Source organism: Dendrobates tinctorius, unplaced genomic scaffold, assembly GCF_039654945.1.
Source record: "Dendrobates tinctorius isolate UK_male_01 unplaced genomic scaffold, ASM3965494v1 ptg000093l, whole genome shotgun sequence".
In the NCBI taxonomy this organism is placed as follows: domain Eukaryota; kingdom Metazoa; phylum Chordata; class Amphibia; order Anura; family Dendrobatidae; genus Dendrobates; species Dendrobates tinctorius.
The window spans coordinates 18,412,895-18,534,128 of NW_027361761.1; the positions used below are offsets into that span (position 1 = coordinate 18,412,895).

The 121,234-nt window shown below is 44.7% G+C and overlaps 1 protein-coding gene across 5 annotated transcripts; it reads left to right on the forward strand.

The window, feature by feature from the left end:
* The first annotated feature begins 17,804 nt into the window (after positions 1 to 17,804).
* LOC141098591 (cytochrome P450 2K4-like) lies at positions 17,805 to 104,557 on the forward strand. Of its 5 annotated transcripts, none has more exons than XM_073586504.1 (10): positions 17,805 to 17,995; positions 20,152 to 20,348; positions 24,468 to 24,630; positions 69,710 to 69,859; positions 77,910 to 78,070; positions 78,614 to 78,790; positions 79,957 to 80,098; positions 92,973 to 93,157; positions 100,066 to 100,207; positions 103,644 to 104,557. In XM_073586504.1, the coding sequence occupies exons 2-10, from the start codon at positions 20,169 to 20,171 to the stop codon at positions 103,820 to 103,822; spliced, it is 1,479 nt and encodes a 492-aa protein (XP_073442605.1). In that variant the 5' UTR covers positions 17,805 to 17,995; positions 20,152 to 20,168; the 3' UTR covers positions 103,823 to 104,557. The 5 variants fall into 5 exon arrangements, with proteins under 5 accessions (XP_073442605.1, XP_073442608.1, XP_073442606.1 ...); XM_073586507.1 differs by lacking the exon at positions 17,805 to 17,995 and adding an exon at positions 18,156 to 18,319; XM_073586505.1 differs by lacking the exon at positions 17,805 to 17,995 and adding an exon at positions 18,353 to 18,534.
* The last annotated feature ends 16,677 nt before the right edge of the window (positions 104,558 to 121,234 follow it).

A 121,234-nucleotide genomic window follows, 5' to 3' on the forward strand; every position in this document is an offset into this window, starting at 1 on the left:
ACTGGGCCTAACACCGTCTGAGCCTGCCTCCTGATGTATAGACATATATTTTGAATGTGTACGCTATCCATACATGTTATCCGGGGATACGGTACCCTTTCTAACCTTTGTGCAATCACGTGCAATCCATACTGGGCCTAACACCGTCTGAGCCTGCCTCCTGATGTATAGACATATATTTTGAATGTGTACGCTATCCACACATGTTATCCAGGGATACGGTACCCTTTCTAACCTTTGTGCAATCACGTGCAATCCATACTGGGCCTAACACCGTCTGAGCCTGCCTCCTGATGTATAGACATATATTTTGAATGTGTACGCTATCCATACATGTTATCCGGGGATACGGTACCCTTTCTAACCTTTGTGCAATCACGTGCAATCCATACTAGGCCTAACACCGTCTGAGCCTGCCTCCTGATGTATAGACATATATTTTGAATGTGTACGCTATCCATACATGTTATCCGGGGATACGGTACCCTTTCTAACCTTTGTGCAATCACGTGCAATCCATACTGGGCGTGAGAACGGCTGGCGAGCTGTTAAGCAAGCTACAGCACCTGTGGTTTGCACACGTAAGTTTTTTATTTTTTCAGGAATGACGGTTAGGCCTAATTCAGGAACTGCGGTTGACCTGCACTTACTGGGAAATCATTGTTCGCGGGTAATAATTGTCATCAGTGATCCCCATCACTAACGTTGTTCAGCGGGTTATCTGCACCTGTAAGCGACAAACGCTGGCCTTTTCAGTGTAGCGCACATGCAGCCACGGACATGTAATGGCATGACACACCAGTTATTGGCCAATCTCATGTGCCAGAGCCTCACGTGTCCCTCTAGTAAGCCGGACTCGGACAGCGGGGCATGACAGAGTCTCATTCGTTAACGGAATTAAGCTTGCAATGTGTGCATCTGTTCTGTAGCTGGCATGGTTGAGGTTTCCCAGGTGGAGTCGAATTTAACCGTAGGCTCCACTCCTGGTGGTGCCCTTCTGGACATTCCTTTAAGGTCCAGCTTTGCAACCATACTGCCCACGTAAAACAAACACTTTGCCTTCATGAATGCTGTTTGGAGGGTCATGACTCGTGGGAATAACGCCGCCCAATCAGTTAACCTGCTAGAGAGATCGTTCGTTGCTCCCAAGCATGACATCCCACTCCCTAGGAAGAAGGTAATGCCACTGTGGCGACTGTACTCCTGGGGGCGACACAAGTGCACTGATGCCCAGCCACTGCTCGATGAATCTGCTGGTACATTGACCCAGACCACTACATTCCCCTCGCACGCTACTCGGCCTGAATCTGAGAAACAAAATCAGTTGCATGATAAAACTGGGGAAGACATCACCACTTGGCGAGCTGCCCAGCAAAAGAACCCACCAACTCCAATAAATTATAATATACCAGAGAAACAGGAGTACACGGTAGAGACAAAAGAAATAAATAAATGTAAATATTTATTGTACATGCAAAAATACATAAAAGGTATAGCAAAGTGGTCATAGTGCGCCAGAGAACATGCAGGCAAACAAAGGGGCACCCATCTGACAATATAATCCTATGTTTGTAAGCGCTCCGGTCAAGTGACCCCAAAAGAGTGAAGGCAATGCAGCTTACCAAAGTGAATAGATGTCAGAAAGAGGGCCCCACAGCCAGATGTCCGCCCCCGACGCGCGTTTCGCAAGCACTGATGCCGCTTTCGGTCACTTGACCGGAGCGCTTACAAACATAGGATTATATTGTCAGATGGGTGCCCCTTTGTTTGCCTGCATGTTCTCTGGTGCACTATGACCACTTTGCTATACCTTTTATGTATTTTTGTATGTACAATAAATATTTACATTTATTTATTTCTTTTGTCTCTACCGGTTACTCCTGTTTCTCTGGTACATTATTTCGGCCTGAATCTGACCCTGATGAAACTCAGGTTACCCTTCCCATATGCAGTTCCATCTTACACGGTGACAAAGAGGAAGCTGCAGATGAAAGTGCAGGTTCGGCCCACCCGCCATCAGACACACCACCGTACTATCAGGGGCCCTGTGCCAGTGCCGTCGCCAACGAGTGGGCCCCCCCCTGCTTGCTCAGGATCACAGCACTTGCAAAGTTGAAATACTGTGCAGTGAGATGGAAGATGGGGACGACGAGGAGTCCAGACAAGTACAGGGATTCCCTAGCGAGGAGACTTATTTGATTGTTTTCAATGTTGGGACAGCAATTTTTGGGGAGCACTATACTCTGGAGAATGATAGATGGTGCCCACCATACACTGGAACATTCCAAAGGTGGACATCAGACACTGGAGCAGCATTTACAGGGCCCATTATACACTAGAGCAGTAGAAATGGGGCCCATTATGTTTGGAGCATTATTTGGGCCCATAAGACAGTGGAGCTTCATCCATGGGGACCAACATATACTGTAGCATTATGTGGAGCTCATCATATACTGTTTCAAACATTATATGGGACCAATGATTCTGTATGGAGAAATAGATGGGCCTCGTCATGAGATGTTAAAAGTGAAGTATTTTTCATTGTACTATACCGCTATTTCTCTGCCGTATCGGAGCATGATGAGTTGTGGTATTATGTGTTAAAGGGGCGCTCTTTCGCCCAGGGCACATGAAAACCTGCAGCCAGCCCTACCCCCCCACAACTTTAGCCAAATAACCCCCATTTTTCAGTGCGTAACTTGTATTATGAAGTTAATTAAGGTTGACAAGCTTAAGTAAGAAGAATTGATGCTTTTGGCATTCAAATGGGCACTGTAGGTGTGTTTCCTGTCCTCCTCTCACTGCCGACTTTTATTCCCCATTGACTTACATTGGGTTTCGTGTTTCGGGACGACCCCGACTTTTCCCTATAATCGGACGATCTTGCTCGACCCGACTTTTGGAAAATTCGGGTTTCACGAAACGAAACGCGACCCTAAAAAAACAAAAGTCACTCAACTCTAGTAGCTTGGGACTCTCTGGACAAGAAGTTACAGGAGAATCGAGCCACTCTCCCAGTGTCTCACCAAGTGTCTCAATATCAGATGAGAATTTATTAATTGGTGGGAACCACACCCAATAGGAGAACAGGGCGCTTCTATCCTTGCTGGAATGGATCTGTAATGTGTATACACGACCACCTCTCCATGTACTCCCTATTGGGCTGACGAGAGCTGCTCTTGGCGCCATAGAGAATGACTAGTGCAGTAGTTGGAACACCGACCTGATGCTTCATATTGTAATGGGGTTAATACGGCAAAACTGTCACATTCAAAAGATTCACTCATCTCTAGTAAGCATTATTTTTGTTTGCTTTTCCTATACCCTTCGCAACCCTTATAAGCCTGGTGTGATGGCCGCCACTTTGCTAGATTCGCACAAATCAAATTGAGAGAAATTCATGGCAAATTCATCTCTACCATCCATCTTTATTTAGTATACAATACATTTCAGTAATGATTTTAACTATCGTTTTACATACTTGTATTTGATCCTTGCAAATTATTATTTTTCTAACATACAAGATTCTTACTGCTGCGCAGATGCCTTCTGTCAGTGATTTTATAGAAACACAAATTGTAGTTCACATTTTAACATTCTTCATCTATATGTGTTGTCTGGTTTTGTATGTTTACAGGACTGAAATTATTTATATTTTAACAATAAAGATCATAATTTTCATCATTTTTATGGGCAGTATTTTGGTTATTAATGTTGAAATGTATTCTCGCTTTTTTTGTCTAAATGTCTAAATAAAAATTGCTTCAAACTTGATTTTTACAAAAATCTACATTTGAAACACAAAAAGTCCCAAAATAATATTTCCAAGGAGAAAAACTCACAATGCAATTGAACCACAGCACAACAAGAGGAAGTATATGAAGCACCACCACAGAGTATAGTCCATAAAATCAATTTTATTATTCCATCAAAAATTAATACAATAAATATATGTATATACCAATGGCGCTAAAGCGTACACCCACAGAACACAAAGCAGCAAGTAATAAGACAACACACCACTCAAGTTGTCTCCATAAAATAATAATAATAAATAAACCTGATAGAAACTTGCGCTAATTAAATGTGTCTTGGTTAAATAAAGATATCTTATGTAGAAATCTATTACCTTTACTGAAGCTAAAAACTGGCGAGGCAGGGAAAAAGGTCTTCAGAATGCAGGGTGGATTTCCAGGTCCTTTCCCAATGATACTCCCCGACACAGGTATATAAAAAGTTACTGGAGCTAAAGGGTGCTACCTCCTAGCATGCCGCCGTCCCGGCCGGTGACTGGCGCGCAGCTGGAGGTGTATATCGGCAGGCTGTAAGAGTACCAGCCGCCGCTTGCAAAAGCAGGCCTGCAAGGTCCGAAAAAGCTGAAGGACCTTGCGTGACGTCACAGTCACGTGATAGATCACGTGACAGGCAAGAAAGCCCTATGGGGCGCTGATGGGGCCAGAAAGCAATGGCAAATCCTACGCGTTGCGGAATTCACTGATTCCTTCTTCAGTGAATTCCGCAACGCGTAGGATTTGCCATTGCTTTCTGGCCCCATCAGCGCCCCATAGGGCTTTCTTGCCTGTCACGTGATCTATCACGTGACTGTGACGTCACGCAAGGTCCTTCAGCTTTTTCGGACCTTGCAGGCCTTCTTTTGCAAGCGGCGGCTGGTACTCTTACAGTCTGCCGATATACACCTCCAGCTGTGCGCCAGTCACCGGCCGGGACGGCGGCATGCTAGGAGGTAGCACCCTTTAGCTCCAGTAACTTTTTATATACCTGTGTCGGGGAGTATCATTGGGAAAGGACCTGGAAATCCACCCTGCATTCTGAAGACCTTTTTCCCTGCCTCGCCAGTTTTTAGCTTCAGTAAAGGTAATAGATTTCTTCATAAGATATCTTTATTTAACCAAGACACATTTAATTAGCGCAAGTTTCTATCAGGTTTAAAAATTAATACAACACTGCTGGACACCAATATGAACAGGAACACAGTGTTTATCCAGAACAAAATAATATTGTGGACAGAAAAAGAACCAAATAAGTCAGCTCACATAAAACCTTATACATGAAATAGCCACCGTTTTAAAGAAAGTGCAGTATGCTAATAGATGGACCAGACTGTGTAAACAATAGACAAATAAAGTGCTGTAGTGCTAATTACACATCAGGTGCTAATTAGAAAAACAGTTCATTAAGGACATAAATTACACAGTGTGCTCATATAGCAGTATAAACTGACTTAGGGTATCTATAAAAATAAAAAAAATTTCAAAGTTGACACAAAAATAAATTAAACCAGAAAAAATACACCCTATTAATATCCAAATATACTATAGAATAGAGAAAAAAGTGCAATGTGCCGATAGATAAATCAACCTGTGCAAATATCATAAGCTAAAGTGCTGAATTACTGATGAAGAGGCAGATATTGCACACATATAAGGGCATAGAGATGAACTTACTGGCTGTGTAGGATAACACAAGTGTCCTGCTGCCCCAACGCACGTTTCGTAACGAACTTCTTCAGGAGGTGTTTTTCTAATTAGCACCTGATGTGTAATTAGCATTTAGCACTACAGCACTTTATTTGTCTATGGTTTACACAGTCTGGTCCATTTATTAGCATATTGCACTTTCTTTAAAATGCACATTGCAAGCTGAAAGGTCACGCTGCACGTCATTATGTCATGACACTATTTGCCTTGGGGCTATGTGTTCAGGGACCCTGGGAAGGGGAACTATGGGTAAGAGTGGTCTTATAAGTATTTTTGTTATTTTTGTGCACTTTTTGGGGTAATTACTTTTTTATCCTTAGCGTTTATATATAATTACTTGGGACATACCTAATATTTTCAAGCACTAGTATTATGTCTTCTAATTGTGGTGATTTAATAAATGTGTCCTTAGGATACACTTATCTATTATATTATATATATATTGAGTGCTTTTACTGGTGACTATTTTTGATTTATTTAGTGACCACTCTTCCCACCCCAGTATACTGTTAACCCAGACCTTTGTATCATATCCATTTGTCTGTCATTCCCCTCTTGTTTATGAATTTTATTGTTCATTATTTGTGATATTATGTGATATGGAAATTTTGGAATAAAATTTTGGATTTTTACATATTTAGGATATACACTCGGTTGTTTTTGTTATTATGCAGATCCTCTGGGGCTGGTGGTGTGCTGCAACCTAGATGGTGTAGCTCCCCACAGGTGAAGCTGTAGCCCCAGGGCAGTGTAGATGTGGTTGGCAATGGATGTAGCAGTGTCGACAGGGTAGGAAGCAGACAAAGACACAGCAGGGTGCAATTTCTGTAGCTTTACTTGGTAACTGTAGTCCAGGGTCCTGATTGCAGATGGTAACGGAGCAGGCTAGCCTGGAAGCAACTCAGGGATTCTCTCTCACAGACGGGCTGTGCAGTCTCCTTCCTAGCACCTTGTGGTGTGAAGCACTCCAGTACTTAGTTACTCTAGAGTTCATCCTGTCAGATGTTCTCAAGAACCTTACTTGCACGGCAGACAGCAGTAGCCTATCTCAGGGGCTCCTCTCTTCTGAGTCCTGGCTAACTATCCAAGCTGCTGTTGTGCCTCAAGTCTTAGATGGGAGTAGGGCATTTACAGCCTCCTACCCCTCTGGTATCTGTTGCAGGACCTTTAGTATCCGTACAACCATGGAGACCAGGCTCCAGTTCATGCACTCTCAAGCTGACGGAGCTCTCCTTCTTAGCTCAACCTCCAGCTTCTCTATACACGTTTGCACACTTCACCCTCTGCATACTAACTGAACTCTCCTTCCTCTTGGCCTTCAGAGAGCACTCCTCCCCTTAATCCTGGTACAGAGTTCCCCCTGCTGGCCTGGAGTGGAACTGTTTTGCATGTATGGATTGACTGCGAGAGAGACCCATCATTGCCTCCAAGCCTGGCATTACCATCCCCTGGAGGAAGGCAAAGTCAGTGTGGCGACCATACTCCTGGGGGCGCCACACCCACATTGCCGACGAACTGAACACATCAAAACCTGCTCAAAGGAGCTGCCTGACAAGACCCACGTGGTTTGCATGCTGTGCCACTAGAGATTAACATGAGGCATATATTTTCTTAATCTGAGCACCACCAGCATGATGAGGCATCTGAATGCAAAGCAAGAGCTGCAGTGGAGTACACACCTGAAAACCAGGAAAGATCTGAACCTCTTCCAGCTCTCCTTTCTGTTGTGGTCTTGGCCTCCTCCTCCTGCTCATAAGTATTTTTATAATGGGGTAACAATACATCAAAATCTCGGGAACCACAGTTTGTGGTTCCCAGCTGCCACTACTTTTCTAAGTGGCTCATCCCTGCTTTGCACGAACATGTTGCAGAGAAAATCAGTGTGACTGTGCCACACCATCAGTGTCAAGGTCCACATTACCACCTATATGTGGACCAGTAAGCATTGGCAGGGACATTATATATCCCTTATGGCCCACTGGGTAAATGTAGTGTTGACTGGGCCACAGGTAGAAAACATTTTGGTGCTGTCAGGAGACATACAGTGTGTGCGGTGCATACACACTGGAGAGAGAGAGGACAGTACTGAAGAAGACTGTTTACCGAGCACACTCTCCAGAGTGGGAGGCATGGAGAAAGTAGCAGGCAGAAACGACAGTGCGCAGAGACACAGACAAGGACCTAGTAGGTCACGTGACCAGAGCAGGACGGTCCTAAAGGCTAGAATTAGTACTCGTGCAAACTGGGGAGCACAAGTCAGAAAGTAAGAACCGGCAATGCTGGAGGCAGAGTCGGACTAGCCAAAGTCAGTAACAGGAGGACAGCACAGGACAAAAGGTGTGAGACAAAAACGTAGTGAGGAGACAAGCTAAAGTCAATTATCAAAAGAGCTGAACAATGAGGTACAGAATCAACATGCAATAGCAAAGTGAGGGACAGACCAGATCAGAACCAGGGAACATACACGCAGTGCAGGCAGAAACACACAAAACACCAGGGTCAACTTAACTCAGGCGAGGGCAGGAGTATAACTGACAGAGAAACTTAGTCCAGCGTGGGTATAAATATCCCACCCAGATCCAAAAATCCAAAAGAAGTCCACAATTAACCCTGAGAGGGCAGGGCATTAACCCTGTCCAAACCATGACAAGTGCATGTCCTACACCACCGAGGATTACTAGATGTTTTTTGGATGTTTCTCTGTTAATGTTGCCTTTTCCTCCTACTCCACGTCCTCCATCACCTCCTCATCCGAATAGACAACACATGCATGAGCAACTTCATCACAGCCAACAAGAAAGGACAGCAGGCTGTTCAGAAACTCATCTATTTGTGCGTACAATCCCACAACACGCAGGAGCTGTGGAAGTTGATCAAACAGCAGACTGATAAGTGGTGGATGCCGTTGAATCATCAAGTGATAACAGGCGAAATTTCATAGCAGCTCTGGTCTTAGCAGGTTTGACACCCATCACTTGCCTAGCTCATGTGCCGAATTGGTGGTGCAGAGCTTTCTAAAAAATTACCCCTAGATGTCAGAGCTGCTGCAGAGACTGTGGGCCATTTCTGCATGCTTTTGGCATTTTAACCCTGCTACTCCTCACTTGTATGCGCTGCAGCATCACTTCTGCCTTCCCACTCATCAACTCATATGTGATATACCAACAAGGTGGAACTCCACCTTGCATATGCTAAAGAGATCATGGGTTGCTATCCCACTTCTATGCCTCCTTGTATAAACACTTCAGACAATAATGGATGAGGTAGTGGCACAGGAGGAAGAGGAGAATCAAAGATCAGTCACACCATTGTTGGGTTAATTGTCCACACATGGCTTGGAGGGTGGTTACTTCTACCAACAGCAACCAGGTGCACAACTGTCTCGCCCGGAGCAGGGTACTCAGGTCGCCGGGCAGCGTTAGATTCAGGAGGTCATGGGGGTGGAGGCCGTGCCCGGTGCCTGTTCTCCAGGGACAGTGAAGTGGGGGTTGAAAAATAAGGTAAAAATAATAAAATGATGCCAGTTGGAGTGTTCGACTGTAGGATAGCCGGCACTGCAGATGATCCCTGGGGGGGTAGATGGTGATGGCAGTGCAGATGTTTAACCCCCTCCAACCAGGGCTGACCCCCCAGAGATTGTGATGGAAGTAGATGGCATGGAGTAATAAGGCAGGAGACAAGTCACTTTATCATTTACTGTAGTTCAGATGCAGTTCAGAGGAGATATTACAACTCTTACCAGGCTTACAGTCTGATCTAAATAGCGAAGGTAGTACAACTCGGTGTATATATCATGTAGGGGAATATAATATAATCACAAACGTAAATTTAGATTACATCCCACCCACATGTACACCCATGGACTGTAAATGACCAGTTGTAATAATATGCAAAGCACAAAAAGGGGGAGGACGAATCCAAAATACAACTAACGGTCATATGTGAAATTGCTTTATTGAAGTGAAAGGCAAGGTATAAACATAACGTGCTGAACAGCCACAAAAAATCATTAAAATTGATTAAAAAACAGCAGCAATTAGGGACATAAGAACCCATGAGGCCAATACTGCACTGAATATTACATATAGTTGCATAGCAGTGGTATACATTGCACTCTATTATAAAGAGCCTCAAATAGAGCTGGTAAAATACCTATAGTAAACTAACAGACAGTTGTATTTTGGATTCGTCCTCCCCTCTTTTTGTGCTTTACAGTCTGATCTGCAAGATGGTAGTTCTCTCTGCTGAGACTCGGTGTAACCTTCCTGCTATTCTATCCCTTCAGGGACCAAGGTGTTATGATTGGGTCACTGAGGAGGAAAGCAAGACCAAGCTAAGCCACAGAAAACCAGAGTGGTTGGTAACTAAGCGGATTGCAGACCCCTGATCCTATCCACACAACTAGCAGTAGCCGAGGAGCGTACCTACGATGACTCTAGACGCCTCGACACAGCTGCAGAACTAAATAAGCCTAAAGCAAGAAAGAGGAAATCTAAACTGCCCCAGAGCAGACTCCAAAGGAATAGGTAGCCCCCAAACATGAGGAAGGTTAACACATCGAAACGTACGTCGGGGTCCGTTTCTCCTGCCCTCACATTTGGAAGCATGACGGGTAATTACTTATTTATGATGCACTATTGCTGATTTAACCACTTAAATTGTTCTGCCAAGCATTTTCACAAGTAATTATGGTATCCCAGTTCCACATAATGTCTCAGTGTCCGGTGCTCTCCTAATATGTGTGATGACTTTAGGTTTATGTACTCTAATTACTTCTATTTATGATTACACCTGGGAGAGCCCTGAACACTCAGATCTAGCATTGTGCTTGTTACATCTGGGATTATCTAAGTTCATGTGAGACTATTGAGTATAGTGGCAGCATTTTTTTGTCCCACATGTACCAATTGTGATAGCACATTAACTACATTTTAGGGTATCGAGGTCACTTTTATTGTATATGTACCCTCTTTTCACATAGTCTTTTGTTAATTAGTATAGACTCTACTCCTCCGTTTTGTCATTATCTATTAAGGAGTCGCTGCTGTTATGCAATCCTTTTTCTTCTAAGAAGTGTGGTAATTATTCCACTAACAAGTTACTTATTATGTTTTGGAGATTTGTTATATTATCCATATATAATGGGCCCCATTTCTAAAGCTCCAGTGTATAATGTGCCCCATAGATGCTGCTCCAGTATCTCATCTGCCCCGTTTATAATGCTCCAGTATATGATGGGCCTCATGGATAATGCTCCAGTGTATGATGGGCCCTAATAATGATCCATATATAATGGGCCCCATTTCTCATGCTCCAGTGTATAATGGGCAACGTAAATGCTGCTCCAGTGTCTGATGTCCCCCATTTGGAATGCTCCAGTATATGATGGGCCCCATTTTTAATTAACCCAGGCATGGTATGTGAAAAGAGCTCCATGGAGAACACTGAAGTGTGTGCTGCCGCATCCTTCACTTTTGGTGTGGGTGAAGGACTCAAGGGAAGGGGTTGCTCCTGACCAGAAGCCTGCAATTATGACTCAGTGCTTGCATTTTGTTAAACTTCAGAAGGGGAGGTGATAGAGCTGGAGGCTGTTTCAGCACTGTAAGCCAAAAACAGTTCCTGATGCTCCAGCTTTAAAAGCAGTCTACCTACTCCCAGAAAACGGAGCCTTACAGGCCTTCCAAAGTTACACCATGATGCAGACTCAACACCTCCTGCCTTGGCTGCTATTGTGTTTTTGGCACTACCAGCAGATGCACCACCACCACCACCATCAGTACCAGGTGGCCCCCAATGCCCACGTCCACGTCCTCTTCCACCATACTTCCTCATGTTTTGGAAAATGGACCCAAAATACCAGCAGATATATAGTACTGTATCAGAAGCGTACAGCTCTATACAGTCTAGGGATAACAGTAAATCTCTGTATATATTTCATTATTCATACACAGACGCTCACAGGCTCAGTATGGATTACCCAATAAAATATAAAGTTGAAAAAGGGTACAGTATCACCAGATACAAGGTATATATAGTATAGTGTAAACATTCTGAATCTCCATATACATTTCAGGACGCAGACACAAACGCTCTCAGGCCCCGTATGGATTACACAAGAATATGAAAAGCTGTAAATGGGTAATGTAACACAAGCATACAGCTGTATACAGTGTTGGGGTAATCTTAAAGCTCATAATATATTGCCAAAGTAACAGACAGACGTTCACAGGCTCATTATGGATTACACCAGAATCTAAATAGCTAAAAAGGTTACTGTATCAGAAGCTTACAGCTGTATACAGTGTTGGCCAAATTCGAAATCTCGGTATATATTTCCGGAGTCACCCTCAGACGCTCACTCAGTCTGAGTTTGACTGTATTAAAAAATGTTGTAAAAAAGGTAGTGTAAAACAAGATAGCAAGTATATTTATTATAGGGTACAATTGAAATCTCCGTATACATAGTCCCATAGTCACTGTCAGATGCTTACTCAGTATGGATTTGACCGTAATATTAAATGTCGAACAAAGGTACTGTATAAAAAGATACAAGCTGTATCGAGTATAGGGTAAAAATTGGTATGTCCGATTCACCGTATATATAGAAGGCGTAAACCCCACACGCTCACTCACTATGGATGATACCGTAATACAAAATTTGGAACAAAGGTACTGTATCAGCACATAGCAGGTGTATCCAGTCTAGGGGTAGTTGTAAATTTCCGTCTATACTTTCGGCGTCAGACACAGACATTCACAGGCTCACTATGTATTACACCAGAATTTAAAAAGTAGAAAAAGGGAAAGGTAGTCAAAGCGTACAACAGTATACAGTGTTTTGGCACTTTTAAATCTTCGTATTATTTCAATCTCAGTAAGCCAGTCCAGACTCTCCGCTACTGGAAACTACATGGATACAAGTACAGACAGAAAGTTGAGTGTTAGCAGAAATTTGGGAATTCATCATCACGGGAAAACCTCCAGGTAGATGTTGCAGAGGCAATGCAGACCTTCAGTTACTGTGTCTGTGGAGACAGCAAAAAAGGTTCTTTGTGAAGAAAGGATTGCTTTATCGCAGTAGCGTGGATCACATCACCGTTACTTGTCTCCATCAAATTGTGATCACAGGGAGAGATGTAGACATGGTCCTCACTGCCTATCATGATGTGTCTGGTCATTTTGGAGTGCAAAAGACAGAAGCCACAGGCTGTAGGTGATACTATTGGATTGGCATGAGAGGAGACATTGAAAAATGGTTGCAGGAATGTCACACGTCTGTGACTATCACAACTGTGAAAGGTGATCATAAAGGAACACTGCATTCGCTTGTAAGTTGACGTCCATTACAAATGTTAGCCATTGATCATCTGAAGGTAGAGGCCAGCAGGACAGGCCATAGCTACATCTTAACCATCATCGATCAATACCCCAAATTTCTAGTGGCCGTCCCTGTGAAGGATTTAACTGCCCAGACTACACAGTGGTGGAGCAGGGAGAGGTAAGTATTGCAACTTGCAAGTGCTGTGGCCATGACCAAGCAGGGGGGGCACACTCATGATCGACGGTAGTTGCACAGGGCCCGTCATAGTACGCTGGTGTGTCTGACGGCGAGTGGGCCCCCCCACCATCAGAGACACTGTATTGTACTATGACGGGCCCTGAGGTGAAGGTATTGGTGGTGATGGCCTAGATTCACTGTTGTGTTGCAAAACCATTGTGATTCCCTGAGTGCTTTGGCCTTGCGACGACACCTCCGCATTTAGTGCTGGTGGTGTGCTTAACGGTGGCGGTGGTCTTACAGTGGGGGAAGCGATGGAGCATTGCTGGCTACCTTCAGTCGAAGCAGGTGCACACGTGCTACCCGATGTTTTGTAGTCCATCCACGCTTACAAGTGCATGTTGATAAAATGTCCAAGCATGCAACTGGTATTCAAATTTCTGAGTTGTTTACCTCGGCTAAAGGTCCTTCCACATTTTTTACAGGTAACCTTTGCCTCATCAGTAGGATTTTGGACAAAGAAGTGTCACACTGCACTCTTCCTACTATGGCATACTTTTTCTGGCCTTGCACGCTGTGATAAGTTGACCGTCTGGCCAAGCTGTCCTGCAACTCTTTTAGTTTTTCGTCCACGTTTTTGGACAGCTACAGGCCTGCAAGATAACTGCTACTGCGATGTCAATGCCTGCTGCAGATCCTTCTCCTTATCTGAACTATTGCCAGCGCCACCCTCCTCCCCCAATGGATGCCAATTCGGGTCAAGAACTGGGTCATCCATCACCTCCTCTTCAAAGTCATCTGCACCTTCCTCTTTACCTTCCTCTTTGTCACCATGTAAGGTGGTATAGTATGCGGGAAGTGGCACCTGAGGTTAATCAGGGTCAGATTCTGGCTCAATAGACTGCGAGGGCAATGTAATGCTCTGGGTCACTGTACCATCAGAATCATCAAGCAGTGGCTGTGCATCAGTGCACTCCATGTCTGATTCATCTTGGACTGGGGAATTCAGGATTTGACTGGATAACCCAGGCATGGTATGTGAAAACAGCTCCATAGAGTAATCTGAAGTGTGGGCTGCCGCATCCTTAACTTTTGGTGTTAGTTAACTAACTTTTTGTCAGTCACAGACGCTCTCACAGTATGTATTTGACCGCAATCCAACAAGCAGATATACGGAATTGTATCAGAAGTGTTCAGCTGTATACATTTTTTGTGTAACTAACAATCTCCGTATATGTACTTACGGAGTGTCACACGCTGACTCTGTATAGATGTGACTGTAATGAGAACGGCAGATATACAATACTGTTTGAAAATCGAACAGCTCTATATGGTGTCTGTATGGAAAATTGTCAATCTCCGTCTATTTGTATATGGACTGACACACTGTCTAGTTTTGACCGTCATCAAACAGCAGATATACGAAACTGTTTGAAAAGTGGACAGCTGTCTAAGGTGTAGGTCTGGAAAAATGGAAAATCTCCTCGGTTTGTTTTTCCAGAGTCACACACAGATAGCTTCTATTTGTCCGTGATACCAGCCGGTACATAGTAGTGTGTGAGGAGCGTACACCGCTATACGGTATCTGTATGGAAAATTGTCAATCTCCGTCTATTTTTATGCGGATTGACACACGCTGTCTCTGTCTAGTTTTGACCATGATCAAACTGCAGATATACGAAACTGTTTGAAAAGCGGACAGCTCTATAAGGTGTAGGTCTGGAAAAATGGAAAAACTCCTCGGCTTGTTTTTCCAGGTTCACACCCAGATAGCTTCTATTTGTCCGTGATACCAGCCGGTACATGGTAATGTGTAAGGAGCGTACACCGCTATATGGTGTATGTAAAAAAATGAACACTCAGTAACTCACCAGAACAAAATAATAAAAGTTGGAGTGCTTTGAAAAAAGCAGTTTGAACAGCAGTGTGCACACAGCAATGCAGCTAGCAGGTAGCCTTAAAAGGTAGCCTAATCACCACCAGCGCTGTTGCACAGAACAAAAATCCTCCCCTTTCACTGCACACTAACTGTACAGTGAAAAGCTCTAGCAGCAGAAGCAATTTTTTTTTTCTTCTTCCCTGCCTAACACTCTCCCTATTCAGAATCAGCAGCAGCACCTCTCCCTATTGTAAGATCGGCAGAAGTAAGATGGCGGTCAGCGGTCACGACCTTTTATACCCACCGTGATGCCACACAAAGCCAGCTAATCACTTCAAAGCCCTTCTCCAAGAAGGTGGTGGACGCTGCCATGTCATCGCATTGCCCACAGTGTGCGTCCTCCATCATTGGCTGAAAAAAGGCACTGGAAACATTATTTGAAACGTGACTTTGGCGCTTGGGTTGCCGACCTCATAGCCGACCTCACGCTATGGTCGGGTTTCGTTTCATGAAACCCGACTTTGGCGAAAGTCAGTGATCTTTTTATTTGACCAACGCGTTTCGCTCAACTCTAGTCATGGCCAGTTTAGATGGAACTTAGACACACCCTCTTTAGGTAACCACAATTATTGCATGAATTAACCTGACTCTAGAAACTCTTACTGGCTTAGAGGAAAGTATTTATTTATCTTTAGACAGAGTTCATGAAAAATGTTTTGAACTTGTGCATTCTGTAACCTCGTTTCACCTTTTGTGGACTTTTTCTCTTTTTATCTATTTCTGTTTGTCTTGGCAACATGATCCAAACACATGGAACATATCTTTATGCAATAATTAACTTTTATTATCAAACTTTTATTATTAACTATTAACTTATGTGGAAATTCAATCTGAAGATTTAGAAAATTGTCTTAAAGAAAAATTGCCTCGGTTTCTAAAAGCAACAAATCAGAGGACAGTTTACATTCTGTATTCTGCTCTTGAAAATTGAAAACTGCACTGTGATTTTCGATTCATTTACCTTTCGTTCAGAAAACTGGACTATAGGGGAAGTACAGTAGATTTATTTAAAGAGTACGCACCTGTCAACAGGATTCCATCCCCTACATTTTTTATATGTGCATGTATCTCTTCAAAAGACAAGTCCAGCCTTACCCTGTACAATGCCAGTTCATTCTTCCAATACTTAGAAATCAGCATTTGAATCAATATGTAATTGAGCTTGAGTTGCTTTCTGGAGCATCCCAAGTCTCTGTCACCCCGGCTCTCTTTCCCGCTCAGTGCTGCCCTGTGCTTGACTAATAACTCCTTTACTTGCAGTTGTTGTTCGTCCATCATAGTTGAAGATGACCATAACTTCATGCTTTAGGGGATGATCAGTGACTGTGGGTCCAGAGGTGACTGATGAGACAAATCCGGGCCCTGAAGGCTCGACCACATATGTGACATAAGTAAATGTAGTCAGGATACGTAATTTAATTTTTGCCTCAAAGATTCTCCTGTCTTCTGCTGCACATGCTCATGAGGTTATCCTGCCTCGCAAAGCTAAATGGTCCAGAGATTTGTTGTTCCTCACTGTAATGTTTCTTGATAAGTTTTTCCTGGAGCAGGGTCATCCACAACCTTGGTCTTTCAAATATTGATAATGATACTGAAGTTGTCACAAGCTTGTGAAAAACATTTTACGCTGCATCGGCTGCTCTGTGCTCGCCTTGAGTGTGTGGTCATCAGCAAACAAAAAGTCATGGATGACAGTCTCAAGTACCTTTTTGACAGTCTTAAGGCACCTAAGGTTGAATAGCTTGCAGTCAGTCCTATATTTGACAAGGATTTTGTCTTTTCAGTTGCTATCTACATGGCAGGAAATAGCATACTAGACATAGTCGGGGTGAGTACACAGCCTTGTTTTCCACCAATTGTAACTGGATTCATGGAGCTGCCTGACGATTTTGTTGAACTTGCTATCAGAGCCAAACTTTCCCATGATTTTCCACAGGCCGCCTCTGTTGACTGTGTCGAAAGCCTTTGTCAAGTTGACAAAGGTTACAAAAAGGTTGCTGTGTTGTTCCTGGCACTTTTACTGGAGATTATGAATCACTAAGACCATCTCTGCCATCCCATGTTAAGCATGGAAGCTGCACTGGCTTTCTGGTAATAGACATTGCTCAAGTTGCTGGTCTGGTGGGCATGCCCTTGCTCAATACAAGTGTATGGAGTGAGGCCATTCCTGTTAGATGGCCTCTGAGAGTATGCATAACTCATAGGTATCCGCCGGTCCCAACTCAGAAACCGGTGAATTCTCTCAGCGCACAGTGCGTGGACTGGGAGGATAAATAAGCCTGCAGTCACACAGAGTAACTGCAGACTGGTCATTTTAGACCGGACAACCTCTTTAAGTTATTGTTTGGATTGCACTGCAAAAATAAATCATACTTCTTTGTCCACTTCGGGTGTTGGATCCCTTTGACTTTGAACTATTCTATAGCTAGATTATCAATTGCTGTACAGTCACTTTAATTCACAAATTCCTAATAGGAAATATAAAAGTAGGTTTTGTACCTTTTTAATAAAGACTAATTCCATAGTTAACCTATTTTTTTTTTTTTTGCCAGAAGGGTCCACAGTAGGCAAATCACAAATTGTCCCACTGCAGGAACCTCCATCGATCAGTGGTAAATTATAAAACAGGAATTACAAATCTGAGATTCCGCTTCAGCGCTACCACCTGTCTATGGAAGTCTTGCACTGTTTGGTCCCCCGGTTGGGAGATACTATTTCTACTTCCCTTCTGTTCCCGATAATAGTGGAGGGTCCAAACAGAGGATTTTTTTCCTAATGTAAAACTCAATTGAAACATTTTAGTTAATAATTTAATCAAGTAAAACTTCACATAATTGCCCAGAAAAGAGATCAGATATCAGTATTACATCTCTGTAGTCTTTTTGGCTGAATATCTGGCAGGCTTATACATATCTGATTACAGCTTTGGTGTGAGGCAATGTGATAAGAACGGTGAAATCACGCGGAAGAGCTGGATCCAGTCCCGGACCTTCTGCTTATAATCTAAATATTACTGCAGACTAAAAGGGAGACCGTACGCTGACCACCGCAAAGCTAAAGGTAAGATATGATAGACGCAGAAATATGATAGATACCGGTATATAGACAATAGATAGCACACTTTTGGATGAATAGCTTTTAATACCAGAGCTCGATAGTGAATTGAAGAATAATCCACCACCATTTTACAACAAAGTCCTAACTTTTCATGTACCCCTTTGTTTTATAGTTAGCGTGAGTCATGTAGTAGATGAGGAGTTTGCACCCTTGGATGTGCAGTAGGCTGATGATGACTCAACCTGGTCATGGGACAGAAAGTTATCAGCTGCGAGTGCCTCCTCTCGGCTCCTGTATCAGATGTGAGGGGCGAAGGGGTAACCAACTGTAAGTGGGAATGAGATCAGAAGAAACTGTAAGCTGATCCCTAAGTGTGTTATCATGAATCCTGTATTATAAGTGAGGGGCGAAGGGAAATCAACTGTGAGGGTCAAGGAGATCATAGGAGACCGTCAGCTGATCACTGAGCGTGAAGAGAAGGTGCCATACCAGAGACGGCAAGGAAACTAATAACTATGTGCAATGAACTGTCAGTCAGGAAGGTAATGTAGTAAGTTTATCTGACGTCCTTTGTAGGACCACATAATAATAATAAATTTTATTTCTATAGCGCCGACATATTCCGCAGCACTTTACATTTCAGAGAGGACTTGTACAGACAATAGACATTACAGCATAACAATAATCACATAGATCATAACAGATACCAAGAGCAATGAGGGCCCTGCTCGCAAGCTTACTATCTATGAGGAAAGAGGTAGACATGAAAGGTGGGTGGTAACAATTGCCCTGATTGTTTGGACCAGCCATAATGTTAAGTGTGTAACAGTACAGACACAGAGGGCTAATGGATGCATAAAGCATGTGGGAACATGATGCGGGGAACCTGGTTATGGTAAAACTTTTGGCTGTGCCACACAGGGATAGATTAGGTTAATGTGTTGAGACGATAGGCCAGTCTGAATAAATGCATTTTCAGGGCACGCTTAAAATTGTGGGGATTGGGGACTAATCGTATTGACCTGGGAAGTGCATTCCAAAGAATTGGCGCAGGATGTGTAAATTCTTGGAGACGGGAGTGGGAGGTTCTGATTATTGAGGATACTAACCTGAAGTCATCAGCAGAACGGAAGGCGCGGGTAGGGTGGTAGACTGAAACAAGGGAGGAGATGTAGGGTGGTGCTGAGCCATGGAGGGCTTTGTGGGTGAGGGTAATAAGTTTGTACTGGATTCTGGAGTGGATGGGTAGCCAGTGTAATGACTGGCACAAGGTAGAGGCATCGGTGTAATGATTGGTGAGGAATATGATCCTGGCAGCAGCATTCAAGAGATTGGAGGGGGGAGAGTTTGGTAAGAGGGAGACCGATTAGAAGAGAGTTACAATAGTCCAGACGAGAATGAATAAGAGAAACAGTAAGTATCATAATGGGTTTTTAGAGGATTACACCTTATGCAAGGACTTTGCATGTTTTCTCAGTGTTTGCGAGAGTTTGCGAGGTTCTCCAGTTTCCTCTCACACTACAAAGACATACTGATATGGAATGTAGATTGTGAAGCCAAATGGTGATGATGATTTATGCAATGCACTATGGAATATGATGGCGCTATATAAGCGAGTAAAATAAATAATTATATAAATAAATGACACTCACTTCTGCATATGGGAGCATCATGTTGTCGTTACCTTCGACATGAAGAGCCTAATTCATTATTGCATTTGCACCTGATTTTGGTAAAATGTTTGATCCTTTTTTAAGTCTATTTTATATGTATTTGGCTAGTTTTTGTTTTGTTTAGTTAGTAAGATTAAGGGTTTTTCAGATGTTTTTATTTTTCTCGTCAATTGCAACTTTGTGAAAAAATTGTGGCTAATGTACTCCAGTACCATCACCTGTAGTGATTTCATGTACATCAGACTTTATTGTGCAATTTTTGCATTTTTTTCCTGCAAAATATGCTACTTTTTACATTAAAAACTCTCAAAAACAGCTGGAGATGTTAAAAAAAAAGTACCACTTTATATTTTGTACAAAATTCTGGAACCTCATGAACCATTTTGATGACTTTGATTAAAAAAATGAGCAAATATCACTAGACAAAAAAAGAAAATCCTCAATTAAAAAGAAATGGGTTAATAGTTTTTATCTGTCTTTCCATAGAAACCTTTCCCGGCAACATGAACATTTCAGATCCCATCACATTGGTTTTATCTATTATTCTGAGTGTTTTAATTGTCCTGTTTATCTATCGGTGGAAAAAAAATGTTTACAACTTGCCCCCTGGACCGCGGACGCTTCCAATCATTGGAAATCTGCACATTCTAGACCGGAATAGACCATATCTGACAATGCATCAGGTAACTTTCAAATTGCATGATTATTTTATCCTGAAGGGTCCTGGTTCTGTTTCCCGGAAGGTTTAAGAATAAGCTACATATAGTGGAGATACTGAATCACTTTTTCCTCGCCATGAGAAAAATGCAAAAAATATTAGATGTAAAACCTTCCTTTTTTACACCCTTTTGGTAGAAGGGTTCTGACGTAGGACTGATGACCAGATCTCCTACTGCTGCAAAGTAAGGTCGTCTGACTTAAATGTGAATGAGAGCATTTAATGCTTTCAAGACATATGACATATATACATATGTAGTGTCCTTGAATTTAATGTGGGATCACATGCTGAGTCTGCATCTTTACCAACACATGACAGCTGGTTTAATCAGCCATCATGTTCCTTTAATAGCACCGGGTAGAGCAGTGCTCCGCCCACAGATTTTAACCTATTAACCCCTTTACCCCCAATGGTGGTTTGCCCCTTCATGACCGAGCCAATTTTTACAATTCTGACCACTGTCCCTTTATGAGGTCATAACTCTGGAAAGCTTCCATGGATCCCGGTGATTCTGACACTGTTTTCTCGTGACATATTGTACTTCATGTTAGTGGTAAAATTTAATTGATATAACTTGCGTTTATTTGTGAAAAAAAAGGAAATTTGATGAAAATCTTGAAAATTTCACCATTTTCCAACTTTAAATTTTTATGCCCTTAAATCACAGAGATACAGCACAGAAAAAACTTAATAAGTAACATTTCCCACATGTTTACTTTACATCAGCAAAATTTAGGAACCAAGATTATTTTTTTGTTAGGAAATTATAAGGGTTAAAAGTTGACCAGCGATTTCTCATTTCTACAACACCATTTTATTTTTAGGGACCACATCACATTTGAAGTCACTTTGAGGGGTCTATATGATAGAAAATACCCAAAAGTGACACCATTCTAAAAACTGCACCCCTCAAGGTGCTCAAAACCACACTCAAGAAGTTTATTAACCCTTCAGGTGCTCATCAGGAATTTTTTGAATGTTTTTAAAAAAAAATGAACATTTAAATTTTTTTCACAAAAAATTACTTAAGGTCCAATTTTTTTTTTTATTTTACCAAGGGTAACAGGAGAAATTGGACTGCAAAAGTTATTGTGCAATTTGTTCTGAGAACACTGATACCTGATATGTGGGGGGGAACCACTGTTTTGGTGCATGGCAGAGCTCAGAAGGGAAGGAGCGCCGTTTGACTTTTTCAACGCAAAATTGGCTGGAATTGAGATCGGGCGCCATGTCACATTTAGAGAGCCCATGATATGCCTAAACAGTGGAAACCCCCCACAAGTGACCCCATTTTGGAAACTAGACCCCCCAAGGAACTTATCTAGATATGTGTTAAGAACTTTGAACCCCCAAGGACTTCACAGAAGTTTATAACGTGCAGCCGTACAATTAAAAAATCATATTTAGTCCACAAAAATGATCTTTTCACCCCCAATTTTTATTTTCCCAAGGGTAACAGGACCCCAAAACTTATTGTGCAATTTGTGCTGAGTATGCTGATACCCAATATGTGGGGGTAAACGACTATTTGGGCGCATGGCAGAGATCGGGAGGGAAGCAGCACCATTTGACTTTTTTGGCTGGAATTGAGATCGGATGCCATGTCACGTATGGAGAGCCCCTGATGTGCCTAAACTGTGGAAACTCCCCACAAATGACACCATTTTGGAAACTAGACTCCCAAGTAACTTATCTAGATATGTGGTGAGAACTTTGAACCCCCAAGGGCTTCACAAAAGTTTGTAATGTACAGCCGTACAATTAAAAAATCATATTTTTTCCAAAAAAAGATCTTTTCACCCCCAATTTTAATTTTCCAAAGGGTAACAGGACCCCAAAACTTATTGTGCAATTTGTTCTGAGTACGTTGATACTCCAAAAGTTTGGGTAAACCGCTATTTGGGCGCATGGCAGAGCTCGGAAGGGAAGCAGCGCCATTTCACTTTTTTGGCTGGAATTGAGATTGGAGGCCATGCCGCGTTTGGAAAGCCCCTGATGTGCGTAAACAGTGGAAACCCCCCACAAATGACACCATTTTGGAAACTAGACCCCCCCATGGAACTTACCTAGATGTGTGGTGAGCACTTTGAATCCCCAAGTGCTTGACAGAAGTTTATAACGTAGAGACATAAAAATAAAAAAAAAATCATATTTTTTTTCACAAAAATGATATTTTTGCCAACAATGTTTTATTTTCCCAAGGGTATCAAGAGAAATTGGACCCTAAGAGTTGTTGTGCAATTTGTCCAGAGTAGGCTGATACCCCATATGTGGGGGGTAAACCACTGTTTGGACGCATGGCAGAGCTTGGAAGGGAAGGAGCACCGTTTGACTTTTTCAATGCAGAATTGGCTGGAATTGAGATCAGACGCCATGTTGTGTTTGGAGAGCACCTGAATGTGCCCAAACAGTGGAAATTCCCCAATTCTTACTCCAACCCTAATCCCAACACACCCCTAATCCTAATCTCAGCCCTAACCTTAGCCCTAACCCTAGCCCTAACTATAACCCTAGCCCTAACCCTAACCCTAATGGGAAAATGGAAATAAATACTTTTTTTATTTTATCATTTTTCCCTAACTACGGGGGTGATAAAGGGGGGTTTGATATACTATTTTTAGAGGGTTTTTATGTTTGGCAGCTGTCATATGCTAAAAGACGCTTTTTATTGTAAAAATAATTTTTTATCAATTCACCACAGTTTGAGAGCTATAATTTTTCCATATTTTGACCCACAGAGTCAAGTGAGGTCTAATTTTCTGTGTGACAAGTTGACGTTTTTATTGGTACCACTTTTGGGAACGTGACATTTTTTGATCGCTTTTTATTCCAATTTTTGGTACGCAGAATGAACAAAAACCAGCATTTCATGAATTTCTTTTGGGGGGGTGCATTTACACCGTTCCACGTGTGGTAAAATTGATAAAGCGGTTTTATTCTACGGGTCAGTATGATTAGAGCGATACCTCATTTATGTCTTTTTTTATGTTTTGGCGCTTTTAGGCAATGAAAACAAATTTATATAAAAAATAATTATTTTTGCATCGCTTTATTCTGCGAGCTATAACTTTTTTATTTTTTCGCTGATGATGCTGTGTGGTGTTTTTTGCAGGACAAGATGACGTTTTCAGCAGTACCATGGTTATTTATATCCGTCTTTATGATCGCGCATTATTGCACTTTTTGTTCGGCGGTATGATGATAAAGCATTGTTTTTTGCTTCGTTTTTTATTTTTATTTTTTAAGAGGTTCACTAAAGGGGTTAACTAGTGGGACAGTTTTATAGGGCAGGTTATTACGGACGTGGCGATATTAAATATGTGTACTTTTATTGTTTTTCTTTTTATTTCCAAAAAATGAATTTATTAGGGAATATTTTTTTTATTTATTTAGGGATTTTTTAGAAATTATTTTTACACGGTTATTTTTTTTTTTTTACTTTATTTTATTGTCGTCCCAGGGGGGACATTACTGTAATGTGTCAGATCGCTGATCTGACAGTTTGCACAGCACTCTGTCAGATCAGCGATCTGACAGGCGCTGCACAGGCTTCCTCCCTGCCTGCTCTCTGCAGGCACTGAGGAAACTGCCTCCTGCAGGCCCCCACGGCGATCTTGGATGCAGGGCCATCAAGGAAGGAGACCATTGGACAGCGCAGCACATCGCGCTTCTCCAGGGGTCTCAGGTAAGCAAACAGGGAGCCACCTCCCTATCTGATGCTTCCCTGTGCCCCCGGTACACTGCAATCATGTTTGATCACAGTGTGCCAGGGATTAACGTTCCAGGAATGGTCTGTGACCGCCAGACACATAGAACCATAAGGCAGATTTATATAAAGAAAAAGAAATGGAATACTCAGAGGAGCAGTGATAACACAATAAAAGCAAAAACTGGACACTTTTGACATGATGACAGATTCACATTAAGTAGAAAAATAATCCCCCAAGGTGTTCATCTCCATTTAGGTTTATAATGTAAAATGTGAAAACCTTTATAACGAATTTTGTTCTTCAGTTACAGTAGAAGATGACCAGGAGACGTGTCATTAAGAAACACACTAAAAATAACATCATGTTCTTTGCAGCTGTCTAAGAAGTATGGACCCGTATACACCTTAAAATTAGGAGAAGAGAAAGTTGTTGTCATTTGTGGATATGACGCCATAAAAGACGCCCTGGTCAATCATGCAGATGAATTCACCGGCAGACCGGATGTGCCAATTTTTCATGAAATAACTAAAGGACACGGTAAAGATCATAAACTTGCACCCTTGATCGCCAAAAGGAAAGGAGGATTAATTCATCAAAAGATAAAACTGTCTTTTATGTCATCCGTTTCAAATGAGGATATCCATAGTTAAAAATGAGAGATTCTGACGCGTTTCTGGCGTAGCTTTCCTTAGTTGTAGATGAATTCATAGTCAACGACGAAGGGAAGCTATGCCAGAAATGCGTTAGAATCGTTCTCATTTTTAACTATGGATATCCCCATTTAAAACAGATGAATTAAAAGACATTTTTATCTTTTGACATAAAAATCCTCCTTTCCTTTTGTCTATCGTACACTGTTTGTCAGCAGTATGGATTGTTGTACTCATTTATGGAGGCAGCGACATCGGCACGGTGAGGCTTTTCATATTTTTCTTGTATAGACTTTACACCATGGATCAATTAATTTCTCCTTGTTGATTTCAATATTAAATAGGTTTTCTGGTTTGGAAAACCTCAGCTCAGTTGTTTTGTTCCCCAATAAACAATCTAGTCAAAGCTATCTCCACGTTGGGATCCTCCTAGATCAGGTTCAATAGGAGAAAACTTGAAGACAATGGTTCTCCCGCCCAGCAGTTGCCAATCACAGTAATGCCGCACCCTTCTTGGTTGTGGGCGGCATTGCTATGATTGGCTGGCCGCCCAGCGTCATCTTAGGCTATGACTCATCATAGCCTGGCTCTATCTAAGCCCTGCCACTGCCATTTTCTGCACATTGCATGCAGAACACAGCTATTGCTAGTGTAGGGAGAGTGTGAGCAGCTGCTAGGGAGAGTTGTGTTTGTTTCTGAAAATCATCCAGAAATCCTCTGTGAAACCCAAAAGCTCTTTTCAGAGCTGAAAGTATATAAGGTCAGGGTCCTCAGGGACTGAGTAGTGAGCATTTTCCCAGCTTTTTTGGGGGTCACATTTACCCCTGCAGGGCAGTTTTTTTGTGCTGTTGCGGTGCTGTGTTCACAGAATCACAGCGAATAGTACACACGCACGGTACTGCACAACTGACATGCAGCCAGTGCCGCTGTCTTGTGTGGTTTCTGGGGTGCGTATCTTTGCCTTAAACCTCAGGGCAATTTTTTTGTGCTGTTGCGGTGCTGTGTTCACAGGCAGCGAATAGTACACATGCACGGTACTGCACAACTGCACGCAGCCAGCACCGCTGCCTTGTGTGGTGTCTGGGGTGCGTATTCTTGCCTTAAAACTCAGGGCAGTTTTTTTGTGCCGCTGCGGTGCTGTGTTCACAGGCAGCGAATAGTATGCATGCACGGTACTGCACAACTGACACGCAGCCAGCACCGCTGTCTTGTGTGGTGACTGGGGTGCGTAATCTTGCCTTAAACCTCAGGACAATTTTTTAGTGGCAGCACCGCTGTCTTGTGTGGTTACTGGGGTGCGTAATCTCACCTTAAACCTCAGGGCAATTTTTTTCTGCTGCTGTGGTGCTGTTTGTAAAACACAAAGCAGTACTAGGCTGTAGTGCTACCTTCCACTAAGCACTAACTGCTCCTTGTTTCCCAATATCTGCATCTGAAAATCTGCAACTATGGCAGAAAAATCCAAAATTCCTAAAAAGGCTGTTGTGAAGGGACAGGGAAGTGGTCGTGGGCTCGTTGGTGCCCAACAAGGCACAGAGTCTTGGAGATCGAAGAAGCTTGATGCATCTAGTTTCCTGGTGAAATTTCCCAGTCTGGAACATAAACGGGCCTGGAAGCCAGAAGAACAAGAGCAGATATTGTCTTGGATGGCTGATAAGGCCTCAACGAAATGTTCTAGCAGCACCCAATCGTCCATGACAAAACAGTCTACTGTCCATACAGGTAACGCTGGTTCATCCTATTCTCAACCTGTTCCTAGTTCATCACCCGGTCAGGAGTCACAGGTAACATTTGACCCCAAACTTGGTCACTCTGAGGATCTGTTTGATCCATTTCCTTGCATTGCCTCTGGCCTCTCACCGCACGACATTGAAGAGGAACATGAGGGAGTATCGTCTGTTGATGATGGCCAAATATTTGAAACCCCACGGCCAGAAGAAAGCCACATTCATCCACGTGGTAAACCGGGTGAAGAGGTGGAGGCTGATGGTGATGACACACAGTTGCCATCTGGCCAGTCGCCAATATCAACACGGAAGGAGGATGACATGGACGACGAAGTGGTCGATGATGGACCATTGGCACGCATAGCCAGCACAGCAGCACAGAGGATGAAAGTGGATACGTAGCACCAAGAAAGGTACCAAGGGCTACTGGTTTGAGCTGAGTGCTAAGTGTGTCAACTATTGCCAAGAGCAATTCCTCTGTGCCCCAAGTCAAGGCAAAGGTGCGTTCAGCCGCTGTCTGGAAATTTTTTTCCGATAGTCCTTCTGAACCAAATGTTGTCATCTGTAGCATCTGCCACAGGAAGCTGAGCAGAGGCCAGGGCAAAGGCAACCAAAGCACCACCAGTATGTGGAAACACATGGCAGCCAAGCACCCTAGTCGGTGGGCTGAACAACAGGGTACCAAATCAGTGTCTGCGACTGCGGGTCAAACCACTGCCATGTCGCCTGTGATACATCCTTTCCAATCTGCTGGGCAGGAAGCAGGTGATCATCATACCTCTTGCTCACAAGCTGCGGTTGCACAGACACCGGCCACAACAAGCTCATCCACTTGTTTGTCCAAGGAAAGCGTCCAATTGTCCGTGCCCCAGATGTATGAAAGGGCGCGTAAATACAAAGCCACGCACCCACAAGCACAAATACTGAACGCGCACACTGCCAAGTTGCTAGCCATGGAGATGTTGCCATTTAGGCTTGTGGGGACACAGTCTTTCCGTGATCTTTTGGCTGTGGCTGCCCCACTAAACTCAGTTCCCAGCCGGCACTATTTTTCATGGTGTGCCGTCCCCACGTTACACCAGCACATCTTAAACAATCTAAAGCGTGTTCTCACCAACGCCGTAACTGAGAAGGTCCATCTTACAACAGACATGTGGACAAGTACTTGTGGCCAGGGACGATACATCTCTGTCACGGCACACTGGCTCAACCTGGTGGAGGGTGGGACAAAGTCTCAAACTGGACCATCAACACATATCCTACCCACGCCACGAATAGCGGGCCCAACCTCAATCAGGGTTTCCGCCTCATCACATACGTCCAGTCTCCCCTCTTCCTCCTCCTCCTCATCATTCTATGCTGAATTACCCTCCACATCACTACCAAGTTGGGAGCTGTGCAGCAGCGCATCGGCAAAGCGGCAAAACGCTCTGCTGAAGCTGATCTGCTTAGGTAAAACACCACACACTGCAGCAGAGCTGTGGCAAGGAATAAAACAGACCGATCAGTGGCTCTCCCCATTGAAACTCCAACCTTTTCTGGTTGTCTGCGACTATAGCCGTAACCTGGTGGCAGCTTTAAAGCTCGGGAAGCTGGTACACGTGCCATGCATGGCTCACGTGCTGAACCTAGTGGTGCAGAAATTTCTAAAAACATACCCTGACTTGCCGTACCTACTTGCGCCCATTTCCACCACTCCTCAACCGCTGTTGCCGTTCTTGCAGCACCTTAAAAGCAATTTAATATGCCAAACCACAGACTCATTTGTGACCTGCCAACATGGTGGAACTCAACATATAATATGTTGGCAAGGGTAAGTGAGCAGCAGAGGGCACTTTCTGAATACCAGCTTAAACATGCCTGTCACACTGAGACTCAGCCAAGACACATAACAACTGTCGAGTGGGTGTGGATCGCTGATATTTGTGAGGTGCTTGATAACTTTGAGTACTGCCCAAGCTTGTGAGCGATGGTCAGGCTTTTATCAGCATAACCATCCCTATGCTATGTCTGCTGAAAAAAAATTGCTGCAGAATCAAAAAATGGAATCTTTGCGTGCCCAGCAGCTGGGTATGGAGCAAGATTTCACAATGGCTGATCCTACCCAGCCCAGCCAATATTATCAGGTAACATTGGGGGATGAAGATGATGATGAAAATTAGGAGGGAGAGGACTTCTTTTTCAGTGGTACCGAGGGGACACCTCATGCTACAGAGGGGAATCCCAACCCCAGCTTCATGTCTGTCCAGCAAGGGTGGGCTGAAGAGGAGGAGGTGGAGGAGGAGAGGCAGTATTAGGAGAGGATGGGTATTGTTCCTCCTTCAGGGACAACTGAACATTTGCCTCTTTGCAGCTAAGCACATATGGCACACTTCATATCTGACTGTCTGTGCCAAGACCCTCGTGTAATCCACATTTTCAATAGCAACCTATACTGGTTGGCAACCTTTCTAGACCCACGGTACAAGGACAAATTTCCTTCGCTACTGTTGCAGTCACCAAGGGGTTTCACAATGGAATCCTTCAAGAAGGCTGTTGTCGATCATTTGATGGCAACAGCACCCTCAGACACCACTGCTAGCAGAGATACCAGCTCTGTGCAACAGCATGCATTAATGGGGAGAGATACGCCAAGCAGGTCCAAAAGAGGTGGTGGTAAAATGTCCACAAACTCGGTCGTCTTCAATAATCTGGCTCATCATCAAGCACTAGCTAGAACAGTAGCAATGTCAAGGAGGGAGAAGTTGAACAAGATGGTTAACGACTATCTAAGTGACCATACCTGCATCCTTCCTGGCGCTTCTGTACCATTTAATTACTGGGTATCCAAGCTGCATAGTTGGCCCGACCTCTCCTTCTATGCCTTGGAGGTGCTGGCCTGCCCTGCTCCTAGTGTGATGTCAGAGCGTGTTTTCGGTGCCACTGGGGCAATCATCACAGATACACGCACACGTTTGACTACAGAGAATGCAGACAGGCTGACTCTGATAAAATTTAACAAGGACTAAATTTTGCAACAGTATTTAAGCCCTCCAGATGGCAGTATCCCAACCTAAAGTCACCAAAAAATTTTTTAAAATTGTTGATCACATCCATCCCTTCCCACACAATCCCGTTTTTTTCTTCTTACATATGTTTTCAAAACCTGCTTCTGATACGTGTACCTCATGGTCAATCAATAAGCTAAAAACAATGTTACGTTAATTAATATTTCCCATCGGAGGCACTTGTGATGAGAGTGAGACCCTTCTTCCTTAATCAACCATGGTATCATGCCCCTTGGGCTAATTTTTGGAGACACTATGGCTATGCCTGGTCACTGGGCACTGCAACCTCTATGCTAGTAGACCTAGCTACGTCATAATTGTTTGGTTCAGACCTGCCTTGCTTCCTTCATCAACTGTATGATACAGCCCGTTGGGCTAATTTTTGGAGACACTATGGCTATGCCTGGACACTGGGCACTGCAACCTCTATGCTAGTAGACATAATTATTTGGTTCAGACCTGTCTTGCTTCCTTCATCAACTATGATACAGCCCCTTGGCCTAACTTCTGGAGACACTATGGCTATGCCTGGACACTGGGCACTGCAACCTCTATGCTAGTAGTCCTAGCTACGTCATAATTGTTTGGCTCTGAGGCTTCAGACCTGTCTTGTTTCCTTCATCAACATTGATACGGCCCCTAGGGCTAATGTTTTGAAGACACTGTGTCTATGCCTACACATTGGCCAGTGACACAACAAGGACAGCAGTCCAAGCTTTATAATTGTGAATCCCTTGTGATTAGTGTTGAGCATTCCGATACCGCAAGTATCGGGTATCGGCCGATATTAGCTGTATCGGAATTCCGATACTTAGTTCCGATACTTTTTTCATATCGAATACCAGAATCGGAAGTTCCCATAATGCTAGGAGCCCGCTCGATTTGATTCAGCCAATGGTGATCCTCAGAAGTGTGGGCATATCCTGTTAGGCATGTAGGCATGTTAACTACTGGCATGGCTGTGATTGGCTGCTGAAATGATGTCATGATGCACTATAAAAAGCGCTGCAGCCGCCATTTCTGGTCACTCTGCTGTGAATTCAGTTAGGGACAGGCTGCTGTTGAAGACTGTGAGGGACAGTTAGAAATAGCGATTCCACAAAACATATAGTGCTTAACCCAGGCTACATAAACCACCACTGTAGCTTGCTTTTCCCTAGCAGCGCTGTTTTCACAGCTGTCTGCAAGGGATGTGTGAGTGCAGACCCACGCTGTGTATTGTGTCCTGCAGGCACGTCTGCTTGTAGGCCGGCCAGCGTGTGTCTCTGCCTCATACACATTTTTCTTTTATTGCTGCTTTTTTTTTCTCCTGTATAGTGTGCTTCCATACGTATCCATATACGTTGGTTGCAAACACTAAAGGAGTGGACAGCGGAGCGTTTCAGCAGCCTTTCAGTGCTATAGCCCATTTCTCTGCACTGTTTTTGGCTGTCTGATAGGTCTCTCTGTGTGTGAGTGCAGCTCACGTTGCAGTGTGTTCTACAGCCACCGCTAGCTGTAGTCCGCTCAGCGTGCGTCACTGCCTCATACATAGTCCTTTTTTTGCAGCTAATTTTGCCAGATTTTTGCTCCTATATTAGTGTGCTTCCAACCGCATCCATTGTCATTGGTTGGTTGCAAACACTATATAGGATTAGATAGAGGAGCCTTTTTGCTGGCTTGTGCCCTTCAGGGCCAGCCAGGCTAGTATCACCCTATTTTTTGGAGCATCATCAATTGCATTGTAGGTTAGCTTCCTGCATTGTAATCGCTCCAAAAAGTTTGTGATACTATAGCTTTCAAACTTTGGTCACATCCTTTCCTTTCCCCCCACCCAAAAAAAAGGAAATAAAGTTCACCAAACACTCCACTTTACAGTTGTCTAGGCCACATTAGATCATATTAAAGTGTAGTACACACACTCTTAGCCAAATTAGTGTTTCTAATACTGGTTAGCAGGTGTTCAGGAATAAGAACACTAAGCCGCCCCTTTTTTACTTTTCTGCCTATCTTTATCAGTCTACCAAGATGAAGAAGGCAGGGAGTAAGGCACGTGGTCATGGCCGTGGAGTTTCAGCAGGGAGAGGACGGGGGGATTCAGCAGGGAGAGGACGTGGGGATTCGGTATCTGCTGCGGCCACCAGTGACCCGGCATCCCCCACTTTTACCAGGCAACAGTCCTTCATGCGCAGCTTTGTAGGACCTTGCCGTACCCCACTGCTGCGTGACGAACAAATTGAAGCCGTTGTCGGATGGATGGCAGCTAACGCATCCACTTCAATGACTTCCGCATCCTCCCAAGGCCAGAGCACTGAAGAGCAACCATCTGTCTCTTCACCACCTGCCAAATTGCCCAGGCAGTCTGAGAGCCCTGGACAGGAGCCATCTCAATTTTTACTTCTGTTCTCAGAATCTGTTGGCTTGGAAAGAGGTGGCCAGCCAAGCAGCATTCTAGAGCGTGAAGAAGAGGGAGTATGCAGTGATGCGCAACTGCTTTGTCCCTCTGAATCTGAAGAGGCGGGTGGGCCAGTGCCTATGGTCAGCACACCTCAGTATGCATCAGATGATGATGAGACTCAGTTGCCAATTTCTGGTGCGTACGGTGCTGGCGAGACAACCCAGGACCAGCCGGTGCTTGAAGAGGGGAGTGGAGATGATGAGGTCCTTGACCCATCATGGCGTCAGCCACAGGAAGGTGGTGGGAGCAGCTCTGAGGAAGAGATTCCCCGAACGGCCAAAAGAGGAGGGAGAGGGCGGGGGCAGACATGGTTGCCTGTAGCCTCCACTTTGGCACCCGTGAGGAGCAATCCTCTTCCAAAACACAAAACGGGCGCTCCCAGGACTTGCAGTGCGTGGTCTTTTTTTGACACAGTTGCAGATGACATTTGCTTTGTCAAATGCAAGCTGTGTCATCAGAAAGTGAAACGAGGGAAAAATGTGACCAACCTCAATACCACAAATATGTAGAAACATGTGCGTACCAAGCACGAGGTGGAGTTACACAGACACACTGAAGATGTAGGCCAACCTTCAGCAGCACCTACCACCTCTTCAGCTCGTGTTGGGGCCTCTTCCTCCAGCTCACACACAGCTGGTTCGGCTTCCTCACTGGAACGCCATGGAAGAACCACTGCCAATGTTGTCCAGAGACCCAGTGAAATTCCACCCACTGAACCACGTTCGCAGTCATCAGCATACTCCCAGGCCACTCACCAGCAATCGGTAGCACAGGCATGGGAGAAAAAGCGACCATACTCGGCAAACCATCCCTGAGCACTGGCTCTGAGTGCAGGCATTGCCAAACTACTGGCCCTTGAGATGCTGTCATTCAGGCTGGTGGAGACTGACACCTTCCGGAACTTTATGTCATTGGCAGTTCCACAATACAATGTGCCCAGCCGCTTTTATTTCAGCAGGCAAGCTGTCCCTGCCCTGCAAAAGCATGTGGAGGGAAAAATTAAAAATGCGCTACTAAATGCTGTCAGTAGCAAGGTCCACCTGACCACTGATGCGTGGACCAGTAGCCATGGACAGGGACGATACCTTTCCCTCACTGCCCATTGGGTCAATGTTGTGGAGCCGGGTACAGATCTGGAGAGTGGCTCTGTACGTATTCTGCCAACTCCAAGGATTGCAGGAATGCAGTCTGTACATATTGAGTCCTCCTCCTACTCTAGTTCCTCGGAATCAGCACTGCGTGAGCCTGCTAGGCCAGATATGAGCACAGGTGTGGCCAAACGTCAACAGGTCATCCTTAAATTAATTTCTTTGGGGAATCGGAGCCACACAGCACAGGAGCTCTGGAATGCCATCAAGCAGGAGAGCGATGTGTGGTTTGTGCCAGCGAATCTCCAGCCAGGTTTGGTAGTGAGTGACAATGGCCGAAATCTAGTGGCAGCTCTGGGCCTAGGCAACCTCACTCACATACCATGTCTGGCACACGTGCTCAATTTGGTCGTGCAGAGCTTTCTGAGGGACTATCCGGATCTTGATGCACTGCTGCACAAGGTTCGCCTAGAGTGTGCTCACTTGCGGCGTTCCAGCATGGCAAGATCGCGCATTGCATCTCTGCAACGCCGATTCCGCCTGCCAGAACATCGCATCATATGTGACCTCCCCACCAGGTGGAATTCAACGTTACATATGTTGGAGCGGTTGTGTGAGCAGCAGGCAGCAGTAATGGAGTACCAGCTGCATCAGGCGCAAACAAGTCGCACTGTGCGCCGGACACACTTCACCACCACTGAGTGGGCCACTATGAGGGACATCTGCCAAGTTTTGCGTGCCTTCGATGACTCCACGCGGATGGCCAGTGCAGATGATGCACTAATCAGCATGACTGTCCCCCTCATCTGTCTGCTTCAAAAAACCTTACAAGCACTAAGTGAGGAGGTTTTTGAAGAGGTCGAGGATGAGCAGTCAGAAATGCCATCTGCTTCTGGCAAGTCTGCGCAACGTGCTTCCACACAAAGGCACAGGCAGGGGACACTTAGTGAGGAGGATGACGAGGAGTCAATGGAGGAGGAGGAACACATCTCTCCAGAGGAGGGAGGTACACAAGGCTCTAGTAGTCAGTGTGTACAGCGAGGGTGGGGTGATGCTGAGCAGGCAGAGATGCTGCCTCAAGCTGGGGACAGCGTTTCCGGTCCAGTTGGCAGTCTGCAGCACATGGTTGATTTCATGCTGCAGTGCTTGTTAAATGACCGCCGCATCGCCAACATTCTCCACACGGCTGATTATTGGGTGTACACCCTCATAGATCCTCGCTACCAGGACAACTTACAAAGCCTCATACCACAGTTGAACCGGGAGCGAAAAATGCGGGAGTACCAAGAAACACTTGTGCAGGCCATCATGTTCTCCATTCCCCCCACAAGTGTTGCTGGTAGTGCTTTTCAAAGCAGCCATGTGGGTAGAGGCAGTGGAGGAAGCTCTGCACAAAGAGGTAGCAGAGGCAGTGCCGCAGGACAAGGCAAGGCCAGTATGGCCCAAATGTGGAAAAGTTTTGTGGGACCGCCACAAACGGCTACACCATCACAGACGGCTCCAGTCAGCAGGAGGCAACGTTTCCGTCAGATGGTGACAGACTACTTGTCGTGCCCTGTTAGTGTTCTCCCAGACGGCTCTTCCCCGTTCAAGTATTGGGTCTCTAAGCTGGATACATGGCCAGAGCTTAGCCAGTATGCATTGGAGGTGCTGGCTTGCCCTGCTGCCAGTGTATTATCGGAACGTGTCTTTAGTGCTGCAGGTGGTGTGGTAACAGACCGTCGCACGCGACTATCCGCCGATAATGTTGACCGGCTTACTTTTGTGAAAATGAACAAGGCCTGGATCTCACCTGAATTTGTCAGTCCTCTTCCAGAATAAATAATTGGCTGGCAACAGGATCCAGGTCTCCTGTTGTGTTCATGTTTCTATGACCTGAACTTTATTTCCTGGGCTACAGCAACGCCCGTTGTTGCTCAGAAGTGCTGTCCACACAGACAAAACACTCGCTCATGTGTAAGTGGGGTTCGGTAACGTCAGCTGATCCCCTGCTGTGTGTATGGCAAAGTGTCCTGCTCCCTTCACAGTCAAACAACCTCAGATTTACACCTGGCTCCATGTAGGCCTCGGCCTACTACCTGATTTTCCCTGGGCTCCGACACCGCCAGTTGGTGCTCAGAAGTGCTGTCCGCACACACAAAACACTCGCTCATGTGTAAGTGGGGTTCGGTAACATCAGCTGATCCCCTGCTGTGTGTACGGCAAACTCTCCTGCTGCCTACAACTTCTGACTACCTCTGATTTAATATGTTCTCTGATTTGCCCTCTGTCTCCACTCTGTTTTGAGTATTTCCTCCGGCCTACAACACCGCCTGTTTCTGCTCTCAAGTGCCGTCTGCACAATCCACACTTGTTCCTGTAACATCTGCTCATCTCCAGAGTTGAGCACGGCAATGTCTCCTGCTTTGTCTACATTCCCACTACTTGTAGTGGAAATGTGGACAGAGCAGGAGACATTGCCTGACTCACCTCTAGGGAGAAGCTGCTGTTACAGAACCCCAGTAACACAGGAACAAGTGTGGGTTGTGCAGATGGCATTTCAGAGCAGCAACTGGCGTGGTTGGAAGCCAGAGGAAATACTCGAAACAGAGTGAAGACAGAGGCCTAATTGGAGTACGTTGACAGTTAGTAGTAGTCTAGAAACAATCGCAAACTGCCACCAAGTAGGCCTCGGCCTACTACCTGATTTTCCCTGGGCTCCGACACCGCCAGTTGGTGCTCAGAAGTGCTGTCCGCACAGACAAAACACTCCCTCATGTGTAAGTGGGGTTCGGTAACGTCAGCTGATCACCTGCTGTGTGTATGGCAAAGTGTCCTGCTCCCTCCACAGTCAAACAACCTCAGATTTACACCTGGCTCCAAGTAGGCCTCGGCCTACTACCTGATTTTCCCTGGGCGCCGACACCGCCAGTTGGTGCTCAGAAATGCTGTCCGCACAGACAAAACACTCGCTCATGTGTAAGTGGGGTTCGGTAACGTCAGCTGATCCCCTGCTGTGTGTACGGCAAACTCTCCTGCTGCCTACAACTTCTGACTACCTCTGATTTAATATGTTCTCTGATTTGCCCTCTGTCTCCACTCTGTTTTGAGTATTTCCTCCGGCCTACAACACCGCCTGTTTCTGCTCTCAAGTGCCGTCTGCACAATCCACACTTGTTCCTGTGGTACCTGGGTCCTGTAACATCTGCTCATCTCCAGAGTTGAGCACGGCAATGTCTCCTGCTTTGTCTACATTCCCACTACTTGTAGTGGAAATGTGGACTGAGCAGGAGACATTGCCTGACTCACCTCTAGGGAGAAGCTGCTGTTACAGAACCCCAGTAACACAGGAACAAGTGTGGGTTGTGCAGACGGCATTTCAGAGCAGCAACTGGCGTGGTTGGAAGCCAGAGGAAATACTCGAAACAGAGTGAAGACAGAGGCCTAATTGGAGTATGTTGACAGTTAGTAGTAGTCTAGAAACAATCGCAAACTGCCACCAAGTAGGCCTCGGCCTACTACCTGATTTTCCCTGGGCTCCGACACCGACAGTTGGTGCTCAGAAGTGCTGTCCGCACAGACAAAACACTCGCTCATGTGTAAGTGGGGTTCGGTAACGTCAGCTGATCCCCTGCTGTGCGTATGGCAAAGTGTCCTGCTCCCTCCACAGTCAAACAAACTCAGATTTACACCTGGCTCCAAGTAGGCCTCGGCCTACTACCTGATTTTCCCTGGGCCCCGACACCGCCAGTTGGTGCTCAGAAGTGCTGTCCGCACAGACAAAACACTCGCTCATGTGTAAGTGGGGTTCGGTAACGTCAGCTGATCCCCTGCTGTGTGTATGGCAAAGTGTCCTGCTCCCTCCACAGTCAAACAAACTCAGATTTACACCTGGCTCCAAGTAGGCCTCGGCCTACTACCTGATTTTCCCTGGGCTCCGACACCGCCAGTTGGTGCTCGGAAGTGCTGTCCACACAGAAAAACACACTCGTTCATGTGAAAGTGGGGTTCGGTTACGTCAGCTGATCCCCTGCTGTGTGGAGGGCAAACTGCTGCTGCCTCCAAATTTAACTACTTCAGATTTAAACATTCTCTGATTTGGCCTCTGTCTCCACTCTGTCTCTAGTATTTCCCCTGACCTCCAACACCGCCAGTTCCTGCTCACAGTTGCCGTCCACGCATTCCACACGTGTTCCTGTGTTACTGGGGTTCTGTAACGTCAGCAGATCCCCCAATGTGTGTCCGCCACTGTCTCCTGCGCTGTCCACCTTCCCACTGCAAGCGGTGGGAATGTGGACAGAGCAGGAGACATTGGCAGACAAACATCAGGGGATCTGCTGACATTACAGAACACCAGTAACACAGGAACACGTGTGGATTGGGCAGACGGCTACTGTACGCATAAACTGGCGGTGTTGGTAGTCACGTGAAATCCTGGAAACAGAGTGGAGACAGATGCCTAATCGGAGCACGTTGACAGTCTGTTGTAGCCAACAAACAATCTAAAACTGCCACCAAGTAGGCCTCGGCCTGCACCCTGGTTCTCCCTGGGCTCCAACAACGCTAGTTGGTGCTCAGAAGTGCTGTCCGCACAGACAAAACACTCGCTCATGTGTAAGTGGGGTTCGATAACGTCAGCTGATTCCCTGCTGTGTGTATGGCAAAGTGTCCTGCTCCCTCCACAGTCAAACAAACTCAGATTTACACCTGGCTTCAAGTAGGCCTCGGCCTACTACCTGATTTTCCCTGGGCTCCGACACCGCCAGTTGGTGCTCGGAAGTACTGTCCACACAGAAAAACACACTCGTTCATGTGAAAGTGGGGGTCAGTAACGTCAGCTGATCCCCTGCTGTGTGGAGGGCAAATTGTCCTGCTCCCTCCAAAGTCAAAATACCTCAGCTTTACACCTGGCTCCTAGTAGGCCTCGGCCTGCACCATGATTGTCCCTGGGCTCCAACACCGCCAGTTGGTGCTTGGAAGTGCTGTCCACACAGAAAAACACACTTGTTCATGTGAAAGTGTGGTTCAGTAACGTCAGCTGCTCCCCTGCTGTGTGGAGGGCAAAATGCTGCTGCCTCCAAATTGACACTACTTCAGATTTAAACATTCTCTGATTTGGCCTCTGTCTCCACTCTGTCTCTAGTATTTCCCCTGACCTCCAACACCGCCAGTTCCTGCTAACAGTTGCCGTCCACGCATTCCACTCGTGTTCCTGTGTTACTGGGGTTCTGTTACGTCAGCAGATCCCCCAATGTGTGTCCGCCACTGTCTCCTGCGCTGTCCACCTTCCCACTGCAAGCGGTGGGAAAGTGGACAGAGCAGGAGACAGTGGCAGACACACATCAGGGTATCTGCTGACATTACAGAATCCCAGTAACACAGCAACACGTGTGGATTGGGCAGACGGCTGCTGTACGCATAAACTGGCAGTGTTGGTGGTCACGTGAAATCCTGGAAACAGAGTGGAGACAGATGCCTAATTGGAGCACGTTGACAGTCTGTTGTAGCCTACAAACAATCTAAAACTACCACCAAGTAGGCCTCGGCCTACACCATGATTGTCCCTGGGCTCCAACAACGCCAGTTGGTGCTCGGCAGTGTCTTTGGCACGGGGACTCCCTGTTGCCCAGCCTGGTTCCAGCACACCTGCTGTTTCCGGGTAGTGTCAAGGTCACTATGCCACCAATCCGTTGTCCTGTCGTCTTGCGGCCGGGTTAGCCGACTCTACGGTGCCTGCAGTTTAGGTGACTCCTATGTGGGCTGCGGGAACTGGCACTGAAGGCTGGATCCGTAGTGCCAATGGGACATGGACCCCCTGTAGGACTGTGGGTTTCGGTAACTGCGGCCGGCTTGCGGCCGGGCTACTTTGCTTTCAATGGGTACCTTCTGCTACCCACCCGGGTTCCAGCACTTTCTGCTGGTTCTCGCCAGAGCCTTTGGCCTAGGTGCATCCATCTCGGTATCTGAGGTCCAGCACCGTCAGCTGGTCCTTGGTAGTGCTTTCTAGCACAGGTACCTCCTGCCTAGTAACTGTGGTCCAGCACCGTCAGCTGTTCCTCGGTAGTTCCATTGGCTCTTGTAGCTTTTGCTACCCATCTGGGTTCCAGCACCGTCACCTGGTTCTCGGCAGTGTCTTTGGCACGGGGACTCCTTGTTGCCCAGCCTGGTTCCAGCACGCCTGCTGTTTCCGGGTAGTGTCAAGGTCACTATGCCACCAATCCGTTGTCCTGTCGTCTTGCGGCCGGGTTAGCAGACTCTACGGTGCCTGCAGTTTAGGTGACTCCTATGTGGGCTGCGGGAACTGGCACTGAAGGCTGGATCCGTAGTGCCAATGGGACATGGACCCCCTGTAGGACTGTGGGTTTCGGTAACTGCAGCCGGCTTGCGGCCGGGCTACTTTGCTTTCAATGGGTACCTTCTGCTACCCACCCGGGTTCCAGCACTGTCTGCTGGTTCTCGCCAGAGCCTTTGGCCTAGGTGCCTCCATCTCGGTATCCGAGGTCCAGCACCGTCAGCTGGTCCTTGGTAGTGCTTTCTAGCACAGGTACCTCCTGCCTAGTAACCGTGGTCCAGCACCGTCAGCTGTTCCTCGGTAGTGCCATTGGCTCTTGTAGCTTTTGCTACCCATCTGGGTTCCAGCACCATCACCTGGTTCTCGGCAGTGTCTTTGGCACGGGGACTCCCTGTTGCCCAGCCTGGTTCCAGCACGCCTGCTGTTTCCGGGTAGTGTCAAGGTCACTATGCCACCAATCCGTTGTCCTGTCGTCTTGCGGCCGGGTTAGCCGACTACGGTGCCTGCAGTTTAGGTGACTCTTATGTGAGCTGCGGGAACTGGCACTGAAGGCTGGATCCTTAGTGCCAATGGTACATGGACCCCCTGTAGGACTGTGGGTTTTGGTAACTGCAGCCGGCTTGCGGCCAGGCTACTTTGCTTTCAATGGGTACCTTCTGCTACCCACCCGGGTTCCAGCACTGTCTGCTGGTTCTCGCCAGAGCCTTTGGCCTAGGTGCCTCCATCTCGGTATCCGAGGTCCAGCACCGTCAGCTGGTCCTTGGTAGTGCTTTCTAGCACAGGTACCTCCTGCCTAGTAACCGTGGTCCAGCACCGTCAGCTGTTCCTCGGTAGTGCCATTGGCTCTTGTAGCTTTTGCTACCCATCTGGGTTCCAGCACCGTCACCTGGTTCTCGGCAGTGTCTTTGGCACGGGGACTCCCTGTTGCCCAGCCTGGTTCCAGCACGCCTGCTGTTTCCGGGTAGTGTCAAGGTCACTATGCCACCAATCCGTTGTCCTGTCGTCTTGCGGCCGGGTTAGCCGACTCTACGGTGCCTGCAGTTTAGGTGACTCCTATGTGGGCTGCGGGAACTGGCACTGAAGGCTGGATCCGTAGTGCCAATGGGACATGGACCCCCTGTAGGACTGTGGGTTTCGGTAACTGCGGCCGGCTTGCGGCCTGGCTACTTTGCTTTCAATGGGTACCTTCTGCTACCCACCCGGTTTCCAGCACTGTCTGCTGGTTCTCGCCAGAGCCTTTGGCCTAGGTGCCTCCATCTCGGTATCCGAAGTCCAGCACCGTCAGCTGGTCCTTGGTAGAGCTTTTTAGCACAGGTACCTTCTGCTTAGTAACCGTGGTCCAGCACCGTCAGTTGGTCCTCGGTAGTGCCATTGGCTCTTGTTCCTTCTGCTACCCATCCGGGTGCCAGCACTGTCTGCTGGTTCTCGCCACAGCCTTTGGCCTAGGTGCCTCCATCTTGGTATCTGAGGTCCAGCACCGTCAGCTGGTCCTTGGTAGTGCTTTTTAGCACAGGTACCTTCTGCTTAGTAACCGTGGTCCAGCACCGTCAGTTGGTCCCCGGTAGTGCCATTGGCTCTTGTTCCTTCTGCTACCCATCCGGGTGCCAGCACTGTCTGCTGGTTTTCGCCACAGCCTTTGGCCTAGGTGCCTCCATCTCGGTATCCGAGGTCCAGCACCGTCAGTTGGTCCTTGGTAGTGCTTTTTAGCACAGGTACCTTCTGCTTAGTAACCGTGGTCCAGCACCGTAGTTGGTCCTCGGTAGTGCAATTGGCTCTTGTTCCTTCTGCTACCCACCCGGTTTCCAGCACCGTCAGCTGGTTCTCGGCAGAGCCTTTGGCCTAGGTGCCTCCATCTCGGTATCTGAGGTCCAGCACCGTCAGCTGGTCCTTGGTAGTGCTTTTTAGCACAGGTACCTTCTGCTTAGTAACCGTGGTCCAGCACTGTCAGTTGGTCCTCGATAGTGCCATTGGCTCTTGTTCCTTCTGCTACCCATCCGGGTGCCAGCACTGTCTGCTGGTTCTCGCCACAGCCTTTGGCCTAGGTGCCTCCATCTCGGTATCCGAGGTCCAGCACCGTCAGCTGGTCCTTGGTAGTGCTTTTTAGCACAGGTACCTTCTGCTTAGTAACCGTGGTCCAGCACCGTCAGTTGGTCCTCGGTAGTGCCATTGGCTCTTGTTCCTTCTGCTACCCATCTGGGTGCCAGCACTGTCTGCTGGTTCTCGCCAGTTTCTCAGCCTTCTTGTACCTTCTGCTACATTTCCAAGACCAAGCTTTTTGAAATTGTCTTTGGTAATCCTTATTGATCTCCATGATGATGACCCTGATGATGACGACCCTGAAGACCACACCAAAGAAGACCAGAAATATGACCCTAAATAATAAGACCAAGAGGACAAAGAACATGAAGACAACCACCAAGATACAGAACAAAAGACAGAAGAACAAGAAGCAGAAGAAGCAAAAGCAGAAGAACAGAAAGCAGAAGAACATTAAGCATAAGACAAAAAATCAGCATAGAAGAAATCAAAATTATAAGCAGAAGAAGACTAAGCAGTAAATGGGGGTGAGTCCGTTCCTCCTCGTGGTGCCCCTGGAAAATGCCTGCTGCTGCAGGCCAAACTGAACGCGGACAAATCCTGTTGTAAATCTTTTGTGACAGGCAGAACGTAAGGTGTAATCTTATAACTTTTATAGATAAGTACTACAGGAATGCCTGTCACCATAAGAAAATGAAGAAAAAGAAGAATAGGAAGAAGATGAAGAAATAGCATATGAAAATTAATAATAGCTGAATAAGAAGAATATGAAGAATGGAAAAAAAAAATTAATGGGAAGAAGGTGAAGAAGAAGAAGATGAATAAGGTGAAGAAAAAGTTGATGAAAAAAATGCTACTGCTGCGGATCATGAAGGAGAAAGTGTGGGAGAAGTACAAAAGAAGGTGAAGAGCATGGAAGTTGCGAAACATACATATCTGACTAAATATAAAAAAGTTAACATAGTCAATATCTTTTTAACTCCGAACGTCTTGAAAAAAAAAATTGGAATTAATGCTATGCCATGTGATTTGAATAAACCACTATGCTTTTAATGTCTCCTCCACCTCCCACAATACATTCTACATGATTCTTATTTGTTTTCAATTATGTAGAATTAGCCAACAAGGAAATAAAGGCCTTTTTTTAATTCCGATACCGGAAGTCCCATTGACTTGACTCGGCGATACCCGATATTTTTTTCGTATCGGGCGATACCATCCGATACGATATTTTTGGGTATCGAACGGTATTGCTCAACACTACTTGTGATGAAGATGATGATGGGTGGCTTCTTCCTGCGTTAACCATAACACAGCCCCTAGGGCAGATTGCTCTCCTTACACTACTTACACACTTAGCTGTCAGAAGATCGCCTCCATCATCACTCACTCTTACGGCACTTTTTATATATCACTGCCACTGTGTAAGTGGCATATGAGTCCCGCTCTTCCGGCAAAAAAACACAGGAATTCAAATAGTGTTTGTACATTCTAGTGAAGCAGTGGTGTAAAACCACTCATGCAGCACCTGACCAGGTGCCCCCATGTTATATACATTTGTTTACACCATACTTTTTTTTGACATTTACACATTTTTTAGCCTTTTCCTCAGTCCCCAGACCGCTTTGTAGGGTCCAGCAGACAATTACTCACATTTTCCATTGACTATCACTGGACTCACTACTCGTACCGAAAAACCGAGTATTATGGTATACTCGGTACGAGTATAGCAAGTCCGAATACTTCACTACTCGCTCATCCCTAGTCACTGCCTCACATACCCCATCCCTTGTTCAAGCTTGTGGGGTTGAACATTTGCCATCATACAAGATGCATGCGACAGGGCATCCGCACTTCCATGCGACTTCCTCGCCCGATGTTCCACTGAAAAACTGAAGTTTTATAGGGAGAGGAACCTTTTGGTGACTTGAGCATTCCTTTCCTTTGCATTTCATATCCAGGCAAGGGGTGAGTGGTCTGTTACCAAACAAAACTGACGCCTGTGCAAATAGTAGCATAGGGACTCCAAGGACCACTTAATCGCCAGGCACTCCTTCTCCACTGCACTATAATTTTTCTCTGACAGGGTCAGTTTCCTGCTCAAGTAAGTGACTGGATGTTCATCCCCATTCACCTCTTGCGACAGAACCACACCTAAGCCTACCTCTGAGGCATCTGTTTGTACAATAAAGGTTTTCTTGAAATTGGGGATAATGAGAAATGGCTGTCCGCACAACACCGACTTCAGGGACTGGAATGCTTCTTCCGCTTGAGAATTCCACTGGACCATAACCACCTTCTTACCCTTTAAGAGGTCAGTTAGGGGTGATGATTTCCCAGCAAAATTGGGTATAAACCAGAGGTAGTACCCAATGAAGCCGGAGAATGCCTTCACTTTTTTGTACTTTGCAGCTTAGGCCAGTTTTTGATGGCCTTGATCTTATTTATTTGGGGTTTGATAATCCCACGGCTAATCATGTATCCTAAGTACCGAGTTTCCGTGAGTCCTATCACACAATTTTTTGGGTTCGCTGTTAACCCCGCAATTCTGAGAGAATTCAGCACCGCCTGTACTTGGGACAGGTAGGTATTTCAGTCGGTACTAAAGTTGACTATGTCATCTAGATATGCTGATGCATACTTCAGATGAGGCTCTAACATTAGGTCCATCAGAGTCTGGAATATGGCCGGAGCCTCATTTAATCCAAAAGGCAAGACGACATAGAGATATAGACCCTCTGGCATTATAAATGCGGTCAGCGGGACCTGCCAGTAACCTTTGGTGAGCTCGAGCATGGTGAAGTACCGGGCCTTCCCCAGTCTCTCAATTAGCTCGTTCACCCTGGGCATTGGATAGAGGTCAAACTTAGATACCTCATTCAATTTCCTGAAATCATTACAAAAATGAATGGGCTTCGGAATTAGTACAATTGGGATAGCCCACTCACTCCGGGATTCCTCAATGACTCTCAACTGAAGCATTTGCTTTACTTCAACTGTGACGGCTTGCCTCTGTGCTTCTGGCACTCATCCGTACCCTTACCCGGGGCTCAGCAACAATGGTGGATTGCCAAAGTCCACCCCAGCAGCTCTGGGAATATGTTGGTAATCTGTTGAAACAGAACCCGAGTCTCCCATCGCTGCTGTTTTGTGAGAGCATCATTTATCTTAACTTCACCCCCTGCCACGTCCTTGATCGGTGACAGAGGGTTCCACGTTGTTACAACCAGAGTCGCCTCTGTGACCAAACATTTCTGGTCCTTCCAGGCATTTAGCAGGTTTACAGGGTACAGTTCAGGTTTTCTCCTTCCGGGTTGGTACACTCTATAATTCACTTCTCCCACCTTCCCCCATATCTCATATGGCCCTTGCCACTTGGCTATGAGTTTACTCTCTGTGATAGGCACTAGTACCAATACCCAGCCCCCTTCTTTAAAGGACCTGACAGTGACTCTTTTATTATATGTGCAGCTCTGCGCTGCCTAAGAATCCATCAGATGCTCCTTTACTATGGGCCTGACTACCGCAATCCGGTCCTGCACTCTTGCCACATGCTCAATGACACTCTTATGTGGAGTTTGCTCCTGTTCCCATGTCTTCATGGCTACGTCAAGCAACCCCCTCGGATGCCTACCATACAATAACTCAAATGGCGAGAAACCCGTGGACGCCTGTGGTACCTCTTGGACAGCGAACATTAGATAGGGCAATAACATGTCCCAATCTCTCCTGTCCTTGGCGACCACCTTTTTGAGCATGGATTTGAGGGACTTGTTAAACCTGTCCACCAACCCATTGGTTTGTGGGTGGTACACCGGTGTGCATAGCCGTGTAAACTGGAGCAGCTTACATAGCTCCCTGGTCACCTTGGGCATAAAAGGAGTACCCTGTTCGGTAAGGATCTCCTTTTGTAGTCCAAGGTGGTAAAACATTGCAAACAGCTCACGGGTATCGCCTCTGGGTACCGCCTGGTGTAATCCAATATGTTGATGGCCACGGGCGGATTTCACTATAGGGCCCACCAGATCCATTGCTATCTGCTCAAAGTGTACCTCTATAATGGGTGGAGGCTAGTGATGAGTGAGCACTAAAATGCTTGGGTGCTCGTTGTTCTGGTCAAGCAAATTGAAATGCTCAGGTGCTCGACCCAAGCAACAAGCCCAATGTAAGTCTATGGGAAAAGCGAACATTTTTGCCACGACCCCCAGGGGTCCTTTCAGCGTCTAAAATTGATGGTAGCAGAGCTCAAATGACATGGGAATATGCCTGGAAGCATTTCTGGCTCCCAGGTCACAGCTGTGAACAATGTTGTCAGAGTCTTGCGCCACTTTAACAGACCCACAATAAAACATACAAAAACAAAACCAAAATGGATTTTCGTGGGAATATGTTAAGGAACATCCTTTCCAGGGTAATGATTTGTATGCAAAATAAATAACACAAAACAAAACAGAAACTCCACCACTTGGGCTATGTTCACACGTAGCGTTTTTGATGCGTTTTTCAACTTTAGCATTGCTTTCAACCAAGACAAATGCATTCGCTGGGAAATGTCCTTTTTTACATTTTACAACCTGCTTTGGCCATGTGGTTTGTGACACATTATCAGACACATCCTGTTTCATTTATGAAGGAGGGACTCTGAAAGTCACAAAGTTTATTTTTTAGGGCCAGCAGTCGGCCCTCACTTAGGCTAGTTTCACACTTGCTTTTTTTTGCAGCGCGTTTTTCCCGCAAAAAAACGCATTGAAAAAACGCATACAAAAGCATACAACTGCTGCGTTTTTTTCAAGCATTTTTATGAGCATGCATGAAAAAAACGCAGCGTTTTTATGCGTTTGTATGCGTTTTTAGTGCGTTTTTACCGCGTTTGCGTTTTTTTTCCAACATTAGGTGGCCCCTCACACTAACCCAAACCATGACTTTACTAACCCTAACCCTGACCCTAACCCTAACCCTGACCCTAACCCTAACCCTAACCCTGACCCTAACCCTTAACCAAACCATACTTAACCCTAACCCAAACCCTAAACCCTAACTAACCCTAACCCTAACCCTAACCCTAACCCTGACCCTAACCCTAACCCTAACCCTAACCCTGACCCTAACCCTTAACCAAACCATACTTAACCCTAACCCTGACCCTAACCCTAACCCTAACCCTGACCCTAACCCTTAACCAAACCATACTTAACCCTAACCCTGACCCTAACCCTAACCCTGACCCTAACCCTTAACCAAACCATACTTAACCCTAACCCTGACCCTAACCCTAACCCTGACCCTAACCCTAACCCTGACCCTAACCCTTAACCAAACCATACTTAACCCTAACCCTGACCCTAACCCTAACCCTAACCCTAACCCTGACCCTAACCCTTAACCAAACCATACTTAACCCTAACCCTGACCCTAACCCTAACCCTAACCCTAACCCTGACCCTGACCCTAACCCTAACCCTGACCCTAACCCTTAACCAAACCATACTTAACCCTAACCCTGACCCTAACCCCAACCCTAACCCTGACCCTGACCCTTAACCAAACCATACTTAACCCTAACCCTGACCCTAACCCCAACCCTAACCCTGACCCTGACCCTAACCCTAAACCCCCTTAACTAACCCTAACTCTAACCCAAACCCCTAAATTCCATGGTTAACAAAAAAAAACGCATGTGCAAAAAAACGCATACATGAGCATGCCAGTGCGCATGTATGCGCATCCATATTCTATAATGGCCATTTTTAGCGCAAAACGTGCGCATATGTGCGCATGCGCTTTTTTGCAGGACCAAAAAATGCAACATGCTGCGTCTGGAAAATACCAACGCACACCCCAAAAAAACGCAGCGCATGAAAATCGCATACATGCGCTTACCAGCGCGCAGGTATGCGCACCCATGTTAAATATAGGGGAAAAAACGCATGCGCACGTATGCGTTTTTTTCCAGCGCAAAAAAACGCAAATGTGAAACCAGCCTTAGAGAGCCATCAGCAGGCTATGCTTTGTTGTTCCCATTATTAAACAGTGGGTCCCTTATACTGTTATTGCGTATGCAGTGAGTGGCAGGGCTACCCAAAATTTGGACGCACCCCAATGACCTATTGAACAGACGTCATGGATGACCACATGCAACCAAAGTTCCCAGTATTCATTTGGTACTCCCACACTGTTTGCTTATGCATTGAATGCAAGGCCTGCCCTGCACCAAAGTTACAAGCACCCCAATAAGCCTTTGAACACACCTAATGGATGGCCACAGGAAAACCAAGGTCACGGGCGTGGCCTGGCAGCTGACTAAAATGGCTGTGTGAGTACTGAGCTCCCTCTCACCCAGAGCCAGTTCAGCAACGTATTCAACATTCACTCCACTTTTTATGGCTCATCCCTCTCATCTAACACCTGGCATGATGACTCGAGGTAGAAGAAATCAGAAGAACCAAGGAAAGCTGGAGTTTTACTTCATAGAAGACAGGAGCAGGGAGCGCTCTGAGGCTGGTTTCACACTAGCGTTTTTTTGCGCTGCGTTTTTGCGCATATGTGGTGCCCCTGAGGCTCAGTCGTCACAGAGGTACTGCACCTCCTCCTGAGGTGTGGTGCCCCACCATCCAGGTAAGGTGGAGACTCCTGACCACACTCCAACACCTGCATCCCACACCACAAAGTAGTGTAGCAAAGCACCTTCGGTGGCTCCCTGCTTGGAGTGTAGCAAAGCACCCATTGGTGGCTCCCTGCTTGGAACATGAAACGTGCTGGGTGGTGGGTGGAGCTTAGGCAACATTGAAGAGAGCGGGAAGAGTTTAGGACAGGAGTCAGTTGTTCAGTGGGAGAGAGAGAAGAAGATCCCCAGAGAGAGGGATAGATGGATGGAAGTGCTGCAGCAGATTCCAGTGACCTGGGTATGCTGGCACCGGAAAGGAAGAGAGGGAGAGCAACATAGACTGAAAGCCTGATTTTCCATAGAAAGAAAGATTAGTACGGAACGTGAGGAGGAAAAGAGAACAGAGGACGTGGGTTAGAAGAGAACCCTTCCTAGAAGTTCTAAGCGCAAGGCTGGGGCCCGGTCCCCGAGGTTGTATGGATACTAATGGTCCTGCAGCAGACACCGGAGGAATAGAAGTTGTGATTGCTTTATTCCCACACAAGACTTGGGGGCACAACAGCAACTGGACAGTGAGCCGGGACTTAGTAGCAAGGAGTCCCCGAAGCAGGCTACAGTACAAGTAGAGTTCATAAGAACATCGGACAGGAGGAACTCCAGTGTAACTCAGTACTAGGAGTACTTCATTTAAAGGCGCTATAAGAGGAGACGTTCAGAAAAGGCACATGTTGGCGGAGTGTTGGAAAGGAGTATTCCATCTGGCCTGGAGGTTGACTGAGTCCCTAACCCGGAGGACACGGCACGGAGGCAGGCACCTGTTTGTACAACAGACCAAGAGTAAAGCTTTGAAACTACATGCCCTGGTGTCCGCCACTCATTCCTGTGCCACACACCTGGCACCGCTACATCCCTGTGCCTACACTGCACCATTTCTGCAACGCTTATCTACACTGCCCTGGGACTACAGCTTCACCTGTGGGGAGCTATAACATCTTTGCTGCGCCATACCATCAGTCCCAGAGGATCTGCATGCAGTGTCGGCCTAACACCTCCCTTGCCGAACACCACAGGAGGCGTCACGAACCATTCAACTTTATTCCATCATTCAATTCCCCTTTTCTTACATGGGCGCCCAGAGCCACGGACCGGGTCACCGCTGCTGTGACAATCCCCTCTGAGAGACCGGCCCGGTACCGAGTACTCCACAGCCCTGGGAGGGCAACCCACATACATGTGCATGCGTCCTGAGCCCCTATCTTTAACATGGGTGCGCATGGTCTAGCATTTGCACGCGTTCGTACGCGTTTTACGTGAACATGCGTTTTTTTGTATTGTGCGCCCAGGCGCACAGGACGCTACCTGTTGCATTTTTGGTCCGTCCGACCTGTCTCAAAAAAACGCATGCACACGGAATGCGCACGGAATGCGCACAGAATGTGCAAAAAAAACACATTACAGTCTATGGGAACGCAGATGTGCGCATGGACATGCGCACGCCTGCATTTAAAATTGCATGCGTTTTAAGAGATAAAATGGCTAAAAAAATGGTTAAAACACAAGCGCAAAAAACAGCAAATGCATGAAAAACGCATCATGCGTTTTTTGCATGCATTTGCACTGCGCAAGAACCGCAGCGCTAAAAAATGCTAGTGTGAAACTAGCCTTAGGGTACCGTTACACCTAGCGATGCACCAGCGATCCCGACTAGCGATATGACGCGGTCAGGATCGCTAGTACATCGCTAGGTGGTCGTGAGCTGCCACTCAGGCAGATCTCACCAGCTACATCGCTGGGGACGGGGGTCGCTACTTACCTGTCAGACGCGGCGATCCTGCATCCTCCCGCCCGCGTCCACGCGTCGCTCGTCGTCACAGCAGGAAGCGCCGCAGGAAGTGACCGACGAGAAATGATCCAGGAGCTTCTCGCGCGATCAGCGATAACCAGCGGGGGAGCCGGTCGGAGATAAGTATCACATGCAGCGATATCGCTATAACGTCACAAAATCGGTGACTTTACAGCGATATTGCTAGCGATATCGCAGTGTGTAACGGGGCTTTAGACTTCCATTAACAACAGGGTCTCCCCGAATGGCATGTTGCCCCCTGTGACCCGGACACCTCCAGCGGAGTTGCACTGGGGGAGGAGCTGCAAGTGTCAGCAGGAGAATCAGCCAGCTCTGCTACATCCAATACTTCACTTGCACTGGCACAGTTCACCACAACTGATGAACCAGCATCAGACAACTTACTTAACCCCTTCACCCCCAAGGGTGGTTTGCACGTTAACTCCCGGGCCAATTTTTACAATTCTGACCACTGTCCCTTTATGAGGCCATAACTCTGGAACGCTTCCATGGATCCTGGTGATTCTGACAATGTTTTCTCGTGACATATTGTACTTCATGTTAGTGGTAAAATTTCATTCATATAACTTGCGTTTATTTGTGAAAAAAATGGAAATTTGGCGAAAATGTTGAAAATTTCGCAATTTTCCACCTTTGAATTTTTATGCCCTTAAATCACAGCGATACGGCACACAAAAAACTTAATAAATAACCTTTCCCACATGTTTACTTTACATCAGCACAATTTTGGAACCAAAAATTTTTTTTTATTAGGAAGTTATAAGGGTTAAAAGTTGACCAGCGATTTCTCATTTTTGCAACACCATTTTATTTTTACGGACGACATCACATTTGAAGCCACTTTGAGGGGTCTATATGATAGAAAATACCCAAAAGTGACACCATTCTAAAAACTGCACCCCTTAAGGTGCTCAAAACCACATTCAAGGAGTTTATTAACCCTTCAAGTGCTTCACAGGAATTTTTTGAGTATTTAAAAAAAAAAATGAACATTTAACTTTTTTTCACAAAAAAAATACTTCAGGTTCAATTTTTTTTATTTTACCAAGGGTAACAGGAGAAATTGGACTGCCAAAATTATTGTGCAATTTGTCCTGAGTACGCTGATACCTGATATGTGGGGGGGAACCACTGTTTCGGCGCATGGCATAGCTCAGAAGGGAAGGAGCGCCGTTTGACTTTTACAATGCAAAATTGGCTGGAATTCAGACCGGACGCCATGTCACGTTTGGAGAGCCCCTGATGTACCTAAACAGTGGAAACTCCCCACAAGTGACCCCATTTGGGAAACTAGACCCCCCAAGGAACTTATCTAGATATGTGGTGAGAACTTTGAACCCACAAGGGCTTCACAGAAGTTTATAACGTACAGCCGTACAATTAAAAAATCATATTTTTTCCACAAAATGATCTTTTCACCCCCAATTTTTATTTTACCAAGGGTAACAGGACCCTAAAAGTTATTGTGCAATTTGTCCTGAGTACGCTGATACCCCATGTGTGGGTGTAAACGACTATTTGGAAGCATGGCAGAGCTCGGAAGGGAAGCAGTGCCATTTGACGATTTTGGCTGGAATTGAGATCGGACACCATGTCGCGTTTGGAAAGCCCCTGATGTACCAAAACAGTGGAAACCCCCCACAAATGACACCATTTTGGAAACTAGACCCCCCAAGGAACTTATCTAGATGTGTGGTGAGCACTTTGAACCCCCAAGGGCTTCACAGAAGTTTATAACGCCCAGGCATGAAAATAAAAAAATCATCTTTTTTTCCACAAAAATGATATTTTTGCCCCCAATTTTTTATTTTCCTAAGGGCAACAGGAGAAATTGGACCCCAAAAGTTGTTTTGCAAATTGTCCTGAGTAGGCTGATACCCCATATGTGGGGGTAAAACACTGTTTGGGCGCATGGCAGAGCTTGGAAGGGAAGGAGCACCATTTGACTTTTTCAACGCAGAATTGGCTGGAATTGAGATCAGACGCAAGGTTGCGTTTGGAGAGAACCTGATGTGCCCAAACAGTGGAAACCCCCCAATTCTAACTCCAACCCTAACGCCAACACACCCCTAACCCTAACCCTAGCCCTAACCCTAACCCTAACCCTAGCCCTAACCCTAGACCTAGCCCTAACCCTAGCCCTAGCCCTAACCCTAATGGGAAAATGGAAATAAATACATTTTCTTAATTTTATTATTTTTCCCTAACTAAGGGGGTGATAACGGGGGGTTTGATTTACTATTTATGGCGGTTTTTATGTTTGGCAGCTGTCATACACTAAAAGACGCTTTTTATTGTAAAAATAGTTTTTGCATCACCACATATTGAGAGCTATAATTTGTCCATATTTTGACCCACCGAGTCATGTGAGGTCTTATTTTTTGCGGGACGAGTTGACGTTTTTATTGGTACCATTTTTGGGCATGTGACATTTTTTGATCGCTTTTTATTTTGTTTTTTGGGACACAGAATTTACAAAAACCAGCGTTTCATGAATTTCTTTTGGGTGGTGCGTTTACGCCGTTCCGCGTGCGATAAAATTGATAAAGCAGTTTTCTTCTTCGGGTCAGTACGGTTACAGCGATACCTCATTTATGTCTTTTTTTATGTTTTGGCGCTTTTATGCAATGAAAACTATTTTATATAAAAAATAATTATTTTTGCATCGCTTTATTCTGCGAGCTATAACTTTTTTATTTTGTCGCTGATGATGCTGTGCGGTGGCTCGTTTTTTGCAGGACAAGATGACGTTTTCAGCGGTACTATGGATATTTATATGCGTCTTTTTGATTGCGCGTTATTGCACTTTTTGTTCGGCGGTATGATAATAAATCATTATTTTTTGTTTCGTTTTTTATTTTCATTTTTTAAGGGGTTCGCTTAAGGGGTTAACTAATGGGACAGTTTTATAGGGTGTGTTGTTACGGAAGCGGCGATACCAAATATGTGTACTTTTATTGTTTTGGGTTTTTTTTATTTCCAAAAATGAATTTATTGGGGAATATTTTTTTTTCTTGAATTTATTTGGCGATTTTTTTAAAATTATTTTTACACTTACACTTCCGTCCATGGTAATTAGGACCCAGGGCACATGAACGGAATATTACGTCCAATGAAGGAAAGGGGTTAAGAGACATGCTGGTAGCCTTCAGCAGTTCTATGCAAAAGGACTTTACCACTTTAGTATTGCCTAAACCAACTCTAACTAAGGAACTAGATAAGAGAGTATCTCACATGGAAAATAAAATGGGAGACTTTGCTAAATCACATAACAAGCTGATAGATGCACATAATGAACTCTCGGATGATTTGGAAGCCATTCAAAACAAACTTGTGGATTTGGAGGATCGCTCTTCCACTTCCGCACCCTGGTCCTCCTCCTGACTTTCTGGCAATTGTGTCTCATCATCGTCCACCTCTTGTGACACGTTCCCACCATCGCCCTCTTGTGACTGTGGCTGCTTAAATATTTGGGCATCGCTACATGCGATCTCATCTTGCCCCGCTTCAAGTGGACCGGTCAAGAGGCCCGAATCTACAAATGAAATAAATATCTCTTTGGAGTGTCCAAGTGTTGGATCAGTTGTCTCCGGGCACTTGGCATGGTGGGAGGAAGGAGGGTCAGGGTGAGGAATATGCGGTCCCGACTCACGGCTACTCAGACGTGACCGTGTGGAAGACAGGGGGGTGGTGGTGGTGGCAAAGTGACTGGAAGCATTATCCGCTATCCAACCAATAACCTTTTGACAGTACTCTGGGTTCAATAGTGGTGTTCTGCGTTCCCCTAGTAATACAGACATGAAGGTTGGGCGAGAATAACTAGGCTAAGACACAGGAAAAAAAATTGGAATGGAGGCCTCAAATGCCACAGATAGATGAGGCATGTGACGGAGATACCACACTGTAAAATATGTGGCTTGTATTTTTATTTTTTTCACAGCAAAACAGTGTCAATAACTACGGAAGCACACAGCTAAAACAGTTCATTGTAGGCCTGAAATCCCACAATTTTTTTAGCCCACAGATAGATGAGGTGTGTGGCAGAGATACCACACTGTAAAATATGTGGCCTGTATTTTTATTTTTTTACAGGAAAATGTTTTCAAGAACTAGGGTAACACACATCAATAACAGTTGAAGTGAGGCCTGAAATGCCACAATTTGTAGCTCACAGATAGATGAGATGTATGACGGAGATACCACATTGTAAAATATGTGGCCTATATATATTTTTTTTTTTAACGGAAAATATTTTCAAGATCTAGGGTAACACACAGCAAAAACATTTGAATGGAGGCCTGAAATGCCACAATTTGTAGCCCACAGATAGATGAGGTATGTGAAGGAGATACCACACTGTAGAATTTGTGGCCTATATTTTTATTTTTTTACAGGAAAATAGTTACAAGAACTAGGGAAATGTGGCTCCCCCAGGAGTATGGCCGCCACAGTGGCTTTGCCTTCCTCCAGGGAGGGTAATGCCAGGCTTGGAAGCAGTGAAGGGTCTCTCTTGCAGTTAATCTATACATGCAATACAGTTCCACTCCAGGCCAGCAGGGGGGAATCTGAACCGGAATTGACGGGAGGAGTGCTCTCTGAGGGCCAAGAGGAAGTCAGTTAGTGTGAGGAGGTCCACGTGTGCAGACGTGTGGAGAGAAGCTGGAGGTTGAGCTGAGGAAAGAGAGCTCCCTCACAGTGAGAGCACATGAACTGGAGCCTGGTCTCCACGGTTGTATGGATACTAACAGTCCTGCAACAGATACCAGAGGAGTAGGAGGCTGTAAATGCCCTACTCCCATCTAAGACTCGGAGGCACAACAGCACGGAGTGAGCCAAGAGAGGAATACGGCTATAGCTGTCTGCCATATGAGGTAGTTCTAAGAGACAATAAGAGTAGGAAGAACTTCAGTGTAACTCAGTACTAGGAGTACTTCACTCAAATAAGCACTAAGAAGGAGACTGCACAGCCCATCTGCTGAGAGAGAATCCCTGAGCTGCTTCCAGGCTAGCCTGCTCCGGTACCATCTGTAATCAGGACCCTGGACTGCATTTATCAAGTAAAGGTACAGAAATTGCACCCCGCTGTGTCTTTGTCTGCTTCCTACCCTTCCGGCACTGCCATCCCCGTGCCAACCACATCTACAGTACACTGCCCTGGGACTACAGCTTCACCTGTGGGGAGCTTGTACATCTTTGCTGCACCATCCCATCAGTCCCAGTGGATCTGCACGCAGCGTTGGCTTAACATCTCACTTGCCGAACCCCACAGGTGGCGTCACGAACTATTCCATTAATTACATTCCACCATTCAATCTTCCCTTGTTAATTGGGCGCCCAGGGCCACGGACCGGGCCCCCCTGCTGTGACACATCCCGCCGACACCGGCCCGGTACCGAGTACCCCACAGCCTTGGGGGGGAGGACCCAGAAGCACACAACAATAACAACTCAATGTAGGCCTGAAATGCCACAATTTATAGCCCACAGATAGATGAAATGGGTGACGGAGATACCACGCTGTAAAATATGAGGCCTGTATTTTTATTTTTTTATAGGAAAATCGCTTCAAGAACTACAGTAACACGTGGCAAAACAATTGAATGGAGGCCTCAAATGCCACAATTTGTAGCTCACAAATAGATGAGGCATGAGACGGAGATACCACACTTTAACATATCTGGCCTGTATTTTTTTGTCCAGTAAAATTGTGTCAATAAGTAGGCTAAGACACAACAAAAACAATTCTATGGAGGTCTGAAATGGCACAAATTGTAACGCAATGTTATGCTCTCCGTGTGGCGGACAAAACCCCATAGAAAATATCTGCCCTGTAGCTAAATATATTTTTGGCAGCTAAATATTTTTTTGCAGCAAAATGGTGTCAATAAATTGTATAAGACACTCCAAAAAATTTTTACAGTGCCACAAAAATGGCAGAATTTTCTGCGCACTCAGATGTGATTGCTGGGACGGGCAATCCTATTTAAATATAGCTGGATTTTCATACTGTACTATGATAAGGATCAGGCTGTATTCAGCAGTGTCAACATCCAAATGCAGAAAAAAAATGTGTGCGCTGGATTGCTTTTGAATAAAATAATCAGGATTAAGATGCCAAAAAAATTATTCCTGGTCATTCATACCTGGGGCTATGTATATACGGTAAATATCTGTAATAAGCAGCAGCAGACAGTAATGGAATAGATCCTCTTGCTGTATGCAATAAAGTATGCCACGTACAATGCCTGCCTGACTAGCACTGATATCTATAGATCCACATCACCTAGCACTGCAATCTATATAGCCCATAATTAGTCCTTAGAATGACTGTTGATTTAGCTGGATTTGTGTATTCAATAATGGTATATCCACACTATCTTTGAAACCCACAAATCTGACCCTATCTCGGTAGCAACTCTCCCTACACTTGTTGATTCCGGAGTTGAATGTGAAGAGCAGGGTGGCGCCAGGTCTGATATAGACCTGATGATGCTGTGCGGCCAGACAATCACTGTAATACCACAACCAAGATGGCTGCGTCATTACAGTGCATGGCAGACAATCCCTGCATGTTCATAGAATCATAGAATCATAGAATCATAGAATCGTAGAGTTGGAAGGGACCTCCTGGGCCATCTGGTCCAACCCCCTGCTCAAAGCAGGATTCGCTAAATCATCCCAGTCAGATGTCTGTCCAGCCTCTGTTTGAAGACTTCCATTGAAGGAGAACTCACCACTTCTCGTGGCAGCCTGTTCCACTCATTGATCACTCTAACTGTCAAAAAGTTTTTTCTAATATCTAATCTGTGTCTCCTCCCATTCAGTTTCATCCCATTGCTTCTAGTCTTTCCTTGTGCAAATGAGAATAAAGTTGATCCTTCTACAATGTGACAGCCCTTTAGATATTTGTAGACAGCAATTAAGTCTCCTCTCAGTCTTCTCTTTTGCAAACTAAACATTCCCAAATCCTGCAACCTTTCCTCATAAGACAGGGTTTGCAGACCGGTCACCATTCTGGTCGCTCTTTTCTGAACTTGCTCCAGTTTGTTGATGTCTTTTTTAAAATGTGGTGCCCAAAACTGGACACAATATTCCAGATGAGGTCTGACCAAAGAGGAGTAGAGGGAAATAATGACTTCACGTGATCTAGACTGTATGCTTCTGTTAATACATCCTAGAACTGCATTTGCCTTTTTTGCTGATGCATCACACTGTTGACTCATATTCAGTCTGTGATCTATTGGTTTGGTGCTCTAAAGAGCGCCAAACGTGCAGGACAGGGATTATAATGAATAATCCCGGAAACGCTCAGCACTCGCCGAGTACTGCGAGTACAGCAATGCTCTGGCAAGTACCAAGCATTACTGAGTATGCTCACTCATCACTAGTAGAGGCACCAACGAACTCGGGAAACTTGCAGTAGGTGTGGTAAGTTGGCACTCGGGACAGGACTCATAATACCTCTGGAACTCATCATAAATCCTGGGCCAAAATAGCCGCTGCAGTATTCGTTTTTGGGTTTTCTTTACCCCTAAGTGTCCATCCAGCATGTGTGTGTGTGCCATCTTTAGCACGACCCGACAGTATGACTGGGGCACCAACTGCTGTTCTATCACTTCATCTTGGATTTTATCAACCCTATACAATAAGTCTTGGTTGACAGCCATGTGGGGAAAAAATGTTTCTGCACCCAGGTGCTGAGCCACCCCATTTATTTCTACCACCCTTTCCCATGCCCATACCAGGGTGGGATCCTGGAGCTGCACTGTCCAAAACATACACTACCGTTCAAAATTTTAGGGTCACTTAGAAATTTCCTTATTTTTGAAAGTAAAGCACAGTTTTTTCCAATGAAGCTAACATTAAATGATTCAGAAATACACTCTATACATTGTTAATGTGGTAAATGACTATTCTAGCTGCAAACGTCTGGTTTGTAATGCAATATCTTCATAGGTGTATAGAGGCCCATTTCCAACAACCATCACTCCAGTGTTCTTATGGTACTTTGTGTTTGCTAACTGTGTAAGAAAGTTAATGGATGGTTAGATTACCCTTGAAAATCCTTGTGCAAGTATGTTAGCACAGCTGAAAACAGTTTGGCTGATTAGAGAAATTGTAAACCTGATCTTCCTTTGAGCTAGTTGAGAATCTGGAGCATTACATTTGTTGGTTCCATTAAACTTTCAAAATGGCCAGAAAAAAAAGAACTTTCATGTGAAACTCGACAGTCTATTCTTGTTCTTAGAAAAGACGGCTATTCCATGTGAGAATTTGCCAAGAAACTGAGGATTTCCTTCAACGGTGTGTACTACTCCCTTCAGAGGAGAGCACAAACAGGCTCTCAGCAGAGTACAAAGAGAATTGGGAGGCACAACTGAGCAACAAGACAAGTTCATTAGAGTCTGTAGTTTGAGAAATCGATGCCTCACAGGTCCTCAACTGGCAGCTTCATTAAATAGTACACGCAAAACGCCAGTGTCAATGTCTACAGTGAAGAGGTGACACTGGGATGCTGGCCTTCAGGGCAGAGTGGCAAAGAAAAAGCCATATCTGAGACTGGCTAATAAGAGGAAAAGATTAATATGGGCAAAAGAACACAGACATTGGACAGAGGAAGATTGGAAAAAAGTGTTATGGACAGACGAATCCAAGTTTGAGGTGTTTGGATCACACAGAAGAACATTTGTGAGATGCAGAACAACTGAAAAGATGCTGGAAGAGAGCCTGACGCCATCTGTCAAGCATGATGGAGGTAATGTGATGTGTCACTATTACGATCGCGGATGCAGTGTGGCTTACCAGCCAACGCTTTCACATTGTTGGACCATAACGATGACGGGGTATGCGTCCCAGGTGATCGTGGAATGTGGACCCATTGGACCACAGACAGGGACCCGGGCCTACCCTAACTAGGGAAGGGTAGTGACTGGGGTCCGTGGCAGCTGAGCTAGTGGACAAGATGGCCATATACAGAACTAATAGACACCGCACAACTACAGGTATGAAGAAACAAAGTTTACTTAAAGCAAAAGACATCTAGACACCAGGTTCCCGATTACGCACAGGCTAAGCAAGAGGTCATCACAGGTTGACGCAGTCCAGGGTCATCTAGCATGGCCTCAGGAGTGGCACAGGTACATCAGGAGAACATCAGACACCGACCTCAGACTAGCTTCAGACGATGGCAAGAGGTCATCACAGGTTGACGCAGTCCAGGGACATGTGGCACGGGCATCCTAGGAGGACCTCTCTCTCGGCCTTCAGGAGATGCACTGGCTCAGCAGGAGAACATCAGACACCGACCTCGGGCAGACTTGAGATGATGGCTAGGGTCATCACGGGTTGATGAAGTCCAGGGTTATCTGGCACGGGCATACTAGGATGGCCTCTCTCTCAGGTCTCAGATGTAGCAAAGGCACAGCAGGAGAACATCTAAGGCTAATTTCACACTTGCTTTTTTTTCCAGCGCGTTTTTAGCGCAAAAAAACGCATAGAAAAAACGCATACAAAAGCATACAAACGCTGCGTTTTTTTCAAGCATTTTTATGCGCATGCAGGAAAAAAACGCAGCGTTTTTGTGCGTTTGTATGCGTTTTTTGTGCGTTTGCGTTTTTTTACAGATTTTGGAAAAACCCCCCAAAAAAGAAAAACAAACCATTCAACAACACACAAGACCAATGGGACTTCATTGTGGGTGTGGTATGTTAATATATAGACCCTGTCTACAATATTCTTCACATTTGCTTGATTCTTCTCGTGACCATGCATCTGCGCTGGAAGAGTTTTCACTTCAACTTGGATTTGGACATCGCGATGGCTCAGGCGTATGCAGTTGCTTGCCATGAACAAAGGAAGAGAGAGAGGCAGCGAAGACGGCAGCGGCGGCGTATGTGGATACATCCGATTGTTGAACTCCGGGAGAGCCGTGGGGCATACCACACCCTCTACAGCGAGCTCCAGGCAAACCCGGAGAAATTTACAGATTATATCCGGATGTCCCAAGAAAGTTTCAGGGATTTGCTTGCTCGTGTCCAACAATCCATCTGGAGACAGGACACACAGCTCCATCGTGCGATTCCTCCTGAGGAACGGCTACTGGTGACATTACGGTACGTAATATTTAAAAACCAAGGGGTGCGGTCTGATTCCTTTTTTTAAAAAATTTAATATTCAAAACCTTGGGTAATTAGTTTTCGTGAATGTACTAATATTTTATTTTATAGTGTTTTAAAATAATATACATAAATATTAATTTAACTTCTTTCTCTGTTCACAGATTCCTGGCAACTGGAGAAACCCTATCTTCACTACACTTCCAGTTCCGTATTGGAATCTCTACCTTGTCTGGAATTGTTGCGGAGACCTGCCGGGCTCTCTGGAATGTTCTTTGTCCAGAATTTATGCCCCTGCCCACCGCTGAAAAGTGGATGGAAATTGCTGACAAATTCTGGACAGTATGCAATTTCCCCAACTGTTTGGGAGCTGTTGATGGTAAACACATACGGATCATCAAACCCAAAAGAACGGGATCAGAGTACTATAATTACAAAAAGTACTTTTCAATAGTACTCATGGCCATTGCGGATGCCGGATGTATGTTTGTAGCCGTGGACATTGGAGCCTTTGGCCGTGGTAATGACTCACAGGCTTTTAAAAACTCAGACATGGGCCGGAGGTTGTATGGCAACCAATTTAATTTCCCTATGCCACGGCCTCTTCCTCACACCGAAGCTCCGCCACTGCCCTTTGTAATGGTTGGCGATGAGGCTTTTCAAATGTGCGGAAACTTACTGAAACCCTACTCCAGCCGGGACTTGGACCACACCAAAAAAATATTTAATTACAGGCTGACCAGGGCCAGAAGAACTGTCGAGTGTGCTTTTGGGATTCTTGTCTCCAGATGGCAAATTCTGGGCACGGCCATTAATCTTAAACTTGAAACAGTCGATGAGGTGGTGAAGGCCTGTGTGGTTCTACATAACTTTGTGATGGCTAAAGAGCACCCGACCTTTGAACTGGACGATGATGCTCCTAACCCATTGCCTGAATTCACTCAGCACCCTCTCAGGTCATCCGTTGAAGTTGGCCAAATGAGGGACCAATTTGCGGCCTACTTTATTTCTGATGTAGGACGGGTGCACTGGCAAGATGAAATGGTGTAAGAATGTTTTTGTTTGTTTATGGTAATAAAAAACCTTATTTGATACCATTACTGAGTGCACTATATTTTTTAAACTCCAATTAAATAAAAAAACTTCCCATGTATAACTGAAGTTTTTGATGTTCACACACCTGGGCAGGTAAATACACATATGAGTTAAAATGCAGCATTGCTAGTCTGCGTGAAATATATTGGAACGAGCAAAGCTGCAGGCCATAAATCAGGAAACCAATTTTTTTCAAGAGAAAATTGTCCAACTAGTTGAAAAAAAAGTATGTGATTTTTTCAAAACCCAACCCCAATGAAAGGTAATGGGGAATACAAGTCAGCATTGAGTGGATGAATGTAATCAGCTCAATTCCAACTTTTATTTAAAATTGTGGTAGTGTAGAAATAGACAAGTTTCAACAGTTTGTTTTTCATGAAACCAGATTCTAGTTGGTAAAACTAGAGTTATTACACTAGGCCTTGGTATGACTATACTAGTCCGTGTTATTTCACATATGACTATACTAGGCCTTGGGTTGGTTTTTAACATGTACCCATCAGTGTGTGTGAGCGGCGCAAACAACATTAATGAAACTTTGTAATGGTGAACCACAAATGTAAAACTAGAGTTATTACACTAGGCCTTGGTATGACTATACTAGTCCGTGTTATTTCACATATGACTATACTAGGCCTTGGGTTGGTTTTTAACATGTACCCATCAGTGTGTGTGAGCGGTGCAAACAACATTAATGAAACTTTGTAATGGTGAACCACAAATGTAAATTTATTTTTAATCACAAAAATAAACAAAAAAATTATTTTTTACGGCGTTTGGGGGCAGATGGTTTCAATTTGGGGGTGTGCAGGGAATATGCAACACTTGCAGTGGAAGACGGTGTTTGAGGGGAAGGGGCAACAAAACTTGTGGGGGAAGGTAGTCCAGTTAAGGGAATTAAACTAGGAACACTTGGAGGAGAGGAAATCTGTTCGGGTACATTTGTTGTAATGGCATGTCGCCGTAGGCTTGTGTGCCTGGACCGACTTTGGCCCAATGCCCGCCTCGATTGATTTCGCCTTGAACTTGGGGCAAATATTGAGTGTAGGTCCCCCGTCTGCTGGGGTGGCTGCTGCTGCTGCTGAGGTGGCTGCTGCTGCTGAGGTGGCGGCTGCTGCTGAGGTGGCGGCTGCTGCTGCTGAGGTGGCTGCTGCTGCTGAGGTGGCTGCTGCTGCTGCTGAGGTGGCTGCTGCTGCTGCTCTTGGTTGGCAGTGCTCGTCCTTGCAGGAGGACTGGTGGTGGCAGTGATGGTCCAGGTTTGCGGAGTGGTGGTGGCAGGGCTACTACATGTTGTTGTAGCGGCAGGGCTGTTCCATGTTTGCCTAGTGGTGGCTGAGCTCCACGCATGCATGGGAGTGGCGGTGGTGCTCCAGACAGGAGCAGCGCTTGCCATGGTGGTGTCGGTGAAGTGACCAGCTGCACTCAGACTTGTGGTGGTGTAACGGTGGGTGTCCTGGCTTTGAATAGAGGTGTCCGTGCAGTGGTAGTGAGGTGAAGCGAGTCAATGGTGGCACAGGTGGAAATGACACCACTGACTGCTGACCGTACCGATTATGCTGCATAGCCTGCAAGAAAGCATTGTTGCAGGCCTGCAGCACATTCAGCTGTTGCTCAGGACTAAGGTGTTCCGCCATGCCCTTTTCAATCTTACTAAAAAAAAGGTGTGCTGGTCTGTTGAGGTCGGCCTCAAGACGGTCAAGGCGCTGTTCTACAGAATTGAAGCGGTGTTCAAAGTGGTTAAAACCACGTTCCATGAGTGCAAAACCGCTTTCAACTCTGTCGGACAGTGACTTGAGGCTGGAATTAAAGGCCTCGCTCAAATGCATAAACTCGGGCAAGACATTCCTGTCCAAGGCCCTCTGCCGCTGGCAGGTAGTGCCCGCATAACCAGTGGCAGAGACCTGGGACAGGGGAACACCTGATGGCCCAGCTTCCTGGTCACCAGCTGTGTGTGTGGCTGACCTGCAAGGTGCTTCCTGGCTGTCAGATGGCTGGGACGGGTCAGAGGACGTCCGAGGAAGGACCGCTCTAGGGCCAGGTTGCAGGGTGCTGCTACAGGTGCTGTGGAAGAAAGGAAAATCATTACTACCATGCCTTTACAAGAAGCATCAGCTGGTGATTAGAAAAACACAGATTAATAAAACTAAAAACCCACAATTTATAATACTTACGATCTCGTGGCAAGGACCGGTCTTAGGAACTGCAACGCGTGATAGTGACGGTATCTAGTTCTGGTCCTTGAGGCAGATCCACTGCGAACCTGGCCCTCAGCATGAACATCACTGTTGAAGCGGTCCTTGATCGAACGCCAACGTGTTCGGACTTTGTCCACTGTTGGGAAAAAAAAAACAGTGCCATCAAGGACAACAGTCACTGCGGCACAATACAGCAATACAATACTCAAAGCAGTCACTGTAGAGCCCGATGACACTGTTGGGTTTCCTGCTAGAATATACCTAGCACGAAACCCAACAGTGCCGTCAAGGACAACAGTCACTGCGGCACAATACAGCAATACAATACTCAAAGCAGTCACTGTAGAGCCCGATGACACTGTTGGGTTTCCTGCTAGAATATACCTAGCACAAAACCCAACAGTGCCGTCAAGGACAACAGTCACTGCGGCACAATACAGAGCAGGGAAATACTCACTAAACGCCTTTTTGGAGGATGCTGTGGCGCTGTCCCAGCCATCCATCAACGCTGCGGCCACCTCATTCCAGAGCCGCCGGGTCACCACATTGTCCTTGTACAGCCGGTCACGGCTGTCCCACAACGGCGCACGCTCCTGGACCAGGCTGATGAGCTGCTCATTATCCAGGTAGACGTCTTCATCCCATTGTGGAACCTAGACAAAACACATTCATTAGAATAATCAAATTTAAATTGAATAAAAAGTTACAAAAAAAGAAACATAAAAAAGAGTAAAAATAGAAGATAAAAAATAAAGAACATTACAAATCATTTGATACATACATTCCGTATCACCACCGGGACTTGGCTTCGCTGCTCCTGCTCTTCGCCCTCAGTAGTCCCGTCCGCAGAAGATGATGATGATGATGTCTTAAAAAAGTTGAAAAAAACGTAAGAGATTTGGAGTAGCAGCAGATATACTTACCAGATGCACGAAAATAATCACCTCACGGTCTGCTTGCGCCAATTCCTGCTGCGATGGGGAATATTCTGATTCTGAAGACATACTGCATGTAAAAATAATAAAAATCATTAGTACATACATAATTTAAAAGGACAGGCATATGATGTAATAATACTCACATTCTTGACGCTGATGGGTTCCTTGGTGACTGTCTGCTCTCCAATCTGTCAGTGTAGTAGTGGCAGAGTTTTGGCACGCACCTCCTTTATATAGACTTTTTTTTTTTACTTTAGAATTTTATAACTAGTACAACTAGTGGACACCACCAAAAAAACGCAGCGCTAAAAAAACGCATATATGCGCATGCCAGTGCGCACGTATGCGCATCCATAGGCCATAATGGCCATTTTTAGCGCAAAACGTGCGCATACGTGCGCATGCTCTTTTTTGCAGTGCTTGGGCGGACCAAAAAATGCAACATGTAGCGTCTGTAAAATACAAACGCACACCCCAAAAAATCGCAGCGCATGAAAAACGCATACGTGCGCATGCCAGCGTGCACGTAAGCGCGCCCATGTTAAATATAGAGGAAAAAACGCATGCGCACGTATGCGTTTTTTTCAAACGCAAAAAAACGCAAATGTGAAACCAGCCTAACACTGACCTCGGAAAGCCTTCTGACAGTGACCGGAGCCATCACGTGTAAGACCCCAGGGAACCGGTAGGACATCAGAACATAAGCAAGACATGGATAGCACAGGTCCAGGAACATTGGCACTACAGCACCGGGCACAGGCTGGACAGGTCCAGGGCTCACTGGCGGGACCATCACCAGGGAACAGGGCTGGAGACTCCCGGAAACCACAGACAGGACATCTGGACACAGACTGGACATCGGAACACAGACTGGACATCAGAACACAGATGGGACATTGAAACCCCGGCAGACATCTGGACTCAGGCAGGACATTAGGACACAGGCGGGACATCAGGAGACAGGTTGGACATCAGAACATCAGGTTTTAGGCAGGACATCAGGACTCAGGCAGGACATCAGGACATCAAGACTCAGGCAGGACATCAGAACATCAGGACTCAGGTAGCACATCAGGCAGGACATCTGGACTCAGGCAGAACTTCCGGACATCAGGACATCGGGACTCAAGCCGGACATCTGGTCTCAGGCAGGACATCAGGGCACAAGGTGGACATCAGGACATCAGGTCTCAGGTAGGACATCTGGACATCAGGACATCAGAACTCGGATCTCAGATAGAACATCATAACTCTTGCATCGAAATCTGGACATCTGGCAGCGATCGACAGGCTCTGGACATCAGGCCGTGGACATCAGGCTCCGGACATGAGGCCTCGGTCATCAAGCTCTGGACATATGGCAGCAATCGACAGGCTCCGGGCATCAGGCAGCGAAGGATAGGATCTGGACTTCTGGTGAAGGTCATCAGGCACCGGACATCTGGGAGCGTTCGTCAGACACCGGACATCAGGTCGTGGTCATCAGGCTCCAGACAAGAGGCCACGGTCATCAGGCTCCGGATATCTGGCAGCGACCTAAAAAGGAACTTAAGTGGTCTGGCGCAAGCACCGCCGGGTTGGACTGGAGCTTGCCGGGGATTGCACTGAATAACAAGCTGAACACAGAGTAGTAGAAACTCAGCAGACACTCCGGATTCCAACTTCCAAAATAAACCCAGGTATATTCACAGAAAGTCAGTAAGCAAAAGGTCACAGTCACTGGGTACAGGGTTCAAGACACAGAAGGACTTCAGGAACAAGATACAGCAGGAATAAGGACAAGGACTCTGGTACCAACACATAAACAAGGCAAGTCCAGGAACTCAGACATCAGCTGTCCCAAAGCTGATAACAGACTGAACAGAAACAGATCTGGGTAATCTGCCCCCAGAGCAGGCGGAAAACAGGCATCAGCTTTTCTAGAACTGAACGCAGGCAGGAGATGAACACCAAACACACATAGCAAGACTCAGAAACAATGCAAAGCTCTGGCAATGCCCCCCTGTCAGGGGAACTTTATATAGGAGCTGCCCCACGGCAATAGGCAAGGAGCAGCAATTCAAGCACACACCCATTTTTCATAAAAGCAGGGGAGGTGTGGCTGCACGCACCCTAAGCACAGCCAGAAACAAATCAGCATAGCAAAGGACACCTGGCAGCGCTGCAAGTCTATACACACGTAGTAAGTCATGCACAACTGCAGAGGACCTAACAACCTGCGGGTAGCTTCCACAGTGGCAGCCAGGGAACGCACATGCGGGTGGTCATGCAGCGCAGCGGAGAAACTCACGCATGTACGGATACGCAGTGGAGCCGGGAACTGAGCAGCATCCATACAGGTAACTGACAACAGCATTCCAGCTCATTAGAGGGAAAGGAGCGAAGGGTTAAAGCAAAGATATGCAGAGTAATGCCGGGTAAACAGAGTACAAACACAGCGGTGTTACAGATGGTCTGGGGTTGCTTTGGTACTGGTAAAGTGGGAGATTTGTACAAAGTAAAAGGGATTTTGAATAAGGAAGGCTATCACTCCATTTTGCAATGCCATGCCATACCCTGTGGACAGTGTTGTGATCTCATTTTCGGGTTTGCCTCTGGCTTCTGGTGAGTGTTATGGAGCTGGCTGTGCTGACAGAGGAGTAGTGAGTTCTCTATTTGGACTCCCTCTGTTGGTGAAGGGAGGTAATGAAGCTGATCTAAATGGCAGAGACCGGCCACCTGAGGAAGAGGACTGCGATTGGACATCAGGAGTTTCTGATTGGATTTAAGGCAGCCGACTCCCTAGTTTCTTGCTGGTGATTTCTCCTGACTGTGGCTTCTGGTTTCCAGTTTGGTTCCTGCCTTTTTAAAGCTAATTTTTCTCTGCTATTGTTCATTTGAGTTTTTGTCTGGTTTACTTTAGTTTTTGTGTTCAGCCAGCCCTGGCTGGGACTGGGCTGAATCCCCATTTTGTCTCTGATCAGTTGATCTCTTTTGCTCTGTCTTCAGAATATACCTGAGTGCTGATATAGGGTATTGATATAGGGTATTGAAGTCTTGCGACTTCAGGGCTTTTTTCTGTCAGACGTGTTGGACATTTTTTGGCAGGGTTTTTTGCGTGATTAGAGACATCAGCTTTTCTTTCCTGTCCTTTCTAGTTAGTGAGGGCCCCATCGTTTGCGCAGCCTATCTTTCTATCTGTGTTTGTGTTTTCATCTTGTTTCACCGACAATACATGTTGGGGGCTGTCTATTGCTTTGAGGTCTGCTCTGGGGCAGTTTAGATTTTCCCTTTCTTTCTTTAGGCTTATTTAGTTCTCCTGCCGTGACGAGGCGTCTAGGACCACCATAGGCATGCTCCACGGCTACAGCTAGTTGTGTGGATAGGATCAGGCATCTGCAATCCGCTAGATACCAACCTTTCAGTTTTCTGGGCTTAGCTTGCTTTTTGTTTTTTCCTCCTCGGTGATTCATTCATAACAGGACAGTGCTTGATTGGAGCCAATTTCATCCTACAACAGGACAATAACCCAAAGCACACCTACAAATTATGCAATAACTATTTAGGGAAGAAGCAGGCAGCTGGTATTCTATCTGTAATGGAGTGGCGAGCGCAGTCACCAGATTTCAACCCCATTGAGTTGTTGTGGGAGCAGCTTGACCGTATGGTACGCAAAAAGTGCCCATCAAGCCAAAACATCTTGTGGGAGGGGCTTCTGGAAGCATGGGGTGAAATTTCTCCATATTACCTCAGCAAATTAACTGCTAAAATGCCAAAGGTCTGCAACTAGTTACTCATGGACCAGAGTAACTAAGCTCCCTGAGTCCAAGAGAGCCTCCATCTAGTACCGTTGATGAGTACCTGGCACAGTTGGGGTTCACTGCATGCATTGTCTGTAGTTGCGGTACAGACTGACTGGGTGAACATAGAAACTCTGTGCATAAACCCACAAACCATAGGTTCAGCCGTCAGGGGACAGTTGGCAGCCAAATGTCTGGGCCCTTGGCATTGCCAGCACCTAAAATTAGAGGGTCCGTTAGTTTTTGAGACCCCATTTTGGGGGAAAATGGTCTCCTGCCAATCTTACTATGGGGTAGGCCCTCAGTATAGACTCGGGGCTGACTGTCTCCAGCAAGGAACGCGACCCTTTCCATAGCTCCGGGGCTTTCAGGGTCCGGCGTTCTATTAATACTATAGCTCTGCTACTCACCAGTAATGTAGAAGACCCTGTCCTACTAGAAACCAGTGTAGTGCAGCGGTGTTCACACCATACGGTAATGAGGCAGTGACCCAGGAAAAGTCTAAAGTAAACGTGTTTTAATGTCCAAACCTCACAAAACAAAGAGCACATGGTATCTTCCAGATCGCATCTGGGGCTTCAAAACAGTATGTAACCGAGATCGGTTGCTGTGGGCGATTGCACCACCGTGTCATGCTAAAGGCTGCTATGCTCTCGCTTCTCTTGGCTCTGTGTTACCTCACATACGCTGGCTGTTGCAGAGCCACGTGCTCTGCCACTTGCAACAAACGCTGACACACCCAACCCTTTACTGCAGGGCTTTTAAATGGAATCTATGGACTTGTAAGACCCAGCCTGGAGTGAGCGAACCGCCCTACTACCATCCTGTAGTTTGCTCCAAAAATGAAAGCCCATGCTGGATTTTTTTAAATCTGCCTTGGGCAAATAGCTTGTTCAAGACCACACTTACTTTTATTCTGCATTGCAGCCACAGCTATATCTGTGACTGCAATACACTCCAGCGGCCTTAATACGCAGGGGCATACACAGAGACCCTCTCAAATAATACCTGTCACTGCATCACACCAGGAAGTGAGAATAAGGAGACTGCATTGCTCTTTGCTGCTGAAGAGTTGCATTGAAAATACCCCTTTAAACAATAGGCCATTTTCTGACCTTTGTTTACTTTTAAAAATCAATACGATATTACTGGTTAAAATTACAGTGATTTCATTCACATACTGTATACTAAGATAATTTCATGTCCAACTTATTAAAAACTACTATTTTCTTGAGCTGGAATTTATTTTAGTTTAAAAATGTATCATACAATTAAAGACTATTAAGTCCATGGAGGGTACATTGTAGAAACCCACACTACTCCATATAACTTCAGTGGCCATTTCTTCAAAAATGTCTCATCCGGAGGTAAGATATATATCTTTGTACCATGTTATCCAGTAAATAGAAAAATATTTAGTATTGATAGTCCTCAGTGGTTGATACCTTTTAATGGCTAACTGAAAAGATGGTAACAAATACGGTAGTCTATATGCCTGATGAAGAGACCTGAGTAGTCTCGAAAGCTTGCAATTTGTTACCATATTCTCAGTTAGCCATTAAAAAGTATCAGCCACTGAGGACTCTCATTTCTAAATATTTTTCATCTAGAGGTGACATTTCATTGATAATAATACAATTTTTCCATTCAGGAGAATTTTTGACTCTCCTACTATTTGGTGCTATGAATTAGCCACTGAAAAATATATGTTGGTAGCCATCTTGTATGTCTAACATCTTTCCCTCACTATGAAACATGTACCATTCCCAGGAATTACATTTACCAACGATGAAAACTGGAAAGTGATGAGACGATTTACTTTATCAACACTTCGAGATTTTGGAATGGGGAAAAAAGTCATTGAAAACAAGATTTCTGAAGAAAGTGATTTTCTAGTAAAGAAACTCAGATCTTACAAAGGTTAGTGAATGCTTCCATCTTGCCAAACTGTTGTATTCATGAGTGAAAATTATAAATACTATAATTTTTGGTGGTTGGCTATGCTGGACTTGGATAATTCTGAAGGTCTGAGCTCCAGTTGAGATCCATCCTTGATTTCTTTTATCTTGGTTACCAATATAGTACCTACATCAATTATTGCACACATTTATAATAAAGACTACTCTTCTTGAATAATCAGAAAAGTCATAATCCCCCAGGAGCACAGAGTCTGTTCTAGTCTCTTGTATTTTCTACTGCTAGACCTCAAAGGTCCTGTTATGGCTGGTCATCAGCCATTTTATAATCCCCTCCTCCATCTTGAATGTAGCCTATGAGTATATTTTACACTTGTAAAATAAGAAAATGTCTCTAATTGTCTAGGGATCTAGCAACTTGATAGAAATGCTCTAGATGGAATCACACTCAACATTTTTCAGAGGCTGCATGGTCGACCATTTGCTATGTCTTGGCACCTACTCTATATGTTAGAACATGAATAAGTTTATACACTGAGATTCACACACAGAGTTGAAGGACAGCAAGATCTGTAACCGTTCAACTTTTTTTAGTGGCTACATGGTCAGCCATTGGCCATATTATGTGCACTTACTCTATACATAAGAACACAACGTTTCTAATACATGTAGGGAAGGTGACCTGACGGACGGACTTGTCAGCAAGTAGAAAGGAGGGTTTGCACATTTTAGGCAGATAGCAGTTATGACAGTGGGGAAACAGCTAGGAAAGTGTAGGTGACGTGCAGTACCTGGGGTTGACCACAAGATGGCAGGGAGGAGTGTGAGTTCAGGACTTGACAGCAGCTTAGGGCTTTAGAAACTGTTGGTCATGCGGGGCGGTGATTTGGTAGGCGTAGGGCCTCGATCATGGCGTGCCGGAGAGTGGAAGGTGACAGAAGGGGAGAGTAGGGGAAGTTACACGCCATAGAGAGAATCCGGGTGTACCTAGCCCAACTTCAAAGGAGTTGTCATGTGGCGTGCGCGCTGGCGAGTGGCGGTAGGCTGCTCAGGGCATGGTGCTCCCGCTTTGGTTCGGCCCCCGCAGATGGTGGGTTTGGCCCAACCACCTGTCCGACAACAGAAAGCAGGGGAAGTTCCAGAACGATGCAGGCAGGGACGATGATTGTCGAGGTCGACAATAGACAAAGGAAGGGAGAGTGTAGGGAAGGTGACCTGACCGACGGACTTGTCAGCAAGTAGGAAGGAGGGTTTGCACATTTTAGGCAGATAGCAGTTATGACAGTGGGGAAACAGCTAAGAAAGTGTAGGTGATGTGCAGTACCTGGGGTTGACCACAAGATGGCAGGGAGGAGTGTGAGTTCAGGACTTGACAGCAGCTTATGGCTTTAGAAACTGTTGGTCATGGGGGGCGGAGTTACAGAGAACCGGGAAAGTTATAAATTTGCCAGGAGGGTTCCTGTTATGATTGAGTCACCGTAGGAGGCAGGCACAAAAATAGAAGCTATGTCCAGAACACCAGAGAAGTTGGCAACTATCAGATTGCAGACCCCTGAACCTATCAACACAACTAGCAGTAGCCGTGGGGGGTTCCTACGATGCCCTAGACCCCTCGATCACAGCCGGAGAATTACATAGGCCTAAAGACAGAAAAGGAAATCTAAACTGCCCCAGAGCAGACCCCAAAGTAAAAGGCAGCCCCCAACATATAATGACGGTGAAGCAAGATGAAAAAACACTCACACAGATAGAAGGATAGGCTGAGCAAACGATGGGGCCCAAGCTAGCTAAACAGAACAGGAAAGGAAGGTTGCTGTCTGCAATCTGCCAAAACCCTAACAAAGACATAAGCCAACAAGCTGATATGAAAAAGACCCTGAAGCAGCTAGGCTTCAAAACTAAATCAGCACTCAGGTATTTTCAGAAGACAGAGCTAAAGGAATTCAGCACACCCCAGCAGGGAATGGCAGAAATCCAGAAAAACAAAGCAAAACAAAGTCTAAGCACAAATGCAAAAGGCCGAGCAGAAAACTTAGCTTTAGAGGAGCAGGAATTCAGACTGGTCTCCAAGGATCCCACAGAGAAATCACCCGCAGGGCAGAAGGGCGTCGGCAGCCTTATATCCAGTCAGTAACTCCACTCAGCCAGTCATCATCATCAGACTCAGGTGTTTGATAATCAGGCTCACTACCTTTCTTTACCAGAAGAGGGAGTTCCTCGGGCCTCAGTAGTGAAGGGGAAAATGAACTCACAACAGTACCTCCCCCTTGAGGAGGGGTCACCGAACCCTCAACCACACCACCAGGGCGATCAGGGTCAGCCCGATGAAAGGCACGCACCAATCTTTTGGCATGAATATCAGAGGCAGAGACCCAGGAATTATCCTCCTGACCATAACCCTTCCACTTAACCAAATACTGGAGTCTCCGTCTAGCCAGACGGGAATCCAGTACTTTCTCTACCTCATATTCCATGTTACCTTCAACCAATACAGGGTCTGGAGGTGCCACCCCCGGAACAACAGGTTCAACAAACCTCTTCAACAAAGATTTATGGAACACATTATGGATTTTAAATGTGACAGGAAGAGCCAAATGAAAAGAGACCGGATTAATTATCTCCAAAATCTTGTAAGGTCCAATAAATCTAGGCTTAAACTTAGGAGAAGCCACCTTCATAGCAATATTTTTTGATGATAACCACACCATATCACCAACCTTAAACTGGGGACCAATGGTCCTATGTCGGTTGGAAAACCGCTGGGCCTTTTCCTGGGAGAGAGATAACTTATCCACCACTTGGTCCCAGATCTGGTACATTCTCTCCACCACAGTGTCAACACCTGGGCAGGCAGAGGGCTCCACCTGCCCTGAAGAAAATCGAGGATGAAACCCAAAGTTCCAAAAAAAAGGTGACATCAAAGTGGCAGAACTAGCTCTATTATTTAAAGCAAATTCGGCCAAGGGCAAAAATGAAACCCAATCATCCTGATGAGCAGAAATAAAACATCTCAAATATGACTCCAAGGTCTGGTTTGTTCTCTCTGTCTGCCCATTGGTCTGAGGGTGAAAAGCAGAGGAGAAGGACAACTGAATTCCCAGCTTGGAACAGAAAATTCTCCAAAATCTAGACACAAACTGGACTCCTCTGTCAGATACAATGTTCTCAGGAATCCCGTGCAAGCGAACCACCTGTTGTAAAAACAGGGGCACCAACTCAGAGGAAGACGGCAACTTAGGGAGTGGTACAAGATGAACCATCTTAGAGAACCTATCACAAATCACCCAAATAACAGTCATCCTTTGAGAGACAGGCATATCAGAGATGAAATCCATTGAAATATGGGTCCATGGCCTCTTGGGGACAGGCAAAGGCATCAACAACCCACTAGAGCGAGAACACGATTTAGACCGGGAGCACGTCCCACAGGACTGCACAAAATTCCTGACATCACGAGACAAGGAGGGCCACCAAAAAGACCGACTCACCAGATCTCTAGTACCAAAAATACCTGGATGACCAGCCAAATCAGAGCAATGAATTTCAGACATCACTCTCTTCTTCCACTGGTCAGGAACATACAACTTTCCACTGGGACAGCGCTCAGGTTTGTCCTCCTGGAACTCTTCCAGAGCACGTCTCAAATCGGGCGAGATGGCAGAAAGAACTACCCCTTCACTTAAGATGGTAGCAGGCTTGGTCACCACAGGAGAATCAGCAAAGAAGCTCCTAGAGAGGGCGTCTGCCTTGACATTCTTAGTTCCAGGAAGAAAAGAAACCACAAAATCAAAACGTGTAAAAAACAAGGCCCACCTAGCCTGTCTAGGGTTCAAGCGCTTAGCCGACTCTAGGTAAATCAAATTCTTGTGGTCAGTGAGGACCACGACTTGATGCTTAGCTCCCTCCAACCAATGTCTCCACTCCTCAAATGCCCATTTCATGGCCAACAGTTCCCGATTCCCCACATCATAGTTACGTTCAGATGGAGAGAACTTTCGGGAAAAGAAAGCACAGGGATTCATTTTAGATGTTACATGATCCTTTTGGGACAAAACAGCTCCTGCACCAATCTCAGAAGCATCCACCTCTACCTGGAACGGAAGTGAGATATCAGGTTGCCGCAAAACCGGGGCGGAGGTGAATCTTCGCTTCAGCTCCTGAAAGGAAGAAACAGCCTCCGGAGACCAATTTAACACATCAGCACCCTACTTAGTCAAATCAGTCAATGGCTTGCTAATACTAGAGAGTTTTGCTATAAATTTCCGATAAAAATTAGCAAAACCCAAAAACTTCTGGAGGGCGTTCAAAGAAGTGGGCTGAACCCAATCGTAAATGGCCTGTACCTTGGCCGGGTCCATTTCAATAGTTGACGGGGACAAAATAAATCCCAAAAAAGAAATCCTCTGTACTCCAAAAAGGCATTTAGATCCTTTGACATACAGGGAATTCTCCCTCAAGATCCGGAACACAGTCCGAATATGTTCCACATGAGAATCCCAATCCTTGGAGAAGATCAAAATATCATCCAGATAGATAATCAAAAATTTATCGACAAAATCTCGGAAAATATCGTTCATGAAGCACTGGAAGACAGAAGGGGCATTAGTGAGCCCAAAAGGCATCACCAGGTACTCAAAATGTCCCTCCGGAGTATTAAACGCTGTCTTCCATTCATCCCCATGCTTAATGCAAATAAGATTATACGCCCCCCTGAGGTCAAGCTTGGTAAACCAGCAAGCACCTTTAACTCTAGAGAATAGATCAGAAATCAGGGGTAACGGATACTGATATTTAACAGTAATTTTGTTGAGGGAACGATAATCAATACAAGGTCTTAATGATCCATCCTTTTTGGCTACAAAAAAAAACCGGCACCTAAGGGTGACGAGGATGGTCTAATATGACCCTTCTCCAACGCCTCCTTAATATAGGATCGCATAGCCTCGTGCTTGGGTACAGATAGATTGAAGAGCCGACCCTTGGGAAATTTACACCCCTGGCTCAGTTCAATTGCACAGTCATAACTCCTATGAGGAGGCAGAGACGCAGACTCATTCTCACTAAATACATCATAAAAGTCTGCCAAATAATCAGGAACATCATGCGACTGAGGAGAGGTGGAAATCACCGGAGCCTCACTAAAGGCACACCGACAACCCCAACTCACCACAGACACAGATTTCCAATCCAAAACTGGATTATGAATTTGTAACCAGGGAAACCCCAGAACAATAGTATCATGCAGATTATGCAACACCAAAAATCTGCAATTTTTTTGATGGTCTGGGGCGACCCGCATTACCACCTGGGTCCAAAACTGAGGTTTATTTTTAGCCAAAGGAGTAGCATCAAGATAGGCGTCTGCAGAGGTGTCATCGGAAATCCACAACGTTTAGCAAAATCCAAGTCCATTAGGTTTAGGGCTGCTCCCGAATCCACAAAAACCTTGGCGGAAAATGTGGACAGGGAGCAGATCAGAGTAATAGCAGAAGAAACTTAGGTTGAACACCACCAACAGAAAACGTGTGTGCAAAGCGTTTCTCTCGTTTAGGACAGACAGAAATAATATGCGAGGCATCCCCACAGAAAAAACACAACTTATTACGCCTTCTGAACTCCTGACGCTGCTCTCTGGAATAAACTCTATCACATTGCATAGGTTCAGACATTTGTTCAACAGGTGGCAACACCTCTCGTGCAGCTTTGCGTTCGCGCAAACGCCGATCAACCTGAATGGCTAATGACATAGAATCGTCAAGACCAGAGGGAACAGGAAATCCCACCATAGTATCTTTTACGGCTTCTGACAACCCCTTCCGAAAGAGAGCAGCCAAGGCATTATCATTCCAGGTAGTAAGTACTGCCCACTTTCGGAATTTTTGACAGTACAATTCGGCAGAATCTTGACCCTGGTTCAATGCCAGCAGGGTCTTTTCAGCCTGATCAATGGCATTAGGTTCGTCATACAACAACCCCAAGGCCTGAAAAAATGCGTTCACATTAGTCAGAATAGGATCATCTGGTTTCAAAGAAAACGCCCAATCCTGGGGATCGCAGCAAAGAGATGACAATTTTAACCTGCTGCGCGGAGCTCCCTGACGAGTTAGGCTTCAAGGCAAAAAATAATTTACAATTATTTTTGAAATTCAAAAATTTAGACCGATCCCCAAAAAATACATCAGGTGTAGGAATCTTTGGTTCAGCAGCATGTGAATGAGCAAGGTAGGCGGAAAATCCCCACACTTCCGCAGCGAGCTGCTCCACACGATCAGACAATTGCTTTATCTCCATTGAGAGAAAAAAAAATTCCCCCTACGGCCTCAGAGATATAGAGGAAAAAATATACACACTTTTTTTTTTTTTTTTTTTTATACAATTCTTTCCTGCTATTGAGCACCCTAGGATCTGCGGTATGTCGGGTGATTCTGTTATGATTGAGTCACCGTAGGAGGCAGACACAAAAATAGAAGCTACGTCCAGAAAACCAGAGAAGTTGGCAACTATCAGATTGCAGACCCCTGAACCTATCAACGCAACTAGCAGTAGCCGTGGGGGGTTCCTACGATGCCCTAGACCCCTCGATCACAGCCGAAGCGCTAAATAGCCTAAAGACAGAAAAGGAAATCTAAACTGCCCCAGAGCAGACCCCAAAGTAAAAGGCAGCCCCCAACATATAATGACGGTGAAGCAAGATGAAAAAACACTCACACAGATAGAAAGATAGGCTGAGCAAACGATGGGGCCCAAGCTAGCTAAACAGAACAGGAAAGGAAGGTTGTTGTCTGCAATCTGCCAAAACCCTATCAAAGACATAAGCCAACAAGCTGATATGAAAAAGACCCTGAAGCAGCTAGGCTTCAAAAACTAAATCAGCACTCAGGTATTTTCAGAAGACAGCGCTAAAGGAATTCAGCACACCCCAGCAGGGAATGGCAGAAATCCAGAAAAACAAAGCAAAACAAAGTCTAAGCACAAATGCAAAAGGCCGAGCAGAAAACTTAGCTTTAGAGGAGCAGGAATTCAGACTGGTCTCCAAGGATCCCACAGAGAAATCACCCGCAGGGCAGAAGGGCGTCGGCAGCCTTATATCCAGTCAGTAACTCCACTCAGCCAGTCATCATCATCAGACTCAGGTGTTTGATAATCAGGCTCACTACCTTTCTTTACCAGAAGAGGGAGTTCCTCGGGCCTCAGTAGTGAAGGGGAAAATGAACTCACAACAGGTTCCAGAAAGTTCCAGTCCCCAGGAGGAGCTCAAGAGGAGAGGAGCCTGTGGCAAACTAGGTGTTGTGAGGAAAGCTCAACCAGGGGACTGAGGAGAGAAGAAGTCATGTTGGAAAGTGTAGATGACGTGCAGTACCTGGTGTTGACCACAAGATGGCAGGGAGGAGTGTGAGTTCGGGACTTGACAGCAGCTTAGGGCTTTAGAAACCGTTGGTAATGGGGGGCGGAGTTACAGGGAACCGGGAAAGTTATACATTTGACAGGAGGGTTCCTGAAAGTTCCAGTCCCCGGGAGGAGCTCAAGAGGAGAGGAGCCTGTGGCAAAGTGGGTGTTGTGAGGAAAGCTCAACCAGGGGACTGAGGAGAGAAGAAGTCAGGGGGGTGGTCCTGACATGAAGTACCGCAGTACAGATGAGGTCCCGAGGGAAAGCATACCGAATTTGACGACGACAGCTGACCAGTAAAATTACTGTTGCTGTACAGGCCTAAGGCGGCCACAGTGACCAAACTGGCAGGAACGTCACGAAGCTGAGAAAGGGACGGTGTGTGTATTAACATCCCAAGTGAAAGTACGGTGTGTGTGTACCGGGGCCTGGAAACGGAGGGCCGTGAAGGAATTGCGGTGTGTTGTCAGAGCCGTCAGTCGGATGGCGGAAAATAAAGTTGGACCTGTTGCACCTGAAAACTGCCTCCATCTTGTGTCTGTACGTTACTGCGCGGTATACAGAGGGACCACCCCCCAGCCAGGCCCACCCACCCTACATACATTGAGATTCACAGACTTTAATGCTGTAATTTCTTATGGCCCTTATCTAATCATTGTATTTCCAGGTGAACCCTTCGATAACATCAAGATTATAAATGCTGCTGTAGCCAACATAATTGTCTTCATCTTATTGAGCAATCGATTTGATTATGAAGATCCCACACTTCTGAAGCTGTTGAAGATCATTAATGAAAATGTCCAATTATTGGGATCCCCAAAAGCTATGGTGAGCAACGAAACTCCTGTAGATGGAGGAAGGAGGCATAACTTCTGACAGTATCGTGTCTCCTTTGGGAACAGCAGATCAGCCATGCTGAAATCCAACATACCCCTTCTTTCCCCAACATATGTCATTGGCAGAGAATTGGAACACTCCCAAACTTAAATTAATTGGTCAGTCCTGCTATTAGTAAATTGTGTAGCTGACTTTCCTCTAATGTGCATGGACACCTTTAGGACCCCCACTAATCATCAGAAAATAAGAGCACTAGTGCTCGTTAGAGCACTGCATCCACCTAGAAGCGATTTTCTGGGATTACTACCTGGAAGCTCACATGGGACACTGAGCCCTAGCCTGATATTGTTAGCCTCTTTTACAGACTACTGTTTAACTCACACAGGACTTTCGGATGGGTTATGGTTCTAGTGGTCTATCCCCCATCATTCATACAATTTCCATCTCATTCAGGTATACATATGACAAGGGTTGTTTATAGGATTAACCCTTTAATTTGCAGGACTACACATCTATTCTTTGTATTCACTGCAGCTGTTTAACGCCTTTCCATCTGTGATGCGCTGGTGTTCACGACTGGAAGAAACAGTCACCAGGAATGTGGGTGAATTGCACGCGTTCGTTCGAGAGACCTTCACCAACCAAAGGAAAGAACTGGATGTCAATGACCAGAGGAATTTTATCGACACATTCCTGGTGAAACAACGAGAGGTACTAGAACACGAACTGATAACTACATGGCAGAGCTGAGTTTGTTATCTGGCATAACCAATTATCATGTGTCCTTTCTTCTTCCCCATATTCACTTTCCTAATTACATGTATATATATGGATTTTGTGTTTGCCCTAAGTTAGGAATTTCTCCTGCAACATTCAAAGTTTCCATGATGAAAAATAGTGCTTCATGGAAAGCTGTTTGTTCTGTCAAAACAATGACCATCTCAGCATATCCAACTGACCCCATTGTTAGGATAAGGTTCATAAAGCAATGTAGGTCACCAGATTTTTGATCAGTAATGTGAGAGCAGCAAGTTATAGGGGCTGATTCTAGACATTTATCACTTACCTTAGTTTATTGGGTGCAGCAGTTGTGAGAAAAATCACAGTTTTATTTGCAGCAGATCTTGCAGAGCTCTGGAGTATAACTCCACCCACACTACTCAGTGGAGAGGGCGGGGTTATACAGAGCAGTTGACTAGGAGGCACCAGACATCTAGTCCTGTAGGGATAATCTCCAGCTGATAAACCACTGATTTTGCTGAAACAATACATAATAGTTTAGTAAATGACACATTGCTGGAGTCATGGTCTAAATTCACTACATCATTCTTCTCTCAGAATACATAGAAAACCCTGCTGACAGATTATCTTTAATATTAAGCTGGGAAACTTTACAAAAAAGGATAGAGCCTTTCTCATAACGATTTTCAAAGTAATTACTTCAGCCGTAACAGGTAAAAGATTTCTACTTAACCTATTGAACGCATGTCCATTTTTCTCCTAATTTTCCAAGAGTCCGCTTTTTTATATTTCCTCCCACGTAGCCAAACGAGGACTTGTCTTTCGTATGACGAGTTGCAGTTTTCAGAGACTGAAGAATTGTATACTGACCTATCTGCTTTTTTGTGATAACTAGTTATTTCCTCCCACTCAACCTCACAAACTCTAGCAGGGAAGGCAGAAACTCAAAATTACAGGTATGACATACCATAACATAAAAATGCATCTCTAAAAACTGACAGTACAGTGTGGATTAAAAAAAAGCTGAAAAGTAAAAAACAGATTCTTCTTTAATGTTTACTAAAATAATGGTGTAAAAACAACGAGAATAATCACATTTTTGCAGTGTGATATATGTGATATATGTTATGTCTTAGGAAAAGCCAAATCCTGAATTATACTTCACCAATGAAAACCTTACTGTGCTGGCATCGGATCTCTTTGCTGCTGGCATGGAGACAACCTCAACAACCTTGAGGTGGGGTCTTCTATTGATGATGAAATATCCAGAAATCCAAAGTAAGAAACCTGCCTTATGTGTGGAAATGTATCATGTACCATCTTTTTCGTACTATAAGATGCATTTTTTTCCCCTAAATATGAGAAGAAAATATGGGTGCGTCTTATAGTCTGAATGTAGCTTACCGAGTGGTGGCGGTGGTGGAGCAGTGTCACATCCGGCAGGGTCCCTGCTGCAGGAAGCCAGTGGCTGTGGTGGCAGAAGTGGAGAGATGCTGCAGGCCCTGGGCTGGAAGGAGGGGTGTCAGCAGTGAGGCAGAAGCTCAGTCCCCATTCTGCACATTGATTTCCCAGTGGTGTGCTTCAGGAAAAGGATCTCAATCTGCGCATGCCATCTTCTTGAAGCCCACCTTTGCGAAATCAATGCACTCCACTCCATCTCACCCCTTCTTCCAGCTCCCACTCAGAGCCTACAGCATCGCCCCACTTTTGCCGCTGCCGGCTTCCTGCAGCAGGGATCCTGCCTCCTGTGACCCGGCTCCACCTTTGCTGCCTCCCTGGTGATCTAACATACATGCGAACTATAAGACAGACCCCCATTTTATTAAAAATCTTTTGTAATCCTATTTTCCTCCCCAAAATTTGTGGGGTGTCTTATGGTCTGGTGTGTCTTATAGTCAGCAAAATGCGCTATATTGTAATTATCTGCTTCTCTGTCTCTAATTTTATCTTCTGTTCGTCATTTTGGTGGCTGCCATATTATTTGAGGTGCTGCTCTCCACTGTGAACAGCAGCTCAGAAATTTTCTTTACAGCAGCTACATCAAAGGTAGCGAAGTCAGAAAACAAACCTCTGACATCTATGGGAGAATTCAGTGGGTGGGATTTGGATGTTTCGCCCCCAGCAGTTCGCCCCCAGCAGTTCACCCCCGGGTACATTTGGCCCCTACACATTTTATCCCCAGCATTTGAAATGATAGGGGTGAAATGTGCGGGGGCAAAATGTACCTGGGGGCGAACTGCTGGGGGCAAAACTTCCTATAACTGCAGTGGGCATGCTCCGTGACTTGTGCAGGGGTCACTACGCTGCAACATGGAGGAAGGAGGAGCTGACTCCTTCACTTACTGTTAATATTGATTTACATGAAAGGAAAATGCATGAGAGTGATGCTACAGTACCAAATCTTGGGTCTTTTTTGGTCTACTAGTAACTATGGTCACATAAAATCTCATTAAACATGAAAAAGAAGTTAAAGCAAAAGAAATGTGTACATGTCTACTGCTTCAAAAGGACTTTTGGTTGAAGTATAATCTTAATGTTTCTCTATGAGAGAAGCAGTTACAAAAGATTTATGTCAATGGCCAGAATTCCAAATATAGGGAAACATTGGGGTTTAGGCTATGTGCCCACGTAGTATTTAGGTTGAGCGGATTTTGTTGAAAAATCTGCAGGTAAATCCGCAGGACAAAAGTCATGCGCTTTATCTGCGGTTTTGCCCTGCGGTTTCACACCTCATAATGATACGGTGTGAAACCGCAGCGGAAACCGCACAAAGAATTGACATGCTGCGGATTGTAACCCGGAGCAAATCCGGGCGGAAAAATCCGCAGCATGTGCACTGCGGTTTTTTTTCATTAGGAAATAAAGGTACTGTACAACGCAGCAGAATCTGCAGCATGTGCACATACCCTTAAGGATGACTGCAGCACTCAGCTAGTCTACCATGACCACCTCAAGACCAAAAACTATGGACTAAGGGCCCAATTCATTATTGCAGTCACGTGAATTGTACTTTACTTTTTCCAGCTAAAAGTTTGTTTATTTGCTTTGCATTGAATTATTCTTTTTAATTGCACCTATTTTAAAATTTATGTTCTACTTCATCTGTTTTTTTACTCCTTTTCACTTATTGTGGGTGTTCTTCTTGTAATCCACTAATGTTTTCGGCTGATTCATTGCTTGCAAATTTTTTGCGCAAATGAACTCTGGTCCTTCTATGGCAGGTGTGGGAATCCTTTTTTCTGCTAGGGGCCATTTGGATATTTATACCATCATTCAGAGGTCGTATAAAATTACCAATTTGAAATTTTGTCCTGCTATATTAGATCAAACAAAAAAAAAGCTAACACCCCTAATTTGACGGCTGCAGTTGCTTCTTTTTGGTGCAATGCATGATATTAGATAGCATTAATAATATGGCTACTCGTAACTGCTTTTACACGTGGATATTATGCTGCAGTTATCCTCAGAGTGGGAAATTCATCATTGCTCAAGTAACAACTATAGAAATCAATCAGTGGGGATCTGCAGTATATACATCACACAGGAAACACAGACTGTTGTATATACACCAAATAGGAGACACTGGGGCTGCAACATATACATTACATAGGAGACTCTGGGGCTGGAGCATACATGTTGCACAGAATACTGTTGTGAGTTCATTTTCCCCTTCATTACTGAGGCCCGAGGAACTCCCTCTTCTGGTAAAGAAAGGTAGTGAGCCTGATTATCAAACACCTGAGGCTGATGATGATGACTGGCTGAGTGGAGTTACTGACTGGATATAAGGCTGCCGACGCCCTTCTGCCCTGCGGGTGATTTCTCTGTGGGATCCTTGGAGACCAGTCTGAATTCCTGCTCCTCTAAAGCTAGTTTGCTGCTCGGCCTTTTGCTTTGGTGCTTTGACTTTGTTTTGCTTTGTTTTTCTGGAATTCTGCCATTCCCTGCTGGGGTGTGCTGAATTCATTTAGCTCTGTCTTCTGAAAATACCTGAGTGCTGATTTAGTTTTTGAAGCCTAGCTGCTTCAGGGCCTTTTTCATATCAGCTTGTTGGCTTATGTCTTTGATAGGGTTTTGGCAGATTGCAGACAGCAGCCTTCCTGTCCTTTCCTATCTAGGTAGTTTTTGGCCCCGTCTTTGCTCAGTCTATCTTTCTGTCTGTGTTAGTATTTTCATCTTGCTTCACCGTCATTATATGTTGGGGGCTGCCTATTGCTTTGGGGTTTGCTCTGGGGCAGTTTAGATTTCCCCTTTCTTTCTTTAGGCCTATGTAATTCTCTGGCTGTGATCGAGGGGTCTAGGGCATCGTAGGAACCCCCCACGGCTACTGCTAGTTGTGTTGATAGGTTCAGGGGTCTGCAATCTGATAGTTGCCAACTTCTCTGGTTTTCTGGACTTAGCTTGTATTTCTGCTTTTGCCTCCTATGGTGACTCATTCATAACAGAATCACCCGCCATACCGCAGATTCTAGGGTACTCAATAGCAGGAAAGAATTGTAAAAAAAAAAAAAAAGTGTGTATATTTTTTCCTCTATATCTCTGAGGCCGTAGGGGGAATTTTTTTTTCTCTCAATGGAGATAAAGCAATTGTCTGATCGTGTGGAGCAGCTCGCTGCAGAAGTGCGGGGAATTTCCGCCTACCTTGCTCATTCACATGCTGCTGAACCAAAGATTCCTACACCTGATGTATTTTTTGGGGATCGGTCTAAATTTTTGAATTTCAAAAATAATTGTAAATTATTTTTTGCCTTGAAGCCAAACTCGTCAGGGAGCTCCGCGCAGCAGGTTAAAATTGTCATCTCTTTGCTGCGTGGCGATCCCCAGGATTGGGCGTTTTCTTTGAAACCAAATGATCCTATTCTGACTAATGTGAATGCATTCTTTCAAGCTTTGGGGTTGTTGTATGACAAACCTAATGCCATTGATCAGGCTGAAAAGACCCTGCTGGCATTGAGCCAGGGTCGTGATTCTGCAGAATTGTACTGTCAAAAATTCCGAAAGTGGGCAGTACTTACTACCTGGAATGATAATGCCTTGGCTGCTCTCTTTCGGAAGGGGTTGTCAGAAGCCGTAAAAGATACTATGGTGGGATTTCCTGTTCCCTCTGGTCTTGACGATTCTATGTCATTAGCCATTCAGGTTGATCGGCGTTTGCGCAAACGCAAAGCTGCACGAGAGGTGTTGCCACCTGTTGAACAAATGTCTGAACCTATGCAATGTGATAGAGTTTTTTCCAGAGAGCAGCGTCAGGAGTTCAGAAGGCGTAATAAGTTGTGTTTTTTCTGTGGAGATGCCTCGCATATTATTTCTGTCTGTCCTAAATGAGAGAATCGCTTTGCACACACGTTTTCTGTTGGGGGTGTTCAACCTAAGTTTCTTCTGGCTATTACTCTGAACTGCTCCCTGTCCACATTTTCCGCCAAGGCTTTTGTGGATTAGGGAGCAGCCCTAAACCTAATGGACTTGGATTTTGCTAAACGTTGTGGATTTCCGATGACACCTCTGCAGACGCCTATCCCTTTGAGGGGGATTGATGCTACTCCTTTGGCTAAAAATAAACCCCAGTTTTGGACCCAGGTGGTAATGCGGGTCGCCTCAGACCATCAAGAAAATTGCAGATTTTTGGTGTTGCATAATCTGCATGATACTATTGTTCTGGGGTTTCCCTGGTTACAGATTCATAATCCAGTTTTGGATTGGAAATCTGTGTCTGTGGTGAGTTGGGGTTGTCGGTGTGCCTTTAGTGAGGCTCCGGTGTTTTCCACCTCTCCTCAGTCGCATGATGTTCCTGATTATTTGGCGGACTTTTATGATGTATTTAGTGAGAATGAGTCTGCGTCTCTGCCTCCTCATAGGAGTTGACTGTGCAATTGAACTGAGCCCGGGGTGTAAATTTCCCAAGGGTCGGCTCTTCAATTTATCTGTACCCGAGCACGAGGCTATGCGATCCTATATTAAGGAGGCATTGGAGAAGGGTCATATTAGACCATCCTCGTCACCCTTAGGTGCCGTTTTTTTTTTTGTAGCCAAAAAGGATGGATCATTAAGACCTTGTATTGATTATCGTGCCCTCAACAAAATTACTGTTAAATATCAGTATCCGTTACCCCTGATTTCTTATCTATTCTCCAGAGTTAAAGGTGCTTGCTGGTTTACCAAGCTTGACCTCAGGGGGCGTATAATCTTATTCGTATTAAGCATGGGGATGAATGGAAGACGGCGTTTAATACTCCGGAGGGACATTTTGAGTACCTAGTGATGCCTTTTGGGCTCACTAATGCCCCTCCTGTCTTCCAGTGCTTCATGAACGATATTTTCCGAGATTTTGTCGATAAATTTTTGATTATCTATCTGGATGATATTTTGATCTTCTCCAAGGATTGGGATTCTCACGTGGAACATATTCGGACTGTGTTCCGGATCTTGAGGGAGAATTCCCTGTATGTCAAAGGATCTAAATGCCTTTTTGGAGTACAGAGGATTTCTTTTTTGGGATTTATTTTGTCCCCGTCAACTATTGAAATGGACCCGGCCAAGGTACAGGCCATTCACGATTGGGTTCAGCCCACTTCTTTGAAGGCCCTCCAGAAGTTTTTGGGTTTTGCTAATTTTTATCGGAAATTTATAACAAAATTTTCTAGTATTGCCAAGCCATTGACTGATTTGACTAAAAAGGGTGCTGATGTGTTAAATTGGTCTCCAGAGGCTGTTTCTCCTTTCAGGAGCTGAAGCGAAGATTCACCTCCGCCCCGGTTTTGCAGCAACCTGATGTCTCACTTCCATTCCAGGTAGAGGTGGATGCTTTTGAGATTGGTTCAGGAGCTGTTTTGTCCCAAAAGGATCCTGTAACATCTAAAATGAATCCCTGTGCTTTCTTTTCCCGAAAGTTCTCTCCATCTGAACGTAACTATGATGTGGGGAATAGGGAACTGTTGGCCATGAAATGGGCATTTGAGGAGTGGAGACATTGGTTGGAGGGAGCTAAGCATTAAGTCAAGGTCCTCACTGACCACAAGAATTTGATTTACCTAGAGTCGGCTAAGCGCTTGAACCCTAGACAGGCTAGGTGGGCCTTGTTTTTTACACGTTTTGATTTTGTGGTTTCTTTTCTTCCTGGAACAAAGAATGTCAAAGCAGACGCCCTCTCTAGGAGCTTCTTTGCTGATTCTCCTGTGGTGACCAAGCCTGCTACCATCTTAGGCGAAGGGGTAGTTCTTTCTGCCATCTCACCCGATTTGAGACGTGCTCTGGAAGAGTCCCAGGAGGACAAACCTGAGCGTTGCCCCAGTGGAAAGTTGTATGTTCCTGACCAGTGGAAGAAGAGAGTGATGTCTGAAGTTCATTGCTCTGCTTTGGCTGGTCATCCAGGTATTTTTGGTACTAGAGATCTGGTGAGTCGTTTTTTTTGGTGGTCCTCCTTGTCTCGTGATGTCAGGAATTTTGTGCAGTCCTGTGGGATGTGCTCCCGGTCTAAATCGTGTTCTCGCTCTAGTGGATTGTTGATGCCTTTGCCTGTCCCCAAGAGGCCATGGACCCATATTTCAATGGATTTCATCTCTGATATGCCTGTCTCTCAGAGGATGACTGTTATTTGGGTGATTTGTGATAGGTTCTCTAAGATGGTTCATCTTGTACCACTCCCTAAGTTGCCGTCTTCCTCTGAGTTGGTGCCCCTGTTTTTACAACAGGTGGTTCATTTGCACGGGATTCCTGAGAACATTGTATCTGACAGAGGAGTCCAGTTTGTGTCTAGATTTTGGAGAACTTTCTGTTCCAGGCTGGGAATTCAGTTGTCCTTCTCCTCTGCTTTTCACCCTCAGACCAATGGGCAGACAGAGAGAACAAACCAGACCTTGGAGTCATATTTGAGATGTTTTATTCCTGCTGATCAGGATGATTGGGTTTCATTTTTGCCCTTGGGCGAATTTGCTTTAGATAATAGAGCTAGTTCTGCCACTTTGATGTCACCTTTTTTTTGTAACTTTGGGTTTCATCCTCGATTTTCTTCAGGGCAGGTGGAGCCCTCTGCCTGCCCAGGTGTTGACACTGTGGTGGAGAGAATGCACCAGATCTGGGACCAAGTGGTGGATAAGTTATCTCTCTCCCAGGAAAAGGCCCAGCAGTTTTCCAACCGACATAGGACCATTGGTCCCCAGTTTAAGGTTGGTGATATGGTGTGGTTATCATCAAAAAATATTGCTATGAAGGTGGCCTCTCCTAAGTTTAAGCCTAGATTTATTGGACCTTACAAGATTGTGGAGATTATTAATCCGGTCTCTTTTCGTTTGGCTCTTCCTGTCACATTTAAAATCCATAATGTGTTCCAAAAATCTTTGTTGAAGAGGTTTGTTGAACCTGTTGTTCCGGGGGTGGCACCTCCAGACCCTGTATTGGTTGAAGGTAACATGGAATATGAGGTAGAGAAAGTACTGGATTCCCGTCTGGCTAGACGGAGACTCCAGTATTTGGTTAAGTGGAAGGGTTATGGTCAGGAGGATAATTCCTGGGTCTCTGCCTCTGATATTCATGCCAAAAGATTGGTGCGTGCCTTTCATCGGGCTCACCCTGATCGCCCTGGTGGCGTAGTTGAGGGTTCGGTGACCCCTCCTCAAGGGGGAGGTACTGTTGTGAGTTCATTTTCCCCTTCATTACTGAGGCCTGAGGAACTCCCTCTTCTGGTAAAGAAAGGTAGTGAGCCTGATTATCAAACACCTGAGACTGATGATGATGACTGGCTGAGTGGAGTTACTGACTGGATATAAGGCTGCCGACGCCCTTCTGCCCTGCGGGTGATTTCTCTGTGGGATCCTTGGAGACCAGTCTGAATTCCTGCTCCTCTAAAGCTAGTTTGCTGCTCGGCCTTTTGCTTTGGTGCTTTGACTTTGTTTTGCTTTGTTTTTCTGGATTTCTGCCATTCCCTGCTGGGGTGTGCTGAATTCATTTAGCTCTGTCTTCTGAAAATACCTGAGTGCTGATTTAGTTTTTGAAGCCTAGCTGCTTCAGGGCCTTTTTCATATCAGCTTTTTGGCTTATGTCTTTGATATGGTTTTGGCAGATTGCAGACAGCAGCCTTCCTGTCCTTTCCTATCTAGGTAGTTTTGGGCCCCGTCTTTGCTCAGTCTATCTTTCTGTCTGTGTTAGTATTTTCATCTTGCTTCACCGTCATTATATGTTGGGGGCTGCCTATTGCTTTGGGGTCTGCTCTGGGGCAGTTTAGATTTCCCCTTTCTTTCTTTAGGCCTATGTAATTCTCCGGCTGTGATCGAGGGGTCTAGGGCATCGTAGGAACCCCCCTCGGCTACTGCTAGTTGTGTTGATAGGTTCAGGGGTCTGCAATCTGATAGTTGCCAACTTCTCTGGTTTTCTGGACTTAGCTTGTATTTCTGCTTTTGCCTCCTACGGTGACTCATTCATAACAGAATACACTGGGACTGGAACATAAGAGATGCCTGGACTGGAGCATAGATCTAATATATAATACATTGGGGCTGGAGCATATGCACCACAGGAGATGCTAGGGCATGCTTTGGCATATACACAAGAGACGTTGGGGCACATACATCACAAGAGATGCTGGAGCATATAAATCACAGGATACGCTGGGGCATATAGATCACAGAAGACGCTAGGGCATAAAGATCACAGGAGACACTGGGGGCATGTAAATCACAGGACACACTGGGACATATACATCACAGGAGACACTAGGGCATATACATTACAGGAGATATTGGGGCATAGACATCACAGTAGACAATGGGGCATATACATCACAGGAGAAGCTGTGGCATATACATCACAGGAGACATTGGGGCATATACATCACAGGAGACGCTGGGGCATATATATCACAGGAGACACTGGGGCATATACATCACAGGAGACACTGGGGCATATACATCACAGGAGACGCTGGGGCATATACATCACAGGAGACACCGGGGCATATACATCACAGGAGACACTGGGGCATATACATCACAGGAGACACTGGAGCATATACATCACAGGAGACACTAGGGCATATACATCACAGGAGACACTGGGGCATATACATCACAGGAGACATTGGGGCTTATACAGTGGGGAAAAAAAGTATTTAGTCAGTCAGCAATAGTGCAAGTTCCACCACTTAAAAAGATGAGAGGCGTCTGTAATTTACATCATAGGTAGACCTCAACTATGGGAGACAAACTGAGAAAAAAAAATCCAGAAAATCACATTGTCTGTTTTTTTTTCATTTTATTTGCATATTATGGTGGAAAATACGTATTTGGTCAGAAACAAGCAATCAAGATTTCTGGCTCTCACAGACCTGTAACTTCTTCTTTAAGAGTCTCCTCTTTCCTCCACTCATTACCTGTAGTAATGGCACCTGTTTAAACTTGTTATCAGTATAAAAAGACACCTGTGCACACCCTCAAACAGTCTGACTCCAAACTCCACTATGGTGAAGACCAAAGAGCTGTCAAAGGACACCAGAAACAAAATTGTAGCCCTGCACCAGGCTGGGAAGACTGAATCTGCAATAGCCAACCAGCTTGGAGTGAAGAAATCAACTGTGGGAGCAATAATTAGAAAATGGAAGACATACAAGACCACTGATAATCTCCCTCGATCTGGTGCTCCACGCAAAATCCCACCCCGTGGGGTCAGAATGATCACAAGAACGGTGAGCAAAAATCCCAGAACCACGCAGGGGGACCTAGTGAATGAACTGCAGAGAGCTGGGACCAATGTAACAAGGCCTACCATAAGTAACACACTACGCCACCATGGACTCAGATCCTGCAGTGCCAGACGTGTCCCACTGCTTAAGCCTGTACATGTCCGGGCCCGTCTGAAGTTTGCTAGAGAGCATTTGGATGATCCAGAGGAGTTTTGGGAGAATGTCCTATGGTCTGATGAAACCAAACTGGAACTGTTTGGTAGAAACACAACTTGTCGTGTTTGGAGGAAAAAGAATACTGAGTTGCATCCATCAAACACCATACCTACTGTAAAGCATGGTGGTGGAAACATCATGCTTTGGGGCTGTTTCTCTGCAAAGGGGCCAGGACGACTGATCCAGGTACATGAAAGAATGAATGGGGCCATGTATCGTGAGATTTTGAGTGCAAACCTCCTTCCATCAGCAAGGGCATTGAAGATGAAACGTGGCTGGGTCTTTCAACATGACAATGATCCAAAGCACACCGCCAGGGCAACGAAGGAGTGGCTTCGTAAGTAGTGTTGAGCATTCCGATACCGAAATTCCCACACAGCAATGGCATAAAGTGAGACTAGGGACTTTTTTTTTTTTTAAGTGGCGGAGGAATACAGTGCGGAAGGATACCTACCTTCCGTCATTGGATTCCTACAGCCCGTAGAGAACGGCAGCATCAGCTGATGCTGCAGTTCTCTACCCAAGATCGTCGTGGGACACACTCGTGGACTGCTTCGGATCGTGGGTGAGTATTTTTGTGGTTTGTTATGTTAATATTTATTCCGGAAAAGACAATGGCTTCGGGGAACAATGTGACAAGTATTGGTAAGTATGTTACTCTATGTTATATGTACTGTATGTCTATGTATGTATTGTATGAATGTATTGTATGTATGTAGTATATATGTGGTATGTATGTAGCATGTAGTATGTATGTAGTATGTATGTAGCATGCATGTAGTATATATGTAGTATGTATGTAGCATGTAGTATGTAGCATGCATGTAGTATATATGTAGTATGTATGTAGCATGTAGTATGTATGTAGCATGCATGTAGTATATATGTAGTATGTATGTAGCATGTAGTATGTATGTAGCATGCATGTAGTATATATGTAGTATGTATGTAGCATGTAGTATGTATGTAGCATGCATGTAGTATATATGTAGTATGTATGTAGCATGTAGTATGTATGTAGCATGCATGTAGTATATATGTAGTATGTATGTAGCATGTAGTATGTATGTAGCATGCATGTAGTATATATGTAGTATGTATGTAGCATGTAGTATGTATGTAGCATGCATGTAGTATATATGTAGTATGTATGTAGCATGTAGTATGTATGTAGCATGCATGTAGTATATATGTAGTATGTAGCATGTAGTATGTATGTAGCATGCATGTAGTATGTATGTAGCATGCATGTAGTATGTATGTGGTATGTATGTAGCATGTAGTATGTATGTAGCATGCAGTATGTATGTAGCATGCATGTAGTATGTATGTAGTATATATGTAGTATGTATGTTGCATGTAGTATTTATGTAGTATGAATGTAGCATGTATGTAGTATGTAGTATGAATGTAGCATGTATGTAGTATGCATGTTGTATGTATGTAGCATGTATGTAGCATGTAATTTTTTTTTTTTTTTTTTTTTTTACATTCAACACATTAGCCGGATGATGGGACTACTACTGTCCCATCATTGGCTAATGTGTCAATCACTGTCATGGTAGCAGGCATCGCCCGATGGGACTTGTAGTCCCATCGGACGATGCCTGCACAGACCCCCGAAGCCTGCACAGACCACTGGCAGGCCGGCACAGCCCCCCGGAGCCTGCACAGACCACCGGCAGGCCGGCACAGCCCCCCGGCAGGCCGGCACAGCCCCCCGGAGCCTGCACAGCCCCCCAGCAGGCCGGCACAGCCCCCCGGCAGGCCGGCACAGCCCACCGGAGCCTGCACAGACCACCGGCAGGCCGGCACAGCCCCCCGGCAGGCCGGCACAGACCACCGGAGCCTGCACAGACCCCCTGGCAGGCCGGCACAGCCCCCCGAAAGGCCCGTACAGACCCCAGAGAGGCTGTACAAGGCAAAAACAGGGTTTTTCTTATTCCGATACCGGAAGTCCCATAGACTTGAATGGGACCTCCGGTATCGGAATCGGCGATACCGATACTTTTTTTAAAGATCGGCCGATCCATTCCGATCCGATACTTTGAAGTATCGGACGGTATCGCTCAACTCTATTCGTAAGAAGCATTTCAAGGTCCTGGAGTGGCCTAGCCAGTCTCCAGATCTCAACCCTATAGAAAACCTTTGGAGGGAGTTGAAAGTCCGTGTTGCCAAGCGAAAAGCCAAAAACATCACTGCTCTAGAGGAGATCTGCATGTAGGAATGGGCCAACATACCAACAACAGTGTGTGGCAACCTTGTGAAGACTTACAGAAAACGTTTGACCTCTGTCATTGCCAACAAAGGATATATCACAAAGTATTGAGATGAAATTTTGTTTCTGACCAAATACTTATTTTCCACCATAATATGCAAATAAAATGAAAAAAAAACAGACAATGTGATTTTCTGGATTTTTTTTTTCTCAGTTTGTCTCCCATAGTTGAGGTCTACCTATGATGTAAATTACAGACGCCTCTCATCTTTTTAAGTGGTGGAACTTGCACTATTGCTGACTGACTAAATACTTTTTTTCCCCACTGTATATCACAGGAGAAGCTGGGGAATGTACATCACAGGAGAAGCTGGGGCATACAGTATATATTGCAGGGGCTGGATGAAAGATGCAAGAGTCTGTCTGGATCCCAGAAAGTCACTCAGTTTTTATGAACTCACACTGATTACAAGCAAACAGGTCACAAGTGAGGATGCTACCTTTAGTAGCCATTCAAGCCCATTTGTGTCAACTTCTGTGCATGTTATCAGGCCAAAATCACCAGGGTATGTAAACTTTTGATCAAGCTAATTTGGATATTTTGGGTTGTAATTGTGATTTTAAAAGAGAAAACACAGTAGCTTGACAATAAATGGCTTCACACAACCACTAACCATGAATGGAGAAAAAGTTTTGGTGTTATCATTCACATTCTCTGAAAAAAGGCCAAGAAAGCAAAAATTCTGCCAGGGTATGTAAACTTATGAGCACAGCTGTTTTAGAGTTGCATGCAACCTTTTTTGGGAGCATGAAACTTTTTGCACCTAAAATACCGAAAACAAAAATCATATTTTACTTTGACAAAAACCCATGAAAATTTTGGCATTAAAAACAGCATAAAATACGACAAGACCTAAATGAAAAGTGAATCTAAAAAAAGCGCAAATGATAAATCAGTTGCTAAATGTGCTGAAATCGTGATGAAAAAACTGTTTAATAAATACTATTGTTATGTAAAGTCTTATGTTTTTTTTAAACTTGTGAAATAGAAAAGGTCCAAAGTGAAATTGAAAGAGTTATTGGTTTGGCCGAACCCCAAGTGAATCATCGAAAAGACATGCCGTATACTGATGCCGTCATCCATGAGATTCAACGTTTTGGAAACATTATTCCAACCAATGTGCCCCACGCTACCACTCAAGATGTAAATTTTAGGGGATATCTCCTACCCAAGGTAAGATAAATAGATTTTGAGGCTTATTAGTCATCTTGTTATTTTGGCGACATGTGTGCTCTACCTTGGAATGTAAAACAAGGCTACTTGCACATGGTCATTTATGTTATGCATATCTCAAAGTTTCCAAACTCAGTGGCCATAGCCCATAGGCCCATATTCCTCATTGCTCCTCAGAGTGAAGCCCATACACTAAAGCAACAGAATTAACTTTAGTCACAACGCTACTCTAGACCCATCAGCTTCCATGATGTCCCTCCTGCTTTGGGCCAAAAGGACCACGCGATTCTTTTTCTTCTTTTTTTCAAAAGTTCTATCAATGCAGCTGTTTAACAGATTGTTTTTATGTGTTGAGTTGCATTTTCCAACGGAATCATCTTTGGATGCATGTAATTTATTGATGTTTTTATTAAAACAATTCAAATTGATCTTTTTGCATTTCTTCTACTGTCTATCATGTGCAGCATTAAATGGAACCTGTCATGTAAAAACACTATTAGCCTACAGATATGGGGATAATCTGCAGTTTAATAGCGTTCTGAACCTGCTAGGCGTGGGCAATTAGACCCGCACTGCTGCAAGGAAATAAACTTAATTCCTCCAGGCAACATTTGGGTTCCAGACATGTTCAGGGTCCAGCCATTGCTTAGAGTATAGAAAGCGGCAGCTCTAACCATGACACAAGTCTGACTGTCTGCAGCTCAGCATTAGGACCAGCTGTTAGACAGGTCTAGGGGCGTAGTTACAGCCACCACTCTCTATACACAGAGCGATGACTGAAACGTTACTGGCACCACCACCCTGACTTATGCCTGAACAGTGGTTTTTACATTCCTGAGGATTGTATTCATTTTAGCTGCAGTTTTGCAGCACTTTTTCAAGGGGCTTTTAGGGATAAATCTCCTAAAAAAAGACGATGTCTGCATATAATCTTATAGTTTCACTAGATGTGGGCCCGATGCTATCACATCGGGAGGGCAGTGTGTGTGGGGTGTGTGTCCTGCCGTTGCCTGCCCACCCACCTCTGTGCAGTCACAGCCGACAGGAAAGATGGTGGTTTGCGGCCTGTGCTGGAGATGGGGTGCAGCGCCACCAGAGGGCACCCACACCCCATCTCCAGCACAGGTCGCAAGCTGTGGTCTTTCCTTCCGGCTGTGACTGCACGGAGGTGGGTGGGCAGGCAGCGGTGAGATCCGGCACGTATAGCCAAGTGAAGGCGGGTCCTAGTGGCGATCTGGAGGTGGGTCCTGGTGGCGATCCAGAGGTGGGTCCTGGCGGGGGTCCGGCGGATGGTCCTGGTGGGGACTGGTGGCGGATCCTGGCAGGGGTCCGGCGGCAGGTCCTGGCAGGGGTCCGGCGACGGGTCCAGCGGTGGTGGCGTGGGGGGGCCGACGTGGGTGTCCCGGCAGTGTCCCGCTGGTGGTACTGCGGAAGGGTCTGGTACCACCAGTGGGTGCCATATTGGAATACCCTTCACTTGGGTATTCCAATATGGCGGTTGGCGTACTTCCCGTGCGGCGCGGTGGATTGTGGGATTCGGGAAGTGGATGACGGACAATTTTAGGTAAGTATATAATAGATTTTTCTGACCATCGGGACTAAGACTAGAGATGCCGAATGTATCTTTAATGATCGGTTCCGACCTTATTTTGTAATTTCTACTCCCATTGACTCTAATGACATTCGGCTGTGTTCGAAGAATATTTCAAAAACAATATTCGATGCCGATCGTATTCGAAACCGAATCCGAACAAATTCACTCATCTCTAATTAAGACTTCTTGTGCACATACTCTAACATATTTTCTAGTCAATATTGTATGATGGTTTGTGTTTCAAGAAGCAAGCTGAGGTTTTCATTTTTATCTTTTTGGGGTACATTTTAAATTTGATGAAGGAGACAAAAAAAAATCGCAATTCTTCAAATTTTATAAATTTTTATGTTTTTGAAATTTTTTCTCTCTGAAAACGATTCCAATATTGTTTTAGTTCAGACTGCTACAGATGCATTGCTAGCAATCTTTTTTATGTACAGTAATAGTTTTTTTTTTATTTATTTAAATAACGGGAAAATGGGGCTGATTTAAGCATTTACATTTTGGGATTTTTTTGTAAAAAAATGTTATCATGTTATTCTTGTTTTGTTTTTTTTTTACCCTTTTGGAGATTTCAACCTGTTTAATTACTTGTACTATACACTGCAGTATTTTTAAAATATATTACAATTAAAATTTAGATACTGCATAAGGGGGAGAGATATGTGTGTGGAGTTGTTTTTTCTCTTTTTTAAACACTAAATATGATTGCTGTTATTTAATTGTTTTATTTGTGTTCACATTTTGATTGCATGATATGGATAACATATGTCCTAAAACAAATTTAGACATAAAAACAGACGGTTAGAAATGCAAGTAAAGCTTACTGTTAAAAATTAAATACTTTATAGAATCCCACAGGAATAAACCTTAAAAATAAGTCACACGGCAAAGTGGCAAATTCACCGCAGAGATACTATCACAAGTTGATGTCAATATTGTATCAACAACAAGAACAATCTATTATATAAAAACCTCTGTACATTGCAAAGGCAAAAAAGAAATTCAAACAAAATTCAAAATAAGATATAATAACCCACAGCTGTTGTACTTTTGTGCATTGATATGACTCGATGTACATAGTCCATATAGGTTATTCCCTGGGGCTGCAGCTGATTGACACTTGCTTTTGCATTTTATTTTGACTCCTTTTTGGAATGTTCTAGGATCTGTTCTATTGTTTCCAAACACTGTTTTTCGGTGATTCCTTTGTATCCCTGTTCATACTGCACCCAGACACAAAAAGATGATACACCATTTGAAAGGTTAGCTTGCCCCCTTCAGCAAGAAAATAGCCAAACAAACCACACATTCATGAATTGATCATAAAATACAGTTTAAACAATCATTTTCATAAACCTATTAAAAATAAAGCAGGAATTTGCGCTAGTAATACCCACATGGAACCACTCTCTCTAAAAAAAGCAAAATTAATGCCAAAGAATTTTGATATACGTCTATATGAAACAATAGTAGTGACACCCCTTAATAAATGTGGGGGTGTATTATAAATATATATCTCACTGTAAAAACTGTGTAACAGTCTGAAAAATACAACCAGTCTCACTGCCCAATATACATAAATGCGTCTGTCACCAGAGAGAAGACAACGTACTAACCGTCCAGGTTACTGTTCATACCGTGGGCGATAATGGCAGTCTTGGATTCAGCACATAGCAACTCCTCTCCTGATAGGCTTTGATGAATTCCAATGGTGGTATATTGCTCAGTCCGAAAAAATGCACAGTCCGAAAAAATGCAGGCTAATATTGGGTAAAATCCAAAAGGGTCACCTCTGCTATTGGATTGGTTGTTGGTTCTGTCAGTCTTTCTAAGCCGGTCACGTGACTCAACACGTGACTGTGACGTCATGCAAGGTCCTGTACCTTGCCGGCACTAACCGCGTCGCCCACTGCATGTCCCACCAATAACGGGCAGCGCAACAACGGGGGAATTGGGCGATTGCTACCGGCCGGAGCATCGCCCGTGACCATAGCAGAGGTGACCCTTTTGGATTTTACCCAATATTAGCCTGCATTTTTTCGGACTGTGCATTTTTTCGGACTGAGCAATATACCACCATTGGAATTCATCAAAGCCTATCAGGAGAGGAGTTGCTATGTGCTGAACCCAAGACTGCTATTGTCGCCCACAGTATGAACAGTAATCTGGATGGTTAGTACGATGTCTTCTCTCTGGTGACCGACGCATTTATGTATATTGGGCAGTGAGACTGGTTGTATTTTTCAGACTGTTACACAGTTTTTACAGTGAGATATACACTCACTGGCCACTTTATTAGGTACACCATGCTAGTAACGGGTTGGACCCCCTTTTGCCTTCAGAACTGCCTCAATTCTTCGTGGCAGAGATTCAACAAGGTGCTGGAAGCATTCCTCAGAGATTTTGGACCATATTGACATGATGGCATCACACAGTTGGCGCAGATTTGTCGGCTGCACATCCCTGATGCGAATCTCCCGTTCCACCACATCCCAAAGATGCTCTATTGGATTGAGATCTGGTGACTGAGGAGGCCATTTGAGAACAGTGAACTCATTGTCATGTTCAAGAAACCAATCTGAGATGATTCGAGCTTTATGACATGGCGCATTATCCTGCTGAAAGTAGCCATCAGATGTTGGGTACATTGTGGTCATAAAGGGATGGACATGGTCAGCAACAATACTCAGGTAGGCTGTGGCGTTGCAACGATGCTCAATTGGTACCAAGGGGCCCAAAGAGTGCCCAGAAAAAATTCCCCACACCATGACACCACCACCACCAGCCTGAACCGTTGATACAAGGCAGGATGGATCCATGCTTTCATGTTGTTTACACCAAATTCTGACCCTACCATCCGAATGTCGCAGCAGAAATCGAGACTCATCAGACCAGGCAACGTTTTTCCAATCTTCTACTGTCCAATTTCGATGAGCTTGTGCAAATTGTAGCCTCAGTTTCCTGTTCTTAGCTGAGAGGAGTGGTACCCGGTGTGGTCTTCTGCTGCTGTAGCCCATCTGCCTCAAAGTTCGACGCACTGTGCGTTCAGAGATGCTCTTCTGCCTACCTTGGTTGTAACGGGTGGCAATTTGAGTCACTGTTGCCTTTCTATCAGCTCGAACCAGTCTGCCCATTCTCCTCTGACCTCTGGCATCAACAAGGCATTTCCGGCCACAGAACTGCCGCTCACTGGATTTTTTTTCTTTTTCGGACCATTCTCTGTAAACCCTAGAGATGGTTGTGCGTGAAAATCCCAGTAGATCAGCAGTTTCTGTAATACTCAGACCAGCCCTTCTGGCACCAACAATCATGCCACGTTCAAAGGCACTCAAATCACCTTTCTTCCCCATACTGATGCTCGGTTTGAACTGCAGGAGATTGTCTTGACCATGTCTACATGCCTAAATGCACTGAGTTGCCGCCATGTGATTGGCTGATTAGAAATTAAGTCTTAACACACAGTTGGACAGGTGTACCTAATAAAGTGGCCAGTGAGTGTATATTTATAATACACCCCCACATTTATTAAGGGGTGTCACTACTATTGTTTCATATAGACGTATATCAAAATTCTTTGGCATTAATTTTGCTTTTTTTAGAGAGAGTAGTTCCATGTGGGTATTACTAGCGCAAATTCCTGCTTTATTTTTAATTGTTTTAACATTCAGACAAATAGGTGGCATAGTCTGCTAATTTGCAGCTGTTATACCCCCACACAGCGCCGTTGGTTGTTAAAAATTAAATTTTCATAAACCTGCAGTAAACAACAATGACCTGCAGGTGGCACCACAGTGCCCCCAAAGCACACTACCAACACATTTGTAAACATGCACTGCTTTTTCATTGATTACTTTGCCCCACGCACACATGATACAAAATTTGAAATGTAAACTTGCTGCCTTCAGCAAGAAAACAGCCAAACAAACCACACATCCACGATTTTAACACTAAATACAGTTTAAACTTTCATTTCCATAAACCTGCAGAAAGACACAATGACCTGCAGGTGGCACCTCAACCGGAAAACATTTTTTTGCCCTTACTTATCAAAACAATTTATTGTATTACCAATCTACATATATAAATACCTGTCTGTGTTCATCAGCTCATGAAATACATTTACATTTGACCAGCTTGCTTTTTCTGAAATTGCCTGCGCCCCTGACGACCATTGTGTGAAAGTTTTGCACAGGCCAACCTAGTAATTTATTAAAAGCATTTACATCAAGTTCCCAATTGTATTTGGACTTCCTTTGTTCGCTGCACAATATACAAATTTTTTTGTGCAATATTGACATTATGGTAATATCGCCATGTGGCTAAAGATGATTCAATTGTTTTGAAATTTCGCCAAGAAAGTTTGGATTCATCAAAACCCGAATAATTTGTCATTTAGTTTTCTAAAATCAAACTGCAAGCAGTTACAGAATAAAAAATATTCTACTCAGTTCACCACTTATCTGTCATGGGAGTATTCCTCCCTCCAGCTCCAATGTTCCTTTTCATCTTCACCCTTTTGACACCTCCAACATTGAGTATGCCTCAAATGACATCATGGTGTTGCCTGGTAACTCCTGTGCACCAGGCAGACGTTCTTCCGTTAGAACTATTCAGCTCTATGTACAGCTCCCTGCTAGTTCAGATGCCAGTACATGTTGTTTCTGATTGGCTCTACCCTTTGTTTTCCTGATTGGCTCGTCCAGTGATTCCTTGATTGGACACCTTACTTAAACCTGGCCTTGTACTTCCCTCCTTACGAGATTATTGAGCTCTCAGCTCCCTTTAGTTAGATTTAGCTCTACCTGCTTATCCTCCAATACATTCATGCTGCTTTTGTGTACCCACCTCTACCTATCCACTGACTACACTACCTGCTTATCCTCCATTACAATCCTGCTGCTCTTGGGTATTGACCTCTGGCTATCCACTGACTACACAACCTGCTTATCCTCCATTACAATCCTGCTGCTCTTGGGTACCCACCTCTGGCTATCCACTGACTACACTCCCTGCTTATCCTCCATTACAATCCTGCTGCTCCTGTGTTCTGACCATTGGCTATCCACTGACTACGCTACATGTTTATTTTTCATTATAATCCTGCTGCCCCTGTTTACTGACCTCTGTCTAACTACTAACTACACTATCTGTTTATCCTCCACTACAATTCTGCTGCTCCTGTTTGCCGACCTCTGTCTAACTACTGACTACACTTCCTGCTATCCTCCATTACAATTCTGCTGCTCCTGTGTACCAACCTCAGTGATAAATCTAAGTTATTAAGTTCCATTGTAAATATCAATTCTTTCAGGGCACACATGTGATTCCACTGCTTACCTCCGTTCTTTATGACAAAGATCATTTTGTAAAAGCCGATGAGTTCTACCCAGGACACTTTCTGGATTCCAGTGGAAATTTTGTAAGGAAAGAAGCATTTATGCCTTTTTCAGCCGGTGAGTGATCCTTTCATTTGTCTTATATTAGGAGTAATAAGGAAAAAAGAATTTCAACACTGAAAAGCCCACCCAATTCAAAGCAATCTTTTAACCCCTTCACAACAGGGCCTATTTCCATTTTTTGAGTCATAACTTTTTTAATTTTCTGTAAACATACAGTTGTGTGAAAAAGTGTTTACCCCCTTCCTGATTGCCTATTTTCCATGTTTTTCATGGCTTATGAAAAACAAAATAAAGACTTTGGAGTAACCTAGTCAAAGTCCTCACTTTAATTCAATTGAAATGCCATGGCAGCTATTGGCTGGGAGACACCTAGGAGGAATAGCTTTAAATGCCTCACAGCTGTCAGCTGGGGGCATGTTACAATGTGCTTGTGCCATCACTTTAAAGCAGAGGAGTGCGTCCACCAAGCCACCAAGAACTGTGGTGCGCACACAGAACAGGAAGTATAAGCATGCCGGGGAGGTGAGTAAGCCAGCATAGCTGCATGGAGGCAGAAGGGGACACCATGCAGGGGCGCTAACAGTACAGCTACAGTACCCCCCTTATGCCCCCACTTCTTCAAGCCTGCGGGGACTTTCTGGAGAAAAGTTGGAGGCTGACATCTCTTCACGGACTCACACAACTTCTCTATGAAAGGACAGGTCCAGATATAACGGTTTCCTCACACACATCACCCATATGGTCTACTCCTTGAAGCAGGAAAAGGGATATTTTTTCAGGAGATTCTGAATTTGGCTCATTGAACACCTTTTGGAAGTCTACCAGGAAGACCTGCAGATCCTGGATGTTCAGGAGGTTGAGCTATGTCAGGCCATCTCCTGTTAAGTAGGACATCAGTAATCCTAACTTGGCCAGATCGGAGGAAAACTGCTAACTAAAAACTTTATTGTGCTGTATGCACTGCTCTAAGAACTCTCGGCACTGATTCGGATCACCATAGTACGGAAGGCGATCAGACAGGATAAGTTCCACTTCAGAGGCATAGGTTTTGGGTTGCATTAACAAAGCCATCGGTACTGCAACTTGGGCTGGTGCATCAATAGTCAAGGCTTCTAATAAGGTATACAGCCAGTAGATGGAAAAAAAATTCTTCCTGTTTCATACTGGCCAAACAATGATTTGAATATCGCCAAAAGCAGAGGACAATGGAACTCTGCGAGTCCCATGACCTGAGCAAACTGTTACACCCAAAAGTGGTGCACATGATTCATGGACTCAGTGTGCCAGTGACTGGACATAGCCTGAAGGGGAGTAACTAAACAGCTGCTTTTGTGTTCACTGATGACTCTAGTGGTGAGGTCAGGCTTATGCAGCAGGTAGTTGCCAGTTGCAGCTCCAATGTGGCGTCCGGCAGTAGAAGCTGACCTCAAGCATCTAAGCTGTTAATCCATATTCCTAAATGGGGCAGGACATCCACTGGGAAGTACAGACTGAGCAAGCAGGATGGCCACTAGAGATGGGTTCAGACTGTGCAGGTAGGAGGGCGCCTTGGGACAGGTACACATTGTGCAACTAGGACGGCCACTAGAGACAGGTATAGAACACACAGGACTTGGGTAGCAGTTCTGGTACTGCCGATGCGGTCAACGGGGTACAGATACTGCAGATTCAGTTTTGGGATTAGGATACCATCAAAGCGGTCACCAAAACATGTACAAATTATACTAGGCTAACAGCAACATATAGTTGTACACACAAAAACCACCTAACCGTAACTATAGGGGTTGCTCAGGCACCTCCCAATTGGGGAGTGTGCCTTTTATGCAAGATGCATCCCAGCTATTGGCTGGGAGACACCTTGCAGGAATCACTTTAATTAAATGCCTCCCAGCTCACAGTTGAAGAGAAGGGGAGTGCGCATTCTAGTTGTGCTGTCGAGAACAGTGGCTCGCACTCAGACAAGGAAGAAGGAGCACGCCGGGGCTAAGGATTTGAGTTAGCTGGCATCCCTGCATGGGGACACCATGCAGTGGTGCCAGCAGTAGCACATCACAAACATGTATGAGGACTTATTTTTTTCGGGATGAGTTGTACTATGAAATGACACCATTCATTTTGTCACACAGTGGACTAGAAAACGGGAAAAAATCCAAGTTAGGAGATTTTTTTTTACTTTTCACTGTGTTTGTTAGTATCAAGTGAGCTCCTTAATGACAACAGAACCCCTGATGTCATTGCAATCCATTGGTGACCTGCAATCATGTCACTGGCATGTTGATGGGCATGTGAAATTTTGTGCCCCCTTGCCGTCGCATGTTAAATATCGCTGTCAAAGTGTGACAGCAGCATATAACAGATTAACAATCACAGGCTGAGCTCTGCCCTGCCTGCTATTGTTTGATGAAGGTACTGGCTGTAACCCACAACCTACAATGTGATGGGGATAGGGTGAGCCCACTTTATAAACCGGCTCCCAACTTGTGTTGCACATGTGGGGCTCATCTCATGAAGGGGTTAATATATGAACTCTTATTAATATATGAAAATGATCTATATTCATCTTCAGCAAATATTACAACTCTCAAAAGTAAATCAAAGTATGTTGTAACTGTAATCAGGCATGTTTTGCTGCAGTTATTGTTTTTATACATTTGTAACATTTTATTTTTATATTTTATAAACATTTGTCTTTTGGTGGAAAGGCCATTTTAAGTATAAGGCCGGCGTCACACTAAATGTATGGCAAATCGGTCCGAGTCTCCCTGCCGAGAGTCACATAAGTGTTCTCCTTATGGTCATCCGTGTGTGATACGTTTACAATGCGATGATGCGATTTTCTCGCACCTATGTATCCGTATGGCATCCGTATAACATGCGTATGGCTTTACATTTCCCACTGATTTTATCCTTTGAATTTAATAGCTCAATGGGCTGAAATGAGGAAAATGTGTGCGAATTTGTCACAAGCTAAATGAATGGTCCGTGTGGTGTCCGAGTTTTTCTCGCACCCATAGGCTTGCATTGACGAATCTCGACTGAGTTTCGTTGACAATCGCAGCACGCTGCTAATTTACACGCACTTCGAATATGCCTGAGAAAAAATACGCTGATGTGAGCTGCCCCATAGAGTAACACTGGTCTGAGTGCTATGCGATGTTTTCTCACATAACACTCGTCCATATTCTACGGTAGTGTAACTCCGGCCTAATTATAAGGATGCATAAGATTTCTCGTCCAGCCCAAGAACATTGGGGACACGACAGCCTCCATAGGGGTATATCTGGGACACAGATTAAGGCTAGTGTGGAAAGCATGCCTAGGTTATCTGAAGCTCTAAATAGTGGCAGATTGTAATAGCCCGGCCATAACATAGTATCGCTACACCAATCAAAGTGTTCAAAAGCCCATTTTTTAGGAGTATACTTTACCTTGTGTTCTCCTGTTAAAGAATATACATTTTTAATCTTTTATTTCACATTTTTTGTTTTAGGTAAGAGAAGTTGCGCTGGAGAGACCTTGGCCAAAATGGAACTGTTCATGTTCTTCACAAAGCTACTGCAGAACTTCACATTCCAGGCTCCTCCTGGGGCTACACTAGACCTCAACCCTAGGGTGGGATTCACTGCCAGTCCAAAGACCCATAAGATATGTGCTATACCTCGTAAATAATTGCCTAGATAGATTTGTGGTACAACATAACTTACAATGGTGAAAGATTACTACCATAAACCACCAATTCCTTACATCTCACCGACTTCAATCATGAATGTACAGTGTATCCATAATTATAGGGAACCTGTTACCATAAAAAAGCTGATAACCTGCAGATATGGAGTTAATCTGCAGGTTAATAGCATTATCAACTAGTCCGGCACCCAAATATAGCCGAACACTGTGGGGAGAAAATGAACTTTATTCCCCCCGGCGACATTCCAGTTTCAGTCGTAGGGACAGCGCCAGTGCTGGTTCAGTCACCGCTTTGAGTATACAGAGTCCCCGGCACTGACTGAAAGCCGGCCCCAATGCCGAGACGGTGTCAGTCATTCCCAGGGCCAAGGATACAGCCTGCGAGTGGTGACTTAACCAGCGCCACCCACATGCCACTATTAACCTAAAAATTAACCCCATATCTTCTGGCTAATATTTTTTTTTCTGATGATAGGTTCCCTTTAAAGTGCAACCGTTATTTAAATTTTTATTTTATAAATCAATAACAGAAACGCCAAGAATTTTTTTTTAGAGGATTTTGGAGAGTTTTGCCTTAGATTCTGTTCCCAAAAGTTCAACAAAAAGACAAACTGTGAAGGGTTCCTAAGAGCGTCCCACTCTGTTGTTTCCAACATTTTTGATGATAAATGTCGCAAAAAATGTTCAAAAGAATAAACATTCATTTATATGTAAAAATGTCTTATTGTTCCTATTATGTTATGCAGTGCCTTAAGGCTATGTGCACACGCTGCGGATTCACCTGCGGGTTTTTCCGCGCGGAACCGCAGGTAAAACCGCAGGTAAAGTGACATGCGGTTTTCCTGCAGATTAGCCTGCGGTTTTGCCCTGCGGTTTCACACCTCTACTATGTTAAAGGTGTGAAACCGCTGCGGAATTCCTACAAACAATTGACATGCTGCGGTTTGTAAACCGCAGCAAAACCGCACGGAAAAAAACCGCAGCGTGAGCACAGCGGATTTGAAATGCCACAGGCTAACATGGTACTGTACCATGTCTGCGGAACTGCTGCATTTCCGCAGGGCCAAAAACGCTGCGGAAATGCAGCAGAGTCCGCAACGTGTGCACATAGCCTAAAAAAGTATTCATACCCTGTGAACCTTTCCATATTTTTTCACATTATACTTGCAAACTTAAATGTATTTTACTGGGATTTCATGTGATATACCAACACTAACTAGCAAATATTTGTGAAGAGTAAAGGAAGTGATCCATGGTTTTCTATTGATTTGAAAAATATAAATCTGAAAATAGTGAGATGCATTCGTTTTCAGCTCCCCTGAGTTAATACTTTGTAGGACCATCTTTTGCTGCAATTACTAATACAAGTCTTTTGGGATCTTTATCTACCAGCTTAGCTCATCTAGAAGTGACATTTTTGCCCCTTCGTCTTTGCACACTCCCTCAGTGAGATTGGATGGAGACATCTGTGAACAGTAATTTTCACGTCTTGCCAGAGATTCTCAATGGGATTTAGGTCTGAACTGTGACTGGGACTTTCACACACATGAATATACTGTGATGTAAACCATTTGTTGTAGCTCTGGCAGGATGTTTAGGGTCATTGTCCTGCTGGAAGGTGAACCTACCCCCCAGTCTCAAGTCTTTTGCACACTCTAACAGGTTTTACTCCAGGATTGCCCAGTATTTAGCTCCATCCATCTTCCCATTAAAGGGAATCTGTCACCCTTTTTTCGAATATGAGCTGCTGTCACCGACATCAGGGGCTTATCTACAGCATTCTGTAATGCTGTAGATAAGCCCCCGATGTAACCTGAAAGAGAAGAAAAACGAGTTAGATTATACTCACCCAGGGGCGGTCCAGGTCCGATGGGTGTCGCGGTCCTGTCCGGCGTCTCCCATCTTCATACGATGCCGTCCTCTGCTTCCCTTCCTGTAGTGGCTTCGGTGCAGGTGCATTGCTCTGCCCTGTTGAGGGTAGAGCAGAATACTGCAGTGCGCAGACGCCGGACCTCTCCCTGAACCTGCACAGTGCAGGACTCTGCTCTGCCCTCAACAGGGCAAAGCAGTGCCCCTGCACAGGAGCCACGACAGGAAGGAAAGAAGAGGACATCACCGTTAGAAGATAGGAGGCGCCAGACCGGACCGTGACACCCATCGGACCGGACCGCCCCCCCCAGTGAGTATAATCTAACTCTTTTTTCTTATCTTTCAGGTTACATCGAGGGGCTTATATACAGCATTACAGAATGCTGTAGATAAGCCCCTGATGTCGGTGACAGCAGCTCATATTGGAAAAAAGGGGTGACAGATTCCCTTTAACTCTGACCAGCTTCCCTGCCGCGGCTGAAGAAAAGCCACCCCACAGCATGATGTTGGAGTATACGGCTAAGGCCATGTTTACTTGTTTAGTATTTGGTCAGTATTTTACATCAGTATTAGTCTTTTACTGTCTGTACGAGTCCCCTCTAAAATGTAAAGTGCTGCGGAATATGTTGGCACTATAGAAATAAAATTATTATTATTATTACGTAAAAAAACAAGATTGGGAGAAAAATACAGAAATGGTGACGTGTTTCTATTGTACTTTTCCTCTGATTGTTCCACTCCTGATTTTGGCTTACAAATACTGATGTAAAATGCTAATCAAATACTGAACATGTGAATATGGCCTAGCATTTGTCCTGTGGACAGATTCTCTCACCTGAGCTGTGGTTTCCTGCAGCTCCTCCAGAGTGTTCTCCTTGCTTGGGATGTCAGTTTGGGTGGATGGCCATAACTCGGTAAGTTTGCAGCTGTGTCGTCCATTTGTGGATAATGGATTGAAAATGCTCTGTGAGATGTTCAGAGCTTGAGCTATTTTTTTATATAACTTAACCCAGCCTTACACTTCTCCACAAATTTATCCCTGAGCTGTCTGGTATGTTCCTTGGTTTTCATGAAGCCGTTTGATCCCTGATGTTACCAAACAAACCTCTCAGGCCTTCACTGAGCAGCTGTAGTTATAATGAAAATAAATTACACACAAGTGGAAAATTTACTAATTATGTGACTTCTGGAAGCAATTGGTCAAACGTGTATCAGACAACAGTGGGCTAAATTTGCAAAAATTTCTATGTTTCTGATATTTTTTCAGTCAAGATGGGGTGCAGAGTGTACATTAATGAGAAAAAAATGAACTTTTTTGAATTCACCAAATGGCTGCAATGAAACAAAGTGAAATATTTGAACGGGTCTGAATGCTTTTCGTACCCACTGTATGTAGCATTTCTGCCTCTATTATGTAGATTAGGATATTTGCACTTTTTTATTTAGTTTAAAACCATCCCTTGCCCTGAGCGCTATGTCCAGCTATCGCCCCACATCTTTGTTCACATTTGCTTCCAAACTCCTGAAGCAGCACGTCCACGCTGAGCTTTCCTCTCACTTTGCATCTAACTCGCTCTCTGACAACCTACAATCTGGTTTCTGTCCCCACCATTCCACTGAGACTGCCCTGACCAAACTTACTAATGACTTACTTACAGCCAAAGCTAACAGACAATCCTCTATACTCCTCCTTCTAGACCTGTCCTCTGCCTTCGACACAGTTTACCACTGCCTCCTACTACAGATTCTCTCTTCCTTTGGTGTCGAAGACCTTGCCCTATCCTTGATCTCCTCATACCTTACCAACTACACACTTAGTGTTTCCTACACCCACACTACCTCCTCCTCTCACCCTCTCTCTGTTGGTGTCCCTCAAGGCTCTGTCCTAGGACCCCTTTTCTTCTCAATCTCAACTCATAAAGTCCTATTGATTCCAGTACTATCTATATGCTGATGATACTCAGATCTACCTCTCTGGCCCAGATGTCACCTTTCTGCTGTCCAGAATCCTAGAGTGTCTATCAGTCATATCCCCCTTCTTCTCCTCTCGCTTCCTCAATCTCAATGTACACAAATCGGAGCTAATTATCTTTCCTCCATATCGCATACCTTCCCTACCTGATCTATCTATCACAATAAATGAAATCACACTTTCCCCTGTCCCGGAAATACACTGCCTCGGAGTAACCCTTGACTCTGCCCTATCCTTCAAACCTCACATCCAAGCGCTCGCCACCTCCAGCTCAAAAATATTTCCAGAATCTGTCCTTTCCTCACCCCTCACTCTACCAAAATGCTTGTGCATGCCCTAATCATCTCCTGCCTCGACTACTGCAATATCCTCCTCTGTGGCCTACCTTCTAACACTCTCGCTGTTAGGAACGGCAAAACGCACTAAATAAATATAATAATAAAGTGCGTTTGGGTCGCCCTCCCCATGGCCGTGGGGTACTCAGCACCGGGCTCGATGAGCTTCAATTGGAGATGTCACAGCAGCTGGGACCCGGCCCGTGGCCCTGGGCACCCATTGTAAAAGGGGGGAAATGTTCAGTGTGCTTATGATGATTAGAGTTTATGAATGAATGAGTCATGACGCCACCTGTGGTGTTTGGCAATGAAGATGTTGAGCCGACGCTGCAGACAGTTCCTCTGGGACAGATGGTGTGGTGCAGCAATGATGTTATAGCCCTCCACAGGCAGGGCTGTAGTCCCAGGGCAGAGTAGGTAACATAGTAACATAGTTATTAAGGTTGAAGGGAGACTTTAAGTCCATCTAGTTCAACCCATATCCTATCCTAACTTGCCCTAACATGTTGATCCAGAGGAAGGCAAAAAAAACCCATGTGGCAACAAGTAAGCTTCACATTGGGGAAAAAAATTCCTTCCTGACTCCACATATGGCAATCAGACTTGCTCCCTGGATCAACGCAATATTAAGGAAACTAGTGTATATACCCTGTAATATTATACTTTTCAAGAAAGGCATCCAGTCCCTTCTTAAATTTTAGTAGGGAATCACTCATTACAACATCATATGGCAGAGAGTTCCATAGTCTCACTGCTCTTACAGTAAAGAATCCGCGTCTGTGAGTATGCTTAAACCTTCTTTCCTCCAGACGTAGATGATGCCCCCTTGTCCCCGTCACAGGTCTAAGAGTAAAAAGATCATTAGAAAGCTCTTGGTATTGTCCCCGCATATATTTATACATTGTAATAAGATCACCCCTAAGCCTTCGATTCTCCAAACTAAATAACCCCAAATGTAATAACCTGTCTTGGTATTGCAGACCCCCTAGTTCCCTAATAACCTTGGTCGCTCTTCTCTGCACCCGCTCCAGTTCAGCTATGTCTTTCTTATACACCGGAGACCAGAACTGTACACAGTATTCTAAGTGTGGTCGCACTAGTGACTTATATAGAGGTAAAATTATGTTCTCCTCCTGAGCATCTATGCCTCTTTTAATGCATCCCATTATTTTATTTGCCTTTGCAGCAGCAGCCTGACACTGGCCGCTAAATGTGAGTTTGTCGTCCACCCATACACCCAGGTCTTTTTCAGTGACTGTTTTGCCCAGTGTTTTACAATTAAGCACATAATTATACATCTTGTTCGTTCTACCCAAGTGCATGACCTTACATTTATCCCCATTAAAGATCATTTGCCATTTATCAGCCCAAGCTTCTAGTTTACATAAATCCTCCTGTAATATAAAATTGTCCTCCTCTGTATTGATTACCCTGCAGAGTTTAGTGTCATCTGCAAATATTGAAATTCTACTCTCCATGCCCCCTACAAGGTCATTAATAAATATGTTAAAAAGAAGCGGGCCCAAAACTGACCCCTGTGGTACCCCACTGCTAACCGTGACCCAGTCTGAGTGTGCTCCATTAATAACCACCCTTTGTTTCCTATCCCTGAGCCAGCTCTTAACCCACCTACACATATTTTCCCCTATCCCCATTGTTCTCATTTTATGTATCAACATTTTGTGTGGCACCGTATCAAAAGCTTTTGAAAAGTCCATGTACACCACATCCACTGCATTCCCTTGGTCCAGTCCGGAACTTACCTCTTCATAAAAGCTTATCAGATTAGTCTGACAGGAACGGTCCCTTGTAAACCCATGTTGATATTGGGTCATGAGGTTATTCTTCTCCAGATACTCCAGTATAGTATCTCTTAGAAAACCCTCCAGGATTTTACCCACAGTTGAGGTTAAACTTACTGGCCTATAATTTCCAAGTTCAGTTTTTGTCCCCTTTTTGAATATTGGCACCACATTTGCTATACGCCAGTCCTGTGGTACAGACCCTGTTATTATGGAATCTTTAAAGATTAAAAATAATGGTCTATCTATGACTGTGCTTAATTCCTGCAGTACTCGGGGGTGTATCCCATCCGGGCCCAGGGATTTGTCAATTTTAGTGATTTTTAGACGCCGCTGTACTTCCTGCTGGGTTAAGCAGGTGACATTTAACAGAGAATTTTTATCCCTGATCATGTTATCCGTCATGGGATTCTCTTGTGTAAACACTGTTGAAAAAAAGTCATTTAGCATATTGGCTTTTTCCTCATCCTCATCCACCATTTCACCCAGACTATTTTTAAGGGGGCCAACACTATCATTTTTTAGTTTCTTACTATTTATGTAGTTAAAGAATATTTTGGGATTATTTTTACTTTCTCTGGCAATGAGTCTCTCTGTCTCAATCTTTGCTGTCTTGATTTGCTTTTTACAGAATTTATTTAATCTTCTGTATTTAGTTAATGCCTCATCACTACCTATTTGCTTTAATTCGCTAAATGCTTTATTTTTGTCCCTTATTGCGCCCCTTACAGCTCTATTTAGCCATAGTGGTTTCTTCCTATTTCTCGCATGTTTATTCCCATACGGTATATATTGTGCACAGGTCCTATTCAGGATGCTAATAAACGTCTCCCATTTTCTTTGTGTATTTTTATGTCTCAGGATATCGTCCCAGTTAATTGCACCAAGATCATCTCTCATCCGTTGGAAATTTGCTTTCCTGAAGTTTAGTGTCCTTGTAACCCCTCTACTACACATCTTATTAAAGGATACATGAAAACTTATTAATTTTGTGATCACACCTAGATGATGTAGTGTCGGGCGCAGGGGATGTTGCAGTGCTGGGCAGGTTGAGGCAGGAATAAGTGGAGGACACCAGGGCATGTAGTTCCAAAGCTTTACTCACAGTCTGTTGTGGCACCAGAGCCCGCATCCGTGCCGTGTCCTCCGGGTCAGGAGCTCAGCCAACTTCCAGGCAAGATGAAGTGCTCCTTTCCAACACTCCGCCAACATATGTGCCTTTTCTGAACGTCTCCCTCTTAGCACCTTTGGTGAAGTACTCACAGTACTGAGTTACACTGGAGTTTCTCCTGTCAGATGTTCCTATGAACTCTACTTGTACGGCAGACAGCTGTAGCCTGCTTCGGGGACTCCTTACTACCTAGTTCCGGCTCTCTTATGTTGCTGTTGTGCCCCCAAGTCTGGTGTGGGAATAAAGTGGTGACAACTTCTATTCCTCCGGTGTCTGCTGCAGGACCATTAGTATCCATACAACCTCGGGGACCGGACCCTGGCCTTGCGCTTAGAACTTGGGAAGGGTTCTCCTCTAACCCTGATCCTTGGTTCTCTTCTTTTCTTCACATTCCGTACTAATTCTTTCCTTCTTATGGAGAGTCAGGCTTCCTATTAATGTTCCTTTCCTGTGCCAGCAGACCCAGATCACTGAGGTCGGCTGCAGCACTTCCTTCATCCATTCCACTCAGGGGATCTCCTTTCACAGACTGACCTCGTCAGACTCCTGTGACTAACTGACCAAATCCTATCCTCTTCCCACTCTTTTAGTGCAAACTAAACTCCACCCGCCTCTCAGCACGTTTCGTGTTTCATGCAGGGAGCCACCAAAGGGTGCTTTGCTACACTACTATGTTGTGTGGGATGCAGGTGTTGGAATGTGGTCAGCTGTCTCAGGAGGAGGTGCAGTACCTCTGTGGTGACTGAACCCTCAGGGGCGCCACACATTCTTCGCTCGGGGTCCACCGTGCAGTAGGAGTTACAACCGCTGCTGAGTAATGGCAGACGAGAAATATGGCGATATAATGCGTATGGGTTCAACTTCACTTGAAGTGCGCAGAGCGGGCTCTGTTCACACACAGAGATGCCGCAACAAAAACATACAAAAGGCTGAGCCTGTTAGACTCACAGGCCTCAGGTAAATGCACACACGGTATAAGGTCACAGGAGCAGGGACTAAGACAGAGGGGCTGTGTCCGTCTAGACCTACCGTGTGTGCGGCGTCACTACTGTGAACGCCAAGAAGGGCTGCAACTGCAGCACGGCGCAGGACACTGCCGCTGGAGGACACAGCTGCAATGCAGGCTTTATGTCGGACGCTAGCGCAGAGGTGCGGTCTGCACAGTGGCCTAAGGCTTGCCACAGACTGGCGCAGACTACTGAACTAATTCCCTAACCACATGCGTAATATCAGAGGGAAGGGGTTTCATAATAAGTCAGTCATCAGAATCATACATCCGTTACGATTCACACATAGCAGTACAGTCTATACTAGCGCATGGCGGAACGGCCATGCGCGCTTTTTATAGCAGCCGGGACCTTCCGGAAGCTTCCAGATCTCCAAGATGGACCAATGAGATCTGTAGCAGCACCTGAGCACATGACTCCCGATCTCCAATGGGAAGCCATCTCATGAGCATGCTCAGTAGGAGGACAGAGGGACTTAGCCCCTGGAGAAATTTGCTGCAAGGCAATCTCCTCTGCGGTAGATAAAGAGCAAGAGACCGCAGAATGTAAGGGTATGGATTCCTGCAGAGCAGACGCAGGAACCTGACTCCTAACACTCGCACCCCTCCAGTTTTTCCTTAACTGCTGCTCGATTAATTAATCTCTCTCCTCGCTACACTACTGCTTCCCCTCTTTGCAAATCCCTTCACTTGCTCCCAATTTCCCAGCATATCCAGTTTAAACTACTAACAATGACCTACAAAGCCATCCATAAACTTTCTCCTCCGTATATTTCCGAACTATTCTCTCAATATCTTCCCTCACGTAATCTCCTTCTCAACTTCACGCTTATTCGCCCCTCACCCAATTGCCTCCAAGATTTCTCCCGAATATCCCCCAAACTCTGGAATTCTGTGCCCCAACACGTCCAGTTATCCACAACATTTGGATCCTTCATATTGAACCTGAAAACCCATCTCTTGAAAAAAACTTACAACCTGTAATGACCACGTTGCCACCTCAACACCATCGGAGCTACTGCAACAGAAATGATGATTAGTGCTCCAGCTCCTTTAAACTAATTCTTTATTGAAGACAAATTAAAACATGATTTTTGGCTCGATCCTCAGAATACTGGATGTGCAAAAAAGGTGCTGACAGTCCAGCGATGCGTTTTGATCTTAAACAGATCTTTGTCAAAGCTAAACTCCATTAACGGCATACAAATCTTATAGATTATATGGAGCAATCAAATAATTGCACTATGTCAGGTGATTCAACACATTAAGGTCCTGAAAGCGAGCACTTAATCCCCAACACAGTGTGCCAAAATGCTGTAGAAAACACCAAATACATTAAAAATATATACATAAAATATAAAAACCTGCAACGTGGTGTACATGATACAATCCACGAGAAGACCTGGAAGTAACTATATTGGGGAAACCATGCAAAAACTACAAACAAGGATGAATCTATACAGACACACAATCAGGAATGAAACGAACACGCCTGTGGGAAAGCATTTCTCTGGACCTTGACACTGTATGAGGGACTTAAAAGCCTTGTTGCTAAAAGGTCATTTAAAGGATGACAGAGAAAGAAAAATTTGGGAATTCAAACTGATAAAGATGTTCAATTGTTTGACACTAGGACTCAATTAAACACCTGGATTTATGACTCACTACATGGATACAATTCACACCTCCACCAGAAGGACTCTAGATAACTAAGAACATCATTCCCACTGCCTCTCCATTTGTAAGAAAATGCCTAATCAGATTTCTTTGGCTTATCTTTAGGAGGCATCACACCTCCCACATCATGATCAAATGTGCTGCTGTAGCATCCCTTAAATGTTGTGCTTTTTTAATTGTAACCAAGCCTGAAGAAGGAGCTCTGTGCTCTGAAAGCTTGCAAACATACTGTTTTCTGGTTAGCCAATAAAGGTAACACTCCTAGAAAACTTTTGTCATCATTGGGCAGAAAAGTATTTGCATCGATTTTTCTGGCTAACACGGTACCACAATATAATTTGTTATTGTACATCAATATCATAAAGAGCAAGCTATTATCACAATGGAGATGAATCAACTGCACTGCTGAACCACCCCACATGAAGAACACTAATAGAGCACTTGCATCAACACCTACCACCACAATAACTCAAACTAATCTACAGGGTGGGCCATTTATATGGATACAGCTAAATAAAAAGGGAATGGTTGGTGATATCGCCACAAAAAAGGAAAGAAGACCACATAAAAATGCACACCACCGATATATATAATAATAACAGGAAAAGCTTTATTGACAACAATATAAATTTAAAAACATATAAAAACAAAAAGGGAACACATGCAACACTTGCAGAACACCTAGGATGGAATTGTAAATCACATCCAGAAACGCCACACAAAGGGAATATGATGTGAACATGTAAAAAATTCATGCAAAACAAGCTGAAAAGCTAGTCAAAATCCATAGATACAATAAGGAAAACTTTAGCAATTATCAATACATTTTAAAAGTCCAATAAGAAGATATCGAGACTTTATCCATGTAGTCCATAGCGTGGCCAAATTGCATGTAGGTGGGGCAATTCATTGAGGGAAGAAGAAAGCAAAGAATCCATCAATGGAGATGTCCAAGGGGATATTGGAAGAAGACAAGGAGTCATCCAAGAAAGCCTGTAAAGAGAAGATCTTCATTAATACCCACAGGTGCCGTGGAATTTAACAGAAAGATCCATCGTGATTCAGCCTGTAATAATTTTCTTTCCACAGGTCCCCTCTGTCCGATGACCTTATATGTTCCAAACCTAGAACATACGTGTTACGATAACTCCCTGAATGTTTACTTAAAAAATGAGAAGCCACCGAGGTAAGAGTCTTACCTTTGCGGACATCCACTGAAGCAGTCTTAATGGAAGAGAAGTGTCTCTGAATTCTCAAGTATTGTGGATGTTATATATTCTATTAGACTATGTGGCACTTCAGCTGTGATTGACATGAGATCCATGGTATTTTTCCATGTGAAGGCTATTTTATTGTTTGAGTCTCCAGCATTAGGGCGATTTGATCAGGACTGTGCGCCATTAGGTGCTCTTTGGTGTAATTATATATTTACATCTATCATATGGATACACCTTATTATGGATGTTTTTCCTTTTTTTGTTCCTTTATTTATGCTGATGATATATGCATGAGACTCAATTCATTATTGTATTGATCAGGACTGACAGGGGGATTGTATTCCCTTTTTGTTTTTATATGTTTTTAAATTTATATTGTTATCAATAAAGCTTTTCCTGTTATTATTATATATATCGGTGGTGTGCATTTTTATGTGGTCTTCTTTCCTTTTTTGTTGCACTAACTCTTCATGTGACCATTTGCACCCCCAACATTAATTATTTCATTGAGTATTTGCAGTGCGCCCTTACATTCTTTTTCTGGTTGGTGACTTCAGCTTCCTGTTTGTGGCACATTAGTATATGGTAGGGGGAAAACTTTTCAAGATGGGTGGAGACCATGGTGGCCATTTTGAAGTTGGCCATTTTGGATCCAACTTTAATTATTTCAATGGGAAGAGGGTCATGTGACACATCAAACTTATTGAGAATTTCACAAGAAAAACAATGGTGTGCTTGGTTTTAAAGTAACTTTATTCTTTCATGAGTTACTTACAAGTTTATGACCACTTATAAAATGTGTTCAAAGTGCTGCCCATTGTGTTGGATTGTCAATGCAACTCTCTTCTCCCACTCTTGACACACTGATAGCAACACCTCAGAAGAAAATCTTTCATGGATTTTGGAAGTGATTACTCAGTTGTCCTATGGAGTGTACCTGCTATGAAGTTAGGTTTCCAGTTTCATTTAAGTGGGGGTCCAACATCCAGCCTTTAAACCACCCCTAATTAGTTAATCGAAGGAACCACGGAGCTCGAAAAGTGGCTAAGCTCTATTTAAAGGGAATTTGTACCCCTTTTTTGAGATATCATATAATGATATCATTAAATTGTGTGTCACATAAGGCTTCTCTTAGTACTTTTGCTTCCCCATGACCCCGCACCTTTCATGCATAAATACCTTTTTTATATCGGTTCAGATGTATGTAAACTGCCACGGTCCGGTCCGATGGGCGGGGCTTATTCAACTGCTCCCCCCTCCCTGTCTTTCTCTACACAAGAAGAAATGCGTAGAGCAAGACAGGGAGGGGGGAGCAGGTGAATAAGCCCCACCCAGCGGACCGGACACCGGCAGTTTACATACATCTGAACCGATATAAACAAGGTATTTATGCACGAAAGGTGTATTTTCAGGGGGAAGCAAAAGTACTAAGAGAATCCTTATGTGACACACAATTGAATGATATCATTATATGATATCTCAAAAAAGGGGTGACAGATTCCCTTTAATGTGTAATAACCTCTGCATCTAAATTGGAGAGAGCCTGCAGTACCCTCCATACCAGGGGCGGACACTGACAGCTAGGGGCCCCTGTGCAAGAAATGTGTCCGGGACCCCCTCCCTGCCAGGTACACTGCTTATGATGAGGGCATTATGGCAATGGGATCCCTGGAGCCTTGGGCTCTGAGAAACAAGCCAGATTGCCCTCATTATTACTGCCCTCTAATCACAGAGTCCCATAGCAAAAGTTCTATTTGGGCCCTCCCTACCCCTAAAAAACATATATTTTTATTTTTTCGCTGAGATGGAGATATACTGTATATACCATATGTGTGTGTAATACATATAATTACTATATACTGTATATATATATATATATATATATATATATATATATATATATACTGTATATATAGAATGATAGAGTTGGGAGGGACCTCCTGGGTCATCTGTTCCAAGCCCCTGCTTAAAGCAGGATTCACTAAATCATCCCAGACAGATGTCTGCCCAGCCTCTGTTTGTTAGACTGTATGCTTCTGTTAATACATCCCAGAATTGTATTTGTCTTTTTTGCTGCTGCATCACACTGTTGACTCATATTCAGTCTGTGATCTATTAGTATACCCAAGTCTTTTTCACATGTGCTGTTGCTTAGCCCTATTTCTCCCATTTTGTATATGCTTTTTTCATTTTTATTGCCCAAATGTAGTACTTTGCATTTTTCCCTGTTAAACCATTCTGTTAGTTGCTGCCACTACTCCAGTTATTTATATCTTTTTGAATCTTCTCTTTCTCTTCTCTAGTATTAGCTATCCCTCCTAGCTTTGTGTCATCAGTAAATTTAATAAGTTTACCCTCAATTCCTTCATCTAAATCCCTGATAAAGATGTTGAACAATACAGAGTCCAGGACAGAACCCTATGGTACCCCACGTGAGACATTCTTCCAACTAGATGTGCAGCCATTTACGACAACTCTTTGGGTCCGATCACTAAGCCCGTTATGAATCCACCTAACAGTTGCCTTGTCCATTCCATACTTAGTCATTTTTTCAATAAGGATGGTGTGAGATACTTTTTCAAATGTTTGCTGAAGTGAAGATATATTATATCTACAGTATTTCCCTGATCCACCAAGTCAGTGATTCTGTCATAGAAGGAAATTAAGTTAGTCTGACATGACTTGTTAGTTACAAACCCATGCTAACTCTGGTTAATCATGTTATTCTTATCCAGGTACTTACATACATGTTGTTTAATAATTTGTTCAAAGATCTTTCCTGGTATAGAAGTCAGACTCACCGGCCTACAGTTCCCTGGATCCACCTTCTTCCCCTTTTTGAAGATAGGAACAACATTTGCTCTTCTCCAGTCTTCTGAGATTTCTCCTGTTCTCCATGAATTTTCAAAGATCATGGAGAGTGATTCAAAAATTTCTTCTGCTATCTCCTTCAGTACTCTGGGGTGTAATTCATCTGGACCTGGAGACTTGAATTTATTTATGTTAGCTAAATGTTTCCTCACAATCTTTCTGTTTATAGCTACCCTAGATTCTTCTATTCCTTTAATAGGACAGTGAAGATCAGTTGATGTTACATTTCCTTTCTGTGAGGAAACAGATGCAAAATAGGAATTTAAAGGTTCGGACTTCTCAACATCTTTTCTTAGGCCTCTTTCACACTTCAGTTATTTGCATCAGTTAAAATCCGCCAAAAAGGCAGACAAGCGGATCCGTTCTCAACTGATGTGAACGGATGGCACAGGATCCGTTTTTAGACGGATCCTGAAAATTAAAGGAATCGCTGGCCGGGAAGGAGAGAGAGAGAGAGAGAGAGAGAGAGAGAGAGAGGTTTTTTTTGTCCGGCACCCACACAGATTTTGGGGTTAATTCAGTGTCTGGAGGATCCGCCGGCCAAAAAAACGTTGCAAGCTCCGTTTGGAAATCTTTGAGGATGTTGACGGACACTAACATTGTGGCGGATCCTCAAAAAAAACGGATGCAACGGACGGCAATCAGTCAGGATCCGCCAATAATGAAAGTCAATGGGGAAAAAAACGGATCCGCAAAGAAAAATGGCGGATCCGATTTTTTTCAAAATTGGCGGATCTTGACGAATTGTCAAAAACGGAAGTGTGAAAGAGGCCTTACCATTTCATAATGTTCATCCTGTAAAAATCCTATAGCAGCTTTGAATTTTCTTTAACTTATGACATATCCCCAAAATCATTTTTATTGCTTCTGATGTTACTTGAAAGCCTTAATTCATTGTTAGCTTTATTAATCTGATTTGTGCCCTGCAGGTTCTGCAGAAAGCATTATATTCTTCTTTAGATATGCCTCCCTCTTTCCATTTGATAAACATTTCTTTCTTCCTTATTAGCATGTGTTTAAGTTCTGTGTTCATCCATCCTGGTTTCCTTAAATGCTTCATATTCTTCCCTCTTTTTTGGAATTGTTAACAACTGTGCTTTGAGAATATCATTTTTCAAGATTTCCCATCCTTCCTGGACATTTTTGTCCTTAAGGATATCCAGCCATTGGATCCCTCCAATTCTCTTTCTGAGTCCCTTAAAATCTGCCTTTCTGAAATCTAACCTTGAAGTTTGAGTCTTCGCTGGTCTTCCTCCTCTAGATATTCAAAATTCTAAAATAGCATGGTCGCTACCTCCTAGGGTCTCAGCCACTCTTACCTCCTCAACCATTTCCTCCCTCTTTATAAGGATTAGATCCAAGGTAGCAGATCCCCTTGTGTTCTCCCCTACCTTTTGGAAGATAAAGTTGTCAGTAAAAGAACATAAGAGTTTGCTTGACTTGATAGTTTTGCCTGAGAGAGATTCCCAACAAAGGTCTGGATAGTTGAAATTTCCCATCACAACTATGTCATATTTTTGGAGAACTTGGGCCATTTGATGCATAGAGTTCATTCATATCTTCAGCTTGCACAGGTAGCCTGTAGTAAATGTCTACAATGGTGTCTTTTCCATTGTTCTGTCCTTGTATTCTTACCCAAACAGTTTCCACAGAACCCCCAGTCTCTGAAGCTTCAATCTCTGTGCAGATATACGCTTTTCTAACTTACACTGTGACTCCTCCTCCTCGTTTATCAAGCTTGTTTCTTGAAAATAAGTTGTATCCTTCTAGTCTTGTATTCCAATCATGTGTATCTTCCCGCCAAGTTTCAGTGATTCCAATGACATCATATTTCTTCTCCTGTGTTAGTAGTTCCAATTCTCCTTGTTTGTTGCCCATGCTTTGATATTTGTATCAACGGGAACCCAGCTCTCAAGAGATGAGATGAGAGCTCATCTCTCGAGAGCTGGGTCTCGAGATCCCATCTGCACAAGCACCGGTGGCCATTTTTTTACCGGAACCACCGCACACCCAGGGGAACCGTGGAAATGCCGGGGCTCTGGCCTGTCGCACATTGTCGGCAGAGCCCCGGGCAGCGCCGGACACACACGCAGCACCGATGGGCACTGGAGACACCCGCAGCACCGGCCAGCAACCGCCGGACACCCAGAGAAACCCGGCAGCAGCACAAGACCCTGCAGTAGCACAAGACCCCACAGCAGCGGCCAGCAACCGCCGGACACCCGGAGAAACTTGGCAGCATCACAAGACCCCCGCAGCAGCGGCCAGCAACCGCTGGACACCCAGAGAAACCCGGCAGCAGCACAAGACCCTGCAGCAGCACAAGACCCCTGCAGCAACGGCACACATCGGAGCCCCCCTCATCCCTGAATGAGGCCTGCAGCATCACTCCACTCCTGCCTCCTCCAGCAGCAAGCCTGGGACCCCGCTACACCGCAGCCACCAACCCCAGTAAGCAATTAGATGCAAGGATTATAAGAAGCACCACCATTTTATTAAAAAATATTTTTTTCTTATTATCTCCTCAAAATTTGTGGTGCGTCTTATAATCCGGAGCGTCTTATAAAGCAAAAAATACGGTATATATATATATATATATATATATATCCGTTAACATTTGTTTCTGCTGGCTCCAGCGCAGTCAGACTTGCAGTCAAGTGCAGGTGACAATTAGTGTCCGCTGTCAGTGAGAAGAACTTCCAGAAGTGGTTGACACTCTAGTTGGCACATGACAGCAAATATTGGAAATGGCAGAGTCCTATATGCCTCTTTTTACAAGTATGCTACAAATAACATGGCTAGTTTCCCAGTTGATAAAATAAGAAATATTGGAATGACCATCTATCTTGAGTTTTTTATGCAAAACGACAGACATCGCATTTTTCCCCAAAGCAGTCATGAAATCCTTTACTGAAAAACCAAGTTGCGTGATTAGTGTGTTTTTTATGTAGGCATGGGGAAAATGTTTTCTTATTGATTTGTCCTCTCGGCCACACATCTGTATCTCTTATTTAGGATTTCATGGAGAGTTTGGTCCTGATGTAATACAGGAATGTACTTCATAATGATCTTTTGTTGTTTTACTATACTGTAGACGATATGAAGTACTGAATGTGATGCTCTGAATGTTATTTTGAGAAGGTTTGCTTTTATTTTTAATTTTTCCTAATTTTTTATGACTATTGATTAACATTTCTTTTCTTTCCATTCCTGAAACTTTCCAATTTGCTGTATCTATAATATCATCTGCATATCCCCTTTGTTTTAGCTTAGACTTAATATTATTAGTTTCTCTGGAAAAATCATCATCATCTGAACACAGTCTTTTGGCTCCAATAAATTCCTCATAAGGTATAGAAGCAATGGTTTGAAATGGATGACAAGTATCAGCTGGTAATGTGGTATTACCACTGATTGGTTTATTATATTTTTAGATGCTGTATTCCAACACAGGGAAATATCCATGAATTTAGC

Excerpts from the sequence above, each read along its gene's own strand:
- LOC141098591 (XM_073586503.1), top strand. Across the intron at positions 80,099-92,972 it reads GAAATATCCAGAAATCCAAA|AAAAGGTCCAAAGTGAAATT; the intron begins GTAAGAAACCTG and ends CTTGTGAAATAG. Across the intron at positions 93,158-100,065 it reads GGGGATATCTCCTACCCAAG|GGCACACATGTGATTCCACT; the intron begins GTAAGATAAATA and ends CAATTCTTTCAG.